The following is a 144,179-nucleotide window of genomic DNA, read 5'->3' on the forward strand; positions in this document are numbered from 1 at the left end:
GTTGGATTCAAGCTTAAACACACACGGCAATAACAACACTAAAGAGCAAAATGAAAGAAGAAACAATAAAAATGGAAAGCATAGAAGATGAAGAATGGAAGAAGCACGCCACTCATAGGGGGGATCTAAGCAACCAAGCCCTAGAGATGAGTGATGGTGCCGCCACTTGCAAGCAAGATAAGGCAAGGTGAGTTCACTTCTAGGAAGGAGAGCTCACGAAAATTTAAGGTTGAAACACAATAGTTTAGAAACAAAATGATCAACCCTTTTAACAAGACAAGGAGCACCCTTTAAATAGGAGTTCATAGGGTCCTTTAGCAAATACATAAAACATGAAAAAGGATTAACTAGCAAACCCTAAACCTAATGTGAGAGTGAGTCTTGGCCAAGTGAAGGAAGATGATTGGTGGAGGCATTTCCCATGAGGATTCTAGGCCAAAAGAGGAAGGAGACCAAGTGACCTTCTAAGGCATAAACCACAAAGGCAAAAGGAGACAAGGTACATGTCTACTTTTGCTTTTGCTTTATGCTTTTTGCTTTCCTCTCTCTTCCACTTCATCCAAGTGCTCCAATCACCAAGTGCCACCTAGCCATGCTCTACTTTCTCTTAATTACCTACAAAACAAGACAACAAGGATTAGCATGTTGGTTTAAGTTATCTAATCTTGGTCAAAGGTCAACTTTGGATCAAAGTCACAAGTCAACCAAAATAAATCAACTAGAAACCAACTTAGGGAATTCAAACTAAAGTAATGCAAACAAAGATAAAGGTGATGGAATAGAAGACTCCCCTCTAGACATGCTTCTAGTGATCCTTCTTGATGGAGCTTCTAAGGAGGTGGTCATGCCTTCATCATCCTCCCCTTCTTGGAGAGAATTCGACCACGAATTCTTAACCCTACATCAAAAGGAGAAAGGTCACAAACATTAAATGAGTTACTTATGTTGTAGCTTGGGGTAAGTCTAACTCATAAGCATTGTTGTTAATTCTCCTAATGACTTGAAAGGGGCCATCCCTCTAGGGAGGAGCTTAGACTTCCTTTGAGTAGGGAATCTCTCCTTTCTCAGTGAAGCCAAACCCAATCTCCCTCTGGAAGATGACTTCCTTTCGCCCTTATTACCATCCTCTTGTTGTTCTTAACTCCTCTCTCAATGGTTTCCTAACTTGTGAATGCAAGTCTTGGATGTACTGGCTTGGTCTCACCATCTGGCAAGTCCATGCTCATGAGTGGGTAGGGGAAGGAGGTCTAAGGAGTTAGGGGATTGAACCCATACACAACCTCAAAAGGGGAATGAGAATAGTGGAATGCACAACCCTATTGTAGGCAAACTCTATGTGGGGAAGAAGTTTCTCCCACTCTCTAATGTTTTGCACTATCATACATCTTAGCATTGCCCTAGGGTTCTATTAACCACCTCGGTTTGGCCATCACTTTGGGGATGACAAGTGGTGGAGAAAAGAAGCTTGTGCCAAGTTTACCCCACAAGGTTCTCCAAAAATGGCTTAGGAACTTGGAGTCCCTATCACTTACAATGGACCTAGGTAGGCCATGTAGTCTTACCACTTCCTTGAAGAAAAGATTTGCAATATAAGTTGCATCATCAATCTTATGGCAAGGAATGAAATGGGCCATCTTAGAGAACCTATCCACCACTACAAAAATGGAATCCCTACCTTTTTTGGTCCTTGGGAGACCTAAGACAAAATCCATAGAAATGTCAACCCAAGGCTTGGAAGGGATAGGCAAGGGGTGTAAAGACCATGGGGTTGGACTCTAGACTTGGCTTTCATGCATGCTATGCAACCTTTGCAATGCCTATCTACATGCTTCCTCATGTGAGGCCAATAGAAGTGTTCTTTCAAGACTTCCAAAGTCTTGTTTGGCCCAAAATGCCCCATTAATCCTCCCTCATGTGCCTCTCTAATGAGTGAGGCTCTTAAGGAACCTTGGGGAATGCAAAGTCTCTTACCTTTGAAAAGATATTGATTGAGAAGGTAAAAGTCTTTGTAAGCCCCTTGGTGGCACTCACTAAGAATGGGGAGAAATCAACATCCTTTGGATACAATTCCTTAATATGATCAAAACTAAGAAATTTAGTTTCAAGAATGGAAAGGAGGGAATGCCTTCTTGAAAGTGCATCCGCCACAATGTTAGCCTTTCCTTGCTTATGTTTGATCACATATGGGAATTGTTCTAAGAACTCTACCCACCTAGCATGTCTCTTGTTTAACTTGCCTTGGCTTTTCAAAAATTTGAGTGACTCATGGTCACTATGTATCACAAACTCCTTTGAAAGAAGATAGTGTTGCCAAGTTTGCAAAGTTCTCACAAGAGCATAAAGCTCTTTGTCATAGGTGGAGTAGTTGATGTGACTCCCCTTGAGTTTCTCACTAAAATAAGCTATGGGGTGCCCTTCTTGGAGAAGCACGGCCCCAATGCCTACATTGGATGCATCACACTCAATTTCAAAAGTTTTGGAGAAGTTAGGGAGGGCTAAGAGTGGTGCATTGATCAATTTTTGTTTTAAAGTTTCAAAAGCCTTTTCTTGATCTTTGCCCCACTTATAGGCCACACCTTTCTTGACCAATTCATTGAGAGGGGCAGCTATGGTGCTAAAGTTTGGCACAAACCTCCTATAGAAACTAGCTAACCCATGGAAAGACCTAAGCTCACTTACATTCTTTGGGGGAGGCCAATCCTTGATGCCATCACTTTTTCTTGGTCCACATGGACCCCATGTTGATTTATTTTGAAACCTAGGAAGATCACATGATCCATCCCAAACACACATTTCTCCATGTTAGCATACAAGGATGCCTTCCTTAAGGTTTCTAACACACTCCTTAAATGATGCAAGTGGTCATCTTGAGACATACTATAAATGAGAATGTCATCAAAGTATACCACAACAAACTTCCCTAAGAACTCTCTAAGAACATGGTGCATGAGTCTCATGAATGTACTAGGTGCATTGGTCAAGCCAAAAGGCATGACTAACCACTCATATAATCCAAACTTAGTCTTGAAAGAGGTTTTCCATTCATCACCTTCTTTGATTCTAATTTGATTGTACCCACTTTCAAGTCTATTTTGGAAAATATGGTTGCACCATGTAACTCATCAATCAAATCATCTAACCTAGGAATGGGATGCCTATACTTGATGGTTATGTTGTTGATAGCCCTACAATCTATGCACATTCTCCATGTTCCATCCTTTTTGGGGACTAGGATCACGGGCATTGCACAAGGACTCATGCTATGTTGCACCCACCCCTTTTCTAACAACTCATTCACTTGTTTTTGAATTTCTTTAGCCTCCTCGGGACTAGTCCTATAGGCTGGCCTATTAGGCAAAGATGAGCCTTGTATGAAATCAATTTGGTGTTCTATACCTCTTAGGGGTGGGAGACCCTTTGGAGGTTCTTGAAAAACATCTTTGAACTCATCTAAGACTAATGACAAGTCTAAGGGACATCTAGAGTGAGGGTTTTGGAAGGAGGGGGAAGATTCACTAGGATAAGCTAGGAAGATGGGTTTTTGGGCAAGCATTACCTTCTTCACCCCTTGAGAGTGATCATGCTCTTCTTGGACTCATGCCCTTGCGCCTTCTTTTGCGCCTTCTCTTCTTTTCTTTTCTTAATCATTTGCAATTGGTCCTCATTGACTTCTCTTGGTGAAAGAGGTAGTAATGTGATCTTTTTGCCTTGGAAGCTAAAGGTAAACTTGTTAGCATGGCCATCATGAAAAGCTTTTCTATCAAATTGCCATGGCCTTCCTAATAAAATGTGAGTTGCTTCCATGGGCACTAAGTCACATAATACCTCATCCTTGTAGTTTCCAATGGAGAAGTTAATAAGGACTTGTTTGTCCACTTTAATTTCACCTTCCTCACTAAGCCAAGAAAGCTTATAGGGCTTGGCATGAGGGATGGTTTTCAAGCCAAGCTTGTCCACAACCCTTGTGCTAGCCACATTAACACAACTTCCACTATCAATTATGAGGGAGCAAGTTTTGTTGTTGATTTGGCACCTTGAGTGAAAAATATTTTCTCTTTGGTTTTCAAATTCTTTAGGCACTTGGCCTAGCATGCGCCTAACCACCAACAAACCTCCTTCATTAGGTTTGATTTCATCCTCACTTGAAGATTGGGAAGAAGTGTGGGAGGAAGAACTTTTAGGGGAGGGGGAGAAGAATGTTCACTTTCAACCTCTCCTTTAGGGTTCAAGATCATGTTCCTTTTTGTTGGGCAATTTGAAGCAATGTGACCATAGCCCAAACACTTAAAACATTTGATGGAACTAGTTCTTGAACTTTGAGAAGAGTTTGCATTTTCATGGGAGGTTCTAGACGAATTGGTCCTAGGTGGGTGGTCTTAGAAGAGAAGTTCAAGATGTAGTTGAGTTGTATGAGTATTCCACTCTTGACAAAATTTTACACTTGGCCTTAAAAGTTGAAAGTCAATTGAAAAAGAAGCAAGAGGCCAAGAGGAATACTTCATACAATGAATACTACTCTAGAACTTGGAAAGGAAAAGAAAGAAAGGATGAGAAACCTCCTTTTTAAGATTATTGAATATGGTGTGAGTTGATTAAGAAAGCTAAGTGAAATCCCCACTGGACATTAAGATAGCAAGCTATCTAGATGTGAAGGTTCCTTTCACAAAGCTCAAGAGAAGAAGATGATGGATTGATTCAAAACAAAAAGGAAATGGAAAGCACATAAACCATAGAAAACCAAGAACAATTAAAGGAAGAAGAAAACATAAAATGGAAAGGAAAGAAATGGTAAAAATGTGAGAAGCACGCCACTACAAGGCTAGGCTAGAAGCCATGGCAACCTTGAAGATGAGTGGATGTGTGCCGCCACTTGCTATGCAAGATAAGGCTTAAAAGTATTCACTCCCAAGGGAGGAAACTCTCACAAATGGTTGAGACACAAGAGTGTTTTTACTTCAAAATGTTCAACCCTTTTACATGTCTAGGAGCACCCCTTATATAGAAGAGTTTAGGGGCCTCTAAGCAAATAAAAGATACCTAAGGATGTCTCTACAAAAACCTAACCCTAGCTTCTAGAAACTAGGTCAAATAAGGTTACAAAAATGAGAGACAAAAGAGCTAACTATGGTGTGTGCAAGGCTAATTTCGTTCTAGCACAAAAGGAGACAAAGAATGTGTCTCATATGTCTCCAAAAAGTGGCCAAAGTGTGCTAAAAACAAAGGAGACCAAAGGTACATAGGTACACTTGCTTCATGCCTTTTACTTTATGCTTTATGCCTTTGCTTTACTCTCTCCTCCACATCATTTATGCTCCCCAATCACCATGCGCCACCTAGCATTGCTTTCTTACTCCTAATTAACCTACAAAGCAAATAAACATAGATTAGCATGTTGGCTTAAGTCAAGTCAACTATAGTCAACAAGTCAAACCTAGTCAAAGGTCAACAAGTCAACTAAAGTTGATTCAACTAAGTCAACTTAGGGAATCAAAAATAACAAACACAAATGAAAGGGATGAAGGATTAGTGAACTTCCTTTCTAAACATGCTTAGTCTTCTTAAGCATGTGCCTTCATCCTTGGTTGGGGTCAATCCTTCATCATCCTCCCCTTCTTGGAGAGAATTTGACCACAAATTCTTTAAGCCTTTGTAGATGGAGCTTGACTTGATTTGGGGGAGGTTTTGCGCCTCCCTTTTATGAGCTCTTGTTCCATCTTTTCTAAGGGTACTACCCCTAGCTTTGGTTAGGCCATCCCTCTTTTCTAGACCACTCTTCTTCTCATGCTTGCGCATTGGGTCTTCCTTTTGAGCCTTGCAAGAGAAGAAGAATGGTGATGTCCATCTTGCTTTGAAATTTTTTTTAGAGGCAAGTAACACTTTGGAGGTAACTTGCTCTTTTTCTTTTTCATCTTTTCTCTTATCTTTCACTTTATTTTGGTCCTCATTTGCTTGATTGGGTGAGAGAGGTAGGAGTGTGAACTTCTTGCCTTGGAAGGAGAAAGCATAGGTGTTAGCATGGCCATCATAAAAGACTTTTCTATCAAATTGCCATGGCCTACCTAACAAAATATGAGTTTCTTCCATAGGCACAACATCACATAACACCTCATCTTTAAAATTTCCAATTGAAAAGTTAATGAGGACTTGTTGAGTTACTTTAATGTCTTCTTTCTTAAGCCATGATAGCTTGTAGGGCTTGGCATGAGGGATAGTTTTCAAGCCAAGCTTGTCCACAACCCTTGTGCTAGCCACATTTACACAACTTCCATTATCTATGAGGAGGGGACATAGTTTGTCTTTGATATGACACCTTGAATGAAAAAGGTTTTGTCTTTGAGAAGGGTCAAGTTCCTTGGAAACTTGTCTTAGTTGGTGCCTTATCATTAACAATCCACCTTCAAGGGGTTTAATCCTTTCACTTGAAGAAGAAGTGTGGGAAGAAGTACTTTTGGGGGAAGGGGGAGAAGAATGTTCACTCTCTACTTCTTTTTTAAGGTTTAAGGCCATGGTTCTTTTGGTGGGACAATTTGAAGCTATGTGCCCATATCCCAAACACTTAAAACATTTTATAGAACTTGTCCTTGTACCTTGAGAAGAATTAGGAGTTTCATTAGAAGGCCTAGACGAATTAGTCCTAGGAGGTGGGTCTTTGGAACTCTTGAGTGGTGATTTATCATGTTTTCTTTCTTTATCTTTCCAAGTACTAGAATAGTAGTCATTGTATGAACCACTCCTCTTGGCCTCTTTTTTCTTTTGCAATTGAGTTTCAACTTTGATGGCCAAATGTAAAACTTTGTCAAGAGAGGAGTACTCATATAACTCTACTAAATCTTGTATGTCCCTCCTTAACCCACTCACAAATCTAGCTACCTTTTCCTCTTCACTTTCAAATTGGAGTCCTACTTTTAGAAGCATGGACTCCATTAACTTGTAATATTCATCCACACACATGGACCCTTGTTGAAGCCTTTGGAGCTTCAAAAGAGTCTCCCTCCTATAGTAGGAAGGAACAAATCTAGCGCGCATCAAATTTTTAAGGTCCCTCCAAGAAGTCGCGAGTGACTCTTGGTTAATATTGTCCATACATAATTGATGCCACCAAGTCATGGCATAATCCTCAAACTCTAAGACTACCAAATCTACTTGCTTTTGATGACTAACTACATGAATGGTAAAAATTTGGTCCACTTTTTGTTCCCACTCAATGTAGATGTTTGGGTCATTTTCTCCTTTGAACTTAGGAATCTTTGGAGTTTGCTTCTCTTGTGATGGTTTGCGCCTAGAATGCCCTCTTTTCCTAGCCTCTCTTTCTTGCTCCTTAGCTTCAAGCCTTTGAATGTGCTCTTGGATTCTTAGGTCACTTTGCTCCTTGTCCTTTCTCAATTGTTCAAAGGCCTCCTTCCTAGACAACTCCAAATCCCGAAGCAATCTCATCAATGTATTGTTTTTGTTTGGTGTAGGTGCATTTGATGAACTTGCCATGATTCCTACAACAAAAACACTCAAATCCGAGACAAAATAAATGGATTAGGGTTAGACAACATGAAAACCGAGACCAAATCCAACCCAAAATGTAACCCAAGTGTTTAGATCACTCTCCCAAAGTAACAAGGCAAGGCTAGCACTCAAAATCCACCAAAGGAGTGAAGCAAACACTTTTAAAAACTTGTTCAAAACCTTTCAAATGCAAGACAAGTGATTCGGCCACAACATCCCAAGAGTTTCAAGAAAAGAAAACTACTAAGACAAAACAAAGAACACCTAGTGACAAGCAAGAAAAGCACAAAAACAAGAAAGCTAACTCTAAGAAGAAAAGTTTGAGACAAAACTTGAACAAGACTAAAGCAATGAAAAACACTTTTAAAGACTCTATGGAAAGCATTTGAACAAGCCAAGATTATACCTCAAATCATGCATACACCAAGAAAGATCATAACCAAGTTAAAGCATGGAACTAATTTGCCAATATCACCCAAAATCCAAGTATAAAATTTGGTAGCATAACACCTAGTAAAAATGGCCAAATGGATTCACCAAGCAAAAAGCTCTCGGCCAAACTGTTTTTGGTCATTGAAAAATTTTTCTTTTCAAAACTAGGTACTTAAAATGATGAGAAGGATGTTTTAGGGTGTCTTGAACACTTAGTTCCTTAAAATTAGGTCAAAATCAATTTCAAGGAGCATACAACAACAAGGCATAGATCTCATGCAATAGTTCAAATACTTAGAAACAAGAATAAGAAAACTCAAAGAAGCATATGACATATGACTCAAGCAAAAGTTAGACACATTTAAAGACTCAACATGACATACACAAAGACACAAACATGTAGCTATCATGCATTTAAACTCATGGATTTGAGGCTCAAAGACTAAGCATCAAAGACATGTTATCCAACCACATTTAGGAGTAAAAGAGTCAAAAACCGTAGCCAAAATGCCACAACATAACCTGAAAACGTTGATTCGTATTCTCGGCAGCTCTGACCTTTGCTCACTATTTGATCATAACTCTCTCCACAGAACTCCAAATGCATTGGTTCTTTTTTTGTTAAAACTAGACTCACAGAGCTTTCTTTTGACATCAAGAACGTAATTTTTGGACCACTGAGCAGGTGCAGTTTAATCTTTTAAAATCGTGAACAGTTTCTGCCAGCATTGTTTTTATGTGGACCATTCAAAGATAGCTACACAAGACAAGGTTAGAACATGAAAACACCATATTCAAGATAACCTAGCTCTAGATACCAAATGATGAAGGATTATCTTGTTCCTTTTTAAGATTATTGAATATGGTGTGAGTTGATTAAGAAAGCTAAGTGAAATCCCCACTGGACATTAAGATAGCAAGCTATCTAGATGTGAAGGTTCCTTTCACAAAGCTCAAGAGAAGAAGATGATGGATTGATTCAAAACAAAAAGGAAATGGAAAGCACATAAACCATAGAAAACCAAGAACAATTAAAGGAAGAAGAAAACATAAAATGGAAAGGAAAGAAATGGTAAAAATGTGAGAAGCACGCCACTACAAGGCTAGGCTAGAAGCCATGGCAACCTTGAAGATGAGTGGATGTGTGCCGCCACTTGCTATGCAAGATAAGGCAAAGGTGAGTTCACTTCTAGGAAGGAGAGCTCACGAAAATTTAAAGGTTGAAACACAATAGTTTAGAAACAAAATGATCAACCCTTTTACAAGACAAGGAGCACCCTTTAAATAGGAGTTCATAGGGGTCCTTTAGCAAATACAAAAACATGAAAAAGGATTAACTAGCAAACCCTAAACCTAATGTGAGAGTGAGTCTTGGCCAAGTGAAGGAAGATGATTGGTGGAGGCATTCCCATGAGGATTCTAGGCCAAAAGAGGAAGGAGACCAAGTGACCTTCTAAGGCATAAACCACAAAGGCAAAAGGAGACAAGGTACATGTCTACTTTTGCTTTTGCTTTATGCTTTTTGCTTTCCTCTCTCTTCCACTTCATCCAAGTGCTCCAATCACCAAGTGCCACCTAGCCATGCTCTACTTTCTCTTAATTACCTACAAAACAAGACAAACAAGGATTAGCATGTTGGTTTAAGTTAATCTAATCTTGGTCAAAGGTCAACTTTGGATCAAAGTCAACAAGTCAACCAAAATAAATCAACTAGAAACCAACTTAGGGAATTCAAACTAAAGTAATGCAAAACAAAGATAAAGGTGATGGAATAGAAGACTCCCCTCTAGACATGCTTCTAGTGATCCTTCTTGATGGAGCTTCTAAGGAGGTGGTCATGCCTTCATCACACGGGTTCAAACCTTGATGGGCAAAGAATAAGCTTTATTTTTGCTAACCATTAGTTGTGGTATGAATGTGAAGAGGTAAAGAAAACCTAGCAGAAGGGTAACCATTAGGTGCTGAAAAATCACTCACTAAGAGACTTGAATAGCCATTAAGCCCACACTTAAGCCAAACTCATTTTTTTTTTTCATTAACCCATCTTGAGGCACTTATAAAAGGCAAAAGTGAAGTGAAAATAGGGTTTCTGCAGTTTGGTCATTTTGCCTATAGAGAGGAGAGCGAAATTTGAGAGTGAGAGACTGAATTGAGAGTGCAAGGACGGAGAGAGAGAGGTGGAAGCAAAGAGTTTGGTGCACCAAGGAATTCCTAGTCTTTTCGCAAATTCCATCAAGAATTCAGGTTAGGGGAGTTGAACCCTTGTTGTAAATTATTGGTCTGAATGTATGAGATTGATGATCTATTGCAAGTGAAATTCGAGTTGATTATGGGGTGAATTCGGGGTGGGGTAATTGGGTACTATTGTATTGAAAATTTCATGTGAATCGGTGCTCATGATGGCTATTCTGTGTTGTGTATGCTCTTATGGTATGAAAAGTGGGAATGGGAGTCTGTATGGCATTTGTATCTTGTTGTTCTGTGAGTGTAATTGATATCGCTGTCGTTAGGCGATCAAATTACCACTACTTAACTTTAGCAACTTCAGTATTGCCAAGTTAGTAGTGAACAAAATAGTTAGGGTTAAGATAACCCTGAGTCGTCTCACAACGAATACGGAATTGATCTCAAATATTTGATTCTTAAAAATGCAATTAAAACTAGCAACTATAAAAATAGGGGGTTTTGATATGCAAAGAAAATGACACGGAAGATTGTAAACACAATAATAGTAAATAGGTCAATTCCACTATTTTTTCTAAATAAGATTGTTCATTGGTTATCTAGAGATTATTGTTAAATTAATTATTGTTGTTGATTTACAAATCAATCAATGTAAAGACTCAATTCATTTGTTGGCATTCTCACTTTTAATCAAAGTACAGTCTCAATTAAAAGTGAGAATTGTTAGATTTTCCATAGTAAATTCAATCAAAGTACAGTCTCAATTAATTTTACTATGCCTAATCATGTCTATTCCTTTGTTTCTTCACCAAATAGAAAACTTAATTAATCAAAGTAAAGTCTTGACTATTTTTAGTTAAAGTAATTACCTCTAATCAAAGTAAAGTCTCAATTATTGGCAAAAACTTATTTAATCAAATGAAAGTTTCTAAATAAAATCAAAGTAAAGTCTCAATTTAATTTAAAAACCTTTTAACTCATATGATTAGCATGCATGTAGATTTAAAATCATTATTTTCTATTCGATTAAGAAGCAAAGGACATAGATAAACAAAAACCACAACAATAATCAAAATAACAAACACATAAATTCATCTAACCTTAGAATCCATTTAAGAAATTACAGTGGAATCAACCCTTAAAGCTTAGCCCTCCATGGCTTTGATGGAATACATGATAATATATGATGAAGGAAAGAAAATAAAAGAAAAGAGAGAATGAGAGATGTGATGGATGACGGTGTCTGCCAAAACCAGAGAGTTCTAAGTGTCTGATGTCCCCCTTCTACTCCCTTAAGTCTCTTTATATAGGCTTCAACTAGACTTTGGGCTTTATCTGTCGGTTGCTAAAATCTTTTATTTTTATTTAATTAATTAGCAACTTAATTCTTGTCCAATTTCCAATTCTACCCTTCTTATTTAACCATTTTTGCAGTTTTGACCAGATTTGACTGCTGGCTTTGACCAGTTGACCAGTGTTGACCAGTTGAGCAGTTTGACTATCTAATAGCAGCATGACACGTGCCGTAGTGAGTCTCTCTCTAGAATTAGGGTTTCACTCTCACACTCTTCTCCCTCCCTTGGCTGTGCATGACGGCGCGGCTGCTCCAACGTGGTGGCTACGGTGGTGTTTTCCGGCGAAGGTGATGCATCTGCTGCTGCGATGGTGGATCTGTGGTGATGCGTCGCTGGTTCACGATTTCCAGGTATGATGAAGGATTATCTTGTTCCTTTTTAAGATTATTGAATATGGTGTGAGTTGATTAAGAAAGCTAAGTGAAATCCCCACTGGACATTAAGATAGCAAGCTATATAGATGTGAAGGTTCCTTTCACAAAGCTCAAGAGAAGAAGATGATGGATTGATTCAAAACAAAAAGGAAATGGAAAGCACATAAACCATAGAAAACCAAGAACAATTAAAGGAAGAAGAAAACATAAAATGGAAAGGAAAGAAATGGTAAAAATGTGAGAAGCACGCCACTACAAGGCTAGGCTAGAAGCCATGGCAACCTTGAAGATGAGTGGATGTGTGCCGCCACTTGCTATGCAAGATAAGGCTTAGAAGTATTCACTCCCAAGGAGGAAACTCTCACAAATGGTTGAGACACAAGAGTGTTTTTACTTCAAAATGTTCAACCCTTTTACATATCTAGGAGCACCCCTTATATAGAAGAGTTTAGGGGCCTCTAAGCAAATAAAAGATACCTAAGGATGTCTCTACAAAAACCTAACCCTAGCTTCTGGAACTAGGTCAAATAAGGTTACAAAAATGAGAGACAAAAGACCTAACTATGGTGTGTGCAAGGCTAATTTCGTTCTAGCACAAAAGGAGACAAAGAATGTGTCTCATATGTCTCCAAAAAGTGGCCAAAGTGCGCTAAAAACAAAGGAGACCAAAGGTACATAGGTACACTTGTTTTATGCCTTTTACTTTATGCTTTATGCCTTTGCTTTACTCTCTCCTCCACATCATTTATGCTCCCCAATCACCATGCGCCACCTAGCATTGCTTTCTTACTCCTAATTAACCTACAAAGTAAATAAACATAGATTAGCATGTTGGCTTAAGTCAAGTCAACTATAGTCAACAAGTCAAACCTAGTCAAAGGTCAACAAGTCAACTAAAGTTGATTCAACTAAGTCAACTTAGGGAATCAAAAATAACAAACACAAATGAAAGGGATGAAGGATTAGTGAACTTCCTTTCTAAACATGCTTAGGCTTCTTAAGCATGTGCCTCCATCCTTGGTTGGGGTCAATCCTTCATCAAGGTATGGCTCGCGTTCACGAGAATCTGCTGGTGCGTGAAGAACTCTCGATGGTATGTGCGGATCTGACTCGTGTAAGAGATGGTGAGGTGGCTCAAAGTTGCAGGGATGTTGTTGCGGCGTTACTCGCAGTTCCGATCTGTAATGATGGCGTGAAGGTGGTGTGATTTCCGACATGGTGGTGATGCTGCGAACATGGTTGCAGGTGCTGCACAAAAATGGAGGTTCTCGTGTGAAGCTGTTGGTTGAACGTTTTGGTTGCAGGTCTGCGGTGGCCATGGTGGTGTGCGAAGGTTGCAAGAATGGTTGCCGGATGGTGGAATGTGAATCTGGCTCCGCTGCAGAGAAGATGAAGTTGTCTTGCGTCTGGAATGGTTGACGCGAACTGGTGTAGGTTTGTGGTTGTGGTTCTTGCTCGTTTTTTCGGCGTTTGCGTGGTGGTATCGCTGGTTCACTGCGTGAATGGAGCAGGTGCAGGCGCAGTGGTTCGTGCTTGGTTCAGGTGGTGGTGTGCGGAGATGGAAAATGGTGATGGTGGTGCGCGAAACAAGCTTCCATGGTGGCCCAAGGTTGGAAGATGGTGGAACTGTGGTGGTGGCGCGACTGAAGGCGAGGTCCGTGAATGGTGGGCGGCGGCTACCATGGTGATGGTAGGAGAGGAAGAAAATTATGGTTACGGTTTCATGTATGAGATAGAGGAGTTTATGACGTGGCAAAATCTGACTGGTCAATTTGGTGAGTGGAGGATTATGACACGTGGCTTGTTCTGGTTGGCTAATTTTAAAAGGTGGGGATTGCCACATGGCATGATCTGGTTGAGTGGAGTTTAAGTGGTAGGAGGGGTGTAACTTAGTGAAAACTGGGGGTGCAGAACAGGTTTTTGGTGGTCCACTTTAGAAGGAGTGTGCAAATAAGATCTAGGGGTGCATTTAGCTCCTGATTTATTCTTTTCCAGAATTTCTTGATTTTGGACTTATTTTGTAACTTTGAATATTTCAAATCCAGATTATCAATGACCAAAAATAAATTCCAGCTGCATTAACAAACGTTAGAATATCCAATAATATTTTATGCAACTAAAATCAATTTTTTACGCCACTTTTACCTAACTTACTCAATAAATCCAATAATCACAAATCCTAATTAAATCAATCTTTAAGCACAGAAAATTCAATTAAATCCCCAAATTTAAATATTAAATGAGGGCAAAAATTTGAACTCATCAGTAATGTTGACAAATTAAATTTGTGTGTTTTGGGAGCGTTTTGGGTCTCTGATGCAGTACTTAGGTGCGTAAAACAGTTTAGAACCTGCAATTCTCGCTCAGGCGGGTGGGACTCGCCTAGGCGAGACATGCAGGGACTCATATTCTTACCTTTCTCGTGGTTCTCGCTCAGGCGAAGAGTATTGAGTTTGGGCGACACAGACACTCGCTCAGGCGAGTGAGGCTCGCCTAAGCGAGATGGTGATGAAATTGCGCGTGTTGAGCGCGACTTCTCGTCCAGGCGAGGTTTATGTGTGTTTTGGGCGAATCAGGGTCTCGCTTAGGCGAGACGGCCTCGCTTAAGCGAGATGTCTTGGTTATGTTTTATGCTTGTTTGCCTTTTTAGCTCAGGCGAGTTTGAAATGTGTGTTTGGGCGAGAGATGATCTCGCCTAGACGAGAGGATCTTGCCTAAGCGAGATAACGTGATGTGGTTGTTGTTTTAAGCTCGCTCAAGCGAGGTGGGTTAGCCTAAGCGAGGTTAAGGGCTTAGCTTGGGCGAGAGTCCCTAGCTTAAGCGAGTTTATGCGAAATTCCATGTTTGTGTGTGCTTGTGTGAGTGATTTGGCTGATTTATCCTAAGTATAGGATGTATATGCATGTGGTGTGGTGTTTGGGCTAGAAGGATTAAGTCCAATAGGGGTATGGGATGTGCTTGGTGGTTGGACACATGATGGGCATGGAACTGGTTGAGTTCCCGTCGGCTACTAATGGGCGAGGAGTCCTTAGTATGGTGATGATGAAGGATTATCTTGTTCCTTTTAAGATTATTGAATATGGTGTGAGTTGATTAAGAAAGCTAAGTGAAATCCCCACTGGACATTAAGATAGCAAGCTATCTAGATGTGAAGGTTCCTTTCACAAAGCTCAAGAGAAGAAGATGATGGATTGATTCAAAACAAAAAGGAAATGGAAAGCACATAAACCATAGAAAACCAAGAACAATTAAAGGAAGAAGAAAACATAAAATGGAAAGGAAAGAAATGGTAAAAATGTGAGAAGCACGCCACTACAAGGCTAGGCTAGAAGCCATGGCAACCTTGAAGATGAGTGGATGTGTGCCGCCACTTGCTATGCAAGATAAGGCTTAAAAGTATTCACTCCCAAGGGAGGAAACTCTCACAAATGGTTGAGACACAAGAGTGTTTTTACTTCAAAATGTTCAACCCTTTTACATGTCTAGGAGCACCCCTTATATAGAAGAGTTTAGGGGCCTCTAAGCAAATAAAAGATACCTAAGGATGTCTCTACAAAAACCTAACCCTAGCTTCTAGAAACTAGGTCAAATAAGGTTACAAAAATGAGAGACAAAAGAGCTAACTATGGTGTGTGCAAGGCTAATTTCGTTCTAGCACAAAAGGAGACAAAGAATGTGTCTCATATGTCTCCAAAAAGTGGCCAAAGTGTGCTAAAAACAAAGGAGACCAAAGGTACATAGGTACACTTGCTTTATGCCTTTTACTTTATGCTTTATGCCTTTGCTTTACTCTCTCCTCCACATCATTTATGCTCCCCAATCACCATGCGCCACCTAGCATTGCTTTCTTACTCCTAATTAACCTACAAAGCAAATAAACATAGATTAGCATGTTGGCTTAAGTCAAGTCAACTATAGTCAACAAGTCAAACCTAGTCAAAGGTCAACAAGTCAACTAAAGTTGATTCAACTAAGTCAACTTAGGGAATCAAAAATAACAAACACAAATGAAAGGGATGAAGGATTAGTGAACTTCCTTTCTAAACATGCTTAGTCTTCTTAAGCATGTGCCTCCATCCTTGGTTGGGGTCAATCCTTCATCATCCTCCCCTTCTTGGAGAGAATTTGACCACAAATTCTTTAAGCCTTTGTGGATGGACTTGACTTGATTTGGGGGAGGATTTGCGCCTCCCTTTTATGAGCTTTGTTCCATCCTTTCTAAGGGTATTACCCCTAGCTTTGGTTAGGCCATCTTTATTTTCTAGACTACTCTTCCTCTCTTGCTTATGCTTTGGGCCTTCCTTTTTGGCTTGGGAAGAGAAGGAAGAGTGATGCACATCTTGCTTTGGAAGAATTTTTTTGTAGGCAAGTAACACCTTGGTGAAAGCTTGCCCCTTTTCTTTTTCTTCTTTATCTTTTCTTATTTATTTCTATCCTTATTAACTTCTTGAGGTGATAGAGGTAGTAAAGTTGTCTTTTTCCCATTTTGAAGAAAATGTATTGGTTGGTATGCCATCATGTAAAGTTTGTTTATCAAATTGCCATGGCCTACCTAGTAAGATATGTGTGACTTCCATGGGAACAACATCACATAGCACCTCATCTTTGTAGCTTCCTATAGAGAAGTTAATTAGGACTTGTTTATTGACATCTATTTCTCCCTCTTTACTTATCCAAGCAAGCTTGTAGGGCTTAGCATGAGGAATGGTCTCTAAGCTAAGCTTTTCCACCAACCTTGTGCTAGCTACATTGGTACTACTTCCTCCATCAATAATTAGAGAGCAAACCCATTTGTTAATTTTGCATCTAGATTGAAAAATGTTTTCTCTTTGAGTTGGCTCAAGCTCACTTTGATCTTGACCTATCATGCGCCTTAATAACATAGGGTCTTTCTCAAAAATTTTAGTTTTACTAGAGGAAGAAGATTCTTTTGAAAGAGAATGGGGAGATGAGTGTTCACTTTCAACATCATTACTCTTCTTTAAGATCATGGTCCTTTTGGTTGGGCAATTTAAAGCAATGTGATTATAACCCAAACATTTAAAACATTTAATGGAACTTGATCTTGAGAAGTGGAATGGTGAATGTGATCACTTGGTGACTTACTTTTACTTGGTGGTTCTTGATGAGAGTTAGAAGGGAACTTATCATGTTTCTTTTATCCTTTCCCTTCCATGAGTGACTAAAGTAGTGGTTGGGTGAGTAACTCTTCCTTGCCCTTCTTTTTCTTTTCAATTGAATTTCAATCCCAAGGGCAAGTGTGAAAACATTTTCAAGAGTGGAGTACTCATACAACTCTACTTGGTCTTGTATGTCTCTCCTAAGACCACTCACAAATCTTTTTATTTTTCTTTGTTAGTTTCTTTTATTTCAACCCTACGCATTTGAGACTCTAATTCTTTAAAGTACTCACTCACACTCATAGAACCTTGGTGAAGCCTTTGGAGCTTCAAAAGAAGTTCCTTCCTATAGGAGGGAGGAACAAATCTAGCGCGCATAAGAGTTTTAATGTCCATCCAAGAAGCCGCGGGTGGCCCTTGGTCATAATTCTTACAAACTTTATGCCACCAAGTATTGGCATACTCCAAAAATCCTAAAACTACTAGATCAACTTGTGTTTGATCCTTTACATGATTTTCATTGAAAATTTGATCAACTTTAGCTTCCCAATCAAGGAAGACTTTGGGATCACTTCCTCCATAGAACTTAGGAATCTTTGGAGTTTGCTTCTCTTGTGATGGGTTGCGCCTAGAATGCCCTCTTTTCCTAGCCTCTCTTTCTTGCTCTTTAGCTTCAAGCCTTTGAATGTGCTCTTGGATTCTTAGGTCACTTTGCTCCTTGTCTTTTCAATTGTTCAAAGGCCTCCTTCCTAGACAACTCCAAATCCCGAAGCAATCTCATCAATGTATTGTTTTTGTTTGGTGTAGGTGCATTTGATGAACTTGCCATGATTCCTACAACAAAAACACTCAAATCCGAGACAAAATAAATGGATTAGAGGTTAGACAACATGAAAACCGAGACCAAATCCAACCCAAATGTAACCCAAGTGTTTAGATCACTCTCCCAAAGTAACAAGGCAAGGCTAGCACTCAAAATCCACCAAAGGAGTGAAGCAAACACTTTTAAAAACTTGTTCAAAACCTTTCAAATGCAAGACAAGTGATTCGGCCACAACATCCCAAGAGTTTCAAGAAAAGAAAACTACTAAGACACAACAAAGAACACCTAGTGACAAGCAAGAAAAGCACAAAAACAAGAAAGTTTAACTCTAAGGAAATTTTGTTTTAAAGACAAAACTTGAACAAGACTAAAGCAATGAAAAACACTTTTAAAGACTCTATGGAAAGCATTTGAACAAGCCAAGATTATACCTCAAATTATGCATACACCAAGAAAGATCATAACCAAGTTAAAGCATGGAACTAATTTGCCAATATCACCCAAAATCCAAGTATAAAATTTGGTAGCATAACACCTAGTAAAAATGGCCAAATGGATTCACCAAGCAAAAAGCTCTCGGCCAAACTGTTTTTGGTCTTGAAAACATTTTTCTTTTCAAAACTAGGTACTTAAAATGATGAGAAGGATGTTTTAGGGTGTCTTGAACACTTAGTTCCTTAAAATTAGGTCAAAATCAATTTCAAGGAGCATGCTACAACAAAAGGCATAGATCTCATGCAATAGCTCAAATACTTAGAAACAAGAATAAGAAAACTCAAAGAAGCATATGACATATGACTCAAGCAAAAGTTAGACACATTTAAAGACTCAACATGACATACACAAAGACACAAACATGTAGCTATCATGCATTTAAACTCATGGATTTGAGGCTCAAAGACTAAGCATCCAAAGACATGTTATCCAACCACATTTAGGAGCTTAAAGAGGTGCAAAAACCGTAGCCAAACTGCCACAACAAACCTGAAAACGTTGATTCACGTATTCTTGGCAGCTCTGACCTTTGCTCACTATTTGATCATAACTTCTCCACAGAACTCCAAATGCGTTGGTTCTTTTTTTTCTGGAAACTAGACTCAGAGCTTTCTTTTGACACCAAAACGTAATTTTTGGACCACTGAGCTGGTGCAGTTTAATGTTTTAAAATCGTCAGTTTTCTGCCAGCACTGTGTTTGTGTGTCATGGAAGTGGATTTGAACCATACAAGATAGCTACAACAAGACAAGGTTAGCACATGAAAAACACCATATTCAAGATAACCTAGGCTCTAGATACCAAATGATGAAGGATTATCTTGTTCCTTTTTAAGATTATTGAATATGGTGTGAGTTGATTAAGAAAGCTAAGTGAAATCCCCACTGGACATTAAGATAGCAAGCTATCTAGATGTGAAGGTTCCTTTCACAAAGCTCAAGAGAAGAAGATGATGGATTGATTCAAAACAAAAAGGAAATGGAAAGCACATAAACCATAGAAAACCAAGAACAATTAAAGGAAGAAGAAAACATAAAATGGAAAGGAAAGAAATGGTAAAAATGTGAGAAGCACGCCACTACAAGGCTAGGCTAGAAGCCATGGCAACCTTGAAGATGAGTGGATGTGTGCCGCCACTTGCTATGCAAGATAAGGCTTAAAAGTATTCACTCCCAAGGGAGGAAACTCTCACAAATGGTTGAGACACAAGAGTGTTTTTACTTCAAAATGTTCAACCCTTTTACATGTCTAGGAGCACCCCTTATATAGAAGAGTTTAGGGGCCTCTAAGCAAATAAAAGATACCTAAGGATGTCTCTACAAAAACCTAACCCTAGCTTCTAGAAACTAGGTCAAATAAGGTTACAAAAATGAGAGACAAAAGAGCTAACTATGGTGTGTGCAAGGCTAATTTCGTTCTAGCACAAAAGGAGACAAAGAATGTGTCTCATATGTCTCCAAAAAGTGGCCAAAGTGTGCTAAAAACAAAGGAGACCAAAGGTACATAGGTACACTTGCTTCATGCCTTTTACTTTATGCTTTATGCCTTTGCTTTACTCTCTCCTCCACATCATTTATGCTCCCCAATCACCATGCGCCACCTAGCATTGCTTTCTTACTCCTAATTAACCTACAAAGCAAATAAACATAGATTAGCATGTTGGCTTAAGTCAAGTCAACTATAGTCAACAAGTCAAACCTAGTCAAAGGTCAACAAGTCAACTAAAGTTGATTCAACTAAGTCAACTTAGGGAATCAAAAATAACAAACACAAATGAAAGGGATGAAGGATTAGTGAACTTCCTTTCTAAACATGCTTAGTCTTCTTAAGCATGTGCCTCCATCCTTGGTTGGGGTCAATCCTTCATCAAACCTGCTATCAGTGTGGCAAAACAGGATACATCAAACCAGATTGCCCTGTATTCAAGATGAAACAGAAGTTGAAAGAGAATAACAAGGCAAAAAGAACATGAAGAAAAAGAAAGCTTATATTGCTGGGAAGACAATGATTCCAACACATCTAGTGAATTTGATGAAGCATTGAGGAGGAAAACAATATATGTCTGATGGTTGGAACAGGATCCTCTAAAAGTAGTGTGAGTAGTTTCAAATATGAACATGATGAAAATAACTACTATGAATTGCTTGATGCCTTTAATGAATTACATAAGGAAGCCACGAAACTGCAAAACTCAAATAATAAACGGAGAGGAGAAATTAAATGGCTTGAAAGTAGAATAAAGCAACTAGAAGAGGAGAATGATAATTTAATAACTAGCTTGGAAAAACTATAACATCTGAGAAGCACTCTAGGTCCAAGATGGAACAATCTCTCCCAATGTGAACATTCCCTAGGAAAACTAGAAAAGATAGAGTATTTGATGAAAACTCTCTCAAAATTCACTATGGCAAGATCAAACCTAGATGTTATGTTAGGATCTCAAAGGAGTGTACTTAATAAAGAGGGAATAGGTTACAGTGGCAAATTTAATCCATTAGGCACCAGAAATTTTCTAAATATGAGTAAACCAACATCTGTTATTTGCTCCTACTATTCTGAATTTGGTCATGCATCAAATTCCTGCTATTTTAAAAATTGTGGGGTTGCTAAAGGAGAGTACAAATGGGTACCTAAAGGAACACCTCAAACCACTAACATGAAAGGACCCAAGTTCAATTGGGTACCTACATCTTCTCTTTAATCTATGTTTCAGTTGTGTCTTGATGCAAGGAAAACAATGTAGCTTCTATATAATGGATGCTCAAGACACATGAAAGGAGATGTGAAGAACTTCTGCAGATATCTTACAAAGCCAATTAATGGTCATGTTACAAGAGGTGATAATAACAAAGGTCAAATTTTAGGCATTGCCAAGGTGAAAAGTTCCTCTTCCATTGTGATCAAGAATAATTGTTGGTTGAAGTACTCCTATATTTTGAATTTACTATATGTTTGTTCATTAAAAAGGAAGAAAAATGTGCATTTTTCATATTTCTGCATAAATTAATCCATTAGAATAACTTCAAATTGATTAAAATGGATTGTTGTTGTGATTGTGTGTTTTGAGGGCTTGATTAAAATTATGTGCCTTGATTGCTACTAAATCACCTTTTGTTGAGATGCATGAGTTGATGTTATACTATGTTTTGATAATGTGAGTGAAATTGCGTACTTTTATTGTTATTAAACCACATTCTGCTGATTTATATTATGTGTTTTACTTGCTAGCTAATCCATTAGGCAATTCTCTAATCGATTATTGTTTTCCTGCTATGGCTCATTTGCTTATGAATAATACATAATTCATTAGATTATTGTTTTCCTGCTATGGCTTATGAATAATACATAATTCGTGAATAGATTAGCTACTTAACTAATAGATTAGATAAGGACACTGCACGATGTAGTGAAAATACACTCACGATAATCTATTAGGTAAATTCCTAATCTATTAGTCATTGTAGCAGAACTCTGGTATAAAATTAGTTTTGAAATCATTTTTAAAGATAGAGAGAAAACTAACTGAATTACTGAATTACGAATTGAGAGACTGCTTTTCTAAGATCTACAGAGTTCTTGTGCTTTCTTGAGAGATCATTCAAGTGAACCTTCAAGAAGATTGATGGTGGATTCAACCTTGATGGGTCAAGCTTGGATCTAGGATCAAGTGACAAATCTACACATCCACTAGGTGTATTTGAATCAATCCATCATCTTCTTCTCTTGAGCTTTGTGAAAGAAACCTTCACATCTAGATAACTTGCTATCTTAAGGTCCAGTGGGGATTTCACTTAGCTTTCTTAATCAACTCACACCATATTCAATAATCTTAAAAAGGAACAAGATAATCCTTCATCATTTGGTATCTAGAGCCTAGGTTATCTTGAATATGGTGTTTTTCATGTGCTAACCTTGTCTTGTTGTAGCTATCTTTGTATGGTTCAAATCCACTTCCATTACACACAAAAATAGTGCTGACAAAAAATGTGACGATTTTAAAACATTAAACTATACCAGCTCAGAGGTCCAAAAATTACGTTTTTGATGTCAAAAGAAAGCTTTCTGAGTCTAGTTTCCATAAAAAAAAGAACCAACTCATTTGGAGTTCTATGGAGAAAGTTATGATCAAATTAGTGAGCAAAGGTCAGATCTGCCAAGAATACGTGAATATGCGTTTTCAGGTTTTGTTGTGGCAATTTGACTACGGTTTTTGCACCTCTTTAAGCTCCTAAATGTGGTTGGATAACATGTCTTTGGATGCTTAGTCTTTGAGCCTCAAATCCATGAGTTGAAATGCATGATAGCTACATGTTTGTGTCTTTGTGTATGTCATGTTGAGTCTTTAAATGTGCCTAACTTTTGCTTGAGTCATATGTCATATGTTAACTTGAAGTTTTCTTATTCTTGTTTTTCCAAGTATTTGAATCTTGCTTTCACTTTATGTCTTGCTTGATGTATGCTCCATGAAATTGATTTTGGCCTAAAACTTGAGGAGCTAAGTGTCCAAGCCACCTAAAACTCTTTCTCATCATTTTATGAAACTAGTTGTGAAAGAAGAAAATTTTGCACCAATTTTTGCTAAAACCGAGAGCAACCTTGCTTCTTGGTGAACTAAAAGTGTGTTTTTCACTAGGTGTTATGCTACTAGTTTTCATACTTGAGAATTGGGTGATATTGGCTAATTAGTTCCATGCTTTAACTTGGTTATGATCTTTCTTGGTGTATGCATGATTTAAGACTTGAAGATGCTTGTCAAGTACTTTCCATAGAGTCTTTAAAATGTGCTTTTCTTGTTTTAGTCTTGTTAAAAGTTTTGTCTCAAACTTTTCTTCTTTAGAGTTTAGCTTTCCTTGTTTTTGTGTTTTTCTTGCTTGTTACTAGGTGTTCTTTGTTTTGTCTTAGTAGTTTTCTTTTCTTGAAACTCTTGGGGTGTTGTGGCCGAATCACTTGTCTTGCTATTGAAAGGTTTTGAACAAGTTTTTAAAAGTGTTTGCTTCACTCCTTTGGTGGATTTTGAGTGCTAGCCTTGCCTTGTTACTTTGGGAGAGTGATCTAAACACTTGGGTTACATTTTGGGTTGGATTTGGTCTCGGTTTTCAAGTTGTCTAACCTCTAATCCATTTATTTTGTCTCGGATTTGAGTGTTTTTGTTGTAGGAATCATGGCAAGTTCATCAAATGCACCTACATCAAACAAAAACAATACATTGATGAGATTGCTTCGAGATTTGGAGTTGTCTAGGAAGGAGGCCTTTGAACAATTGAGAAAAGACAAGGAGCAAAGTGACCTAAGAATCCAAGACCACATTCAAAGGCTTGAAGCTAAAGAGCAAGAAAGAGAGGCTAGGAAAAGAGGGCATTCTAGGCGCAACCTATCACAAGAGAAGCAAACGCCAAAGATTCCTAAGTTCTATGGAGGAAGTGATCCCAAAATCTTCCTTGATTGGGAAGCTAAAGTTGATCAAATTTTCAATGAAAATCATGTAAAGGATCAAGCACAAGTTGATCTAGTAGTTTTAGGATTTTTGGAGTATGCCAATACTTGGTGGCATAAAGTTTGTAAGAATTATGACCAAGGGCCACTCGCGGCTTCTTGGATGGACATTAAAACTCTTATGCGCGCTAGATTTGTTCCTCCCTCCTATAGGAAGGAACTTATTTTGAAGCTCCAAAGGCTTCACCAAGGTCCTATGAGTGTGAGTGAATACTTTAAAGAATTAGAGTCTCAAATGCGTAGGGTTGAAATAAAAGAAACTAACAAAGAGAAAATAAAAAGATTTGTGAGTGGTCTTAGAGAGACATAAAAGACCAAGTAGAGTTGTATGAGTACTCCTCTCTTGAAAATGTTTTCACACTTGCCCTTGGGATTGAAATTCAATTAAAAAGAAAAAGAAGGGCAAAGAAGAGTTACTCACCCAACCACTACTCTAGTCCCTCATGGAAGGGAAATGATAAAAAGAAACATGATAAGTTCCCTTCTAACTCTCATCAAGAACCACCAAGTAAAAGTAAGTCACCAAGTGATCACATTCACCATTCCACTTCTCAAAGATCAAGTTCCATTAAATGTTTTAAATGTTTGGGTTATAATCACATTGCTTTAAATTGCCCAACCAAAAGGACAATGATCTTAAAGAAGAGTAATGATGTTGAAAGTGAACACTTATCTCCCCATTCTCTTTCAAAAGAATCTTTTTCCTCTAGTAAAACTAAATTTTTTGAGAAAGACCCTATGTTATTAAGGGCATGATAGGTCAAGATCAAAGTGAGCTTGAGCCAACTCAAAGAGAAAACATTTTTCAATCTAGATGCAAAATTAACAAATGGGTTTGCTCTCTAATTATTGATGGAGGAAGTAGTACCAATGTAGCTAGCACAAGGTTGGTGGAAAAGCTTAGCTTAGAGACCATTCCTCATGCTAAGCCCTACAAGCTTGCTTGGATAAGTAAAGAGGGAGAAATAGATGTCAATAAACAAGTCCTAATTAACTTCTCTATAGGAAGCTACAAAGATGAGGTGTTATGTGATGTTGTTCCCATGTAAGTCACACATATCTTACTAGGGAGGTGATGGCAATTTGATAAACAAACTTTACATGATGGTCATACCAACCAATACATTTTCTTCATAAATGGGAAAAAGACCACTTTACAACCTCTATCACCTCAAGAAGTTAATAAGGATAGAAATATAATAAGAAAAGATAAAGAAGAAAAAGAAAAGGGGCAAGCTTTCACTAAGGTGTTACTTGCCTACAAAAAAATTCTTCCAAAGCAAGATGTGCATCACCCTTCCTTCTCTTCCCAAGCCAAAAAGGAAGGCCCAAAGCACAAGCAAGAGAGGAAGAGTACTCTAGAAAATAAAGATGGCCTAACCAAAGCTAAGGGTAATATCCTTAGAAAGGATGGAACAAGAGCTCAAAAAAGGGAGGTGCAAATCCTCCCCCAAATCAAGTCAAGCTCCATCTACAAAGGCTTAAAGAATTTGTGGTCAAATTCTCTCCAAGGAGGGGAGGATGATGAAGGATTGACCCCAACCAAGGATGGAGGCACATGCTTAAGAAGACTAAGCATGTTTAGAAAGGAAGTTCACTAATGTTTCATCCCTTTCATTTGTGTTTGTTATTTTTGATTCCCAAAGTTGACTTAGTTGAATCAACTTTAGTTGACTTGTTGACCTTTGACTAGGTTTGACTTGTTGACTATAGTTGACTTGACTTAAGCCAACATGCTAATCTATGTTTATTTGCTTTGAGGTTAATTAGGAGTAAGAAAGCAATGCTAGGTGGCACATGGTGATTGGGGAGCATAAATGATGTGGAGGAGAGAGTAAAGCAAAGGCATAAAGCATAAAGTAAAAGGCAGACATAAAGTAAAAGCATGTAAAGCAAAGTATAAAGTAGTACCTTTGGTCTCCTTTTTTTTTAGCACACTTTGGCCACTTTTTGGAGACATATGAGACACATTCTTTGTCTCCTTTTGTGCTAGAACGAAATTAGCCTTGCACACACCATAGTTAGCTCCTTTGTCTCTCATTTTTTGTAACCTTATTTGACCTAGTTTCTAGAAGCTAGGATTAGGTTTTTGTAGAGACATCCTTAGGTATCTTTTATTTGCTTAGAGGCCCCTAAACTCTTCTATATAAGGGGTGCTCCTAGACATGTAAAAGGGTTGAAGATTTTGAAGTAAAAACACTCTTGTGTCTGAACCATTTGTGAGAGTTTCCTCCCTAGGGAGTGAATACTTTTAAGCCTTATCTTGCATAGCAAGTGGCGGCACACATCCACTCATCTTCAAGGTTGCCATGGCTTCTAGCCTAGCCTTGTAGTGGCGTGCTTCTCACATTTTTACCATTTCTTTCCTTTCCATTTTATGTTTTCTTCTTCCTTTAATTGTTCTTGGTTTTCTATGGTTTATGTGCTTCCCATTTCCTTTTTGTTTGAATCAATCCATCATCTTCTTCTCTTGAGCTTTGTGAAAGGAACCTTTACATCTAGATAACTTGCTATCTTAATGTCCAGTGGGGATTTACTTAGCTTTCTTAATCAACTCACACCATATTCTTTAATCTTCTAAAAGAAAACAAGATAATCCTTCATCATTAGCATGTTTAACAGGGATAAACGTGTTGGTTCATCTATAGCACAAGTAAGGATTATTTGTGTTCCAAAATATAGAACACAGTTCACAAAAAAATTTGAAAAGCAAAGAGATAACGGTATGCTTGAAAATGATCGAAGATTTCCTTTTTACCCACTAATGATCAAGATGAATGAATTATGTAACCTTTACTTTATGACAATTTTACTCAATTAAAAATTCTAACGAACTTTTATGTTCTTTAAAAAGGTGTCTGATTCTCATTACTTGGAAACACCGGTAGCAAAAACAATTTAACATCAGAGCTTGGAAAGACCTTGTTCATGGCAAGCTTTCTATTAGAAAACACTAGTTAGGCTTTCAAGCAGAGAACAAAGTTCTCCCAAACACTTCAATCAAACATGGTTTTTAGAAACGACTTACTCGCTGGTCTAACCATAGCAAGTCTCTGCATTCCTCAAGTACAACGTATAATAGTATATTTATAACTCTACACTGATAAAATCACGAGATTTGTTTATTTCCTTTTCACATAGAATTTAACCAGCTGCTTGTAACAAGAGAATTGTTACCTTTAACTGTGGATACTGATTAAGAAATTAAAATAATGAAATGGTTTATACTAGACAACAATCAAGAGAAAATATACCATTACATTCTTTTGATAAAACTCATTTTTAATTCCTCAAGAAATTCTATTGGTATTGGTTATGTAAGTGCTTTGCCCTCACTAACCTTGGTAATTCCTTAAATGTTCTTTTGTCTAATAGGTCACCTATTGTTTGGATTTCAGAATTTCCAAGGTGTTGGAGCTTCTATATTTTCTAGACGTCTCATATTGGTGATTTGGGACTTACACTTACAAGAGCAGATCGTGTGATCGTGTGATTGTTGTTGATCCCTTGAAACCCAATGTGTGTCTTGAAGCACTTTAAATTTTTTATAATTTGTTGTATAATATACAAAAAGAAGTAGCATTATTGATATTTTCTAATTTAGAAACTGTTATCCACTTAATTATTTTCTACTATGTCAGTAAATAAATATTATTTGAACACTTTGACATGTTTGATAAATAGATTTTAGGTTTTTTATTTTTTTTTATTTTTAAAAAAATATGACTTTAACTGTAGCTAAGGTATTCAATATAATTATTTTAACCACCAGTATTAAATATAATTTTCAGAAAATTCACTTGGTTACAACCATCGCTAAATTTTTAAAATTTTTGAATTTACTAACGATTACAACTGCCGCTAAGTATTAAATATACCTTTTTAAAATTTACTTAACGGTGGTTAAAATCGACTTTAATATTTTTGCTGGCGGTTATAATTAACCAACGTTATGATGCTTTGTGACGTCAAATTCCGTGTCAGTTATTTAATTGACGAAAAACAAATATGATGGTTCAAACCGCCACTAAATTATATATCAAACTGACGTTAAAATTTAAGATTTTAGGAGTTTAGGTAAAAAATAATTATAATAACCGCAATTACAAGGGAGAATTTTTCTCTTGATCCTTCTTAATTCTTAATTAAAGATTTTATTTTATTTTAACAACTCACTAATAAAAAATTTACTTGCCGTTTGAAAGAATTTGTATAATTGTATAATTTTATAATTCAATAATATTTTTATTATAAATATATTTTTTAAATTATTACTCAATGAACTATAATTTTTACAATTTTTCTCTTTAAAAGGTAATTATTTACATTTCATCTTTATTTTTGTGTTAATTATTTTAATTAATATTTAAAATATTTAAAAATTTTCTTTTCATATATTAACTCATTACTTTTCAAGAAAATCAATGTGATTTTAATACTTTTGTAATACATTTTGTTGAAAAGGAGTTGAAAATTGGTATATAAAAAGAACTAAAATAAATATATTTCGTTCAAAAGATAATTTTAATAATATTATACTGTGTATTAAAAAAATCATTTTGGAGATGCGTAACATTTGAATCAAATATGTAAATAAATAATCATATATGTAATTTAAATTGGAGAAGTCAATTAGGTTTTATTTCTATTTTTTGGTATGGTTTAACCATTATTTTTTATATTTTAGGAGTTAAATGAAACTTAAAGATAACATTTTTTCGTTATATTGTACTCAAAATTAAGGTGTCCAAAAAGTTATGTCAATCTTAATTGTACCAATTATGTATCATTAATGTTTTATTTTTTTAAAATTTAAAATGGTTGTTTTAATTCCAAATGTTTGTACATGTACATGATGATAATTTTTTTATATTCTATAGTATTTGTTAGTTAGTTTTTTTTTTTATTTGTGTTCTTGATTGATATCGTATCCATTGTTTCAGTCTGAGATAGGGGTGAGTATGGATTAGATTTTTAATGATCAAATCCATATACAATTTAGATCTAAATAATTGGATTAGATTTCAACCCAAATCCAGTTCTTTAGCAAAACTAGTTTGGATTTTTTTTAAATCCAGATCAAAATCTTTGGATCAAGATATAAATCCATTCCTAATATTTAGATCAAGTTCAAAATTCATAATCCATTTGGTTCTTTCCACTTCCATCCTAGTCCATCTAAGTCTTCGGGCCCGCTATGCTCGTTTGGGTAATCGGGCCCGGCGTGCCCGTTCGGGTCATCAGGCCCACCTAGCCCATTTTGTTCTTCGACCCCGTTTGGCCCATTCAGTTCTTTGGGCCCATTTGACACATTTGGGTCTTCGGGCCCACCTGACCTGTTTTGGTCATTAGGTTTGCCTGACTGGTTTTGGTCACCGGGTCCGCTTGGCCCGTTCGGCTCTTCGAACCCGCTTGACCCATTTGGATCTTCGGGCCTGCCTGGCCAGTTCAGGTCTTCGGGCCCGCCTGGCCCGTTCAGGTCTTCGGGTCTGCCTGACCTGTTCAGATCTTCGGCCTGGCTGGCGAGTTCGGGTCTTCGGGCCCGCCTGACCCATTCAGGTCTTCGAGCCCGCTTGGCCCGTTCGGGTCTTGGGCCCTCCTGGCAGGTTCTGATCTTCGGGCCCGCCTAGCTAGTTAGGGTTTTCAGGCCCTTCTGGCCTGTTCGGATCTTATTGCCCGCTTGACCCGTTCGGGTCATCGGGCTCGCTTGGCCCGTTTTGGTCATCGGGCCCACTGGCCCGTTGGGTCATCGAGCTCACTCGAATTTTCCTGGTCATTGGGCCCATTCGGGTCATTGGGCTCTCCCAAATTTTCTGGGTCGTTGGACCCGATCGACTCGTCCAGTTTGTCAGGCCCTCCTAGCCCGTTCATATCTTTAGGCCTGTCCAACCTTTTATGGTCGTCGGGCCTGCTCGGTCCGTACAGGTCATCGACCAAGGCCCATCTGAGTCTACATTTAGCCTAGTCCATCTCAACCTTTACCTTAACCCAACTAAAAATTTAAACTGAAAATTGGGATTGGATTTTTTGGATTATCCATATTTGAAAATCTTGATTTATAGAATGGATATCCAATCCATAAAATATATAAGATTTAAATTAGATTGAAATCCAGATCCATTAAATGAATTTTAAATGGATTGGATATTTAATACAATGGATTTTAAATGGATTGGATCAAAGCAAAATGGATTGGATCAAGAAAATTAGATTTTTTGTCTACCCCTAGTCTGAGAAAGAGTTTATATTTGTAGAAAAGAATTTTAAAATAAAAGATAATTGTTCATAAACTTTCCCTACAAGCCTAAGATATTATAATATAAAAAACAAAAAGAATGAAAATAAAATAATATGAAAAATGAAATCTTAAATTTAAAATTGAACACTTAACATAAAATATATAAAAGAATAATAAATAAAACAAAAGGTTGCCACATGTTACTGCATTCGTATTGATAATAATAAGGATGCATGGTTAGGGTTTCTTGTAAATCCAAAATCAGAGAATAAGATTCTTATTTACAATAATAACGATACATCTCTAAGATAGACGAAAGACGAGAGAATAGGTTTTCTTCTCGTTCTTTTAAGAGAAGAGAGAAGGTTTGGTGAGATGAAGAACAAGTAATTTGTAACCTACCTATAGAGAAGAAGAACAGACACTACAAAAAAATTATTTTTTATTAGTGTTTTTTTTAGCATTTTAATAAACCGCTACAAATATATTTATTTATGTTATTTTTTTAACCGTCACAAAATTTAAATTACTTTAAACTTATATGCTTTTAGAGTTGTTAAAGTTTCAAAACAGAGAATTGGAAACTTTGTAAATCAAATATCCGTGACTTGTCTCGTCTTCTCCTCTCCTCTCAGGTTTTCTCTCTCAAGGGCTTCTTCATTTCCCTCTAGCAGGCATTATCATTTCTTTTTGTTGTGCATTCTCAATTCTTATTTTTCACTTTTCTCCGACGATGGTGGAAAATTACTGCGGGGATTTCTTGGTTTGAAATAGCAAAAAGGTGAACTATCAAATACTTTTTCCCTTATAATTTGTGTAATTATTACTTTGCTATTTTAAAAACTAGAAGGTAAAGCTTTGATTAACCTAGAATTTCTTAATAAGCAAATTTTGGTTGATACTGTGCTATGACAAGTAACATGCGTGGAGCTATTTTTTTTTTGACTTATTTAAGAATTTGTAACAGCTGCATTTACTTTATAATTAATGTTTATTTATGCATAGCTTGAAGAAAAATTAAATTGAAACAGTGAAAAAGAAAATCTGATTTTGAGTTTTCTAATAGAGTGCACCACCATTTGGGTGAGATAGATAATGTTAATTTGATATGGTCAAAAAGATAGGCGAAGCAAGCTTGGGAGATGCATTTTCTGTGAATCTATGTGAGTTGCTTCTTGAACTATCCAACAACATCATTTGTAAATGTGCTCTTGGACAGAAGTACACTAACAACATGGTCAAAGAGCTTGCAAGGAGGTTGATGATTCAACTTGCAGCTGACACTTGGGGATCTGATGTAATCATCTAAAATTCCAAGCACTGTGTGTAGGATTCTTCTGGTATTTTCTAGGACAATGATAGTTTAGGAATCTCCTTGTTTTATTGAGTTGAGGGCCTTTATAGTGGTCCTCCAAGTGACCCAAACTCAAAGTTGATCACCTTTAACCCTGAAGCATGAGAAGGCAAGCGTTTAATTGTTTGCATGCTGTAGTTGAATAGCAAAGCATAAGATGCATAATTTTCTTTGCTGTTATTGTCAATATAGTTCTCTCTACCTTTGCTTTCTTCTCTTGCAATATAGTTTCCAATCGGTGGAGTGATATCTAAGAAAATTCTCCCTGCATGTGTTCCCACTTTGTTGGAAGTCATGTGAGATCCACATGTAGTTGTAGATGGTTTTACTTATGAAGCTAAGGCTATACAAGGATGGCTTAATGGTAGTAATGACAACTCACCAATGACTAATGATAAGCTTGACCCTCACAATCTTGTTCCCAATTATGCTCTTCGTTCTGCAATCCATGAATGGCTTCAAAACCGTCAAAATATGATGTATTTTGTGATAGTTTTTAACCGTCAAAATATGATGAAATATAAATAAATTAGACTACATTTTGTGGCAATTTTTAACCGCTATTATTTTTTTTCTTCTAACAATACCAGTAGTTAGAATATTTTTGTCACAATCTATTTTTGACATTCGTAATTCTGACGGTTATTTAAACCGTCAGAAATGTCATTTGTGACGGGTTTTAACCGCTAGAACTTTAGATGGTTTTTACTTATGAAGCTGAGGCTATACAATGATGGCTTGATGGTGGTAATGACAACTCACCAATGACTAATGATAAGCTTGACCCTCACAATCTTGTTCCCATTATGCTCTTCGTTCTGCAATCCATGACTGGCTTCAAAACACTTATCTAGTGCTTTTCTCCCATTTTAATTGAATTGTATATCTACTTTTTATAGACATATCTAGGAAAGAAAGTTATCATTTCATTTTGTTAGCTTGGATCAGGTTCTTCAATCACAATTTATACCTATCGTCTGGTATAGGTTAGACAACAACATGATTATCCTACAATAGTTCTGAAGTACACATTATATAAGATATATATCAGAACGACTCTTTATGTGATTATGTTTATATTTTTGTTAGTTTTATATAAGGAAATTTTAATTCATGTGAAGGAACTGTCTAAATTCGATAGCAGCAACAATTTTATACAGTGAGAATCTCAAATGGTCATGATGTGGTTGGTTATTCCTTTATGTATGGGTTTATCTAAAGCAAACATAGTGAAAAAAGATTTAATTTTTTTTGAAAGGGAATGCATTTTGTGGCGGTTTTTAACTGTAAAAAATATGATGCATTTTGTAACGATTTTTAACCGTCAAAATATGATGCATTTTGTGGCAGTTTTTAACTGTCAAAATATGATGAAACATAAATAAATTAGACTACATTTTGTGGCGATTTTTAAACGCTATTATTTTTTTTCTGACAATATCAGCAGTTAGAATATTTTTGTCACAATCTGTTTTTGACATTCATAATTTGTTTACCAATTAAGATTTAGAAAATTATATTTGTTTTAGCTTTGCTAGGTATTGTGTAGTTTCGAAACAAAAATGGCCTTTAATTATATTTTCTTGATGTAATAAATTAAAAGTATAAAAATTTGGATAAAATATATAAACCAAAAAGAAAAATCCGGTGTTTTATGTTTTCAAAACTTTAAAATATCATACTTAAAATTCAACTTCAACTTCTTCAAAATATTGGAAATCAAAAGTTTTCCTATCTATTAATTTCTATTTATTTCCATTACTTATTTAGACCTATTATAAAATAGAAAAAATTACTCGTTTTTTTTTACAAGAATGTGCATATACGTGCATAGTTAAACAAATTCTAATGTGTAAAAGGATTTTAAAATAAAAGATAATTGTTCATAAACTTTCCCTACAAGCCTAAAATATTATAATATAAAAAACTAAAAGAATGAAAATAAAATAATATGAAAAATGAAATCTTAAATTTAAAATTGAACACTAACATAAAATATATAAAAAAATAATAAATAAAACAAAAAGTTGTCACATGATACTGCATTCGTATTGGTAGTAATAAGGATGCATGGTTAGGGTTTCTTGTAAAGCCAAAATCAGAGAATAGGCTTCTTATTAACCATAATAATGATACATTTCTTGATACTGGTGATAGCATTGCTTTAAGATAGACGAAAGAGTAGGTTTCATTCTTGTTCTTTTAAGAGAAGAGAGAAGGTTTGGTGAGATGAAGAAAAAGTAATTTGTAACCTACCTAGAGAGAGAAGAAGAATAAAAGAGACGGTGTTCGTCTTCAACTAACTTATCTATACTTTTATATTGTGTATTTCTTGATATTTGGTTAAGCATGAATGTTGCAAAAGGTTATCGAAAAATCAAAAGAGAAAATTCAATGATGTCGCAAATTGATACTTTAATTTTTTTTTTGTAAATTATTTAGATATTTAACACCAATCTTTGTTGGTTTTTCTATTAATTTAAACCTTTTATATTTAATTATATTTTAAATTTTAACAATATTAAAATATAATTATTTATATCATTTAATTGTTTTTTAACTTTTATTCGTGAACATTAAATAAAATATTAAACATAGCAGTAATATTTATGGACATTTTTGTTCTTTAAATAAAATAAAATTGTATTGAAGGTTATCATGTCAAATTTGATTTAATATCATAATTAATAATAAAATTTTACGATATTCGATGTATATTAATTATTCTTAACTAGTGTTCTAAAATAAAAGTCTCTCGCATCATGAATTTCTTCACATCATATATATATATATATATATATATATATAAAAATAATAATAATAAATGAAACAAAAAAATGTCACGTGATCAGTTTCTAAAGCTTGTGGTACTGCATTAGTATTGATAGTAATAACGCTGCATTGGTCAGATTTCTTGTAATAATTTGCAAGAAAAGATTTTTTCCTGCTATTTATTCTAAGAATTTTAATTGGCAGGTAATTCCTTCATGGGTAATTATTTCCTACAAAATTATAAAATTCGCAAGTATTTTCTACGAAATTTGTTACGAAAAGTTTTTTATACAAAATATTTTGTAAAAAAATTGGCAGCAATTTCCTACAATTTTTTTTTCATAACAAAATTTATAAGTATTTCCTGCAAAAAAAAAATCAAAACAAAATTGGCAGAAAATATGAGTTTTTTTAGTAGTATAGGGACAGAGTCCTTTTGATCGTTGAAAGGGAATTTAGGTTGCATATTTTGACAACCAACGATGCATATTGCTTTAAGATAGAAGAGAGAGAGTAGGTTTCGTTTTTGGGATCGTATTTGTTCAGAATGACTATTGGCAACACGTATTAAAAATGTATTTTTTCTGGACTAATTTAAAGAACCAATACCATGAAATGCATCGTTATTACTGTCAATACAAAGCCTATTTTCTGATTTTAGCTTTACAAGAAATCTGAACAATGCACCGTTATTACTATCAATACCAATGTAGCACCACAGGCTTTAGAAATCGATCACGTGACATTTTTTTATTTATTATAATTTTATTTTATTTGTTATATATTTGATGTGAAGAAATTTTTTCACTCAAATTTGTGTATTCAAAGATTTTATTATATTGTATTATATCTTTATAAATTAGATACTTTATTGACAAGTATCGGTAAACTATATAGTGATTAATTATTTTTTCACTAAAATTTGTCACTATTTAAAGATTTGATTGTATTGTACTATAACTTTCCACCAATCTATTTTAAGCCTCCATACCACATAAAATCTCATGTGAAAAAAAGTTTGAATTTATAAAACAATGAATAAGTTAGACTCCCAAAATTAACTTAAATGATATCAAATATTTTAACATTTTTTTAACATTGACCTGACCCTTTGAGAAGGGGATCTTCTTAAAACACATACCAAATTTTTCACTCATCATCACCTTATTAATATCTACTCTATTGTAATGAAAAAAACAAAGTGAGTTTGAAATTCAGAAAAAAATTGTGTTCTTAATCTTTCAGTTACATTTTACTCTCTTACCCTTCTCTTATTCCACCACCATATATAAATTCTCTATTTTTTTATTTATCAACAAGAACAAATATATTAATAGGAGCAATAACATTGCTTTAACCTAAATACAAAAAAAAAGGAAAAAAAAATCATCAAGAACATATCTAAACTATACATCTTTCTCTACAAATCAAGATTAAAACATAGATGAAGTTGTGGTTAGTGAGGTGAAATAAAAAATGTTTAAATTCTTGTATATTTTAAATCGAAAGAAATGAAAAATTTGTCATCACGTCTTTTTTTTCATGTTTTAAATTTTCATTTTGCATATGTTAGAGTATATTATAGAGTGGAGTTAAATATGTTTTTGATCTCTTAACTTTTAGTGAAAATTGAAATTGGTCCCTTTTTGAAACTTTGACCCAATTTAGTACCTCAACCTTAGAAATGCATGAATTTAGTCATTTTAACCAAATTTTGTTAAGTTTATTTGACGTTTCAATGTTAACTATTTTACATTTGAGTTGTTTATACTATTTTACATATTTTCGCTTTAATGTTAACTAAGAAGCACATTTGAAACGTCAAATAAACTTAATAAAATTTGGTTAAAAGGATGAAATCCATGCATTTCTAATGATGAAAGACTAAATTGGTCCAAAGTTTCAAAGTTTGGTTAATTCTAATTTCCGGTATAAGTTAAAAGACCAAAAATATATTTAATTTTTAGAATTAGAATGTGAAAGTTATCAAAAGTGGAAATTTTAATTGATGGTGATGAAATTCTTTTTTTTTTTCAATTTGTGTGTTTGTTTCTTGATTTCATGTTGCATTTCGCATAATAAAATAAAAATAGAAGGCACAGAGTAACCGCATCATTAGTATCATATCATCAATCAAAGTTCTCGCCTTCAACGCATACATACTTCAAAGTAAAGAGAAGATTCCAAGAGTAATTTAAATTTTTATGATTTATTAAATAAAGGGTGACTCTCTTACCACATAACTTTGTTATTACATATATAATAAATAAATGTATTAAAATTTTTAAAATAGTGAAAATAAATAATGAGATAAAAGAACGTAATATAGAATATATACAAATATAATATGTAAAACAAAAGTTTGTGCCACGACCAAATTGCTTTTCAAAATCTGAAACTATTCAGGTACTCATGGGCAGTAGTGGAACTTCATGCAATATGTTGGGGTGTCAAAATTTTGATTAAATTATTCTTTGGTCCATTTTTTTGTCTAAAAATATTATGTTGGTCATCTAGTGTTTTTTAGTTTCAATTTGGTCTCGATTTTATAAAAAATAATGCAATTTTATCTTTTTCGTTAAATTTCTTGAAGCGGAACAAGAATTTTTCATTAAAATTGATACTACGATTATGCCAATTACACCCACAAAGCAAATCATTCACAACTTCAGTTTTGATGAAAAATTCTTGATTTGATTCAATAAATTTAACGAAAAAGGACAAAATTACATAATTTTTTAAAATTCGGACCAAATTGAGATTAAAAAAAACTAAATGAGTAACTTAATATTTTTGAACGAAAATAGGAACCAAAAGAGTAATCCTAAAATTTTTATATAAACTAGTCAAAATATTGTATTTACTTTTTTTATGATAATAAAAAATAATAAAATTACAATTATTATTATTATAATTATAAAATTAGATATAAATAATTTTTATAATTTTAATATAATTAATTTTCATTTATAATGATTCAATTTTAAAAAATAAAAAATGATTAAATTAAACAAATAACAATTTAAAAAATAATATTAATAAAATAATTATTTTTATTTAAAAAATGTTTAAAAGATTAAATTGAAAAATAAATGTAAAAAAGAAAACTTTTTCTTATATATAAATATAAATGTGTAAATATTTATTAAAATATTAAATTTGAAAACATTTATTTAAAATCATATATTAAATTATATAAATGTAAAAAGAGAAAAAAATTGGGGTTCATGGACCCCTTAGTTCCAACGTTGTTCCGCCATTGCTTATGGGCATCCATTCTAGCATTAGTGGATGCTTTTTCTTGTACAGTCTAGAGAGTAAAGAGCTTCTTTTGTAAATATTAAGAAATAAAAAAAATATAAATGATCAAAGTGAAAAAATATTGAATTAAAAAGAAATCATATTTTTTGAAAAAAAAAAAAATTCGTTATTTAATTTGATAAAATTCAAAAAATGTTACTAAATAGAATTTCCAAATTATTGTATGTTTCAAATAATCTTAGAATATATATAAAAAAATAGTAGTAAAATAATGATTTAAAAAATGAAAATAATATAATATAAGATAAAATAAAATCTCTTAATTTTAAAAGTCAAAAGTAAATTAAAATATTTAAAAATGTAATAATAAAATCTCTCACATGAAATTCAGTTTCTTCACTTGTTATACATATATTATTTCTAATGGTTTTGTTTTTTTTAAATCACCACTTAAAACTTTTGATTGATTGATTGCACGTAAGATGCTCTTATTAGTGTTGGTTCTACAGTGAGTACTCATTAAAGTTCCACATCAATAATATGATGAGTAAAGTAGCAGAAAAGTACTATAGAAATAAATAGTTTTTTTTTAGTTATCACCACAACATAATATATCATTTGAACTTATGAGAGACTTGAATAGTTGTGTGGCATTAAAAGGGTTGCAATTTTGTCCAAAAAAATTGCATGAGAAGTATGACTTTTGTCCAAGAAAAAAAATACACGATAAATGTTTGTAGTTTTGTTCACAAAAAATAAATTGTATGAAAGTTTGAAGTTTTTGCAAGAAATAAAAAAAATGAATGTAGTAAAACTTTTTGTGACTATTTTGCTTGAAAAAATTATTTTCTTATTGCATGATTACCAACAATTGACAATGGTAGTTGAATTAACGGACCTGTAAACAAGGTAGGATAAACCTAGTATGGGGATGTTTAGGGTGTAGTAATATCTATATTAACCTTCCTTCTTATTATCATAATAATGTGGACTGAGATGATGTGTATCACAATATGTGTTATGATCTCGATCCTTTCCTACATACCCCTAAATATAATATTGAAGAGAACTATAAGTACGTGGGCAATGGTCAATAATGAATATAATTACCAGTAATATTCTCATTACTTTTTGTATAAAATAGTCAATGCTTTTACAATGTGGTAGCTTGAATTTATGTAAGAGGAGAAAATTTATATGGGAAAGAAATTTGTCTTTAAATTTATTTTGCATGACAATATAGAAACATCTGTCTAACTTTCTAGCATAAATTATTGTGGAAATTCCTCTTGCCATCATGATAACTTTACCCTAAATCAAACATTTTTTTATCAACAATAACAAATATACTAATAAGGGCAATAGGGTTACCCCAACCCAAATACAAAAAAAAAAAAACAAAGAAGGAAGAAAAAAAGAAAAAACAACAAGAATAAATCTAAACCATACATCTTTCTCTCCCATAACTGTTGCCCACCAAATTACAAGAAAAAATTATAATAAGAAAGGAGACTAGAACATGAACTTGATCTACCACTATTAATGCCAATATGGATCCTGCTAGGGATGTCAACGGGGCGGGTAGGCTAGGGTAGTAGCTTCCCCGTACCCTACCTGCTGAATAAATATTCGCCCCGTACCCGTATCCATATCCGTCAGGTATTCGTTATGCGGGTACCCGTCTATTTTTTTCATATCCGCGGGTATCCACGAATACCCACAGGTATTTACAAAATTATTTAAAAAATAAATATTTAATCATAAATTCAAATAAAATAAAATAAAATACATCATTGTCATAAATTTTAAATAAAGTTCAAACAAACTCAAGTTCATACAAGTCCAAATAATCATAAAAATATAAATATAAAAAACGTTCAACACAATGGAAATTCTTTAATTAGTGCTTTAATCAACAAGTCCACCTTCTCCGATTGATTCCTGAGAAAAAAAGGTAAGAATATTTTTTACTAATATATATATATATATATATATATATATATATATATAGGTAGTTTTGTGAATTAAAGTTTAGCGGATACGGGTATCCACGGGTACGGATACTATGATACCCGTACCAACCCCGTTAACATGTGGGTATCAAAAATACCCGTACCCACGGGTAGCGGGTATCCATTTTTAATATCCGTTTCCTACCCATTGCAGGTTTTATCCGCGAATACCCGCGGGTACGAATATTTTTGACATCCCTAGATCCTGCATAGAATCATAAGCACAACACCACACACCGGTATAGATTCCAATACCAAAAGAACAAGTCATTTCAATATAATTATTCTTGCTATCGTGATAGTTTCTTACCATGCAAAAACTAAACAAGACTTAAGCAACACAAAACCATACATAGATAGAATTTCATTTTGAATCTATTGTAAACAAAGAACATTACCTTCACGTCTCCACCCCATCAGATAATATAACAGTCTACTAATACAGGGATAAAAATTGAGTCCACCACCAACCTAAACAGAAGAGCCTAATATCTGCTAAAAGCACAAGATTGTAAACACATGGTTGGGCACAAACACCAATCAGAGTATGAAAATAATGCTTTAGGTTGAGGTTGTTTTCATCAACAACATGATGAAAACAACCTCAACCTCCTCATCACCACTTGTGTGGAGGTTGTTTTCATCATGTTGTTGATGTTGGGTACTAGCACGAGTAGCCCTTCTAGTGCTCATGGTGATTGAAAGAACTTAGAACTTTAACAAAATAGTGAAAGAAGAAACCAAGCACAAGTAGACCTCCAGGTTAGGCGAGGTGAGTCTAAAAGACTTCTTAAGTACCAAGGCCAATCCTTGCCAAGATGTACTTGCAAAAGGTTTCAAAGATCACACAATTGTTTAAGGCTAAGTAAATGGAATCACTTGAGACATTAAGCACTAACAAACACAAATAAGACTCAAAGAAAAGAAAAGACTAACACTAAAAACGGACCCCTAAATGGCAAAAATTTTAGAGACTTTGGTCTCACAAATTTAAACCACTAAGCGTCTAACTATGCGGCCTAAAAGCAAGGTGAGAAAGCACTTAGAACTTTCAACACACTCACTTACTAAAACGTTGCACTAGAATATGAAAAAGGTTCTACTTAGGAGATGGGATTGAACACCTTTGGTTCCCCAAGACACCTAAGTAGGCCATGGATACAATGGAATGTTCAAAGCAAAAGAAATTGATGCACAAGTTTTGGTACAAAGTGAAGCAAACCGAGAGCAAATTGGATGCTAGAAAACAAGATTTTAAGGCTTTTTGGAGAACCAATAAAATGCCTTAGAATGCTTCAATTGTACCAAAAAGAGGTGTCCAACTTATACACAATTAAAGAACTAAAAGGTGTTGCTAAAATGATGTCCAAAATGTGCAACCAAAGACTCCAAAATAGCACCAAAACAAGCTCTCCAAAGATCACAGCTGCTGGAAAATGGACTATCCCGAGAGCAAAAGAGGCTTTGGAAACCTTTATATATGACCAAATTCAAGCACCAATGTGTGTAAAAGTGTCCTTTGCAGCACCACACTACTAGAGCATCCAAAAATAGCAACCAAATCTGCAAAAGAGTGAAAGAAAGAAACAAAACAAACTATGGCAAGCAAACTAGTTAGCACACACTCTCTCAAATGAATAGGCTCAAAACTCTCAAACTCTCAAAGATGAGGAGAAGGCAATCATATAGAAAACACACAAGCTAAAATTCTACTTCAATATCCACCACCTAAGATGCTACCATATCATATAAACCATTCTAAACTCCATAGCATCATTAAGCAACCAAAACCGAGAGACAAGTAGATCAACCCAAACAATGGAGAAAGCAAGAAAAGCTAATTAGAGATGCTAAACCAAAAGAGAATTGAAATGAAACATGACTAGAAAGAGGTTCAAGAAGTGACAAGCAAAAAATTAAAGGCTGGAAAATAAAATCAAGCACCACAAAAGGAACCTAGAAAGGCACTAGAATAGATGAAAACAGCAAAATCAGCAAAACAAAAATGCTCAATCATATGGCTGAAGTACTCATTGCAAAACAGTAGCAAATGAAGTAATGAATTGACTTCCAAAGCAAATCAATAATGAAGCAATATAGAGTACAAACTCAAGCAAAAATTCATGTGAAAACGAGCACTAAAAACACACAAACACGCACAAAACAGCAATGAAACAGTGAGTTTTCGGAAACTACAGTGCCAGAAAATGGAAATATGAGCCTCAACTTGCGTGATTTTTCATTTTTTTTGTGCTCAACATTTTTGAATGATTCTTTTTTTTTCGTCTGGATGTTAACTAAATGAGGCAAAAATCAGATTGAATTTTGGTGCACTGAGTGACTCACAAAAAATCAAAAATAGAGACTGTGCGTGCAGTGATTTGGTAGAAAACAGAAGAAAACTGGAGCAGATTTGCTCTCTGAAATTGTAGGAGATGTTCTATGGAAAGCATAGCTAAAGAACTTGATTATGAACTGAAATCAAGCATGAATCATAGAAGAACATCTTAGGCACACAAAAGCACAATCAAATCGATGAAATGGATTAAAAACAGTGAGGATTTAGGCCTTAAACATCCACACACTTCCTTGAAGGATCATAGTGTTTTGGTTGTGAGATGTGGCTGGGAAACTCAATCAATTTAGTAAGCAATGCAATTAAACGGTGGAAAAGATGAATTAAACCACAAACAAAGCATAGAACATGACTTAAACATAATTGGAATGATAAAATGCAAAGAAGGACTCAATTCATCGAATAAAAATGCAGAAAACTCAATAACCAAAGAACAAGTGCTGGAAAAACGAAAATGGAACCTAAAAACAGATTTGCACCAATGAAGCAAAGAGTACTACAAGATGAATCAATGGAGATTCATGTAGCCTCAATGTCAAACGGTGGAGAACATTAAAAACATGAAAAAAACAGCAGCAAAAGTGAAGAAAAACAGTGGAGAAGAGAGACAAAACGGAAAATGAAAGAAGAGACAAGTATGGACCAAGAACCTTACCCAAACCAAGAGGATGGATGCACCAAAGGCTTGGATGGCTCTAGATACCAATTGATGGACGTCCTTGGAGTAGGAGAGGGAGGAAATCCATGGAGAATGATGAGGAGAAGATGAAGTGCAGCGGAATTTGGAGAATTAGAGGAAAGTAACTCTCGGAAATGGAGAATTTGGTGAAGATGAAGAGTATAAGTGGAGTTATGGTATGGAAGGTGGCTAGAGGAGATTGAGGAGAAGGTTAGCCATGTGTGCTCTCAAATTAATAGAAGTGTGGAGTGATCTCAAACACTAGCATCTATTAGCAATTCAAGAGTAACCATTACAATATTTGAGTGGCTCTATTTATAGGCACATGGTCGGCCAAATAAAGAGAAAATGCAACAAAGATGAAATGCAAATGTAGCTTGGAGAAGAAGCTTGATTGTAGACCATGTGATGTAGTAGATGAGTCTAGATGGTGCCAAGTGGCATATCACACTCTCCTTGCCCAAGTCACTTGCACCATGCTTCCATCACATGCTCCTTGCTTAGTTCATGCTTTGCTTGCATCCAAAAGGAGAGCCACTCTAGTAACTCTCGGCCAAAGGTAGCACATTAGGCTCGGCCCAAATGATCCCAACAAGTGTTCTAGCTTTTATTGAAAGCAAAGCCTAAACAATGGCCCAATTTAAATCTAGACTACTTCCTTCATGCATCATCTCATATTTTAGAGATTTCTTTAGCCTATGTAAATAATGTAAAAAGCCCATGATTGACTTGATCATCTTGTGAGAGGCCCATGTGAATCTTTCTCATCATGCTTCTAGTGATTGGGCCTTGATGTGGGCTTGGGCTTGTTGATGCACTTGAGCTTGGGTTTGTTGGGGTCACATCAACAAACACCAATCAGAGTATGAAAATAATGCTTTAGGATTTTTGTACACTATCCAAGACCATGATTTAAGTTGGGCTAGAGTGAACACTTCATCAGCATCAACCCTTTGTTTCTTTGATTTCAAATGCACCATATAATGGCCACCCATATACAGTGCCACAATTTGTTGCAATTTTTATTCATACCTTGGAGTTCAAACTGAATGAAATGTGAAGCTGTTATATTATGATGTACATATAACAGTCCCACCCATAAGTCACACATGCTTCCATACAAAATACATGCACAATGACCTCACGACTTTTTTACAATTGTTTAAAAAAACAAGTGAATCTAAGCTAATCTAAATCCATTCAAATTTGCATCTTTTATGTTTTTAATATGTATATCATTTACATATTCAGTTTCATTGACTTTTTTTTTCAACAACTAAATTAAATATTTTAATTTTAGGTATTTTATCTATGAATGAATATTAGTGTATTTATTTATTTTTTCTTTTAATGATATTTGATGATACGTAGAACGGTAAAGAAAAATGTTTAATTATATATATATATATATATATATATATATATATATATATATATATATAATTTATAAAACATTCTAACAATAAAATAAAATTTGTATTAAAATATAAAAGAAATAAGAAATAAGCAAATAATATTAATTTAGATATTCAAACTCAAAATGTATAAATAATCCATGCACATTGACCTAATAAACACTAGTGCAAAATAAGTTTTTTATACCTACATTATTATACCTGTTCAAATCCACCAGGTATAAAATCAGAGGCGGACAACAATTTTATAAATAACGTGAGATCTTTTATGCCAATTATATTTTCAACCGGTATAAAAATTAATACAGTGACATTTTTGTAATATTGAAAAAGACTTTTTATACCGATTATAGCTAAAATTGGTATAAATATATATATATATATATATATATATATATTAATTTTAAAAAAGATATTATACTTGTTAACCTTGAAACCAAGACAATATCTTTCCCATCTCCCATTTCTTTCGTTCATTCCCTATCCTTAACACGGTTCTTCCACTACAAAAATAATAATTTTTATTAGCGGGTATTTTATTGCGTTATATTAAACCATTAAAAAAATGTTAATTTTGTTATTTTATTCTAACTGCAACAGATTTTTATTATTTTAATATTTTTAACTTTTTATTAAGATGTCATTTGAATTTTTTTTTTCGTTTTGAGCACCATCTCTTTTGCGTGATTTCTAGTTCTTGTATGCTAATAAGCAATGGCCAATCATTTCTTTATTCAATTTGTTGTATAAAATTTCCAAACAGCTTGTGAAATTTCTTAAAACGTTCAGAGAGAGGTGTGCAATTCTGGTAAATTTTTCAAAATTCAAAGTATGTGAGATTTCACATCTCCCTCAAAAGTGCAACATGACCTATTTGATGATGTCTTCGTAAAAAAGTTGTAATTTTCTATTCTACTGAACTCTTTGATTTAGTTTCATGGTTTGTAATTTTTAATTCTATTGATTTCTCTCATTTTGCAACTAATAATCTAATCACGATTAAGCATGGGTTACGGTGAGAAATTTTGCCACTAAAACCCTAATGACGACTAAGTATGGGTTTATGGTTAGAAATGCAATGTGTGTCGCTCATACTCTACACCTAGAGCTGAAATTTTGTCTGTGTTGTGATTGCATCCGGAGCTAGCATGGAGGAAACCTTGACTGTTACTGAAATATCGGCTAAAGGTTGTCTGAATCGAGGAACTACATTTCGCTCGGGTATGCATACCTCAATTCTGACACTACTTTATATACTTGATCTTTGTTATTGAAGTTTAAATATATGGGATTTTTGTGGGCTAGAAGTGTAGAGATGTATTTGCATGGTTGTGTGCAGTGTATTTATTTTTCAACCTTATCACATTATCTTGATTGATGACATTCAGAACTAGTTTTAGACTTTAATTTTGAGTGATTCAATAATCAGTGAACTCTCTCGGGCCAACACAACCAACCAGAAACCGTTCATCAGGTCTGACATGTGGAACTGGCACGTGTTTGATGTAGAGTAAAACTAGGACTTCATGGAAGGCTGGGAGGTTGGTTACATATATTTACTACGAACAAATTCTTTAAATAATTTTACATATATTTCTAATAATGGATTATAAGGTTATGGAAAATAGCAACACTAGGTCGTACTAAATAAAAATCTAAAAATCTACATCACTAACATTTGGTTAAGACAAAAGATATAAAATTCTTAAATTGTAACTACTAGAAATATTCAAAATATATACATGACTTTTTAATGAACATCTAACTAGTTAAGTAAAATAAAATACAACTATAAATAGTAACTAAATTAAAAAGTCATTACATTTCATATTCCATTATAATAAAATACAAAAAAAAAATTAATATATCGTGATCACGAAGTCTCTTATATACAAAATTAAAAAAATGAGAATTTTGTTGTAACATGCAATAAATTAAAAAAGGAGAAGGATTGTCAGATTAAATTCTCGCATAAGTACGTCTTGAGTTCAACATTATAAATTTGGGTTCTATTTTTATTTTAGATGAATGTGATATGCTTAGCACGATTATTGAGAAAAAAAATCGAAACTAAATTTACCGCTCTAATTATATCTTTCATATGCAATTTAATTAATATTGCTAAACTGACCTAACCGAAAGACATGCTAGAATTTAATTAAAAAATTATTTTCTTTAAATTCTTACAGATTGGATACTTTTATAGGTCGGTACTTCAAAGTGAAAAACCAACAAAACTATTTTTCTATCAAATTTTTTTTTCTATAAAAAAAAAGAAAGGAAAGAAATAAAGAGAAAATATATTTATGACAAAACTATTAATAAGGTAAAAGTATAGATAAGTTACCTTGAAGAAGAACACTGTCTTTGAAGTTCCTCTTCTCTCTCTAAATAGGTTACAAATTACTTTTTCCTCACAAAACCTATTTTTCAGTGGCGAAACTTGGAATAAACAATTTAGAGATGCCAAATTAGATTTATTTCTTTATCAAAACAAGACCTAGCTAAATGTTTAGAAAAATACAAAATCGAGGAATGAAAAAAGAAGCAAGACATCAAATGATAAAAGCAATGGACAGTATATAATGCAAACAAAATTATAGTGAAACCCAACACTAAACCTATGTAGCAACAGTTGTTTGCCATACATATAAGTTCTTTTTCGTCCTAGTGTGGTCATACAACAAAACCAACATTTTATTTTTACTTTCAAAATCTTGTGCTAATAACTACTTGTTTACAACTTGGATAACTTTCAACCATGGATTTTTGTACCCACCAAAATATTTTGACCTAAATCGATGAAAAATGATCGAACAGACTCAAAGATTTCGCCGCAGTAATCACTCTGGCAGCCTCTGATCTTCAAAAGGATGAGAGCATTGTGAGAAGTTTTAGAAAGAAATTAGAGAAAATTTAGAGAAACAGAGTTTTAAAGAGATATTGTTTTCTACATAATGAAATATTTTATGAAATTTCTATTTATATATAAATGGTTTATTTATTAAAATAACACTAAGATCTCATAATTTTAAACACAATCACTCCTAAAGTATGATTTTATAGATTCTCACAATTAATCCTTGTATACAAAAACATAAATGAGAATTTTGCTGCAACTTGCAATAAATTAAAGAAATGAAAGAATTTTCAGATGAAGTTCTAGTACAAGTGTTTTTTTACTAGCTCAATTCAATATTATAAATTTTGTGTTTTAATTTATTTTAGATGTTTGTTTGTAGTTTTCATAAAACTGTGATATACTTGGCACTTGCAGAAAAAATCTGAACTAAGTTGACTGCTATAACCCTAACTATCATATGTAATTCCTCAATAGTGGTGCTAAGAATGTGTCTGATGACTGGAACAGGATCCTCTAAAAGTAGTGTGAGTAGTTTCAAATATGAAGATGATGAAAATAACTACTATGAATTGCTTGATGCCTTTAATGAATTACATAAGGAAGCCACGAAACTGCAAAAGTCAAATAATAAACGTAGAGGAGAAATTAAATGGCTTGAAAGTAGAATAAAGCAACTAGAAGAGGAGAATGAAAATTTAATGTCAACACCTAATTTCGTCCGGGTAAATGCATTTGTTTGGTTAAAAAAATAATAATAAGAAGAATATAAATAATATATAATATAGTAATAATAATAAATAATAAAATAAAATAAAATAATATGTTTGGATTGATGGTAGGTTTTTTTAACTTTAATTCTACCACGGGAAAAAGAAAAAAAAAAGAAAAAAGAAAAAAACCAAGAGAAGGAGAATCTAATTTATTATCACACTCTTTTTATGAGCCCAAATATTTTACATATTTTCACCCCCACTATTTGCTATTTACACTATCCACATGACATGACAGAAGAGAACGTTTCATAATTTCTGTTTTTAGAAAAAGGTATAATATTAGGAGCCAATTTTTTTATAATAATTTGAATAAACATCTTGTATTTACACTTATGTGTCTCTTTCCGTTGTCAGTCGGGGAAGATATTATTTTAATTAGAAGCAAAAAGTATTTTTGATAATAATGCTTTTAGAGAATGGTACGATTTTAATGTTATGATTACGATCTTTATGTGACATAAAATATGATTCTAGTAATTACAGGCAATATTTGGTTAATAATTATAATCAATACTGTAGATATTATGCAATGATTTGATAAGACCAGTTCCTTCCCCATATTTTTTTTTATAATTAAAGACTAGAATCTCAATCGTACCCCAAAGGGCCTATAGAAGTACAAAATTTCTCTAATACAAGGGACAAAAAAAAAATTCGAAAAACCCTATCTCTTTTTTATTATAGAGCACACACACAAAAAGGGGTCACCTTAAGGTAAATTTTCTTTGCTCGTAATGCTTTTCATGATTCTCTTATAACATCACATATATGGTCGTTTTAATTGTTGTATGATTAAATGTGTTCGGGGTCCTCATGTTAGATGATTTTGGGTTTATCATTGATGTGTTCAACCTTTCTCTTTTCCTTTATTTTTTATCTTGGTACTTAAAAAGGTGTTTTTCGTAGACTTTAGTTCTCTAAAAAAATAATAATAAATAAATAAATAAAATAAAAAATTATATTTTCTTTTATATAAGTTGTGAATGTCATGTCAAATCTCGGACTTGCTTGATATTCAAAACACTCTTTTATAGGCTTTTAATTCTTTTTTTTGAAAGAAAATTAGAAATAACAAAAAATAAAAAAATTATAAAATAATCTTAAATATCATGTCAAATCTCATATTTGCTTGATAACTAAATATTTATCATGTAGAATCTTGGGTTCTCTTGATATTATTAATAAAATATACATATACATAAAAATCTATAAAATTAAAAAAACAAAATAATAATATCAAACAACAAATTTTTTATAAAGAACTATGTAACATCTCGTCCGAATATTACAAATTTACTTAATAAAATAAGATAATAATATTAAATGCTCATTTATTAAGCTCCATTTTTAAAACATGGGAAATATAAAACTTTTATTACATCCATAAAATTTAAAACTCAATTACAATGTCTACGGGTAGTAATATGAAATATTACAAATTCTTTAAAAACTCATAAAATATAAAACTCTGAGAATGTCCTCTCCCAACTAGCCCTGCTTCAGCTCTATGCCTCACCAGATCCACCTGCAACATCGACTGCTCTCGTGTACCGCGTACACGATCATCGCCAAACACAAGCAGATAGGGTGAGCTAACAGAATAAAACATATGCATCAATTTATATAATAAAACACACACAATCCAAGGAACTCCATCCTTTGATCTCATCTCACATGGACGCCAACATGTAATCCATGTTTTACATCTTTGATTGATAGTCTCAATATATCGTTGCTGCCAACCTACAAGCCACCACTCGTAGGACACATGTAGGAACACTCGCTACTCCGAGCCACAACTCAAAGAATGCTCGTATTACCCTCCATCTTGAGCCACAACTCTATGAATACTCCAACATTTGACCCTTGAGATATCGCCCAAAGCCTCGTAGACCACGCACATCCAAACCAAGCAAAAAATGATGTCTGCTTCATCAAAAATCGCCTGGCACACCACACGAGTCGCCAGATGCAAAAGGTTTCCAGACCGTCTGGCGGGGGACACGTGCTGTCAGGCGCCAAGTGCCTCTGATGCTACTGTTTCCACAAGCATCGCCTGGCGGGACAACCCTTATCGCCAGGCGCAACACGCTTCAATTCTCTACTGGTTTTGTAGCCATCGCTTGGCGGTCAAACACCACCGCCAGGCGCTACACCAGTACTTGCATAATACTGGTTTTTAAGCACCCAAAACAAAGTAAAATCAATCCATTCACATTTCATATATATTCTCCACCTTTAAACCCATGCTAGCATTCAATTCTAACTTATGAATAACGCATGCTCAAACAAGTATAAGCAACATCATTCTAACAATTAAAACACATGATCTTAGGCATAAATGCAAATTAATATTGACACACAAGCCTTCATGAATAACCAATTCTCCACATGTGACTAATCCAAAGGAACATTCAAATTGATATAGACTTACCACATAACCCAATAATGCTTCATTAGAAGTTACTTGAAATTATCAAGAGCTTAATCATGTATTTCAAAGACTCAAAAATCAGCAATATTGAGTAACGTATATCTCTAGCTACTGTCCTCCAAATCCAATCTCTACCGATCAAAGTGAAGAACTTCATGTTATGGAGCACCTGTCAAAATTTCACCTAAATCGGACGGTTAACGAATCAAGAATTACAGTTTTACGAAAACTGTGCAAACCAGAAAAAAATGGTGGCGCATAGCGCCCATAAATCACGAAGGTTGCGCCTGGCAGTGCAAAACAGGCGCCTAGCGGTTCCTGTACCGCGAAAGTACAAAAAAAAACGTTTTTCGTGAATAGAACACCATGCACGTCTCTGGTATGGCGCCTGGCGGCCAATTGGGTGCCGCTAGACGGCTCCTGCAGTTTCAGGAATCCAACAACCCTTCCCTTGTGCCTATGAACCTCAACCAGCCCAACCATCCTAATTTCCTTCAATTTCGACTCAATGCTCACCACTCAAAGGTTTAGGATCACAATTCATCCAATAAGTTTATAGTTCATTACGCAATTTGTTATACAATTTCTGAAAACCCCAATTTTCCACCCTAACATTCATTCATAGCCAATCTCATTTGATTCCTTCGCACTACCATGACTTTTCACAATTAATCCCTTCCTTTTCGTCCAAATGTTGTTAAAATGACTTTTCCACCGAACCAAAGCAACCCAGAACATGCAAAACCCGAAAATCGAACCAAAACGAAAAGCATCGCCTGGCGGGTGTTCTTCACCGCCAGGCAGTTCATGATCAACCCAGAAAACTGGGTGGCGGGGCTTGCGTCGCCTGGCGGCACTAAGCTCACTGCCAGGCGATTCCTATTAGGAACTCAGAAAAATAGGCAAAATGCATGTGTCGCCTGGCGGCAGTTCATCACCCGCCAGGCGTTTCTGGAAAAATTCCCAGAAACGCGAAATTCAACAAAAATAGACATTGATCATGCAATAACATACGATACAACATACATTTAATTATTAACCAATTAAAACGACGTTAATCAGCTCCCCTAACCTGGAATTTCCTTTGCTTAGAGTTTGAATTATGAGTCTTCCCTTAAGCACCAATGACCTCGCTTTGATTCCTTCCAAAAAAAAACTCTTCTTTTCACACCAGAATCACAATTTTCTCTCTGGAATTTCGCTCCTCACAAGGTCCTCTCTAATGGCAGCCTCAAAAAACCTCTTTCTCTCCCTTAATTCACTTTTTAATTAGGTATTAAGGGTGATTAATGGCCAAAACGAAAATTATCTCATTGATGGTGGTAATTGCCATTCAAGCACAATTATGAGATGATTTTTCAGCCCTTACTTGGCTGCCAATTCAGCTAGGATTTCCTCTGCCCTTTCACATTCAAGCCAAAACTAATTTTTGCAAAAAGAAAGTTTACTTTGGTTCTACCAAGGTTTGAACTCATAACCAAACCAATGTCATCCTAATGCACAACCACTCAACCAATTCATGTTTCATGATAATTCTTATAATTATAACTCAACATGGTCATGCACATAATTAAAATAATAACAATTAAATAACACATAAATAGCATACATAGGACTTGAACCTAAGTCCTCTCACATATTTAAAGTACTCTCAACCACTTGAGCTAGTACTTTTCACATCATAACAATCTCCATTAAATGCCATAAAGGCTCCCCTACCCGTATTTATTAAATAATTATTTATTTAATTATTTAAATTTCACGGGTCTTACAAACTACGTTATCCCTGATTTTCCAAATGGAAATACGTAGGAGCGAGGTACAATCCTCGTCGGGCCAAAAAAATAAAAAAATAATTTTGTTTGAATCTTTAATATTTTCTTATGTGTTTTTTTATTTTGTTTGATTTTTTTGGGGAATAACAAATATTCTAAACATCAAAATTCTACTTTTCACACTTAATTAAAGAGGGAACCGTCTTAAGACGGGCGTTGTGGGGTGCTAATACCTTCCCCACGTAACCGACTCCTGAACCCAAATTTGGTTTCGAAGACCATTCTTTTAAGGTTTTTCTATAGTTTTCCATAATAAACTATGGTGGCGACTCCTCTGTACTATTTAAAATGATTTTCGCCGTCCCCCGTGATCTCGGTTGCGACAGATGGCGACTCCACTGGGGACGTTTTGGAGAGTCGATCCTATTGGTTAAGTGTGCGAAAGGTATGTTGTTTTTATATATTCGTTTTCCCCTTTCTTATTTCATGTATATTTATCTATCTTTGTTTGTCTTGATGCCATGTTTACTCTTTAATGTCCTCATATAATTATATTGTTAAAATTATTGAACCCTATGGTAGAAGACAATTGTTATATCTGTCTAGGAATTTTCTGGTTATTTTGCATGTGTGGGTTTGGGTAGTCTTAGGTTGCTCCATTCACACACTACACATGGTAGGCTAGTGCATTCATTTTAATATTGGGGTCCTATACCCGGACCTGAGTTAGCCGTAAGGAGTGGAGGTCCAACAATTGTTATGCTAGATCTCGGATCTACTTGACTATTGGGAAGACTTCATCTAGAGTTTGCTTCCTCTTGACATGTCACATTTGTTAGGTCGCCTATCGTTGTGGATTATGTCTTGAGGTTGACTTCAGCTCTAGAAGCATGTGAGATAATTTAGAGCTATCCTTGGAAGAATTATATAAAAACCCATAGACCAGAAAATAGATTTTCTCTACACCTTCTAGGACACAAAGGCAGCGTGCATTATTTCTTTATTTTTTTAATCTTTTCATTTTTATAGAATTAAGTAGTTAATTTTCAACCGTGTCATATTTGCATCAACGTATAAATAAGGGTCTCTTGAGGTGCATACATGCATTACATCCACATCTTCTTTTCATTCATGCATGGTACCATGCACATAGTTTTAAGGTAAATAACATTTTAACATTCACTTGACACGTAGCATGGATTCACTTTGGATTCATGTCACAATGTATAATGCATAATATTCATCCCATTGTTTTTTCATGCCACCTTGCATAGTACATACCATACATACACTCACATGCATGTACTTGACACGTAACCACACACTTATCCTTTTGCACTCCTGGGCAAAATTAAGCAATTTCAAAACTTTGTTCTGAGGTGTTTTACTTCATATCAACACTAGATCAAAGGAATGAACCTTACTTGAGACAAATCAATATTCTAGAAATTAAGTTACCATGCATAAACAAATGGAAAGATTCTATTTTTCACACAGGAGTTAATCTTTTGAATTCACAAGACAATCAATTATGAAAGAAAGCACTCAAGTTAGATGTGTATTTTCTCACCAAAATTCGCTCAAGTGTTTTGGCTTGTGTTTTCACTCAAAATACTCATGCAAGTAAACACTCGTAATACTTAACAAGACTCTAATATTCACAAACTTTCAGAAAACATGCATTCAAAGATCATGAGGAATTTTTTACAGGTTATAATGGGGCCAAAGGTAGGAAAAAATTTAGGATTTTTGGGTTTTTGAAATAGTAATGTAGGAAGAATAATGGAGCATAATTTCAAAAACAACTCTTTTTCGTTGATTGCTTTGTTGCTCTCTCTTTTTTTAGAAAGCAATTATTTTTTTCCTTTCAACACTTTTTCATCAACAATTTTTCCTTTTGCCATTTTTATTAATTTGTGGGTGAGGTACTCACCCACACACTTTATTCCTCAATCATTCCTGAACATAATCCATTAGCTCCTTCTTTCTTCCTAAGGTAGAATATGGTCTTTTTCTTTTCAAGGTTATGCAATAGGCTTAAAACAAGAAAAAAGAGGTTTAAAGCTCAAAGGGGCTACCAATGGATTAATATCAAGGTGGACTAATTTGGCCAAGTAGCTAAAAACAAGAAATGCCTCAGTCATATCAAATCATGCATATTCACCTAAGATGCAAAACAAAAGAGTCAAGCTAAACATTTGAGTATAAACAAACATGAGCAAGTCACTCAAGAAAAAATAGGAATGGCACATGGCGGTCCATCCTTTACATTAAGGCTCAAGACTCACAAGGTCAAATTCTTTCACAAAAGATTTAATCAAGAAATTCTCAAATCAACTCATTTAGCAAATCATAGAAACAATCCACTTATATCAACATGACTTTTATTTTTCCAGAATTATGATCATCCCAATTACTGAATCAAATCCTAAAAATCCAATGTCAATATGTTTTATTGAAAGCAAGGAAATATTTTTGGTGGATTTCTTATGAGATATATTGTTTAAAAGTTTCACTTAGTAAAAAGTTAATACTTTCACAATTTCCTCAAAAAGAAATCACAATTTTTTTTTATGAAAACAAAAACAAAAAAAAGAAAAAGGAAAATCCTACCTACAGTTTGTCTCCCCCACACTTATTTCAAAAAAAATGTCCTTAATGGACTTATTTTGGGAAGGAAACGAAAAAATTTGTGACTTCTGGCTCAATCTGGCCATATGTCAAAATTTATTTTCTTTAATTTTACAAAGTACAAATCAGCTTGTACCATTTTTTTAATTATTACATTTTTATTTTTATAAAAACTAAAAACAAAAACACATATTTTTGAATTTTTTTAAATTTTTCACTAAAATTAGAAACAGAAAACAAATATGCATGCAATTTAACTTTTCTATCAACAATGCTTTCAAAAGAATTTGAATCTAACCTCTTTTCCTTTTGAAGCAACCTTTCCTCTTGCTCTGCAGCCAAGTCAACAAAAATCACCACTAAAAATCTATTTTCATCATTCATATCAATAAACTTGATATGTGGAGTATGTGGCTTCATCTCAATTTGAGCATCATCAGGTGCATTCAGATGGTTAACCAGATCATCAGTAGTCCTTGTAATCTCATCTTGTGAGCTAAAATATGCACTTGAAGTAGTTGAATCTGCTGCTTCATCATTAACCAAGTCAGTTGTAGTAGTAGATGCTTCAGCTGCATCTATGAATATCGTTGGCTCTTCAACTGCACTTGGTTCCTCCATTGTATTGTCCTCACAACTTTGCTCCTCAAAAAGATCATCTATACTCATATCATCATCAATAGATAAAACTTTATATTCACATTGAGCATCATCAACATATCCATTAGTAGATATGTATGTGTGAGAATCTTCAATTTCTTCATCAGCAACATTTTTAGCAAAATTGATATGTCCATCAGTAGACATATTACTATGAGCATCATTATATCTATCAGTAGATATATCAGTGTGATGTGATTCTGGTGTTGGTTGATCTAACATTTGAATCGTGTACTCATTCACATCAGTGCTCAATTGTTCCATCCTTTGATTCATGCTCCTTAACATTATCATTTCATCCCTTTGCTCAACTATCGTCTTCATAAGTTTTTCTAAGGTGGCCTCCATAGCTTTGTCTTTCATTAGTTGACTTAAATCTTCTGACATTTGTTCAGCTCTAATGGCCAACTTTAGAAGCATATCTTCTATTTCTTGACGAAGTGCTCTAAATTCTGGGATTTCAGCAAATCTTGGATGGCATTGGAGGGTGGTATTAACAGTACAAAGTAATTCTACAAAGTTGTTGTTACTTGCATCCTCCATCATGTCATACAATACTTTATCATTTCCATACCATTTTTGCTCAATATCTTTGCATCGTTGATCAGCTCGCAACCTTTCATCTGTGGTGTCTAATTTCTCTCTCAGTCCATCCATTAATAACACAACTTCCTTATAGGATGGTCCATTGATTGCTGCAACTTGTTGTGATGTTGCATGTTGTTGTTGTTGAGAACCAAATGGAACATATGATGGCTGGGGTGGACACTCAGAATATGGTTGTTGCTCATGGTATGATGGTTGCTCATATTCCACAAAAGATGATCTAGGATATAGATCATTTAGTTGACGTATAGTTAACCTACTTAAATCAGGTGCAGAAGTAGGTGTGACAATTTGCTGCTGATAATCATATGGATCATGTGGTTGCTGTGGATAATAATTATAGTTCACTTGAAAATCACATTGTTGATTATTTTCATATGAAAAATGATTTTGCATTTTTGAAAGAGGTTTTCTGAAAAGAAATAAGTTGAAAGCTTGTTGAGTAGACTTCCAGGAAAGAGAGGTGTGTCTCAATGGACAACTTAAGTACCTTGTCTTTCCTTAGCCAAAGTGTTTCTCAACTAGTTTCACAAATTTCCCAACAAAAATCCTCAAACAAAAATTATGCTTAAAAAAAGTAACTAAAAAAATAACTAAAGAAAATAAAATAAATGTTAGAAAAAAAATTAAGATAAAAAAATGTTAGTGATAAACAAAAAATAAAATCAAAAGAAAAAAAATAAGAACTAAAATGATAAAAATTATAACCGTGTTCCCCGACAACGGTGCCAAATTTGATAACGCTGTCGTCAAGCGATCAAATTAATACTACTTATCTATAACAACTTCAGTATTGTTAAGAAAGTAGCCAAAAAAATTAGTATGGGTTAAGTTAACCCTAAGTCGTCTCCCAACGAACACGGAATTGATTTTTAACAAGTTAGTTCTTATAAAATCTTTACAAAATGGTTAGTCAAATAAAATAATAAAAATATAATAGATAAAGATAAGAAGATAAAATAAGACAGAAACAATAGTAAAAAAAATAGGTCGATTCCACTGCTTTTTCAAAATAGGATTCATCATTGGTTTCCTAAAGATTATTGTTATTGATTTCTTGTTTAAGACTTCAAATTAATCAATGTAACTTCTCAATTAATTTGTTGGCGTCCTTACTTTCAACCAAAGTAACTTCTCAATCAAAAGTAAAGACTTTGTAGATTAATCTTAGTAAATTTAACCAAAGTAACTTCTCAATTAAATATTACTAATCCTAATCATGTCCATTCTTTTACCTCTTATATCTAGTAAAAAGCTAATTAACCAAAGTAACTTCTTGATTAATTCTAATCTAAGTTTTCACCTTTAATCAAAGTAACTTCTCAATTATTAGCAAAAACTCATTCAATCATATGAAGGTTTCTAAAATTAATCAAAGTAACTTCTCAATTAAAATTTAAAAACCCTTGGACTCATACGATTGTTATGTTATGTAGATTTAACACCGTGCTAACTTGCTACAATGTAAAAATCATTACTTTTACTAAATTAAGAACCAAAAGACATAGATGAAAATAAATCTCAACAAGAATCAAAAGAACAAACAAATTAATTAATCTAACCTCAGAATCCAATTAAGAAATTACAATGGAATCAACCCAAGAAGTTCAGCACTCCATGAAATACAAAATAGAAATAGAAGAAGAATAGAGAGGGAAAGGAAACGAAATTAGGCCTTCTAAGGGTTCCTAAACTTCGAAGTCCCGAGCTTGTCTTTTCTGCTTCTCCCTTGGTCTCTTTATATAGGAATTGGACTAGGCTTTTCTATTGCTAAAATCTCTCAAATATCTTTTAAAATAAAGATAATTATAAATATTTAAAAATATTTGGAGAGATATAGACTATTTGACAAATATAATTGGTTGATAATATCAATATCTATTATAATTAAATAAATTAATTACTTAAAGATATATGATAAATTATTACCAATTAATATTTGTATTAATTTTCCAAATCAACCCTTTGCAATCTCCTCAAATTATCTTCTAAATAATCCAATATCTTCAAGATATATTTGTTTGTTGTGGATCTAAAAAGATTCAAGAAGATCTTGTCATATTTAAAAAGATTTGGTAGTTAATATCTTTTAATATTTTATGATATAATTAAATAAGATAATTATTTAAAAATATCAAATAAAATATCTAAAGATATATTTTTCCCAAATTATCTTCTATCATAAAGATAAAGAAAACCGCAAGGTCCAATTTTTTGTTGCTCTCTTCTTGGCTTAGCCAAACTTCTTCATTTTTTCAAGCTTTTCTTATCGTCTTCATGCAATGCTTGGCTTGGATTTTTGTGCTTTTGATAATTTCTTATTCTTGGATTTATCTTTAAGGTGTCATGAAGCTTTAATCAATTTATTTCCGCACCTCCATGAGCTCAACTTAGCTGCAGCTGCACTAACACACCTCAAAATATCCAAAGAACATTTATGCAACTAAAAAGCTATTTTTAACATGTTTTTGTATCTCATGCTCAATAAACCCAATTATAGGAAATCCCAATTAAATCAATCTTTAAGCACACAAATTCAATTAAATACCCAGAATTAAACATTAAATGAGGGCAAAAATACGCACTCATCAATAGTACATACCATACATGCACTCACATGCATGTACTTGACACGTAGCATGGATTCACTTTGGATTCATGTCACAATGTATAATGCATAATATTCATCCCATTGTTTTTTCATGCCACCTTGCATAGTACATACCATACATACACTCACATGCATGTGTATAGGTAGTTTCCAAATTTGTAGCATCTTGCATTTTCATGTCACTTTGCATAACACATAACATGCATCAACATATCTTGAAAAAAAGTTGCACTACAATAATTTTAAAAATTAATTGTTTCCTATTTTTTGTTAATAAATTCATGGAATTTTGCGAAAAGTGAAAAAAATAAGAGAAAATAAATTATTCTTTGGTCAAATCAGTTTGTTGAATAAATGGATAATTTTTATGAAAAGTGACACACTTTTGAAACTTTGCTCTAATTTGGGTACATGGAATTGCTAAAATTCACTTCCTTTCCCATCCCATTTCCCATCACCTTTCTCCAATAAACCTTTTCTTTGTATTCCATGGAGGATCATCATAAAGGGCATGTGCCTTAAAATGAATTAAAATTGAAGTAAGTCTTTGAACACAAAAAAAAGGAAAAAATGAAGAAAAGTCTGCTAGACTGAAAACCCAAAAGGGCGGTCTAGGCAAAAAGTAAGACAACAAAAAAATAGAAAATAATACAAAAAAAAGTAAAGGCAAAGTAGGGGCAACCTCTGATGTGATTGAATTTTTTTTCCTTTTGGATTAAAGCTTTTGAAATTAAAACAATCATGAGTTGAAATGATGTGTGGCCATGTTTCTTTATCAAGAAAAAATGATATTCCTTTGTTACCCATTTTGAGCCTATAAAAAAAATTAAAATTTCTTTTTAGTTACCCTTAACAAGGGTCACCTTCCCACTAAAGTTAACATGATGTTTGCATCTATTTCATTTGACTTGTAATTCACCAATAAAAAAAATAAAAAGTTTGGAAAGACAAAAAAATTGGTTATGCAAAAAAAAAAAGAGAAACAAGAGTTGGAAAGTGAAAAAAAATGGTGAAGAAAGGTAGTCAAATGAATTTTAGATGCAACCTTAGATAAAGACCCTTGTTTTAAATAACCTTTATACCATTTACTTTGAGCCTTCATTATCCATTTTTTTTATATCCCTTAGCCTTGGCCACAATACAAGCCTAATAAAGTCCACACAAATCAATGATTGGTTGTTGTTTTTCCAAAACTTTAATTTAGAGGAAAATATTTTGTCATGTTAAGAGGTTTGTCAAAAAAAAAAGATTGAAAAAGTGTTCAAAGATTTGCTTTCAAACACTGGGGCAGTTTATTTTTGGTTGACATGTTTCCATAGAGATCAAAATTAGCCCGAGTAGTCAAGTTAAATCAAGGTCATGCCTTCTCATTCTTTCATTCTTCATGTGTTTTCTATCATATTTTCTGCTTTGATCTATCTTTCTCCTACCATTACTCATTATTCTCACCTTGAAATAAATTGGAGAGACATTTCACTTATTGTTCCTACGTTATAGTCAGATATCTTGAATTTGGACAATTATTGACTTTGTTTGTCAGGCTTACATTGCAGCAACTAGTATGAAGTCTCCCATTATTTTCAACATTCTCATGCTATCAACAACTGGGGCAAGCTCAAACACATTTTGCACCCCGAGACCAATCTGTACCCTCAAACTGGGGCAAATTTTGAAGTCTCCATCTTTTTTATCAATAACTAGACAAGCCCAAACACACCTCATGTCCTGAAGTTAACTCTTAACTATCAAATTGGGGCAACTCCTTAGTCAATTATCTCATCTTATCCCTTCTAAGATCTTTGGCAATTTCATGTATGTCACTCAAATAGTGTTCAAAAAGCAATGATTCAGGAAAAAGTTTCTCAATAAACTGATCAGACCAAAGGATACTTTTCAAAGAAAAAATCAAAACAGAAAGATTCCAAAAATCTAAAAATAACAACAAATTGGGAATCAATTGAAATAAGTTTCATACAATGTAAAAAGTGAAAAAATACATGAGGGCATGCTTCATGCATAGATTCATACCTAATCATACATACATCATTCATATTTGTGAAAAGAAAAAAAATTAACAAACAAAGGAACTTTCATCATGCATTCATACACTAATTCATACATCAAAGTTTCAACTTTGTTCATGTAAAAAAAACATCATAACATGTGCATCATAAACTAATATTGTTAGTGTTCAAAAAGAAAATCCATAAGTCATGCCAACATTATCATTCACCATGCATACTCGAAATAAACATAACAACATTATCACACATCATAATCAATGTTAAAAATAAATACAAAATATGCGCAAACATTTTTATGCACATATCATGTAAACGTTAGAAAAAGAAAGTCATAATAAGCATCAACATATTCATGCACTCATAAAAAGGAAATTCATAACATATGTTAGCATTTGCATGCATTCATACACATGACGTCAATTATCAAAAAAAAAAATCCAAACATGTGTTAGAAAAATTAGGTTCTATGTAGTATTTGGTTCAAAAAGAAAAAAAAAGTCACATACATGCCAACATATTCATGCATATATCATATTAGCATATTCATGCACATATCATGTTATGTTAGCATATTCATGCAAATATCATATTATGTTAGCATATTCATGCATGCACAATCATCTAAACTCTCAAAAAGAAAAATTCATAACATATGTCTTAATCATCATGCATCATGTACATACATCATAGTTCTTTTTCATGAAATGAAAATTTCTTGTCACTTTTGGGATCAAAACCCTCTTCATTCACATGAACGGTTGTCGAATCCTTCTGTTTCAAAACGAAGAAAAAAAGAAAGATACAAAATTTTGCTTCTTTAATATTTCTTGGATTGATAGTCCACTTCATTCATATGAATGGCCTACATGCCCCCAAGCCCAGTTTATCTGGCCCAAGCCCAGTTTCGCACTAGCACTTAAGCCTAGTTTTGTCTAGCCCTAAGCCTAGTTTATCTGGCCCAAGCCCAGTTTCGCACTGGCCCCTAAGCCTAGCTTTGTTTAGCTCCTAAGCCTAGTTTATCTGGCCCAAGCCCAGTTTCGCACTGACCCCTAAGCCTAGCTTTGTCTAGCCCCAAGCCCAGTTTATCTGGCCCAAGCCCAGTTTCGCACTGGCCCCTTAAGCCCAGTTTCATCTGGCCCTCAAGCCCAGTTTAGTCTGTCCCAAGCCCAGTTTCATCTAGCCACCTTAAGCCCACTTAGGTTTGGCCCAAGCCCAATTTCGCATTGGCCCCTCAAGCCCAGTTTCATCTGGCCACCCCAAGCCTAGCTTTGTCTAGCCTTCAAGCCCACATTGATTGAAAAATAATTCTTCTGTTTTTTCATAAAGCTTAAGTTGGAGACAAAAGAATGTGGTTGTAAATGTTGTTACTAAAGAAAAAAAATGATAAAACCTATGGGGTAAAGTCTTCCCATTAGCTTATTAGCAAAATACCCTAGGGCAATCCTTTCCATTTTACCAACGCTCAATAGAACAAATGCACCAAAATCACGTTTTTATACGATGAATCTAGACAAGGGCAATTTTTTTGTCCTCGTATAAAGTTTATCCTCCAACTTCATAAGTCTGCTTGTGTAGAATAATACAATTACATTATGATTTAAGTTATACCATTCATTTCCGGTCCGCTAGGGGATCACATGATGTGTCGAAAGGAAATATTAAGCAAATGGTTTCTTGTGTTGACATTGGGTGTTAGGATTTGTTACGGCCTTCATCTTGTCTTTTGAGATGGCGAAGCGACATTCAGATGGAGTCGATGATCGAGGAAACAAAATGATTATAAATGCTAGTAAAAAATAATAACGAAAATATTAATAATAAAGAGAGGAGGGAAGTAAATAGAAATATAAGGAAATGGAAAAGACAAAATTGGCATAGGGAAATTTTGGAAAACAAGGTTAATTGGAATTCATTCATACATTCATGCATCTATGCATTCTTTTTTTCTCAAATATCAACTTGGTTCTCACGGGGTGATAAGTCCTTTTTGGAACCCTCTTCACAAAGTGGTAACAAACTGTTATTCTATATCGGCCCTCTGCGAGGCAATGGTCAAGCCTAGGTTTTCTTTTGGTATCTCGGCCCTCTGCAAGGCAATGGTCGAGCCCAGGTTTTCTTTTGGTATCTCGGCCCTCTACGAGGCAATGGTCGAGCTCAGGTTTTCTTTTGGTATCTCGGCCCTCTACGAGGCAATGGTCGAGCCCAGGTTTTCTTTTGGTATCTCGACCCTCTGCGAGGCAATGGTCGAGTCCAGGTTTCGTTTGGTATCTCGACCCTCTACGAGGCAATGGTCGAGCCCAGGTTTTCTTTTGGTATCTCGGCCCTCTGCGAGGCAATGGTCGAGCCCAGGTTTTCTTTTGGTATCTCGGCCCTCTGTGAGGCAATGGTCGAGCCCAAGTTTTCTTTTGGTATCTCGGCCCTCTGCGAGGCAATGGTCGAGCCCAGGTTTTCTTTTGGTATCGCGGCCCTCTATGAGGCAATGGTCGAGCCTAGGTTTTCTTTTGGTATCTCGGCCCTCTGAGGCAATGGTCGAGCCCAGGTTTTCTTTTGGTATCTCGGCCCTCTGCGAGGCAATGGTCGAGCCAGGTTTTCCTTTGGTTATATTGGCCCTCTGTGAGGCAATGTTCGAGTTCTCTTTTTTTTTTCATTTTTGAAACCCGAACGAAATTAGTGTTTTTATCTTTACTTATCTTTTACTACGATAATATAAAAATTTCACTTTCATATTATCTAGTCAAATCTAAGTAAAGAGGGGCAACTTCAACACCCAATTTCGTCCGGATAAATGCATTTGTTTGGTTAAAATAATAATAATAATAAGAATATAAATAATATATAATATAATAATAATAAATAAATAAATAATATATATTTGGATTGATGGTAGGTTTTTTTAACTTTAATTCTACCACGAGAAAAAAGAAAAAAAAGAAAAAAGAAAAAAACCAAGAGAAGGAGAATCTAATTTATTATCACACTCTTTTTGTGAGCCCAAATGTTTTACATATTTTCACCCCCACTTTTGCTATTTACACTCTCCACATGACATGACAGAAGAGGACGTTTCATAATTTCTGTTTTTAGAAAAGGGTATAATATTAGGAGCCATTTTTTTATAATAATTTGAATAAATATCTTGTATTTACACTTATGTGTCTCTTTCCGTTGTCAGTCGGAGAAGATATTATTTTCATTAGAAGCAAAAAATATTTCCGATAATAATGCTTTTAGAGAATGGTACGATTTTAATATTTAGAAGAAAGTACTCCTGATAATAATTAGAATCAATTATATGAATAATATGTTATGATTACGATCTTTATGTGACAAAAATATGATTCTAGTAATTACAGGCAATATTTCGTTAATAATTATAATCAATACAGTGGATATTATGCAATGATTTAATAAGACCAATTCCTTCCCCATATATTTTTTTATAATTAAAGACTAAGATCTCAATCGTACCTCAAGGGGCCTATATAAGCACAAAATTTCTCTAATGCAAGGGACAGAAAAAAATTCAAAAAACCCTATCTTTTTTTATTATAGAGCACACACATAAAAAGGGATCACCTTAAGGTAAATTTTCTTTGCTCCTAATGCTTTTCATGATTCTCTTATAACATCACATATATGATCGTTTGAATTGTTGTATGATTAAATGTGTTCGGGGTCCTCATGTAAGATGATTTTGGGTTTATCATTGATGTGTTCAACCTTTCTCTTTTCCTTTATTTTTTATCTTGGTAATTAAAAAGGTGTTTTTCGTAGACTTTAGTTCTCTAAAAATAATAATAATAAATAAATAAATAAAATAAAAAATTATATTTTCTTTTATATAAGTTGTGAATGTCATGTCAAGTCTCGGACTTGCTTGATAATCAAAACACTCTTTTATAGGCTTTTAATTCTTTTTTTTGAAAGAAAATTAGAAATAACAAAAAATAAAAAATTATAAAATCATCTTAAATATCATGTCAAATCTCAGATTTGCTTGATAACTAAATATTTATCATGTAAAATCTTGGGTTCTCTTGATATTATTAATAAAATATACATATACATAAAAATCTAGAAAATTAAAAAAAAAAATAATAATATCAAACAACAAATTTTTTTATAAAGAACTACGTTATCCCTGATTTTCCAAATGGAAATACGTAGGAGCGAGGTACAATCCTCGTCGGGCCAAAAAAATAAAAAAATAATTTTGTTTGAATCTTTAATATTTTTGTATGTGTTTTTTTATTTTTTTGATTTTTTTGGGAATAACAAATATTCTAAACATCAAAATTCTACTTTTCACACTTAATTAAAGAGGGAACCGTCTTAAGACGGCGTTGTGGGGTGCTAATACCTTCCCCACACGTAACCGACTCCCGAACCCAAATTTGGTTTCGAAGACCATTGTTTTAAGGTTTTTCTATACTTTTCCATAATAAACTATGGTGGCGACTCCTCTGTACTATTTAAAATTATTTTCGTCGTCCCGCCGCGATCTCAGTTGCGACATTTAATAACTAGCTTGGAAAAACTAGAAAAATCTGAGAAGCACTCTAGGTCCAAAGATGGAACAATCTCTCCCCAATGTGAACATTGCCTAGGACAGCTAGAAAAGATAGAGTATTTGATGAAAACTCTCTCAAAATTCACTCTAGAAAGATCAAACCTAGATGTTGTGTTAGGATCTCAAAGGAGTGTACTTAATAAAGAGGGAATAGGTTACAGTGGCAAATTTAATCCATTAGGCACCAGAAATTTTCTAAATATGAGTAAACCAACATCTGTTATTTGCTCCTACTATTCTAAATTTGGTCATGCATCAAATTCCTGCTATTTTAAAAATTGTGGGGTTTCTAAAGGAGAGTACAAATGGGTACCTAAAGGATATCTTACAAAGCCAATTAATAGTCATGTTACAAGAGGTGATAATAACAAAGGTCAAATTTTAGGCATTGCCAAGGTGAAAAGTGCCTCTTCCATTGTGATCAAGAACAATTGTTGGTTGAAGTACTCCCATATTTTGAATTTACTATATGTTTGTTCATTAAAAAGGAAGTAAAATGTGCATTTTTCATATTTCCATAAATTAATCAATTAGAATAGCTTCAAATTGATTAAAATGGATTGTTGTTGTGATTGTGTGTTTTGAGGGCTTGATTAAAATTATGTGCCTTGATTGCTACTAAATCACCTTTTGTTGAGATGCATGAGTTGATATTATACTATGTTTTGATAATGTGAGTGAAATTGCGTACCTTTATTGTTATTAAACCACATTCTGCTGATTTATATTATGTGTTTTACTTGCTAGCTAATCCATTAGGTAATTCTCTAATCGATTATCGTTTTCCTGCTATGGCTCATTTGCTTCTGAATAATACATAATTCATTAGATTAGTCATCTACTAGTATTATAATCCTTAACTGATTGTATGCACTCTGATGTCTTCATACTTTGCACTCTGATACTGCACTACTTAATTGCTCATATGATTTATGCCTGTATGCACTCAGAGATACTGTTGTTGGATCTACTCATGCAATCAATACTTGCTCATTGGTTTATGCTTGTTTTGTGTGTTGTTTATCTTTGCTGCTTGTATTTGGTACTTATGTTTGCCGCTCATACATATCATTTCACATATGCTTAACCCCTGCTGCCATGAATAAACTGTTATACTCTATGAGGTGATCTTAAATGTTACTACTCTTTTTGCTAATGTCCAAAGGGGAGAAAGGTTGTTTTTCTTGTCTCTATGTTGCAGGACACATTTTGGCCATCATAAAAAAAAGGGAGATTGTTGAAAGGGGGAGCTTGTTCAACTCAAGTGAAGATGGTTTTGATGATGTCTAAGGCTATGCATCATGTGCATCACTGGTTTAGGCTTAGTCCTGATTTTCTATCTTTTGCATTAGGTGTTATAGATCAAGTATTACATGTAAAACAAGTTTGCATCAAATTGTGTCAACCATCAAACTCTTGAATGTGAACTCGTGAATAGATTAGCTACTTAACTAATAGATTAGATGAGGGCACTGCACTGATGCAGTGAAAATACACTCACGATAATCTATTAGGTAAATTCCTAATCTATTAGTCACTGCAGCAGAACTCTGGTATAAAATTAGTTTTGAAATCATTTTTAAAGATAGAGAGAAAACTAACTGAATTACTGAATTACGAATTGAGAGACTGCTTTTCTGAGATCTATAGAGTTCTTGTGCTTTCTTGAGAGATCATTCAAGTGAACCTTCAAGAAGATTGATGGTGGATTCAACCTTGATGGGTCAAGCTTGGATCTAGGATCAAGTGAAAAATCTACACATCCACTAGGTGTATTCGTTCCTATTCCTTTCTTATTGTATTTCTGTTTACAATTGATTCACTGTGTGAAATGAAGGTCTAGGTGCAATTGTGTGGATGCATTGCATCTAGGGGGAGTTCTTGATTTGTAGATCAAGCTCCTTAGTCTTTAGGGTCTTGAATTATATAGATGCTCTTGTAATTCTTGTATCTCTATTGATTTAGTGAAATCCTCCTAAGTGGGTTGCTTAGGAGAAGACTGGACGTATTGAATCGAACCAGTATAAATTGTTGTGTTCTTTGTTTCTCTCATCTTTTATGCCTTTCTCAATTGCTTTACACATTTCATTAACACAGAACTATAAAACTGATTATTTGGAGTATAAAGATTAAAGAAACTTTCAAGATTCATTTAAAATCAGTAAAAGATTCAATAACCAATTCACCCCTATCTTAGTTGAGTTATATTAGACATATTTGTTTTAACATCATGATCAGAATGAAATTGCAGCACACATGTAATGGCATGTTAAACACTGTGAATAAAACTTTGACACATGTTATGGTGCAATTACGCAATCAATGTCATAAATATCTTTTAAAAGACCTTGTTCACACTTAGTGACATAATATGATATATTTCCATGGTTTAATTATATAATATATATGCAAACCAAGAGCAACAGTCAAAACATACATTCAAATAAGTCAAATCAAGCATGCATTCTCAAATAAAAATAACCTTTATTTAATTTCTCTTCCCAAATAATTAATTTAAATGCAAAATCCTTGGCATTTTTATCTCTAACCCTCAACTAGCAGTTTCAACTTTTGCTTTAAAAAAAAATACTGAAACTGGTTTTGAATCTCCCAGAGTGCTGTCAACTACGCGTATTCATTAGAAAACTAAAGTATTATATTAAAGAAGGAATGCATACCAGTGGAATAGCTTACAATTGAGCTTCTTCCTCTGCAACCTTAGTTGAAGACAGAACATTAATTCACAAAAGTAAATAATAATAATAATTGAAGAAAATGTATCAACTTTAGAAGAAAAATAAAACATGTAAAGTCTATCTATTCATTCTGCAACAAGAGAAGAAAAGCAAGTAATCGAAGAAAGTGTTGAAATTTATATATTTGAAGATATTAAAGACATTTATATTTTGTCAATATTCTTTATAAACTCCAACAAAGAATTATCGCATACAGAAAAAATAAAGTATCTTTCAAAAGTCCCTTGAACATTTTGACCCTCCGTTAAAAACTGCAGTCAGAAGAACTTTCAATACAATCTATCTTTCTGTCATCTTGCCACTATTTTCTTCGAATTTTTTCAAAAGAAACAAGAAGAAAAAATGAAACATATTCATCCCAGAATTAAGGATAGGGTATAGATAACTTACCTTAATAAGAACACACACGCCGCAAACCAAACAATTCTCTTTAGGTAAGATATTTTTAAAGGAATGAAATACAGTCTTTGGTTTTGGCTTTCCGAAAAAAAAGTAATTCACAGTTACCATTGCCGATATGAATGTTTGGCTTGCCTGCAGTATCACAGGTTTTAAGAAACTGATTTTATGTGACTTTTTTATTTTTTTAATATTTTTTATATACTTTATGTTACTGCTGGATTTTATAATTAAGAGTTTATTTTTGTCTGATACTATTTTATTTTTATTTTTTTTCTAAATTATTAATTTACAACTTCTAAATACCTAGTAATATTAAATAATGTTCTTTTAATATTATCCTCAAATATATAAAATTCAACGATTCCTTCGATTAATTTCTCTTTTTTTATTACAGAATGAATAGGTAGAGTCTGCAGGCTTCTTCTTCTTCTTTTTTCTAAAGTTGATACATTTTCTTCAATTATTATTATTCACTTTTGCATATTAATGTTCTTTCTTCAACTAAGTTGTAGAGAAAGAAGTTCAATTGTAAAACATTGTTTTGACTATTTGTAAAGCACTGGTATGTATTCATTATAATATAATACATTGGTTTTTTTATATAAATTTTATTTTATTGATAGAATGTTTTATAAATATAATATATATATATATATATATGATTAATCAGTTTTCTTAATTGCTCTACGTATCATCAAAAGAAATTAATAAATACACTAATATTCATTGCGCAACAAACTCGGTCTTTGCGCGAAGGAGTGGTAACGCTGTGTTAGAGAGAATGGATACAGTACTGTGAGAAGTAGAGGAAATTTAATATACTAAAGAGAAATTAAAAGTTTTGAAAGGAAGGAACAACCATTTTGAAGGGAGGGGAAGAAAGGAAGAACATTCAAGGGAATAGGATCATTTTTTCACTAACATTTTGGTCCAAAAAAGTTCATCCTCATATCAACATTAATTTACTCATCTCCTTTTCAATTCAATTGAGAGTTCAATTAAGAGTCATGATCTAAAAAAGCAATTCGAAAGTGCATTTCAGAGACATTTTTGAGATTCAACAATAAGAATACTTTAGGAAAAAGAAATAAGAATACTTTAGGAAAAGCACAAGGAACGAGAACAGATTGGCAAGTAACAGGTTACACGGTTTTGCTTTCTACTTTGCTACGATGCTCTGTTACATTTTGTGTGGTCATAGAATTGTATGAAATACATATAGAAAGAACAAAATATTGTCATCTTAGGCTTCTAAGTTAATAAACCACAATTAAAAATAAAATTAAACTAGGTTTAAGGAATTTGAAATGGAGAAGACTTAGGAGATGCCGCTGGTGAACGAGGAAGGCAGAATAGTTTTTAGTAATGAAATTAGCAAAAAAACAAACAATTATTACAAGAGATAATTTCTCTCATAAAATTTATTAATTAAAGGTTTAAATTTTTTTAACAAAGTCACTAATAAAATGGACTCCATTACTATTTGAAGAATAATAAGTATAGAATCTTATAATTAAATATATTTTTTATATAAAATATATATTTTTAAATTGGAAACCATGTGAATTAGAATTTTCAATATTTTATTCCCTAAAACATATTTATTTACATTTTATCTTCAATATTATTTTAATTGATATTTTAAATATTTTTAAATTTCTCTTTTAATATATTAACTCATTCCCTATGACTTTACTTTTGTATTACATTTTGATTTCAACATATTAATAAATGTAGAGTTAAAAATTTGATATATGTAAAAATAACTAAAGATAAAAATATTTATTTGAGAAGGTTACACCGTATTACAAAAAAAATAGTACATATAAAAAAACATAAAAATTAAGGAAATTTATTTATTTTATGGACTTTGTTTAAAATTTATGAATGTTATGTATTGTATTTTATTTGAATTTACAATTAAAATATATTTTTAAATATTCACTTTTATTTTATTTTAATACCCGCAGGTACCCGTGTAAATATTAAAAATTATGCAAGTACCCGCATAACGGATACCCGACAAATATAGATACGAGTACATGACACATATTTATCCAACGGGTAAGGTATGAGAGAGCTACTACATGTACTTTACCCGCCCGCACCCCGTTGACATCCCTAGTTACAACCGAAAACTTTTCTCATGATCCTTCTTAATTCTTAATTAAAGATTTTATTTCATTTTAACAACTCATTAATAAAAGATTTATTTGCCATTTGAAATAATTTATATAAGCGTATAATTTTATATTTCAGTAATATTTTTATTATAAATATATTTTTTAAATTACTACTCAATGAAGTATAATTTTTACAGTTTTTCTCTCTAAAAGGTATTTATTTACATTTCTTCTTTATTCTTGTGTTAATTATTTTAATTAATATTTTAAATATTTTAAATTTTTTTTCGTATATTAACTCATTGTTTTTCATGAAAATCAATGTAATTTTAATACTTTTGTAATACATTCTGTTGAAGAGGAGTTGAAAAATTGTATATAAAAATAACTAAAAATTATATATTTAATTCAAAAGGTAATTTTAATATTATTATTGTGGATTTAAAAAATCATTTTGGAGATGAGTACCATTTGGGTCAAATATGAGAACAAATAATCATGTATGTAATTTAAATTTGAAAAGCCAATTAGGTTTTATTTTTACTTTTTGGTATGGTTTAACCATTATTGTTTATATTTTTAGGAGTCAAATGAAACTTAAAGATAACATTTTTCTTTATATTCTACTCAAAATTAAGGTGTCCAAAAGTTATGTCATTCTTAATTATATCAGTTATGCATATTAATGTTTTATTTTTTTTCTAAAGTTTAAAATGGTTGTTTTATATCCAAATGTTTGCCCATGTACATGTAATGTACATGATGATAATTTTTTATATTGTATAGTATCTGTTAGTTAGTTTTTTTTTTTTTGTGTTCTAAATTGATATTCTATCCACTGTTTCTTCTAAAAAAGGATTTATATTTATAGAAAAAAAAGAGTAATAAATGTGTAGCAAACAATGAAATAAAGTCAAAATTGACTTGATTTGAATTAAATTTAGCAAATATATGATAAAATAATTTAATTTGTTAAAACTTTAGTATAATTTGTTAGAAAAAAAATTAAATAATAAACTGATTGTAAATGAAATTATTTGAAAAAAATGAAGTAAAAAATCAAATATATAATAAAATTTTGAAAAGAAATGAAGTTGATGTAGTCCAACATTTTAAGTTTTTCTCTTGACGGAATATATTTTTAAGATTACAAATTCATATATTTCATTCACACCCTTCTCTTATTTAAATACTGTAATGAAAAAAGTGAAAAGTATATAAAGATGGATAAAAAAATAATAGAAAATGTTTAAAAATTCATATTTAAAATTTAACTTAAATGTTTTCAAAACAGTGGAAATCACATATCTTATTCTCAATCCATTTATATTTATTTTCATTACTTTATTTGAACATATATTATAAATTAGAAAATGTGCTCATCATATTTTTTTTTTGTTTTTTTTACTAGAACATGCATATATGTACATAGTTAAGCAGATTTTAATATTTAAAGGATTTTAAAAATAAGTTTTTAAAATATAGATTATATGTTTAATTATATTAGTAATAAAATTTCAATTTTGGAGATTAGTAATAGATGTGTAGCAAACAATGAATAAAGTCAAAAAATGACTTGATTTGAATTAATTTTAGCAAATGTATATGATAAAATAATTTAATTTGTTAAAATTTTAGTATAATTTGTTAGAAAAGTAAAATTAAATAATAAACTAATTGTAAGTGAAATTATATGAAAAAATTGAAGTAAAAAATTAAATATCTAATAAAAATTTGATCATCATCAGAGTCATCAAAATGGGTTATAACCTGCGAGCCAACCCGGCTCATCACAGGTTTGGGTCGGGTCGGGTTGAAAAAAAATTACAAATTTCAGTACGGATTAAAATTGAACTTGCACACTAAAAACTCTGTTCATTCGGGTTGAACCCGTGATGAGCCGAGTTAGCTCACCAACCCACCAATAAATTTTAAATATTAAATTAATATATATATATATATATATGTATATATATATTATATTATATATTATATATGTATATTATATATATATATATATTATATGTATATATTATATATATATATATTGTATATATTATATATATATATATTATATATATTATATATATTATATATATTATATATATTATGTATATTATATATATTATATATATTATATATGTATATATTATGTTATATATATATATATATATATATATATATATATATATATTATGTATGTATATATTATGTTATATATATATATATATATATATATATATATAATATACATACATAATATATATATATATATATATATATATATATATATATATTTTGTAAACGGGGATAAAAAAGATGCTTCAAGAGATGAAAATGTTGTGGATTTATCTATTCAAAATTTTAATATAAGTGATAATAATGATTTTATGTTAGATAGTAATTTTTATTTTTGTGATTTTGGTTTGTATTTGTAGTTTAATATAATTTGGAATTTTATTGAAGTTTATTTATATTTTAATCGGAATTATAATTTAGTTTTCTTGAGATTGAAGAAAAAATATTGTGTTTCCTTTTTTAATTATGTGAGCTAGTGAGCCAACTCGTTTAACCCGCCAACCCATGGTGGGTCAAGTCAGGTTCTAATTTTTTTGGCTCGCTAATAAATGAGCCAGATTGGGGTGATCCACTAAGTGGCCAACCCGTCGCGAGCCGAGTCGGGTTGGGTCGGGTGACCCATTTTGATAGCTCTATCTAAACTCATCCAAATCTTTTATAATTGTCTCTTTCTTTCTACATTAGCAGAAAAATATTTTTTAGTCACAGTTAAATAGAGTCGGTAATAATGAAACAACGCTATATTTAAAGAAAGAGTAAAATTATAGGATATTTCTAGTCGGTTTAAAACTGACGGTATCATCTTATATGATATTTACTACTATTCTCATTGTGAATAGTAAACCAGTGGATGAGTAATATCAAAAGGTGGAGCAGATGCCTACAGATATTTTTGGAAGCCACGTTCTCTTCTCCTCCGCACTCATATTCCTTCAAAACATTTTCTTTTCTCGTCGTAAGCCATGCATTCTTCGACAACATCTTATCTTCTCTTCTTCAAAGTTTTTTCTCTTCTCCTCAAAAGCCATCTTCTCTCTGTGGAAGTTATTTTCCCGCGTAAGTCATTTCCTCTCTCTGTAATATGATTTTCTCTTCCCAAAGTTATTTTTGTTTGAAGTCATTTAAAATTCATTTTGTTTTGAAGTTTCAAATACTCATAAACCCTAATTTCAATCACTGATATGAGTTTTTGTATTGGTTCAAATTGATTTTCTTCATTGCATATTTTCAATGTCAAGTTCCTCACATCAATCCCTGCCAAATGTAAATATTGTTTCAAGTTTCTCCATTCTAACATGTAATAGTTTAATAATATCAACTATAATGAATTTGTCAAAGAAAAAAAATCATACTTGTATGAATCTCCTTTGCTTTTCCAATTTTAAACTCTTTTAAACTGTTATTTTTTCTTAAGGATATCATGTTATGATGTTTGGTTGAAAGTTGGATTGTTTGATCCTTTTAGAAGTCTGTTTCCCATGGTTCTGGTTCCAAAATAAAACAGAGATCGTTGTGTGGGCACCTAAGGTAAATTAAACTTTAAAATATATTTGAAATCTCTTACACTTGTGCACACACAATATAAGGGTCTATAGAAGTTTAAACTCTGATAGTACTTGTTGTCAATGTTCTTCGCTTCTTCATGCTAAACGATTACGATAACTTATTTTCCTGTGTGCTTCATAGATATGAAGATAAATTCTAACTTTTGTATTTTTGTTCTAGATCATTTATATATTCAAAGAAGAGCAAAAACATGTAAAAGATGTTTGTTACTGATTGATCTTATACCCCTGTTCCTACAATCAAAGGTGAAAACTATTGTTATATAGGTGTTTGAGAATTTATGTTTCACTGGCTTTCATGGATATGTTGTTAAAAAATTCAAAATTTCTTATATCGAACCAACATGTTAATGCAATCTCATTTTTTGAACTTGATCCTCCTTTATTTAGTTTGGGCCTCAAAATTAGTTTGTGCTTACTTATGTGTGCTATTTTGGTCTTATCGTTGGTCAGTACATGATCTTTGACTCACACTCCTCCCTTTTGGGATTGCACATCTCAATTAGAGTTGTAAGATTAGACATCTACCATACAGGTGATCTTACAATGACCCATTTACAAGTGATCCAATTGGTTTAATAACAACCATTAGGATAAAATTTTGATGTTGTGTATGTATTAGAATTTTGGTTAAGGCCTTACTAGAAATTTAAGATATAGCCTAATTAGAATATGGGGGATTCCTTAAAAAACCAGAATTTTATGTTTGAGTTTGTGTTAATTTAAGGTTAAAGTTGGAGAGCACAAAAGAATTTTGAAGGGAATAATTTCTTTTGTTCTTCATTTGGTGCATCGGAATTCATGAAGGCACTCATCCAAATTTTATCCAAACATGACAATTAAAGTTGGCCTGCGCTTACTATGAGGTGAATTGTGGCAAGTATTGAGTGCATGAAAGTGTTTATTTATCACGTAAGCTTGGCATTATTTTCCATGTGAACCAATTCTTTCTATATTTTAATTGCTAAAATCCACATGGTTTATTTGACAACTTTTTTTTATGTAAGATTTGGTAGTCCAACTATTGAGATGCCAAATAATTTTGTTCACTTTTTCTTATTTCCTTAAACCAAGATAGATGAGTCACATGATTGCATTGTCATTTGGTCATTTATCACCATCAAGATTTCTTTTATGTCAAATACCAAGGCTCATTTCAGTTTCAACAATTTTTTTTTCTATATTTTTTGTTTCATCATCATACGTTTTACAAAAACTTAATTTTTTTTCCATGTAACTATTGTATGTCATTTTGTATGTCACTGTTTAAATGTTTCAAATCTTGGTCTTCTTTTATATAGTGTTCTTTTATTCCTTGCATAAAATAGTAGTACCAAACCTCATTATTCACAACATATTTCTAGGTGGTGGTTGTATGCTGATTAATTTTCCATCATTGTAGATTTATTATGAACAATGGGCCTTTGATATCTGTACAGACTCAGGAAAGAAAATTGATGCTTTGGTTGCAGAGATAGGAATTGGAGGATCAATAACAGGTGCTAGAAAATTCTTCAAGCAGAAAAATCCAGACATCAAGGTATATTTTTTTATAGTGCATAATATGCTAGCAATGATCATGGGATAGGTTTTCTTGTGCTAACTTTACAATTTAAGATCAGAGCTTGGAAATACCTTGTTCATGGCAAGCTTTCTGTTAGAAAAGACTAGTTAGGCTTTCATGCAGAGAACAAAGTTCTCCCAAACACTTCAATCAAACATGGTTTTTAGAAATGACTTACTCGTTGGTCTAACCAGAGCAAGTCTCTGCATTCCTCAAGTACAACGTATAATAGTATATTTATAACTCTACACTGATAAAATCACGAGATTTGTTTATTTCCTTTTCATATAGAATTTAACCAGCTGCTAGTAACAAGAGAATTGTTACCTTTAACTGTGGATACTGATTAAGAAATTAAAATAATGAAATGGTTTATACTAGACAACAATCAAGAGAAAATATACCATTGCATTCTTTTGATAAAACTCATTTTTAATTCCTCAAGAAATTCTATTGGTATTGGTTATGTAAGTGCTTTGCCCTCACTAACCTTGGTATTCCTTAAATGTTCTTTTGTCTAATAGTCACCTATTGTTTGGATTTCAGAATTTCAAGGTGTTGGAGCTTCTATATTTATCTGGACGTCTCATATTGGTGATTTGGGACTTACACTTACAAGAGCAGATCGTGTGATCGTGTGATTGTTGTTGATCCTACTTGAAACCCAATGTGTGTCTTAAGCACTTTAAATTTTTTATAAATTTGTTGTATAATATACAAAAGAAGTAGCATTATTGGTATTTTCTAATTTAGAAACTGTTATCCACTTAATTATTTTCTGCTATGTCAGTAAATAAATATTATTTGAACACCTTTGACATGTTTGATAAATAATTTTAGGTTTTTTATTTTTTTTTATTTTTAAAAAAATATGACTTTAACTGTAGCTAAGGTATTCAATATAATTATTTTAACCACCAAGTATTAAATATAATTTTTGTAAAATTCACTTGGTTACAACCATCGCTAAATTTAAAATTTTGAATTTACTAACGATTACAACTGCCGCTAAGTATTAAATATACCTTTTTTAAAATTTACTTAACGGTGGTTAAAATCGACTTTAATATTTTTGCTGGCGGTTATAATTAACCAACGTTATGATGCTTTGTGACGTCAAATTCCGTGTCAGTTATTTAATTGACGAAAAACAAATAGTGATTGTTCAAACGCCACTAAATTATATATCAAACTGACGTTAAAATTTAAGATTTTAGGAGTGTTAGGTAAAAAATAATTATAATAACCGCAGTTACAAGGGAGAATTTTTCTCTTGATCCTTCTTAATTCTTAATTAAAGATTTTATTTTATTTTAACAACTCACTAATAAAAAATTTACTTGCCATTTGAAAGAATTTATATAATTGTATAATTTTATAATTCAATAATATTTTTATTATAAATATATTTTTTAAATTATTACTCAATGAACTATAATTTTTACAATTTTTCTCTTTAAAAGGTAATTATTTACATTTCCTCTTTATTTTTGTGTTAATTATTTTAATTAATATTTAAAAATTTAAAAATTTCTTTTCATATATTAACTCATTAGTTTTCAAGAAAATCAATGTGATTTTAATACTTTTGTAATACATTTTGTTGAAAAGGAGTTGAAAATTGGTATATAAAAAGAACTAAAATAAATATATTTCATTCAAAAGATAATTTTAATAATATTATACTGTGTATTAAAAAAATCATTTTGGAGATGAGTAACATTTGAATCAAATATGTAAATAAATAATCATATATGTAATTTAAATTGGAGAAGTCAATTAGGTTTTATTTCTATTTTTTGGTATGGTTTAACCATTATTTTTTATATTTTTAGGAGTTAAATGAAACTTAAAGATAACACTTTTTCGTTATATTGTACTCAAAATTAAGGTGTCCAAAAAGTTATGTCAATCTTAATTGTACCAATTATGTATCATTAATGTTTTATTTTTTAAAATTTAAAATGGTTGTTTTAATTCCAAATGTTTGTACATGTACATGATGATAATTTTTTTATATTCTATAGTATTTGTTAGTTAGTTTTTTATTTTATTTGTGTTCTTGATTGATATCGTATCCATTGTTTCAGTCTGAGATAGGGGTGAGTATGGATTATATTTTTAATGATCAAATCCACATACAATTTAGATCTAAATAATTGGATTAGATTTTCAACCCAAATCCATTTCTTTAGCAAAACTAGTTTGGATTTTTTTTAAATCCAGATCCAAATATTTGGATCAAGATTTAAATCCAGTCCTAATATTTGGATCAAGTTCAAAATTCATAATCCATTTGGTTCTTTCCACTTCATCCTAGTCCATCTGAGTCTTCGGGCCCGCTGTGCTGTTTGGGTAATCGGGCCCGGCGTGCCCGTTCGGGTCATCAGGCCCACCTAGCCCATTTTGTTCTTCGACCCTGTTTGGCCCGTTCAGTTCTTTGGGCCCATTTGGCACGTTCGGGTCTTCAGGCCCACCTGACCTGTTTTGGTCATTAGGTTTGCCTGACTGGTTTTGGTCACCGGGTCCGCTTGACCCATTCGGGTCTTCGAGCCTGCTTAACCCATTTGGATCTTCGGGCCTGCTTGGCCAGTTCGGGTCTTCGGGCCCGCCTGGCCCTTCAGGTCTTTAGGCCTGCCTGACCCGTTCAGATCTTCGGCTTGCCTAGCCAATTCGGGTCTTCGGGCTCGCCTGACCCGTTCAGGTCTTCAGGCCCGCCTGGCTTGTTCGGGTCTTGGGCCCTCCTGGCACGTTCAGATCTTTAGGCCCGCCTAGCCCGTTAGGGTTTTCAGGCCCGTCTCTGGCCGGTTCGAATCTTATTGCCCACTTGACCCGTTCGGGTCATCGGGCTCGCTTGGCCCGTTCGGTCATTGGGCCCACTGGCTCGTTCGGGTCATCGAGCTCACTCGAATTTTCCTGGTTGTTGGGCGCATTCGGGTCATTGGGCTCTCCCAAATTTTCTGGGTCGTTGGACCCGATCGACTCGTCCGGTTTGTCAGGCCCTCCTAGCTCGTTCATATCTTTAGGCCCGTCCAACCTTTTATGGTCGTCGGGCCTACTCAGTCCATACAGGTCATCGACCAAGGCCCATCTGAGTCTACATTTAGCCTAGTCCATCTCAACCTTTACCTTAACCCAACTAAAAATTTAAACTGAAAATTGGGATTGGATTTTTTGGATTATCTATATTTGAAAATCTTGATTTATAGAATGGATATCCAATCCATAAAATATATAAGATTTAAATTAGATTGAAATCCAGATCCATTAAATGAATTTTAAATGGATTGGATTTTTAATAAAATGGATTGGATCAAAGCAAAAATGGATTGGATCAAGAAAATTAGATTTTTTGTCTACCCCTAGTCTGAGAAAGAGTTTATATTTGTAGAAAAGAATTTTAAAATAAAAGATAATTGTTCATAAACTTTCCCAACAAGCCTAAAATATTATAATATAAAAAACAAAAAGAATGAAAATAAAATAATATGAAAAATGAAATCTTAAATTTAAAATTGAACACTTAACATAAAATATATAAAAGAATAATAAATAAAACAAAACGTTGCCACATGTTACTGCATTCGTATTGATAATAATAAGGATGCATGGTTAGGGTTTCTTGTAAATCCAAAATCAGAGAATAGGATTCTTATTTAAAATAATAACGATACATCTCTAAGATAGACGAAAGATGAGAAAGTAGGTTTTCTTCTCGTTCTTTTAAGAGAAGAGAGAAGGTTTGGTGAGATGAAGAACATGTAATTTGTAACCTACCTAGAGAGAAGAATAACAGACACTACAAAAAAATTATTTTTTATTAGTGTTTTTTTTAGCGTTTTAATAAACTGCTACAAATATTTTTATTTATGTTATGTTTTTAACCGTCACAAAATTTAAATTATTTTAAACTTATATGCTTTTAGAGTTGTTAAAGTTTCAAAATAGAGAATTGGAAACTTTGTAAATCAAATATCCGTGACTTGTCTCATCTTCTCCTCTCCTCTCAGGTTTTCTCTCTCAAGGGCTTCTTCATTTCCCTCTAGCAGGCGTTATCATTTCTTTTCGTTGTGCATTCTCAATTCTTATTTTTCACTTTTCTCCGACGATGGTGGAAAATTACTGCGGGGATTTCTTGGTTTGAAATAGCAAAAAGGTGAACCATCAAATACTTTTTCCCCTTATAATTTATGTCATTATTAGTTTGCTATTTTAAAGACTAGAAGGTAAAGCTTCGATTAACCTAGAATTTCTTAATAAGCAAATTTTGGTTGATACTATGCTATGACAAGTAACATGCGTGGAGCTGTTTTTTTTTTTTTGACTTATTTCAGAATTTGTAACAGCTGCATTTACTTTATAATTAATGTTTATTTATGCATAGCTTGAAGAAAAATTAAATTGAAACAGTGAAAAAGAAAATCTGATTTTGAGTTTTCTAGTAGAGTGCATCACCATTTGGGTGAGATAGATAATGTTAATTTGATATGGTCAAAAAGATAGGCGAAGCAAGCTTGGGAGATGCATTTTCTGTGAATCTATGTGAGTTGCTTCTTGAACTATCCGACAACATCATTTGTAAATGTGCTCTTGGACATAAGTACACTAACAACATGGTCAAAGAGCTTGCAAGGAGGTTGATGATTCAACTTGCAGCTGACACTTGGGGATCTGATGTAATCATCTAAAATTGCAAGCACTGTGTGTAGGATTTTCTGGTATTTTCTAGGACAATGATAGTTTAGGGATCTCCTTGTTTTATTGAGTTGAGGGCCTTTACAGTGGTCCTCCAAGTGACCCAAACTCAAAGTTGATCACCTTTAACCCTGAAGCATGAGAAGGCAAGCGTTTAATTATTTGCATACTGTAGTTGAATAGCGAAGCATAAGATGCATAATTTTCTTTGCTGTTATTGTCAATATAGTTCTCTTTATCTTTGTTTTCTTCTCTTGCAATATAGTTTCCAATCAGTGGAGTGATATCTAAGAAAATTCTTCCTACATGTGTTCCCACTTTGTTGGAAGTCATGCGAGATCCACATGTAGTTGTAGATGGTTTTACTTATGAAGCTGAGACTATACAAGGATGGCTTGATGGTGGTAATGACAACTCACCAATGACTAATGATAAGCTTGACCCTCACAATCTTGTTCCCATATGATCTTCGTTTTGCAATCCATGACTGGCTTCAAAACCACTTATCTAGTGTTTTTCTCCCATTTTAATTGAATTGTAGATCTACTTTTTATAGACATATTTAGGAAAGAAAGTTATCATTTCATTTTGTTAGCTTGGATCAGGTTCTTCAATCACAATTTATACCTATCGTCTTGTATAGGTTAAACAACAACATGATTATCCTACAATAGTTCTGAAGTACACATTATATAAGATATATATCAGAATGACTCTTTATATGATTATGTTTATTTTATGGTTAGTTTTAAATAAGGAAATTTTGATTCATGTGAAGGAACTGTCTAAATTCATGTGAAGGAAATTTTAGACGTTTAACACCATTTTTTGTTAGTTTTTCTATTAATTTAAACTTTTTATATTTAATTATATTTTAAATTTTAACAATATTAAAATATAATTATTTTATCATTTAATTGTTTTCTAACTTTTATTCGTGAACATTAAATAAAATATTAAACATAGCAGTAATATTTATGAGCATTTTTATTCTTTAAATAAAATAAAATTGTATTGAAGGTTATCATGTCGAATTTGATTTAATATCATAATTAATAATAAAATTTTACGATATTCGATGTATATTAATTATCCTTAACTAGTGTCCTAAAATAAAAGTCTTTCGCATCATGAATTTCTTCACATTATATATATATATATATATATATATATATATATATAATAAAATAATAATAAATAAAACAAAAAAATGTCACGTGATCGGTTTCTAAAGTCTATGGTACTGCATTGGTATTGATAGTAATAACGGTGCATTGTTCAGATTTCTTGTAAAGTTAAAATAAAAAAATAGGCTTTGTATTGACAGTAATAATGGTGCATTTCATGGTATTGGTAGTATCAATCTTAATAAATGTAATATATGTGTATGAACAAACCATTGGAGCCTCTTGAGAGTGAATGCACATTAGTGGGAGACATGAGTAAATGGGAAAGAGGGAAATGGAATATTATTGAAAGAAGAAAAGGTAGCACGTCTTTACATAAGGTTTGCCTTATATAGGCACAAACAGAAAGAGAAAGAAAAAACTTAAATTGAACCTAATTGTGTAACATAAATACTAGGACAGGCATCTCTTGATCGTTGAAAGGGAATTTAGGTTGTATATTTTGACAACCAACGATGCATATTCCTTTAAGATAGAAGAGAGAGTAGGTTTTGTTTTTGGGATCGTATTGTTCATAATGAACTAATTTAAAGAAGCAATTTATTATTGGAGTTGCCCTCTGTTTGGGGCCTCGCTCAGGCGAGAGTGACCCGCCTAAGCGAGATAACCTCTAGTTTAGGCGAGATCCTCTAGCTTGAGCGAGTACCACTGCAGAGTTGTGTTTATTTCTCTTTTTTAAGTGAATGAACTGTTATTAAATGAAAGAATGTGACAATTGTTCATGCTATGCTTGGATTATGGTGACTGGTGGTATATATGCATAGATATATGGTGAAATTGCATGGAATTGGATTATGAGAGGATGTGGTTAAACTAGAATTTCAAGGGAAATTCTAAGAGAAATGTTTTAGTATATGTAAGGATATGAGGACTCATTTTTGGTGGTATTCTGACGCTCTAATAACCATTAAGACTCATGTAGAGTAGAATGGATTATGTCGGGGGAATAATAGGAGGTCCTAGTCTACGGACCCGATCAGTCATAGACGCGAATGGGACTTTGCTAGGTATTGTGTTAGCTTTGCTAGGTATTGTGTAGTTTCAAAAATAAAATGTCCTTTAATTATACTTTTTTTATGTAATAAATTAAAAGTATAAAAATATGGATAAAATATATAAACCAAAAAGAACAATCCCGTGTTTTATGTTTTCAAAACTTTGGAATATGATGAGTGCGTATTTTTGCCCTCATTAAGTGTTTAATTCTGGGTATTTAATTGAATTTGTGTGTTTAAAGATTGATCTTATTGGGATTTCCTATTATTGGGTTTATTGAACATGAGATACAAAAACATGTTAAAAATAAGTTTTTAGTTGCATAAATGTTCTTTGGATATTTTGAGGTGTGTTAGTGCAGCTGCAGCTATGTTGAAGTCATGGAGGTGTGGAAATAAATTGTTTAAAGCTTCATGACACCTTAAAGATAAATACAAGAATAAGAAATTATCAAAAGCACAAAATCCTAGCCAAGCATTGTATGAAGACGATAAGAAAAACTTGAAAAAGTGAAGTAGTTTGGCTAAACATACTTAAAATTCAACTTCAACTTCTTCAAAATATTGGAAATCAAAAGTTTTCCTATCTATTCATTTCTATTTATTTCCATTACTTATTTAGACCTATTATAAAATAGAAAAAAATACTCGTTTTTTTTTACAAGAATGTGCATATACGTGCACAGTTAAACAAATTCTAATATGTAAAAGGATTTTAAAATAAAAGATAATTGTTCATAAACTTTCCCTGCAAACCTAAAATATTATAATATAAAAAACTAAACGAATCAAAATAAAATAATATGAAAAATTAAATCTTAAATTTAAAAATGAACACTAACATAAAATATATAAAAAAATAATAAATAAAACAAAAAGTTGTCACATGATATTGCATTCGTATTGGTAGTAATAAGGATGCATGGTTAGGGTTTCTTGTAAAGCTAAAATCAGAGAATAGGTTTCTTATTAACCATAATAACGATACATTTCTTCATATTGGTGATGGCATTGCTTTAAAATAGACGAAAGAGTAGGTTTCATTCTCGTTCTTTTAAGAGAAGAGAGAAGGTTTGGTGAGATGAAGAAAAAGTAATTTGTAACCTACCTAGAGAGAGAAGAAGAACAAAAGAGACGGTGTTCTTCTTCAACTAACTTACCTATACTTTTATCTTTTTAATAGTTCAGCCACAAAAATGTTTCACATTTTTTTTTCATTTCTTTATATTACTAGCTTTATGTATTTATAGTTAATAATTTTATATATTGAAATATGGTGTATTTCTTGATATTTGGTTAAGGTAACATGAATGTTGCAAAAGGTTCTTGCGAAATCAGAAGAGAAAATTCAATAATGTCGCAAATTGATACTTTAATTTTTTTTTGTAAATTTTTTAGATATTTAACACCAATCTTTGTTGGTTTTTCTATTAATTTAAACTTTTCATATTTAATTATATTTTAAATTTTAACAATATTAAAATATAATTATTTTATCATTTAATTGTTTTTTAACTTTTATTTGTGAACATTAAATAAAATATTAAACATAACAGTAATATTTATGGGCATTTTTGTTCTTTAAATAAAATAAAATTGTATTGAAGGTTATCATGTCGAATTTGATTTAATATCATAATTAATAATAAACTTTTACGATATTCGATGTATATTAATTATCCTTAACTAGTATTCTAAAATAAAAGTCTCTCGCATCATGAATTTCTTCACATCACATATATATATACACACACACACACACACACACATATATATATATATATATATATATATATATATATAACAAATAAAATAATAATAAATAAAACAAAAAAATGTCACGTGATCGGTTTCTAAAGCATGTGGTACTGCATTGGTATTGATAGTAATAACGGTACATTGTTCAGATTTCTTGTAAAGTTAAAACCAAAAAATAGGTTTTGTATTGACAGTAATAATGGTGCATTTCATGGTATTGGTAGTACCAATCTTAATAAATTTAATATATGTGTATGAACAAACCATTGGAGCCTCTTGAGAGTGAATGCACATTAGTGGGAGACATGAGTAAATGGGAAAGAGAGAAATGGAATATTATTGAAAGAAGAAAAGGTAGCACGTCTTTTGCTTATATAGACATAAACAGAAAGAGAAAGAAAAAACTTAAACTGAACCTAATTGTGTAACAGAAATACTATCACTACTAAAAATTCTCGTATTACAGGGAAATTTTCTTGCAAATTTGTTACAAAAATTTGCAAGTTTATTTGACGTTTCAATGTTAACTATTTTACATTTGAGTTGTTTATACTATTTTACATATTTTCACTTTAATGTTAACTAAGAAGCACATTTGAAACGTCAAATAAACTTAATAAAATTTGGTTAAAAGGATTAAATTCATGCATTTCTAATGATGAAAGACTAAATTGGTCCAAAGTTTCAAAGTTTGGTTAATTCTAATTTCCGGTATAAGTTAAAAGACAAAAAATATATTTAATTTTTAGAATTAGAGTGTGAAAGTTATCAAAAGTGGAAATTTTAATTGATGGTGATGAAATTCTTCTTTTTTTTTCAATTTGTGTTTGTTTCTTGATTTCATGTTGCATTTCGCGTAATAAAATAAAAAACAGAAGGCACAGAGTAACCGCATCATTAATATCATATCATCAATCAAAGTTCTCGCCTTCAACACATACATACTTCAAAGTAAAGAGAAGATTCCAAAAGTAATTTAAATTTTTATGATTTATTAAATAAAGGGGTGACTCTCTTACCACGTAACTTTGTTATTACATATATAATAAATAAATGTATTAAAATTTTTAAAATAGTGAAAATAAATAATGAGATAAAAGAACGCAATATAGAATATATACAAATATAATATGTAAAATAAAAGTTTGTGCCACGACCAAATTGGTTTCCAAAATCTGAAACTATTCATGTACTCATGGGCAGTAGTGGAACTTCATGCAATATGTCGGGGGTGTCAAAATTTTGGTTAAAATATTCTTTGGTCCATTTTTTTGTCTAAAAATATCATATTGGTCATCTAGTGTTTTTTAGTTTCAATTTGGTCTCGATTTTATAAAAATTAATGCAATTTTATCTTTTTCGTTAAATTTCTTGAAGTGGAACAAAAAATTTTCATTAAAATTGATACTACGATTATGAAAATTACACCCACAAAACAAATCATTCACAACTTTAGTTTTGATGAAAAATTCTTGATTTCATTCAGTAAATTTAACGAAAAAGGACAAAATTACATAATTTTTTAAAATTCGGACCAAATTGAGATTAAAAAAAACTAAATGAGTAACTTAATATTTTTGAACGAAAATAGAAACCAAAAGAGTAATCCTAAAATTTTTATATAAACTAGTCAAAACATTGTATTTACTTTTTTTATGATAATAAAAATTAATAAAATTACAATTATTATTATTATAATTGTAAAATTAGATATAAATAATGTTTATAATTTTAGTATAATTAATTTTCATTTATAATGATTCAATTTTAAAAAATAAAAAATGATTAAATTAAACAAATAACAATTTAAAAATAATATTAATAAAATAATTATTTTTATTTAAAAAATGTTTAAAAGATTAAATTGAAAAATAAATGTAAAAAAGAAAACTTTTTCTTATATATAAATATAAATGTATAAATATTTATTAAAATATTAAATTTGAAAAAATTTATTTAAAATCATATATTAAATTATATAAATGTAAAAAAAGAAATAGTGGATGCTTTTTCTTGTAAAGTCTAGAGAGTAAAGAGCTTCTTTTGTAAATATTAAGAAATAAAAAAAAATATAAATGATCAAAGTGAAAAAATATTGAATTAAAAAGAAATCATATTCTTTTGAAAAAAAAAATCGTTATTTAATTTGATAAAATTCAAAAAATGTTACTAAATAGAATTTCCAAATTATTGTATGTTTCAAATAATCTTAGAATATATATGAAAAAATAGTAGTAAAATAATGATTTAAAAAATGAAAATAATATAATATAAGATAAAATAAAATCTCTTAATTTTAAAAGTCAAAAGTAAATTAAAATATTTAAAAATGTAATAATAGAATCTCTCATATGAAATTCAGTTTCTTCACTTGTTATACATATATTATTTCTAATGGTTTTGTTTTTTTTAAATCACCACTTAAAACTTTTGATTGCTTGATTGCACGTGAGATGCTCTTATTAGTGTTGGTTCTATAGTGAGTACTCATTAAAGTTCCACATCAGATAATATGATGTGTAATGTAGCAGAAAAGTACTATAGAAATAAATAGTTCTTTTTTAGTTATCACCACAACATAATATATCATCTGAACCTATGAGAGACTTGAATAGTTGTGTGGTATTAAAAGGGTTGCAATTTTGTCCAAAAAAATTGCATGAGAAGTATGACTTTTGTCCAAAAAAAAAATACACAATAAATGTCTGTAGTTTTGTTCACAAAAAAAAATTGTATGAAAGTTTGAAGTTTTTGCAAGAAATAAAAAAAATGAATGTAGTAAAACTTTTTGTGACTATTTTGCTTGAAAAGATTATTTTCTTATTGCATGATTACCAACAATTGACAATGGTAGTTGAATTAACGGACCTGTAAACAAGGTAGGATAAACCTAGGATGGGGATGTTTAGGGTGTAGTAATATCTATATTAACCTTCCTTCTTATTATCATAACAATGTGGACTGAGATGATGTGTATCACAATATGTGTTATGATCTTGCATATGGATCGTGCATAGAATCATAAGCACAACACCACACACCAGTATAGATTCGAATACCAAAAGAATAAGTCATGTCAATATAATTATTCTTGCTATCGTGATAGGTTCTTACCATGCAAAACCTAAACAAGACTTAAGCAACACAAAACCATACACAGATAGAATTTCATTCTGAACCTATTGTAAACAAAGAACATTACATTCACGTCCCCACCCCATCAGATATTATAACAGTCTACTAATACAGGGATAAAAAATGAGTCCACCACCAACCTAAACAGAAGAGCCTAATATCTGCTAAAAGCACAAAGATTGTAAACACATGGTTGGGCACAAACACTAATCAGATTATGAAAATAATGCTTTAGGATTTTTGTACACTATCCAAGACCATGATTTAAGTTGGGCTAGACTGAACACTTCATCAACATCAACCCTTTGTTTCTTTGATTTCAAATGCACCATATAATGGCCACCCATATACAATGCCACAATTTGTTGCAATTTTTATTCATACCTTGGAGTTCAAACTGAATGAAGTGTGAAGCTGTTATATTATGATGTACATATAACAGTCCCACCCATAAGTCACACATATCAAAGTTTTAATAAGAAGGTTCTTGTACAGAATAATTAACCATAAAAATATGAAACTTATAGTGTAATTTTCTATTATAAATATGTCTAAATAAGTAATGGAAATAAATACAAAAAATAGAGAGTAAAACGTGTGATTTCTAATACTTTGAAGACATTGAAGTCATAAAACATGAGACTGTTCTTTTCTCCCTTGTATTGTTTTGGCCAAAAAAGAAAGATGCAAATTTGAATGGATTTAGATTAGCTTAGATTCACTCGCTTTTTAAAAAAATTGTAAAAAAGTTGTGAGGTCATTGTGCATGTATTTTCTATGGAGGCATGTTTGATTTAGGGTAAAGTTATCATTATGGCAAGAGGAATTTCCACAATAGTTTGTACTAGAAAGTTAGACACATGTTTGCATATTGTCATGCAAGATAAATGTAAAGACAAATTTTCTTTCCTATATAAATTTTCTCCTCTTACATAAATTCAAGCTATGATGACAAACGCCAGCCTTGGCCAAATGCAGACAAGAAGAGTGGTCCTCAACTGTTGAGAGGGCCCAAGCTATTATCTTTTGGGCCAACATTGTTTAAATATTAGATTAGAATTTAACTTTTGGGCTTTGTATTTTGGGCCCAGTAGAATAGGGTTTTCTTTGGGCCATGTATTAGGCCTTAGAGGAAATTGGGCTTTAGAAGTAATTTTGCACAAAAAGGGGAATTGGGCCAAATGGGCCAAGAGTAGTGTGTCTACTCTAGAAAAGCCTAAAAGCTTCTCAAACTTGCTCTCCAAGGATGAGAGTTAGCTTCCCATGGCAAGACAAGTGTGACTTGCTTAGGTGGCAAGTCATACCTCCCACATGCTCCTTTTTGGCTCCAAAATTCAACTTTCTAGACTCATTTTTCCCTCCACTTTTTGGAGACTCCTTGGTCTCATTTTAGCCCATAAATAGAAGGCTTAGGAGATGTATTTTTCAGCTTGAAATTGAGTAATGAATTACTGCCCAAATTTGTGCACAAATCTATTTTGAGCTCACCTTAGAGTAAACTCTTCTCTAGTTTACTCTAGTCTTCTTCCTTAGGGGTTGGCCTCACCTCTCTTAAGAATCCTTTCACCTACACCAAACCAACACCTTAAGCTTCTTTCCTTCATGCTTCCGCATCCAACACCATCCATGGAGCCTCCATTCTTCATGCAAGCCTCAATGGAGACAAGAAGAAGCCATCATGTGGTATTATGAGCCTTGGTTTTAGTGAGTGAAGTGCTTCTTCTCCATTTTTTTTTCCAATTCCGTGTTGTTCATCACTTCTTCTACTTGTCTTGCTGTTTTTGTTCATTTTATTTTGAGTATTAATGTTTTTTTAATTTGGTTCATCTTCATTTGCTTCATCTTGAACCATCCTTGTGTGTTTTAGGTGTTCTATTTGGTTTCTACCGTTTACTTTTCATTTTAATTCAGTATTTGTTGTTTTTTTGTTCAGTTCATTCTCTTGTTCTTGAGTTTATTTTGATTTTAAGATCCATATGTTTGGTCTAGAGTCATGTTTAGTCCATATATGTCATTAATTCCTTGTTTAGCTTTTAATTTTCTTTGAATTTGTTGGTGATGTGCTGCTGAATTCTGTTTCAGATTTGAGTGCAGTTTTAGTCCTTAAAAATTAACACTCTCTTCTCTCTTTGAGCCTTGGAAATGAACCTTCACATCTAGATAACCTTAGTTATCTTAATTTCCAGTGGGAATTTTCCTTGTGCTTGCTTAACATCACCATAAATCACACTAAATTTCCTTTCAATTAATTGTGTTTTGGTACTTTTTCATTTCTGTTTTTGAGTTCAGATTGCTATTTAGATCTTAGCAATGTCTTAGAGTCAATTTCCATTGTGTTTCATGATCTTCTTTTGATTCCTTTAAGTTTCCTTCTCCTTTGTGCTGGAAATGATCTAGTGTGTTGTAAGAGCTATAAAAAGAAAGAAAAAGAGCACAAAAAGAATACAAGCAAGTGCCAAAAAGAATCAAAATAAAAGATCAAAAGAAAGTGACAAAAGAAGTACACTAGAATCACTACCATCACTTGAGTTTGAGAGCATTATTTTGTTGCATTTTACTGCTGTTCCAGTTTCTGTCTGACTGCACACTATTTGTATTTGATTTATCATAAACAATTGGCGGGTGCAAATCGAAATCTAATTTTTTCATCTTTTAGCTAAGACATAGACGAAAAAGCGAAAAAAAGAATCATAGAAAAATGTTGAGAAATGAAAAAATGAAAAATAGCTGAAGCTGAGGCCTGAATTCACGTTTTTGGACTGGCAGTGAGTGAAAAATCAAATTTCAGTGCAGTTTTCTAGCTTATTTTGGTTGTTTTTCATCCATTCTAGTGCCATTCATTAGGTAATTCATTTGAGTGCTTATTTTGTTTCTTTACCTTATTTTTAGTTTGTCATTTCTCTGGTAATCCTTTGAGTTTGTCATGGCATTATTCACTTTTGGTTTAGCAATTATAATTTTGTGTTTTTCTTGCTTTATTTCTTGACCTCTTTTGGTTTGGTTTCTATATTTTGTGCATACTTCTTTTTTTAGGTGATCTAATTTTCCTAAGGTAGCATCCTAGGAGGTGGAGTACCTAGTCCCGAAAGAGAATCCTCTTTGGTGAGATCAAGAGGAAGTGCAAGAGTGAAACACTTGTGAGGACCAAGCCAAGAAGACAAAGCCAAGAAGACCTTTTACATTTTGTGCACTTTGATTGTATTCAAATTGAGTTGTAAAATTGTAATGCTTTCCTTCTTGTGTTCATGGCCTAGTTAGGTGTCTTGGGGGAGTCTTAGGTACTAAATCCCATCTCCTAACTAGAACCTCTTCTATACATTAGTGAAGCGCTTTTAGTGGTGAAGTTTGAAGGTTCCAAGTGCCTTCTACTTCTACCAAAACTTAGGCCGCATATAGCTTATAATCTTTCTTGTTTTTAATTTTCTTGTTTGATAGTTTAGTGTGTGTCAACTTAGTCTTTGAATTAATTTCATTTAAAAGTTTTGTACAAAAGTTTCAAGTTCCCTTGGCTAGGAAAGACTTGGTATGTAAGCAATCCAAGTGATTCACCTCTCTTTCCTAGAGAAGAACTAAAAGCTTTTGCTATCTACTTCTTCTTTGAAATTTTCTTTTAAAGACCAAAGTATTCTAAAAAAAAAAATGTCTCAACCTCATTCTCAATGTATGAGTGCTTCAAATGAAGAAGAAATAAGTTTGAAACAAATTGCCTTTGATTTGAGAGCACTACTACGTTGGAAGGAAGATGAAATAATTGCAAGGGAAAGGGAAAAACAAGAAAGAGATAGGTTTCATCAACTTTTAGATGAAGAGAGGAGGGGAACAAGAAATATGGAAAGGTTGCATGAGAGGATGAGTAATAGGAGTCAACATTTGTACTCCCACACTCCAACCCTAGTCACACACTATGAAGAAGATAGTAGACTAGTTGACACACACTAAAGTACCCTTAGCTACCCTTAGCTTTCAGGGCAATGCTATGTATTGGTGGACTGCCCTCGAAAGAGATAGGAGAATCAATCAAAGTCCGAGGTCAAATATTGGAATGACCTCAAAGGAGCCCTTAGGAGAAGACATATTCCCTCCTACTATCATAGAGAGCTAATGGATAAGCTCGAAAGACTCCATCAAAATAAAATGAAAGTGGAAGAATATAGACAAAAGATGGAGTTATATATGATGAGGGCTGCGATTAGGGAGTCTGAGGATACCACCATTGCAAGGTTTCTTAGTGGCTTAAGTCTTGAGATAAGAGATAGAGTAGAATTGTTGCCCTACCAAGACTTAAATGACTTGGTTCAACTTTGCATAAAGGTAGAGCAACAAATTCTAAGGAAAATTTTTCGAAATGACTACTCTAACTCTTATACCAAGAAATAATTCAAGAGGGAGGGTAAGCAAGTTAAAGAGGAACCCTCCAAAAGTTTCAAGGAAAAGGAGAAACCAAGGGAAGGCACATCTTCACACACTCGCACTGGTGAAATCAAATGTTTCAAGTGTCTTGGTAGAGGTCATGTTGCATCTCAATGCCACACCAAAAAAACCATGATCTTAAGGGGTGTTGACCACTATAGTAGCCAAGATGAGCAAGAAAGTGAGAGTGAGACTTCTAGTGAGGAGTCTAATGATGAGTCTAAGGAAATTGCCTATCCTTGTGAAGGAGACCTTATAATGATTAGAAGACTTCTTAGCAACCAACCCATTCCAAAAGAGCCAACACAAAGAGAGAACATCTTTCATACAAGATGTAAAATTTTAGAAAACACATGTTCTCTCATTGTTGATAGTGGTTCATGTTGCAACTATTGTAGTACAAGGTTGGTTGATAAGTTGGCTTTGACTATCATTCCCCATCCAAAACCTTACAAACTGCATTGGCTTAATGAATGTGGGGATTTGACAATCCAACATCAAGTAAAGATCAAGTTATCCATAGGGAAATATGAAGATAGTGTGCTATGTGATGTAGTACCTATGGAAGCTTGCCATGTTTTATTGGGAAGACCTTGGCAATTTGACAAGAAAACCATGCATAATGGTCTTACCAATGAAATCACCTTCACTCACAAGGATACAAAATTGTCTTGCATCCTTTATCACCATCCCAAGTGGTAGAAGATCAAATGCAAATGAAAAATAAAATAAAGAAAGAAAAAGAAAATTCTACCAACATGCATATTAGTGAAACAACAAGTTCCAATTATCTAGCTAGAAAACACAAGACTTTTGAGTGCCCTAGCAAAAAAGTCATCATTCTAAGGGGCAAAGACATGTGTGAAAATAAGGTCAGGCTTACTTCTTCCTCTAAACGAGAAAAGCAAGACCAAAATAAACATTGTGTTGAAAAAGGAAATATTTTCAAAATTATATGGATTCAACATAAGGAAAATAAGAAGCAAAATGAAAAAGCTCCTAAAATTAAATACCTTTATCATTCATTTGATACAAGGTGTATGAACAATGGGAGTCGCATTGTTTGGATGTTTACCAGTATAAAATTAATTTTGTTGTTTGGTGTTTGTTGCAGGATGGTCTTTGATCCTGGAGGAGGAAGACTTAAGAAGAACAATAATAAAGGTTATTGTCATGAAGAAACATGTAGATCTGAGGACAGATCCTTCGCAAGAAGGAGGGGATGATGACAAACGCCAGCCTTGGCCAAATGCAGACAAGAAGAGTGGTCCTCAACTGTTGAGAGTGCCCAAGCTCTTATCTTTTGGGCCAACATTGTTTAAATATTAGATTATAATTTAACTTTTGGGCTTTGTATTTTGGGCCCAGTAGAATAGGGTTTTCTTTGGGCCATGTATTGGGCCTTAGAGTAAATTGGGCTTTAGAAGTAATTTTGGACCAAAAAGGGGAATTGGGCCAAATGGGCCAAGAGTAGTGTGTCTACTCTAGAAAAGCCTAAAAGCTTCTCAAACTTGCTCTCCAAGGATGAGAGTTAGCTTCCGATGGCAAGACAAGTGTGACTTGCTTAGGTGGCAAGTCACACCTCCCACATGCTCCTTTTTGGCTCTAAAATTCAACTTTCTAGACTCTTTTTTCCCTCCACTTTTTGGAGACTCCTTGGTCTCATTTTAGCCTATAAATTGAAGGCTTAGGAGATGTATTTTTCAGCTTGAAATTGAGTAATGAATTGCTGCCCAAATTTGTGCACAAATCTCTTTTGAGCTCACCTTAGAGTAAACTCTTCTCTAGTTTACTCTAGTCTTCTTCCTTAGGAGTTGGCCTCACCTCTCATAAGAATCCTTTCACCTACACCAAACCAAACACTTTAAGCTTCTTTCCTTCATGCTTCCGCATCCAACACCATCCATGGAGCCTCCATTCTTCATGCAAGCCTCAATGGAGACAAGAAGAAGCCATCAAGCTACCACATTGTAAAAGCATTGACTATTCTATACAAAAGGTAATGAGAATATTATTGGTAATTATATTCATTATTCACCATCACCCACGTACTTATAGTTCTCTCCAATATTATATTTGGGGGCATATAGGAAAGGATCGAGATCATAACACATATTGTGATAGACATCATCTCAGTCCACGTTATTATGATTATGATAATAAGAAGGAAAGGTTAATGTAGATATTAGTACACCCTAAACATCCCCATACTAGGTTTATCCTACCTTGTTTACAAGTCCATTAATTCAACTGAAAGTCCACAAAAAATTATATAAAGGGGGCATTATTGATACAAGCTAAGATGCATTGTAAGCTATCAAGGGTTGTTCAAATGTGAATTGCATTGTTTAGTTCGACTAAAACAGTCAAGTAAAATCCCACAAAAAAAATGAATAAAGGGGACATTGTTAATACAAACTAAAGTGAATTATGAGCTATCAAGTTTGGTTCAAATGCAAATTGCATTGTTCAATTCGGCTAAGATAGTCAAACAAACTAGATATACTAGGATTAAAAAACTATTCGATTAAATAAATACACAGTGATAACACCTCAAGAAAACTCAAAGAAAGAAACAATTGGAGAGTAAATGGAAATGAGGACTGATGTGATTGAAGACTTAAGTAGTTGAAAACTTAATTGGAATGAGAAGTAGATGAGGATGAGTGACAAAGGTTTCGAGATGAGTAAAAAGGGTTTTGATATGAGTGAAAAGGAGTCACCACTTGAAGCTCACAATCAAGATAAAAATCAAACAAAAAAAAGACATGTAGTTTTTGTCAACACCCAATTTCGTCCAAATTATTAAAAAAATTATTTCCAAAATATTAAAAAATAAACAGTAATAAATTGCCTAAAAAATAATAAAATTGATCAAAAAGTGTTTCTTTAAATTTTTCTTTATTTAATTTTATTTTTAAATAATAAATAAAAAAGGATTTTGATTTAAAATTAAAGATTGAATTAGAATAAAAATAAATTAATTCTTTTTACGTTTTCTTTATTTAATTAAAGGAAAAAAATACAGTCTTTGGTTTTGGCTTTCCGAAAAAAAAGTAATTAACAGTTACCATTGCCGATATGAATTTTTGGCTTGCCTGCAGTATCACAGGTTTTAAGAAACTGATTTTATGTGACTTTTTTATTTTTTTAATATTTTTTTATATACTTTATGTTACTGTTGGATTTTATAATTAAGAGTTTATTTTTGTCTGATACTATTTTATTTTTATTTTTTTTCTAAATTATTAATTTACAACTTCTAAATATCTAGTAATATTAAATAATGTTCTTTTAATATTATCCTTAAATATATAAAATTCAACGATTCCTTCGATTAATTTCTCTTTTTTTATTACAGAATGAATAGGTAGAGTCTATAGCCTTCTTCTTCTTCTTTTTACTAAAGTTGATACATTTTCTTCAATTATTATTATTCACTTTTGCATATTAATGTTCTTTCTTCAACTAAGTTGTAGAGAAAGAAATTCAATTGTAAACATTATTTTGACTATTTGTAAGGCACTCGTATGTATTCATTATAATATAATACATTGGTTTTTTCTAATATAAATTTTATTTTATTGATAGAATGTTTTATAAATATAATATATATATATATATGATTAATCAGTTCTCTTAATTGCTCTACGTATCATTAAAAGAAATTAATAAATACACTAATATTCATTGCGCAACAAACTCGGTCTTTGCGCGAAGGAGTGGTAACGCTGTGTTAGAGAGAATGGATACAATACTGTGAGAAGTAGAGGAAATTTAATATACTAAAGAGAAATTAAAAGTTTTGAAAGGAAGGAACAACCATTTTGAAGGGAGGGGAAGAAAGGAAGAACATTCAAGGGAATAGGATCATTTTTTCACTAACATTTTGGTCCAAAAAAGTTCATCCTCATATCAACATTAATTTACTCATCTCCTTTTTAATTCAATTGAGAGTTCAATTAAGAGTCATGATCTAAAAAAAGCAATTCGAAAGTGCATTTCAGAGACATTTTTGAGATTCAACAATAAGAATACTTTAGGAAAAAGACAATAAGAATACATAGGAAAAGCACAAGGAACGAGAACAGATTGGCAAGTAACAGGTTACATGGTTTTGCTTTCTACTTTGCTACGATGCTCTGTTACATTTTTGTGGTCATAGAATTGTATGAAATACATATAGAAAGAACAAAATATTGTCATCTTAGGCTTCTAAGTTAATAAACCACAATTAAAAATAAAATTAAACTAGGTTTAAGGAATTTGAAATGGAGAAGACTTAGGAGATGCCGCTGGTGAACGAGGAAGGCAGAATAGTTTTTAGTAATGAAATTAGAAAAAAAACAAACAATTATTACAAGAGATAATTTCTCTCATAAAATTTATTAATTAAAGGTTTAAATTTTTTTAACAAAGTCACTAATAAAATGGACTCCATTACTATTTGAAGAATAATAAGTATAGAATCTTATAATTAAATATTTTTTATATAAAATATACATTTTTAAATTGGAAACCATGTGAATTAGAATTTTCAATATTTTATTCCCTAAAACATATTTATTTACATTTTATCTTCAATATTATTTTAATTGATATTTTAAATATTTTTAAATTTCTCTTTTAATATATTAACTCGTTGTTTTTTATCAAATTCCGTATGACTTTAATTCTTTTGTATTACATTTTGATTTCAACATATTAATAAATGTAGAGTTAAAAATTTGATATATGTAAAAATAACTAAAGATAAAAATATTTATTTGAGAAGGTTACACCGTATTACAAAAAAAATAGTACATATAAAAAAACATAAAAATAAGGAAATTTATTTATTTTATGGACTTTGTTTAAAATTTATGAATGTTATGTATTGTATTTTATTTGAATTTACAATTAAAATATATTTTTAAATATTCACTTTTATTTTATTTTAATACCCGCAGATACCCGTGTAAATATTAAAAAATTATGCAAGTACCCGCATAACGGATACCCGACAAATATAGATACGAGTACATGACACATTTATCCAACGGGTAAGGTATGAGAGAGCTACTACATGTACTTTACCCTTCCGCACCCCGTTGACATCCCTAGTTACAACCGAAAACTTTTCTCATGATCCTTCTTAATTCTTAATTAAAGATTTTATTTCATTTTAACAACTCATTAATAAAAGATTTATTTGCCATTTGAAATAATTTATATAAGCGTATAATTTTATATTTCAGTAATATTTTTATTATAAATGTATTTTTTAAATTACTACTCAATGAAGTATAATTTTTACAGTTTTTCTCTCTAAAAGGTATTTATTTACATTTCTTCTTTATTCTTGTGTTAATTATTTTAATTAATATTTTAAATATTTTAAATTTCTTTTTTCGTATATTAACTCATTGTTTTTCACGAAAATCAATGTAATTTTAATACTTTTGTAATACATTCTGTTGAAGAGGAGTTGAAAAATTGTATATAAAAATAACTAAAAATTATATATTTAATTCAAAAGGTAATTTTAATATTATTATTGAGGATTTAAAAAATCATTTTGGAGATGAGTACCATTTGGGTCAAATATGAGAACAAATAATCATGTATGTAATTTAAATTTGAAAAGCCAATTAGGTTTTATTTTTACTTTTTGGTATGGTTTAACCATTATTGTTTATATTTTTAAGAGTCAAATGAAACTTAAAGATAACATTTTTATTTATATTCTACACAAAATTAAGGTGTCCAAAAGTTATGTCATTCTTAATTATATCAGTTATGCATATTAATGTTGTATTTTTTTTATATCCAAATGGTTGCCCATCTTAGTTTAAAATGGTTGTTTTATATCCAAATGTTTGCCCATATACATGTAATGTACATGATGATAATTTTTTTATATTGTATAGTATCTGTTAGTTAGTTTTTTTATTTGTGTTCTAAATTGATATTCTATCCACTATTTCTTCTAAAAAATGATTTATATTTATAGAAAAAAAAGAGTAATAAATGTGTAGCAAACAATAAATAAAGTCAAAATTGACTTAATTTGAATTAAATTTAGCAAATATATATGATAAAATAATTTAATTTGTTAAAACTTTAGTATAATTTGTTAGAAAAAAATTAAATAATAAACTGATTGTAAATGAAATTCTTTGAAAAAAATGAAGTAAAAATCAAATATATAATAAAATTTTGAAAAGAAATGAAGTTGATGTAGTCCAACATTTTAAGTTTTTCTCTTGACGGAATATATTTTTAAGATTACAAATTCAACATTCACACACTTCTCTTATTTAAATACTGTAATGAAAAAAAAGTGAAAAGTATATAAAGATGGATAAAAAAATAATAGAAAATGTTTAAAAATTCATATTTAAAATTTAACTTAAATGTTTTCAAAACAGTGGAAATCACATATCTTATTCTCAATCCATTTATATTTATTTTCATTACTTTATTTGAACATATATTATTTTAGTTTTGAAAATTAGTAATAGATGTGTAGCAAACAATGAATAAAGTCAAAAAATGACTTGATTTTGAATTAATTTTAACAAATGTATATGATAAAATAATTTAATTGTTAAAATTTTAGTATAATTTGTTAGAAACATAAAATTAAATAATAAACTAATTGTAAGGGAAATTATTTGAAAAAAATGAAGTAAAAAATTAAATATATAATAAAAATTTGAAAAAAAAAATGAAGTTGATGTAGTCCAACATTTAAAGTTTTCTTTTGACGGAATATATTTTTAAAATTACAAATTCTTTTGACGGAATATATTTTTAAGATTACAAATTCATATATTTCGTTGACATCCCTCTCTTATTTAAATACTGTAATGATAAAAAGTGAAAAGTATACAAAGATGGATAAAAAAAAGTATTAGAAAAAAAATAACAATTCGGTGTTTTATGATTTCAAATTTTTAAAAATTCATATTTAAAATTTAACTTAAATGTTTTCAAAATAGTGGAAATCACATGTTTTATTCTCAATCCATTTATATTTATTTTTATTATTGTATTTGAACATATATTATAAATTAGAAAAATGAGCTCATCATATTTTTTTTGTTTGTTTTTTGACTAGAACGTGCATATATGTACATAGTTAAGCAGATTTTAATATTTAAAGGATTTTAAAAATAAGTTTCTAAAATATAGATTATATTTTTAATTATGTTAGAATCTATCTATTACATGAGTCTTAATATTTAAAATAATTTTAATTAAAATATTTAAAGCCTTAATATTTTTAATAATATTTAAAGGATTAGCTTTACTTTGAATTTCTTTCTAAAAAACACTTCATACTTGAAGTTTTAAACTTTTAATAAAATCACTACTTAAAAGGACACACTTGTCACTTGAAGAATCAATCAGTACAAAATTATTTTATTTATTCTCAATTGTTGGATTGAATTTTTTTTTCCAAGGAAGTATAAAAATTCTTAATGAAATTTTATAAAAATTTTAAAATACAAAACTTATAAAATTAAAAAAATTCAAATTCAAATTAGATAATTATTTGTTGATGTTATTATTTATTTAAATTAAATTTAATAATTTAAAAAAATAAATTACTTAGTAATAAAATTTTAGTTTTGGAGATTAGTAATAGATGTGTAGCAAACAATGAATAAAGTCAAAAAATGACTTGATTTGAATTAAATTTAGCAAATGTATATGATAAAATAATTTAATTTGTTAAAATTTAGTATAATTTGTTAGAAAAATAAAATTAAATAATAAACTAATTGTAAGTGAAATTATTTGAAAAAAATGAAGTAAAAAATTAAATATCTAATAAAAATTTGATCATCATCAGGTAGAGCCATCAAAATGGGTTATAACCCGCGAGCCAACCTGACTTATCACAGGTTAGGGTCGGGTCGGGTTGAACAAATATTACAAATTTCAGTAAGGGTTAAAATTGAACTTGTCCACTAAAAACTCGATTCATTCGGGTTGAACTCGTGATGATCCGAGTTAGCTCACCAACCCACCAATAAATTTTAAATATATATATATATATATATATATATATTATTTATTTTGTAGATGGGAATAAAGAAGATGCTTCAAGAGATGAAAATATATGTATATATAATATATATATATATATATATATATATATATATATTATATGTATATATTATATTATATATATATATAATATATACATATATAATATATACATATATAATATATACATATATAATATATACATATATAATATATACATATATATATATATATATATATATATATATATATATTTTGTAAACGGGATAAAGAAGATGCTTCAAGAGATGAAAATGTTGTGGAGTTATCTATTTAAAATTTTAATACTATAGTTTGATAAGGGATAATAATGATTTGATGTTAGATAGTAATTTTTATTTTTGTGATTTGGGTTTGTATTTGTAGTTTAATATAATTTGGGATTTTATTTGGATTGTATTGAAGTTTGTTTATATTTTAATCAGAATTATAATTTAGTTTTCTTGATATTGAAGAAAAAATATTGTGTTTCTTTTTTTAATTATGTGAGCCAGTGAGCCAACTCGTTTAACCCGCCAACCCGTGGTGGGTCAAGTCAAGTTCTAATAAATGAGCCAGATTGGGTGATCCACTAAGTGGCCAACCCGTCGCGAGCCGAGTCGGGTTGGGTCAGGTGACCCATTTTGGTAGCTCTATCTAAACTCATCCAAATCTTTTATAATTGTCTCTTTCTTTCTACACTAGCAGAAAAATATTTTTTAGTCACAGTTAAATAGAGTCGGTAATAATGAAACGACGCTATATTTAAAGAAAGAGTAAAATTATAGGATATTTCTAGTCGGTTTAAAACTGACGGTATCATCTTATATGATATTACTACTATTCTCATTGTGAATAGTAAACCAGTGGATGAGTAATATCAAAAGGTGGAGCAGATGCCTACATATATTTTTGGAAGCCACGTTTTCTTCTCCTCCGCACTCATATTCCTTCAAAACATTTTCTTTTCTCGTCGTAAGCGATGCATTCTTCGGCAACATCTTATCTTCTCTTCTTCAAAGTTTTTTCTCTTCTCCTCGAAAGCCATCTTCTCTCTGTGGAAGTTATTTTCCCGCGTAAGTCATTTTCCTCTCTCTGTAATATGATTTTCTCTTCCCAAAGTTATTTTTGTTTGAAGTCATTTAAAATTCATTTTGTTTTGAAGTTTCAAATACTCATAAACCCTAATTTCAATCACTGATATGAGTTTTTGTATTGGTTCAAATTGATTTTCTTCATTTCATATTTTCAATGTCAAGTTCCTCACATCAATCCTTGCCAAATGTAAATATTGTTTCAAGTTTGTCCATTCTAACTTGTAATAGTTTAATAGGATCAGCTATAATGAATTTGTCAAAGAAGAAAAATCATACATGTATGAATCTCCTTTGCTTTTCCAATTTTAAACTCTTTTAAACTGTTATTTTTTCTTAAGGATATCATGTTATGATGTTTGGTTGAAAGTTGGATTGGAAGCGATATTTGATCCTTTTAGAAGTCTGTTTCCCATGGTTCTGGTTCCAAAAATAAAACAGAGATCGTTGTGTGGGCACCTAAGGTAAATTAAACTTTAAAATATATTTGAAATCTCTTACACTTGTGCACACACAATATAAGGGTCTATAGAAGTTTAAACTCTGATAGTTCTTGTTGTCAATGTTCTTCGCTTCTTCATGCTAAACGATTACGATAACTTATTTTCCTGTGTGCTTCATAGATATGAAGATAAATTCTAACTTTTGTATTTTTGTTCTAGATCATTTATATATTCAAAGAAGAGCAAAAACATGTAAAAGATGTTTGTTACTGATTGATCTTATACCCCTGTTCCTACAATCAAAGGTGAAAACTATTGTTATATAGGTGTTTGAGAATTTATGTTTCACTGGCTTTCATGGATATGTTGTTAAAAAATTCAAAATTTCTTATAACGAACCAACATGTTAATCCAATCTCATTTTTTGAACTTGATCCTCCTTTATTTAGTTTGGGCCTCAAAATTAGTTTGTGCTTACTTATGTGTGCTATTTTGATCTTATCGTTGGTCAGTACATGATCTTTGACTCACACTACTCCCATTTGGGATTGCACATCTCAATTAGAGTTGTAAGACTAGACATCTACCATACAGGTGATCTTACAATGACCCATTTACAAGTGATCCAATTGGTTTAATAACAACCATTAGGATAAAATTTTGATGTTGTGTATGTATTAGAATTTTGGTAAAGGCCTTACTAGAAATTTAAGATATAGCCTAATTAGAATATGGGGATGCCTTAAAAAACCAGAATTTTATGTTTGAGTTTGTGTTAATTTGAGGTTAAAGTTGGAGAGCACAAAAGAATTTTGAAGGGAATAATTTCTTTGTTCTTCATTTGGTGCATCGGAATTCATGAAGGCACTCATCCAAATTTTATCCAAACATGACAATTAAAGTTGGTCTGCGCTTACTATGAGGTGAATTGTGGCAAGTATTGAGTGCATGAAAGTGTTTATTTATCACGTAAGCTTGGCATTATTTTCCATGTGAACCAATTCTTTCTATATTTTAATTGCTAAAATCCACATGGTTTATTTGACAACTTTTTTTTATGTAGGATTTGGTAGTCCAACTATTGAGATGCCAAATAATTTTGTTCACTTTTTCTTATTTCCTTAAACCAAGATAGATGAGTTACATGATTGCATTGTCATTTGGTCATTTATCACCATCAAGATTTCTTTTATGTCAAATACCAAGGCTCATTTCAGTTTCAACAATTTTTTTCTATATTTTTTGTTTCATCATCATACGTTTTACAAAAACTTAATTTTTTTTCCATGTAACTATTGTATGTCATTTTGTATGTCACTGTTTAAATGTTTCAAATCTTGGTCTTCTTTTATATAGTGTTCTTTTATTCCTTGCATAAAATAGTAGTACCAAACCTCATTATTCACAACATATTTCTAGGTGGGTGGTTGTATGCTGATTAATTTTCCATCATTGTAGATTTATTATGAGACAATGGGCCTTTGATATCTGTAGAGACTCAGGAAAGAAAATTGATGCTTTGGTTGCAGAGATAGGAATTGGAGGATCAATAACAGGTGCTAGAAAATTCTTCAAGCAGAACAATCCAAACATCAAGGTATATTTTTTTATAGTGCATAATATGCTAGCAGTGATCATGGGATAGGTTTTCTTGTGCTAACTTTACAATTTAACATCAGAGCTTGGAAAGACCTTGTTCATGGCAAGCTTTCTGTTAGAAAAGACTAGTTAGGCTTTCATGCAGAGAACAAAGTTCTCCCAAACACTTCAATCAAACATGGTTTTTAGAAACGACTTACTCGCTGGTCTAACCATAGCAAGTCTCTGCATTCCTCAAGTACAACGTATAATAGTATATTTATAACTCTACACTAATAAAATCACGAGATTTGTTTATTTCCTTTTCACATAGAATTTAACCAGCTGCTTGTAACAAGAGAATTGTTACCTTTAACTGTGGATACTAATTAAGAAATTAAAATAATGAAATGGTTTATACTAGACAACAATCAAGAGAAAATATACCATTACATTCTTTTGATAAAACTCATTTTTAATTCCTCAAGAAATTCTATTGGTATTGGTTATGTAAGTGCTTTGCCCTCACTAACCTTAGTAATTCCTTAAATGTTCTTTTGTCTAATAGGTCACCTATTGTTTGGATTTCAGAATTTCCAAGGTGTTGGAGCTTCTATATTTATCTAGACGTCTCATATTGGTGATTTGGGACTTACACTTACAAGAGCAGATCGTGTGATCGTGTGATTGTTGTTGATCCTACTTGAAACCCAATGTGTGTCTTGAAGCACTTAAAATTTTTTATAAATTTGTTGTATAATATACAAAAGGAAGTAGCATTATTGGTATTTTCTAATTTAGAAACTGTTATCCACTTAATTATTTTCTGCTATGTCAGTAAATAAATATTATTTGAACACCTTTGACATGTTTGATAAATAGATTTTAGGTTTTTTATTTTTTTTTATTTTTAAAAAAATATGACTTTAATTATAGCTAAGGTATTCAATATAATTATTTTAACCACCAAGTATTAAATATAATTTTTGTAAAATTCACTTGGTTACAACCATCGCTAAATTTTTAAAATTTTTGAATTTACTAACGATTACAATGTCGCTAAGTATTAAATATACCTTTTTTAAAATTTACTTAACGGTGGTTAAAATCGACTTTAATATTTTTGCTGGCGGTTATAATTAACCAACGTTATGATGCTTTGTGACGTCAAATTCGTGTCAGTTATTTAATTGACGAAAAACAAATAGTGATTGTTCAAACCGCCACTAAATTATATATCAAACTGACGTTAAAATTTAAGATTTTAGGAGTGTTAGGTAAAAAATAATTATAATAACCGCAGTTACAAGGGAGAATTTTTCTCTTGATCCTTCTTAATTCTTAATTAAAGATTTTATTTATTTTAACAACTCACTAATAAAAAATTTACTTGCCGTTTGAAAGAATTTATATAATTGTATAATTTTATAATTCAATAATATTTTTATTATAAATATATTTTTTAAATTATTACTCAATGAACTATAATTTTTACAATTTTTCTCTTTAAAAGGTAATTATTTACATTTCCTCTTTATTTTTGTGTTAATTATTTTAATTAATATTTAAAATATTTAAAATTTTCTTTTCATATATTAACTCATTAGTTTTCAAGAAAATCAATGTGATTTTAATACTTTTGTAATACATTTTGTTGAAAAGGAGTTGAAAATTGGTATATAAAAAGAACTAAAATAAATATATTTCATTCAAAAGATAATTTTAATAATATTATACTGTGTATTAAAAAAATCATTTTGGAGATGAGTAACATTTGAATCAAATATGTAAATAAATAATCATATATGTAATTTAAATTGGAGAAGTCAATTAGGTTTTATTTCTATTTTTTGGTATGGTTTAACCATTATTTTTTATATTTTTAGGAGTTAAATGAAACTTAAAGATAACATTTTCGTTTATTGTACTCAAAATTAAGGTGTCCAAAAAGTTATGTCAATCTTAATTGTACCAATTATGTATCATTAATGTTTTATTTTTTTTAAAATTTAAAATGGTTGTTTTAATTCCAAATGTTTGTACATGTACATGATGATAATTTTTTTATATTCTATAGTATTTGTTAGTTAGTTTTTTATTTTATTTGTGTTCTTGATTGATATCGTATCCATTGTTTCAGTCTGAGATAGGGGTGAGTATGGATTAGATTTTTAATGATCAAATCCACATACAATTTAGATCTAAATAATTGGATTAGATTTTCAACCCAAATCCATTTCTTTAGCAAAACTAGTTTGGATTTTTTTTAAATCCAGATCCAAATATTTGGATCAAATTTAAATCCAGTCCTAATATTTGGATCAAGTTCAAAATTCATAATCCATTTGGTTCTTTCCACTTCCATCCTAGTCCATCTGAGTCTTCGGGCCCGCTGTGCTCGTTTGGGTAATCGGGCCCGCGTGCCCGTTCGGGTCATCAGGCCCACCTAGCCCATTTTGTTCTTCGACCCTTTTGGCCCGTTCAGTTCTTTGGGCCCATTTGGCACGTTCGGGTCTTCAGGCCCACCTGACCTGTTTTGGTCATTAGGTTTGCCTGACTGGTTTTGGTCACCGGTCCGCTTGGCCCATTCGGGTCTTCGAGCCTGCTTAACCCATTTGGATCTTCGGGCCTGCTTGGCCAGTTCGGGTCTTCGGGCCCGCCTGGCCCGTTCAGGTCTTTGGGCCTGCCTGACCCGTTCAGATCTTCGGCCTGCCTGGCCAGTTCGGGTCTTCGGCCCGCCTGACCCGTTCAGGTCTTCAGGCCCGCCTGGCTTGTTCGGGTCTTGGGCCCTCCTGGCACGTTCGGATCTTCAGGCCCGCCTAGCCCGTTAGGGTTTTCAGGCCCGTCTCTGCCCGGTTCGAATCTTATTGCCCACTTGACCCGTTCGGGTCATCGGGCTCGCTTGGCCCGTTCGGTCATTGGCCCACTGGCCCGTTCGGGTCATCGAGCTCACTCAATTTTCCTGGTTGTTGGGCGCATTCGGGTCATTGGGCTCTCCCGAATTTTCTGGGTCGTTGGACCCGATCGACTCGTCCGGTTTGTCAGGCCCTCCTAGCCCGTTCATATCTTTAGGCCCGTCCAACCTTTTATGGTCGTCGGGCCTGCTCGGTCCGTACAGGTCATCGACCAAGGCCCATCTGAGTCTACATTTAGCCTAGTCCATCTCAACCTTTACCTTAACCCAACTAAAAATTTAAACTGAAAATTGGGATTGGATTTTTTGGATTATCCATATTTGAAAATCTTGATTTATATAATGGATATCCAATCCATAAAATATATAAGATTTAAATTAGATTGAAATCCAGATCCATTAAATGAATTTTAAATGGATTGGATTTTTAATAAAATGGATTTTAAATGGATTGGATCAAAGCAAAAGTGGATTGGATCAAGAAAATTAGATTTTTTGTCTACCCCTAGTCTGAGAAAGAGTTTATATTTGTAGAAAAGAATTTTAAAATAAAAGATAATTGTTCATAAACTTTCCCAACAAGCCTAAAATATTATAATATAAAAAACAAAAAGAATGAAAATAAAATAATATGAAAAATGAAATCTTAAATTTAAAATTGAACACTTAACATAAAATATATAAAAGAATAATAAATAAAACAAAACGTTGCCACATGTTACTGCATTCGTATTGATAATAATAAGGATGCATGGTTAGGGTTTCTTGTAAATCCAAACTCAGAGAATAGGATTCTTATTTACAATAATAACGATACATCTCTAAGATAGACGAAAGATGAGAAAGTAGGTTTTCTTCTCGTTCTTTTAAGAGAAGAGAGAAGGTTTGGTGAGATGAAGAACATGTAATTTGTAACCTACCTAGAGAGAAGAATAACAGACACTACAAAAAAATTATTTTTTATTAGTGTTTTTTTAGCGTTTTAATAAACCGCTACAAATATTTTTATTTATGTTATTTTTTTAACCGTCACAAAATTTAAATTATTTTAAACTTATATGCTTTTAAGTTGTTAAAGTTTCAAAACAGAGAATTGGAAACTTTGTAAATCAAATATCCGTGACTTGTCTCGTCTTCTCCTCTCCTCTCAGGTTTTCTCTCTCAAGGGCTTCTTCATTTCCCTCTAGCAGCGTTATCATTTCTTTTCGTTGTGCATTCTCAATTCTTATTTTTCACTTTTCTCCGACGATGGTGGAAAATTACTGCGGGGATTTCTTGGTTTGAAATAGCAAAAAGGTGAACCATCAAATACTTTTCCCCTTATAATTTATGTCATTATTAGTTTGCTATTTTAAAGACTAGAAGGTAAAGCTTCGATTAACCTAGAATTTCTTAATAAGTAAATTTTGGTTGATACTATGCTATGACAAGTAACATGCGTGGAGCTATTTTTTTTTTACTTATTTCAGAATTTGTAACAGCTGCATTTACTTTATAATTAATGTTTATTTATGCATTGCTTGAAGAAAAATTAAATTGAAACAGTGAAAAAGAAAATCTGATTTTGAGTTTTCTAGTAGAGTGCACCACCATTTGGGTGAGATAGATAATGTTAATTTGATATGGTCAAAAAGATAGGCGAAGCAAGCTTGGGAGATGCATTTTCTATGAATCTATGTGAGTTGCTTGTTGAACTATCCGACAACATCATTTGTAAATGTGCTCTTGGACATAAGTACACTAACAACATGGTCAAAGAGCTTGCAAGGAGGTTGATGATTCAACTTGCAGCTGACACTTGGGGATCTGATGTATCATCTAAAATTGCAAGCACTGTGTGTAGGATTCTTCTGGTATTTTCTAGGACAATGATAGTTTAGGATCTCCTTGTTTTATTGAGTTGAGGGCCTTTACAGTGGTCCTCCAAGTGACCCAAACTCAAAGTTGATCACCTTTAACCCTGAAGCATGAGAAGGCAAGCGTTTAATTGTTTGCATACTGTAGTTGAATAGCGAAGCATAAGATGCATAATTTTCTTTGTTGTTATTGTCAATATAGTTCTCTTTACCTTTGTTTTCTTCTCTTGCAATATAGTTTCCAATCAGTGGAGTGATATCTAAGAAAATTCTCCCTGCATGTGTTCCCACTTTGTTGGAAGTCATGCGAGATCCACATGTAGTTGTAGATGGTTTTACTTATGAAGCTGAGACTATACAAGGATGGCTTGATGGTGGTAATGACAACTCACCAATGACTAATGATAAGCTTGACCCTCACAATCTTGTTCCCATTATGCTCTTCGTTCTACAATCCATGACTGGCTCCAAAACCACTTATCTAGTGCTTTTCTCCCATTTTAATTGAATTGTATATCTATTTTTATATACATATCTAGGAAAGAAAGTTATCATTTCATTTTGTTAGCTTGGATCAGGTTCTTCAATCACAATTTATACCTATCGTCGTGTATAGGTTAGACAACAACATGATTATCCTACAATAGTTCTGAAGTACACATTATATAAGATATATATCAGAACGACTCTTTATGTGATTATGTTTATATTTTTGTTAGTTTTATATAAGGAAATTTTGATTCATGTGAAGGAATTGTCGAAATTCGATAGCAGCAACAATTTTATAAAGTGAGAATCTCAAATGGTCATGATGTGGTTGGTTATTCCTTTATGTATGGGTTTATCTAAAGCAAATAGTAACATAGTGAAAAAAGATTTAATTTTTTCTTTTAAAAGGGAATGCTTGAAACAAGAGCTTAAATGTATTTTATTTGTGATGATTTTTAACCGTCAAAATGTGATATATTTTGTGGCGGTTTTAACAGTCAAAATATGATGTATTTTGTGGCGGTTTTTAACTGTAAAAAATATGATGCATTTTGTAATGATTTTTAACTGTCAAAATATGATGCATTTTGTGACAGTTTTTAACCGTCAAAATATGATGAAATATAAATAAATTAGACTATATTTTGTGGTGGTTTTTAACCGCTATTATTTTTTTTCTGACAATACCAGCAGTTAGAATATTTTTGTCACAATCTATTTTTGACATTCATAATTCTGACGGTTATTTAAACCGTCAAAAATGTCATTTGTGATGGGTTTTAACCGCTAGAACTTGTAATTTTAACCGTCACAAATATTCACTTTTTTTGTAGTGAGAAAAGATAGTGTTCTTCTTCAACTAACTTCAACTAACTTTTCTATACTTTTTTTATCTTTTTATATCGCTAGTTTTATGTATTCATAATCAATAATTTTATATATTGGAATATTGTGTACTTTTTGATATTTAGTTAAGCTAAAAGGAATGTTAAGGTTATCGAAAAATCAGAAGAGAAAATTCAATGAAGTCTCAAATTGATACTGTCAACACCCAATTTCGTCCGGCTAAATAAATAATAGAATAAATAATAATAATTTGTTTTTTTTCAAAAAAGGTAAAAAAAATAATAAAAAAAAATAAGTTTTCTCTTTGGTTTTTTGCTTTGTCTAAATAATAATAATAACAGAATAATAATAATAATAAATAAATAAATAAATAAAAAGAAAAAAAAACTTTGTTTTAATCTTGTATGTATTTTCTTTTGAGGCTTTGTTTCTATTTTAGCCCTAAATACTCTATACACCCACACCGTTTTTCTTGCAACTAATGGTAGCCCAAAATTTAATTTTCACACCCTCACTCTATGCTTTGTCGTTTCTGCTCCAGATTAAGAAGTTAGTCTAATAATTAGAAACAAAATATGTTCTAATATTTAGAATTATTTACTCTGATTTTGTGCTCTGATTTTATGACACCTTTTTTCTAGATAGGAAATATTAATATAATTCAAAACAATATCTCTTTTACTAATTAAAATTAATTTTGCTGATCACGTTTGATTTTGTGCTCTGTTTTTTATATGATTTGATTCTCATTTTGTAATAATTTTAAGACCAGTTCTTACCTTTTAAAACTCGTTGTAGTTAAAGCAGACATTTATTACAAGATTACATTAGATTTATAATGTTGTGTATATAAACCCATCAGAAAAAGAAGAAGAAAAGGAATTTTTTTCTCTCAAAAATTTCTAGAGCCCTCTCTCACTCTAAGCACACATTGTCTTTTAACCCTCACACATACAAAAACCCACTCACCATCAATCGCCACCCCCACGTGCTTCTTAGTGTTCCAACGCAACTATTGTAAGTCTGATCTCCCGTCCAGGTTCACAAAATTAATTTTTTTATTGTGTCATGCAATATTTCTCGAGATGTGTTTTTTATCTTGGTTGAATTTGATGTTTTCAGTATTTCTTTTGATATAAAAAAAAAACATTATTGTCATGCTTTTTGGGGTTCATTAGTTTTATAATTAAGATTTTGTTGATTGCTTTGGGTTGTGAACATTGTTGCATGAATAAGTGAGAGATATCATGTTTTGACATTGTATGAATATGTTGTGCCATACTTTTTCATGTTAAGGGTTGTAAACTTTTTCATATTAAAATAATATGTTTAATCCTAAACGTTATTTCTTAATCTTTTATTTATTTGTTTTTCTAATGTTTTCATAAATTGTGGATATATAATAGTCACATTTTGTTGGGTATCAATGTTTTATTTTGGAAGTTTTTTTTAAAGGAAGTAATAACAAATAAATAATTTAAATACCCTTTTAACTTTTATAATGTATAGGTGCTCGTGTGACCGCTCGCGTCATCTTAGTACTTAATACCTTCGCTTCTCTATAAGATTACTACAAAAAATACAAAATTTTCAAATATTAAAAAAGAATAATATCAACATCTTCGAACAAATTGTTTTCAAAAAGTTTTTTCATAAAGAACTACGTGACCCTGATTCTCCATTATCAATGGAGATACGTAGGAGCAAGGAGTAATCCTTGTCGGGCCCAAAAAACAAAAAAATCTTTTTTGTTTCCTTTGTTTTTATTTATCATCTTTGTCATCTTTTATTTTATTTTATTTATTAATTTATTAATTTTATTTTATTTATTTCTTTTATTTCTTTTTTTTAAAAATAAGTATTTAAAGGAGACCACATCAATTTGTATTTTAGTTAAAGGTACCGTCTTAGGATGGGCGTTGTAGGGTGCTAATACCTTCCCTACGCGTAATTAACTCCCGTACTCCCATCTCTGTTTTTGTAGACCTTGCTCTTTTTGATGGTTTTCCATAGTTTCCTATAATAACTATGGTGGCGACTCCAAACTTTTTTTTTACAAATTTGTTGTTTTTTGGGTTCGTCATCCCGTCGCGATTTTGGTCGTGACAGATACTTTAATATTTTTTGATATTTAGTTAAGCAGATTTAATATTTAAAGAATTTTAAAAATAAAGTCCTAAAATATAGATTATATTTTCAATTATATTAGAGTTTGTTTATTACATGAGTCTTAATATTTAAAATATTTAAAGTCTTAATATTTTTAATTATATGTAAAGGATTGACTTCTCTTTGAATTTCCTTCTCAATAAAAAAACACAGGTTCCGTCACTTCCGCGTTTTAAAGGATGGACTTGATGCTTCCAATTTTTACAATTAATTAGATTTGATGTATTTTTGTTTCTCTATTTTAGATATAACATTTCTTCATTTTCTTTTTTCTTGGGTATATTTCTTGTTCCCTTATTTAGGACACATAACGGGAATGTTAATTAAACATTTGAATACTGTCTTTGTAAATTTTGGCACTCCACGTTAAATGTCCTAAACACAAATACTTGAAACATACGATGATTTGATATTGTGTTAGATGTGGTTGATTTGTAGGTTTGTGATTTGAACAGGTGTAATGTTTTGTCAATTATTTGAATAATTATTTGAATATTGTATTCTGAATTTGTCAATTATATTTGTTTTAGCTTTGCTAGGTATTGTGTTAGTTTCGAAACAAAAATGGCCTTTAATTATATTTTCTTGATGTAATAAATTAAAAGTATAAAAATTTGGATAAAATATATAAACCAAAAAGAAAAATCCGGTGTTTTATGTTTTCAAAACTTTAGAATATCATACTTAAAATTCAACTTCAATTTCTTCAAAATATTGGAAATCAAAAGTTTTCCTATCTATTCATTTCTATTTATTTCCATTACTTATTTAGACCTATTATAAAATAGAAAAAATTACTCGTTTTTTTTACAAGAATGTGCATATACGTGCACAGTTAAACAAATTCTAATGTGTAAAAGGATTTTAAAATAAAAGATAATTGTTCATAAACTTTCCCTACAAGCCTAAAATATTATAATATAAAAAATAAAAGAATGAAAATAAAATAATATGAAAAATGAAATCTTAAATTTAAAATTGAACACTAACATAAAATATATAAATAAATAATAAATAAAACAAAAAGTTGTCACATGATACTGCATTCGTATTGGTAGTAATAAGGATGCATGGTTAGGGTTTCTTGTAAAGCCAAAATCAGAGAATAGGTTTCTTATTAACCATAATAACGATACATTTCTTGATACTGGTGATAGCATTGCTTTAAGATAGACGAAAGAGTAGGTTTCATTCTCGTTCTTTTAAGAGAAGAGAGAAGGTTTGGTGAGATGAAGAAAAAGTAATTTGTAACCTACCTAGAGAGAGAAGAAGAATAAAAGAGACGGTGTTCGCCTTTAACTAACTTATCTATACTTTTATATTGTGTATTTCTTGATATTTAGTTAAGCATGAATGTTGCAAAAGGTTATCGAAAAATCAGAAGAGAAAATTCAATGATGTCACAAATTGATACTTTAATTTTTTTTTTTGTAAATTTTTTAGATATTTAACACCAATCTTTGTTGGTTTTTCTATTAATTTAAACATTTTATATTTAATTATACTTTAAATTTTAACAATATTAAAATATAATTATTTTATCATTTAATTGTTTTTTAACTTTTATTCGTGAACATTAAATAAAATATTAAACATAGCAGTAATATTTATGGACATTTTTGTTCTTTAAATAAAATAAAATTGTATTGAAGGTTATCATGTCGAATTTGATTTAATATCATAATTAATAATAAACTTTTACGATATTTGATGTATATTAATTATTCTTAACTAGTGTTCTAAAATAAAAGTCTCTCGCATCATGAATTTCTTCACATCATTTATATATAACAAATAAAATAATAATAATAAATAAAACAAAAAAATGTCATGTGATCGGTTTCTAAAGCCTGTGGTACTACATTGGTATTGATAGTAATAAGTAATAACGCTGCATTGTTCAGATTTCTTGTAATAATTTGCAAGAAAAGATTTTTTCCTACTATTTTATTCTAAGAATTTTAATTTGCAGGTAATTCCTTCATGGGTAATTATTTCCTACAAAATTATAAAATTCGCAAGTATTTTCTACGAAATTTGTTACGAAAAGTTTTTTATACAAAATATTTTGAAAAAAAATTGGCAGCAATTTCCTACAATTTTTTTTTCATAACAAAATTTATAAGTATTTCCTGCAAAAAAAAAATCAAAACAAAATTGGCAGGAAATATGAGTTTTTTTAGTAGTATATGGACATAGTCCTCTCGATCGTTGAACGAGAATTTAGGTTGCATATTTTGACAACCAACGATGCATATTGCTTTAAGATAGAAGAGAGAGAGTAGGTTTCGTTTTTGGGATCGTATTTGTTCAGAATGACTATTGGCAACACGTATTAAAAATGTATTTTTTCTGGACTAATTTAAAGAACCAATACCATGAAATGCATCGTTATTACTGTCAATCCAAAGCCTATTTTCTGATTTTAGCTTTACAAGAAATCTGAACAATGCACCGTTATTTCTATCAATACCAATGCAGCACCACAGGCTTTAGAAACCGATCACGTGACATTTTTTTATTTATTATAATTTTATTTTATTTGTTATATATTTGATGTGAAGAAATTTTTTCACTCAAATTTGTGTATTCAAAGATTTTATTATATTGTATTATATCTTTATAAATTAGATACTTTATTGACAAATATCGGTAAACTATATAGTGACTAATTATTTTTTCACTAAAATTTGTCACTATTTAAAGATTTGATTGTATTGTACTATAACTTTCCACCAATCTATTTTAAGCTTCCATACCACATAAAATCTCATCTTAAAAAAAGTTTGAATTTATAAAACAATGAATAAGTTAGACTCCCAAAATTAAGTTAAATGATATCAAATATTTTAACATTTTTTTAACATTGACCTGACCCTTTGAGAAGGGGATCTTCTTAAAACACATACTAAATTTTTCACTCATCATCACCTTATTAATATCTACTCTATTGTAATGAAAAAAACAAAGTGAGTTTGAAATTCAGAAAAAAAATTGTGTTCTTAATCTTTCAGTTACATTTTACTCTCTTACCCTTCTCTTATTCCACCACCATATATAAATTCTCTATTTTTTTATTTATCAACAAGAACAAATATATTAATAGGAGCAATAACATTGCTTTAACCTAAATACAAAAAAAAGGAAAAAAAATCATCAAGAACATATCTAAACTATACATCTTTCTCTACAAATCAAGATTAAAACATAGATGAAGTTGTGGTTAGTGAGGTGAAATAAAAAATGTTTAAATTCTTGTATATTTTAAATCGAAAGAAATGAAAAATTTGTCATCACGTCTTTTTTTTTCATGTTTTAAATTTTCATTTTGCATATGTTAGAGTATATTATAGAGTGGAGTTAAATATGTTTTTGATCTCTTAACTTTTAGTGAAAATTCAAACTTGGTCCCTTTTTGAAACTTTGACCCAATTTAGTCTCTCAACCTTAGAAATGCATGAATTTAGTCATTTTAACCAAATTTTGTTAAGTTTATTTGACGTTTCAATGTTAACTATTTTACATTTGAGTTGTTTATACTATTTTACATATTTTCACTTTAATGTTAACTAAGAAGCACATTTGAAACGTCAAATAAACTTAATAAAATTTGGTTAAAAGGATGAAATCCATGCATTTCTAATGATGAAACACTAGTGCAGAAAAGTGTTTTTGCCGCGGTTATTTTGGTCATTTGGCCGAGGCATATCTAGCCGAGGTAAAAAAGTCCACCTTTCTGCCTCGGTTCTTACCCGAGGCATATCTCATCATTACTACCTCGGTTTTGATACCAACCGAGGCATAAAATACGTTAAAAATAAAAAAAAAATCGAAATGGCTGAAACCTGCAAGAACACAAGCAAGCAAAAATACAACTCTGCCAGTTCGCAAAACCTCAACACCTTGCGCGTCCAAAATCTCATGCCAACAACCATTACATCAACCATTATGTGAAGTTCACTTGCACCAAAACGTGAGGAAACACAGCAAGACGAACCCCAACCTTACAGGAAAAACACCCAAGAAAATGGATTCAAATCGCAAAATGAAAACGCAAAAAATACCCCAATGTGCGGACGAAGGTAAGCTGTTGTTCTCGTCGGAGGAGGCGCAACGCCGGCAGCAAGTGGAGAAGGTCGGCATGGCGGTGGATCTGGGATGGTGGGTCGCGGGACTGAACAGTGAAGATGCATCTGCAGTGGTGGCGGAACGACGTGGAGGCACAAATTTTTGAAGGTAGAAGATGCATCTACAGTGTAGCAGATTTGGGTTTTTAAAACCTAACTGGGCTTACTGCCTCGGTTGATTCGAAACCGAGGCATATACTCACGCAAAAAAAAAAATCAGCTAAGTGGAAAAATTCTGGCATTGATAGGCCTCAAGTGAAATAACCTGCTGCAGTAAACCATTATATGCCTCGGTTCAGTGGGACCCGAGGTATAAAACTGTCCAATTATTTTCGAATTTTAAAAAAACGGGAAAGTGTGAGTTTCTGGCAGCGCTACTGCCTCGGTTGAATTTATAACCGAGGCATAAACATTCATAGGCCTTTGTTTGGTTAACCGAGGCATAAAAATTGTTCGAAATCACAAAAATGCCACCGCGTCCTTATCTACCTCGTTTGTGCAAGAACCGAGGCATATAGGGCAGTGTCTAAACATGAAACTGCACTAGTGAAAGACTAAATTGGTCCAAAGTTTCAAAGTTTGGTTAATTCTAATTTCAGGTATAAGTTAAAAGACCAAAAATATATTTAATTTTTAGAATTAGAATGTGAAAGTTATCAAAAGTAGAAATTTTAATTGATGCTGATGAAATTCTTTTTTTTTTCAATTTGTGTGTTTGTTTCTTGATTTCATGTTGCATTTCGCATAATAAAATAAAAAATAGAAGGCACAGAGTAACCACATCATTAGTATCATATCATCAATCAAAGTTCTCGCCTTCAATGCATACATACTTCAAAGTAAAGAGAAGATTCCAAGAGTAATTTAAATTTTTATGATTTATTAAATAAAGGGGTGACTCTCTTACCACATAACTTTTTTATTACATATATAATAAATACAATATTTTGACTAGTTTATATAAAATAGTGAAAATAAATAATGAGATAAAAGAACGTAATATAGAATATATACAAATATAATATGTAAAACAAAAGTTTGTGCCACGACCAAATTGCTTTTCAAAATCTGAAACTATTCAGGTACTCATGGGCAGTAGTGGAACTTCATGCAATATGTTGGGGTGTCAAAATTTTGATTAAATTATTCTTTGGTCCATTTTTTTGTCTAAAAATATTATGTTGGTCATCTAGTGTTTTTTAGTTTCAATTTGGTCTCGAGTTTATAAAAAATAATGCAATTTTATCTTTTTCGTTAAATTTCTTGAAGCGGAACAAGAATTTTTCATTAAAATTAATACTACGATTATGCCAATTACACCCACAAAGCAAATCATACACAACTTCAGTTTTGATGAAATACTTACTCAATGTTCAAATCAATTTAATTTCAAGTGTAAACTTATTCCACACCAATAATATATTGTATTAAAGAACTAATACATACCAGTGTATTACGAATAGTAAAAACTAGATCTCACAATTGAGCTTTTTCCTCTATAATCACAATTAAAAAGAGAACATCAATAAACAAAAGTGAACCAAAAATAAAAAATATATTGATTAAGAATAAAAAATATAAGGAAATTATTATTGACAAACATTTATATATAAAATAATCAAACTTTAGACAATAAAACTTTAATGATGTATAAAAATTACATAACTTTAGGATCATTAGATCTATAAATGGATAAATACCATATAATACTTAATTAATTTAATGTTAGATTTATCTAATTGGAAAATTAATTCCATGTACTTTAGTGTATAAATAATGAAATCATGTGTTGAAAGGGGGAGCTTGTTCAACTCAAGTGAAGATGGTTTTGATGATGTCCAAGGCTATGCATCATGTGCATCACTGGTTTAGGCTTAGTCCTTATTTTCTATCTTTTGCATTAGGTGTTATAGATCAAGTATTACATGTAAAACAAGTTTGCATCAAATTGTCTCAGTCAAACTCTTGAATGTGAACTCGTGAATAGATTAGCTACTTAACTAATAGATTAGATAAGGACATTGCACTAATGCAGTGAAAATACACTCACGATAATGTACTAGGTAAATTCCTAATCTATTAGTCACTGCAGCATAACTTTGGTATAAAATCAGTTTTGAAATCATTTTTAAATATAGAGAGAAAACTAACTGAATTGCAAAATGAGAGACTTTTTTTCTACTTTTCTGAAATCTATTGAGTTCTTGTGCTTTCTTTAGAGATCATTCAAGTGAACCTTCAAGAAGATTGATGGTGGATTCAACCTTAATGGGTCAAGATGTGATCTAGGATCAAGTGACAAATCTACACATCCACTAGGTGTATTCGTTCCTATTCCTTTCTTATTGTATTTTTGTTTACAGTTGATTCACTGTGTGAAGTGAAGGTCTAGGTGCAATTGTGTGGATGCATTGCATCTAGGGGGAGTTCTTGATTTGTAGATCAAGCTCCTTAGTCTTTAGGGTCTTGAATTATATAGATGTTGTTGTAATTCTTGTATCTCTATTGATTTAGTGAAATCATCCTAAGTGGGTTGCTTAGGAGAAGACTGGACGTAGATTCATCTTGAATCGAACCAGTATAAATTGTTGTTTTCTTTGTTTCTCTCTTCTTTTATGCCTTTCTCAATTGCTTTACACATTCCATTAACACAGAGCTGTAAAACTGGTTATTTAGGGTATACAGATTAACGAAAGGCTTAAATATACATTTGGTCCCTATTTTTGTTGTTTTTATTCAATTTGGTCTCCATTTTCATTTTCTGTTCACTTACGTCCTCATTTTCATCAAATTTTGGTCAATTTGGTTCTTTTCACTAACGGTGTTTAAATAGTTAATGTTTTTGAACAGTACATGCCACGTTTGAACTCTCGATTTTATTTTATTTTTTATTTTTTTAATTTTTTTAATTTTTTTAAATTATTATTTTAAAAAAAATGTCCACATGTCAAGTCACAATTGTGCCATGTGTCAATGCTACTGTCACGTGTCATGTGGTTCTATTATTTTTTTTGTTGAATTTTATCCCAATATTCGTTATTTTTATTCAATTCAATCCATATATTTGTTATTTTTGTTTAATTTAGTTCTAAATTTTGTTAAACTGGAACAATATAATTTTTAAAAGTGACATTATTACTTATTTTTGAAATTCAATTATAAATTATAATATTTAATTTTAAACTGAATATAATTCTTAGATTCAAGTTTTAAATAGAATATTATTTAAATATTATTAAAATATAATTATTAAAATTTTAAAAATCTTTATTAACATTTCTAAAATTGACATTAAAATCTAAAATATTTAATATTTTTATTGCATTTTAGATATTAAAATATAAATATTTTATATTTAAATGTTAATTTTTCAAATATTAGTTTATTTTTCTAAAATATTTTTAATATCAATTTTTAAAAGTATTTTAGAATATAAATATTAGAAAAAACATTTAATAATTATATTCTATTTAGCAATTAAATATAAGAATTTTATTCAATTTATAATTAAATTTAATAATTTATAATTGAATTTAAAAAATTATAAATTCAAATGTCAATTTTAGAAAAATTATTAATATAATATGTATAAAAGATATTAAATTTAGTGTTAATTTGAAAGGCAAAATTGATTTATTTTAACAAAAATTGAGACTAAATTGAATCAAAAAAATACTACCACAAATTGACACGTGGCACAATTGTGACTTGGCACGTGTACAATTTTTTTGAAATTAAAAAGATTTAAACAAATTTAAAAAAAAATTGAAAAAATTAAAAAAAATCAAAAAAATTAGGAGCTGACACGTGGTATGTATTGTTCAAAAACTTTAACTATTTAAACACCGTTAGTGAAAAGGACCAAATTGAACAAAATTTGATGAAATGAGGACCTAATTGAACACAAAACGAAAATGGGGACCAAATTGAATAAAAACAACAAAAATAAGGACCAAATGTATATTCAAGCATTAAAGAAACTTTCAAGATTCATTTAAAATTAGTAAAGATTCAATAACCAATTAGTAAAAATGGCCAAATGGATTCACCAAGCAAAACATTAGCTCTCGGCCAAACTATTTTTGGTCATGAAAATAATTTTTCTTTTCAAAACTAGGTACTTAAGATGATGAGAAGGATATTTTAGGGTGTCTTGAACACTTAGTTCCTTAAAAATTAGGTCAAAATCAATTTCAAGGAGCATGCTACAACAAAAGTCATAGATCTCATGCAATAGCTCAAATACTTAGAAACAAGAATAAGAAAACTCAAAGAAGCATATGACATATGACTCAAGCAAAAGTTAGACACATTTAAAGACTCAACATGACATACACAAAGACACAAACATGTAGCTATCATGCATTTAAACTCATGGATTTGAGGCTCAAAGACTAAGCATCCAAAGACATGTTATCCAACCACATTTAGGATCTTAAAGAGGTGCAAAAACCGTAGCCAAACTGCCACAAAAGAACCTGAAAACGCTGATTCACGTATTCTTGGCAGATCTGACCTTTGCTCACTAATTTGATCATAACTTTCTCCACAGAACTCCAAATGCGTTGGTTCTTTTTTTTCTGGAAAATGGACTCAGAAAGCTTTCTTTTGACACCAAAAAGGTAATTTTTGGACCACTGAGCTGGTATAGTTTAATGTTTTAAAATCGTCATGTTTTCTGCCAGCACTGTGTTTGTGTGTCATGGAAGTGGACTTGAACCATACCAAGATAACTACAACAAGACAAGGTTAGCACATGAAAAACACAATATCCAAGATAACCTAGGCTCTAGATACCAAATGATGAAGGATTATCTTGTTCCTTTTTAAGATTATTGAATATGGTGTGAGTTGATTAAGAAAGCTAAGTGAAATCCCCACTGGACATTAAGGTAGAAAGCTATCTAGATGTGAAGGTTCCTTTCACAAAGCTCAAGAGAAGAAGATGATGGATTGATTCAAAACAAAAAGGAAATGGAAAGCACATAAACCATAGAAAACCAAGAATAATTAAAGGAAGAAGAACACACAAAATGGAAGGGAAAGAAATGGTAAAAATGTGAGAAGCACGCCACTACAAGGCTAGGCTAGAAGCCATGGCAACCTTAAAGATGGGTGGATGTGTGCTGCCACTTGCTATGCAAGATAAGGCTTAAAAGTATTCACTCCCAAGGGAGGAAACTGTCACAAATGGTTGAGACAAAGAGTGTTTTTACTTCAAAATATTCAACCCTTTTACATTTCTAGGAGCACCCCTTATATAGAAGAGTTTAGGGGTCTCTAAGCAAATAAAATATACCTAAGGATGTCTCTACAAAAACCTAACCCTAGCTTCTAGAAACTAGGTCAAATAAGGTCACAAAAAATGAGAGACAAAAGAGCTAACTATGGTGTGTGCAAGGCTAATTTCGTTCTAGCACAAAAGGAGACAAAGAATGTGTCTCATATGTCTCCAAAAAGTGGCCAAAGTGTACTCAAAACAAAGGAGACCAAAGGTACATAGGTACACTTGCTTCATGCCTTTTACTTTATGCTTTATGCCTTTACTTTACTCTCTCCTCCATATCATTTATGCTCCCCAATCACCATGCGCCACCTAGCATTGCTTTATTACTCCTAATTAACCTACAAAGCAAATAAACATAGATTAGCACGTTCGCTTAAGTCAAGTCAACTATAGTCAACAAGTCAAACCTAGTCAAAGGTGAACAAGTCAACTAAAGTTGATTCAACTAAGTCAACTTTGGGAATCAAAAATAACAAACACAAATGAAAGGGATGAAGGATTAGTGAACTTCCTTTCTAAACATGCTTAGTCTTCTTAAGTATGTGACTCCATCCTTGGTTGGGGTCAATCCTTCATCAAACCTGCTATCAGTGTGGCAAAACAGGATACATCAAACCAGATTGCCCTGTATTTAAGATGAAACAGAAGTTGAAAGAGAATAACAAGGCAAAAAGAACATGAAGAAAAAGAAAGCTTATATTGCTTGGGAAGACAATGATTCCAACACATCTAGTGAATTTGATGAAAGCATTGAGGAGGAAAACAATATATGTCTGATGGTTGGAACAGGATCCTCTAAAAGTAGTGTGAGTAGTTTCAAATATGAACATGATGAAAATAACTACTATGAATTGCTTGATGCCTTTAATGAATTACATAAGGAAGCCACGAAACTGCAAAACTCAAATAATAAACGGAGAGGAGAAATTAAATGGCTTGAAAGTAGAATAAAGCAACTAGAAGAGGAGAATGATAATTTAATAACTAGCTTGGAAAAACTATAACATCTGAGAAGCACTCTAGGTCCAAGGATGGAACAATCTCTCCCAATGTGAACATTCCCTAGGAAAACTAGAAAAGATAGAGTATTTGATGAAAACTCTCTCAAAATTCACTATGGCAAGATCAAACCTAGATGTTATGTTAGGATCTCAAAGGAGTGTACTTAATAAAGAGGGAATAGGTTACAGTGGCAAATTTAATCCATTAGGCACCAGAAATTTTCTAAATATGAGTAAACCAACATCTGTTATTTGCTCCTACTATTCTGAATTTGGTCATGCATCAAATTCCTGCTATTTTAAAAATTGTGGGGTTGCTAAAGGAGAGTACAAATGGGTACCTAAAGGAACACCTCAAACCACTAACATGAAAGGACCCAAGTTCAATTGGGTACCTACATCTTCTCTTTAATCTATGTTTCAGTTGTGTCTTGATGCAAGGAAAACAATGTAGCTTCTATATAATGGATGCTCAAGACACATGAAAGGAGATGTGAAGAACTTCTGCAAGATATCTTACAAAGCCAATTAATGGTCATGTTACAAGAGGTGATAATAACAAAGGTCAAATTTTAGGCATTGCCAAGGTGAAAAGTTCCTCTTCCATTGTGATCAAGAATAATTGTTGGTTGAAGTACTCCTATATTTTGAATTTACTATATGTTTGTTCATTAAAAAGGAAGAAAAATGTGCATTTTTCATATTTCTGCATAAATTAATCCATTAGAATAACTTCAAATTGATTAAAATGGATTGTTGTTGTGATTGTGTGTTTTGAGGGCTTGATTAAAATTATGTGCCTTGATTGCTACTAAATCACCTTTTGTTGAGATGCATGAGTTGATGTTATACTATGTTTTGATAATGTGAGTGAAATTGCGTACTTTTATTGTTATTAAACCACATTCTGCTGATTTATATTATGTGTTTTACTTGCTAGCTAATCCATTAGGCAATTCTCTAATCGATTATTGTTTTCCTGCTATGGCTCATTTGCTTATGAATAATACATAATTCATTAGATTATTGTTTTCCTGCTATGGCTTATGAATAATACATAATTCGTGAATAGATTAGCTACTTAACTAATAGATTAGATAAGGACACTGCACGATGTAGTGAAAATACACTCACGATAATCTATTAGGTAAATTCCTAATCTATTAGTCATTGTAGCAGAACTCTGGTATAAAATTAGTTTTGAAATCATTTTTAAAGATAGAGAGAAAACTAACTGAATTACTGAATTACGAATTGAGAGACTGCTTTTCTAAGATCTACAGAGTTCTTGTGCTTTCTTGAGAGATCATTCAAGTGAACCTTCAAGAAGATTGATGGTGGATTCAACCTTGATGGGTCAAGCTTGGATCTAGGATCAAGTGACAAATCTACACATCCACTAGGTGTATTTGAATCAATCCATCATCTTCTTCTCTTGAGCTTTGTGAAAGAAACCTTCACATCTAGATAACTTGCTATCTTAAGGTCCAGTGGGGATTTCACTTAACTTTCTTAATCAACTCACACCATATTCAATAATCTTAAAAAGGAACAAGATAATCCTTCATCATTTGGTATCTAGAGCCTAGGTTATCTTGAATATGGTGTTTTTCATGTGCTAACCTTGTCTTGTTGTAGCTATCTTTGTATGGTTCAAATCCACTTCCATTACACACAAAAATAGTGCTGACAAAAAATGTGACGATTTTAAAACATTAAACTATACCAGCTCAGAGGTCCAAAAATTACGTTTTTGATGTCAAAAGAAAGCTTTCTGAGTCTAGTTTCCATAAAAAAAAGAACCAACTCATTTGGAGTTCTATGGAGAAAGTTATGATCAAATTAGTGAGCAAAGGTCAGATCTGCCAAGAATACGTGAATATGCGTTTTCAGGTTTTGTTGTGGCAATTTGACTACGGTTTTTGCACCTCTTTAAGCTCCTAAATGTGGTTGGATAACATGTCTTTGGATGCTTAGTCTTTGAGCCTCAAATCCATGAGTTGAAATGCATGATAGCTACATGTTTGTGTCTTTGTGTATGTCATGTTGAGTCTTTAAATGTGCCTAACTTTTGCTTGAGTCATATGTCATATGTTAACTTGAAGTTTTCTTATTCTTGTTTTTCCAAGTATTTGAATCTTGCTTTCACTTTATGTCTTGCTTGATGTATGCTCCATGAAATTGATTTTGGCCTAAAACTTGAGGAGCTAAGTGTCCAAGCCACCTAAAACTCTTTCTCATCATTTTATGAAACTAGTTGTGAAAGAAGAAAATTTTGCACCAATTTTTGCTAAAACCCGAGAGCAACCTTGCTTCTTGGTGAACTAAAAGTGTGTTTTTCACTAGGTGTTATGCTACTAGTTTTCATACTTGAGAATTGGGTGATATTGGCTAATTAGTTCCATGCTTTAACTTGGTTATGATCTTTCTTGGTGTATGCATGATTTAAGACTTGAAGATGCTTGTCAAGTACTTTCCATAGAGTCTTTAAAATGTGCTTTTCTTGTTTTAGTCTTGTTAAAAGTTTTGTCTCAAACTTTTCTTCTTTAGAGTTTAGCTTTCCTTGTTTTTGTGTTTTTCTTGCTTGTTACTAGGTGTTCTTTGTTTTGTCTTAGTAGTTTTCTTTTCTTGAAACTCTTGGGGTGTTGTGGCCGAATCACTTATCTTGCTATTGAAAGGTTTTGAACAAGTTTTTAAAAGTGTTTGCTTCACTCCTTTGGTGGATTTTGAGTGCTAGCCTTGCCTTGTTACTTTGGGAGAGTGATCTAAACACTTGGGTTACATTTTGGGTTGGATTTGGTCTCGGTTTTCAAGTTGTCTAACCTCTAATCCATTTATTTTGTCTCGGATTTGAGTGTTTTTGTTGTAGGAATCATGGCAAGTTCATCAAATGCACCTACATCAAACAAAAACAATACATTGATGAGATTGCTTCGAGATTTGGAGTTGTCTAGGAAGGAGGCCTTTGAACAATTGAGAAAAGACAAGGAGCAAAGTGACCTAAGAATCCAAGACCACATTCAAAGGCTTGAAGCTAAAGAGCAAGAAAGAGAGGCTAGGAAAAGAGGGCATTCTAGGCGCAACCTATCACAAGAGAAGCAAACGCCAAAGATTCCTAAGTTCTATGGAGGAAGTGATCCCAAAATCTTCCTTGATTGGGAAGCTAAAGTTGATCAAATTTTCAATGAAAATCATGTAAAGGATCAAGCACAAGTTGATCTAGTAGTTTTAGGATTTTTGGAGTATGCCAATACTTGGTGGCATAAAGTTTGTAAGAATTATGACCAAGGGCCACTCGCGGCTTCTTGGATGGACATTAAAACTCTTATGCGCGCTAGATTTGTTCCTCCCTCCTATAGGAAGGAACTTATTTTGAAGCTCCAAAGGCTTCACCAAGGTCCTATGAGTGTGAGTGAATACTTTAAAGAATTAGAGTCTCAAATGCGTAGGGTTGAAATAAAAGAAACTAACAAAGAGAAAATAAAAAGATTTGTGAGTGGTCTTAGGAGAGACATAAAAGACCAAGTAGAGTTGTATGAGTACTCCACTCTTGAAAATGTTTTCACACTTGCCCTTGGGATTGAAATTCAATTAAAAAGAAAAAGAAGGGCAAAGAAGAGTTACTCACCCAACCACTACTCTAGTCCCTCATGGAAGGGAAATGATAAAAAGAAACATGATAAGTTCCCTTCTAACTCTCATCAAGAACCACCAAGTAAAAGTAAGTCACCAAGTGATCACATTCACCATTCCACTTCTCAAAGATCAAGTTCCATTAAATGTTTTAAATGTTTGGGTTATAATCACATTGCTTTAAATTGCCCAACCAAAAGGACAATGATCTTAAAGAAGAGTAATGATGTTGAAAGTGAACACTTATCTCCCCATTCTCTTTCAAAAGAATCTTTTTCCTCTAGTAAAACTAAATTTTTTGAGAAAGACCCTATGTTATTAAGGCGCATGATAGGTCAAGATCAAAGTGAGCTTGAGCCAACTCAAAGAGAAAACATTTTTCAATCTAGATGCAAAATTAACAAATGGGTTTGCTCTCTAATTATTGATGGAGGAAGTAGTACCAATGTAGCTAGCACAAGGTTGGTGGAAAAGCTTAGCTTAGAGACCATTCCTCATGCTAAGCCCTACAAGCTTGCTTGGATAAGTAAAGAGGGAGAAATAGATGTCAATAAACAAGTCCTAATTAACTTCTCTATAGGAAGCTACAAAGATGAGGTGTTATGTGATGTTGTTCCCATGTAAGTCACACATATCTTACTAGGGAGGATGGCAATTTGATAAACAAACTTTACATGATGGTCATACCAACCAATACATTTTCTTCATAAATGGGAAAAAGACCACTTTACAACCTCTATCACCTCAAGAAGTTAATAAGGATAGAAATATAATAAGAAAAGATAAAGAAGAAAAAGAAAAGGGGCAAGCTTTCACTAAGGTGTTACTTGCCTACAAAAAAATTCTTCCAAAGCAAGATGTGCATCACCCTTCCTTCTCTTCCCAAGCCAAAAAGGAAGGCCCAAAGCACAAGCAAGAGAGGAAGAGTACTCTAGAAAATAAAGATGGCCTAACCAAAGCTAAGGGTAATATCCTTAGAAAGGATGGAACAAGAGCTCAAAAAAGGGAGGTGCAAATCCTCCCCCAAATCAAGTCAAGCTCCATCTACAAAGGCTTAAAGAATTTGTGGTCAAATTCTCTCCAAGGAGGGGAGGATGATGAAGGATTGACCCCAACCAAGGATGGAGGCACATGCTTAAGAAGACTAAGCATGTTTAGAAAGGAAGTTCACTAATGTTTCATCCCTTTCATTTGTGTTTGTTATTTTTGATTCCCAAAGTTGACTTAGTTGAATCAACTTTAGTTGACTTGTTGACCTTTGACTAGGTTTGACTTGTTGACTATAGTTGACTTGACTTAAGCCAACATGCTAATCTATGTTTATTTGCTTTGAGGTTAATTAGGAGTAAGAAAGCAATGCTAGGTGGCACATGGTGATTGGGGAGCATAAATGATGTGGAGGAGAGAGTAAAGCAAAGGCATAAAGCATAAAGTAAAGTAAAAGCATGAAGCAAGTGTACCTATGTACCTTTGGTCTCCTTTTTTTTAGCACACTTTGGCCACTTTTTGGAGACATATGAGACACATTCTTTGTCTCCTTTTGTGCTAGAACGAAATTAGCCTTGCACACACCATAGTTAGCTCCTTTGTCTCTCATTTTTTGTAACCTTATTTGACCTAGTTTCTAGAAGCTAGGATTAGGTTTTTGTAGAGACATCCTTAGGTATCTTTTATTTGCTTAGAGGCCCCTAAACTCTTCTATATAAGGGGTGCTCCTAGACATGTAAAAGGGTTGAAGATTTTGAAGTAAAAACACTCTTGTGTCTGAACCATTTGTGAGAGTTTCCTCCCTAGGGAGTGAATACTTTTAAGCCTTATCTTGCATAGCAAGTGGCGGCACACATCCACTCATCTTCAAGGTTGCCATGGCTTCTAGCCTAGCCTTGTAGTGGCGTGCTTCTCACATTTTTACCATTTCTTTCCTTTCCATTTTATGTTTTCTTCTTCCTTTAATTGTTCTTGGTTTTCTATGGTTTATGTGCTTCCCATTTCCTTTTTGTTTGAATCAATCCATCATCTTCTTCTCTTGAGCTTTGTGAAAGGAACCTTTACATCTAGATAACTTGCTATCTTAATGTCCAGTGGGGATTTCACTTAGCTTTCTTAATCAACTCACACCATATTCATTAATCTTCTAAAAGAAAACAAGATAATCCTTCATCATTAGCATGCTTTAACAGGGATAAACGTGTTGGTTCATCTATAGCACAAGTAAGGATTATTTGTGTTCCAAAATATAGAACACAGTTCACAAAAAAATTTGAAAAGCAAAGAGATAACGGTATGCTTGAAAATGATCGAAGATTTCCTTTTTACCCACTAATGATCAAGATGAATGAATTATGTAACCTTTACTTTATGACAATTTTCACTTAATTAAAAATTCTAACGAACTTTTATGTTCTTTAAAAAGGTGTCTGATTCTCATTACTTGGAAACACCGGTAGCAAAAACAATTTAACATCAGAGCTTGGAAAGACCTTGTTCATGGCAAGCTTTCTGTTAGAAAAGACTAGTTAGGCTTTCATACAGAGAACAAAGTTCTCCCAAACACTTCAATCAAACATGGTTTTTAGAAACGACTTACTCGCTGGTCTAACCATAGCAAGTCTCTGCATTCCTCAGGTACAACGTATAATAGTATATTTATAACTCTACACTGATAAAATCACGAGATTTGTTTATTTCCTTTTCACATAGAATTTAACCAGCTGCTTGTAACAAGAGAATTGTTACCTTTAATTGTGGATACTGATTAAGAAATTAAAATAATGAAATGGTTTATACTAGACAACAATCAAGAGAAAATATACCATTACATTCTTTTGATAAAACTCATTTTTAATTCCTCAAGAAATTCTATTGGTATTGGTTATGTAAGTGCTTTGCCCTCACTAACCTTGGTAATTCCTTAAATGTTCTTTTGTCTAATAGGTCACCTATTGTTTGGATTTCAGAATTTCCAAGGTGTTGGAGCTTCTATATTTTCTAGACGTCTCATATTGGTGATTTGGGACTTACACTTACAAGAGTAGATCGTGTGATCGTGTGATTGTTGTTGATCCTACTTGAAACCCAATGTGTGTCTTGAAGCACTTTAAATTTTTTATAAATTTGTTCTATAATATACAAAAAGAAGTAGCATTATTGGTATTTTCTAATTTATAAACTGTTATCCACTTAATTATTTTCTGCTATGTCAGTAAATAAATATTATTTGAACACCTTTGACATGTTTGATAAATAGATTTTAGGTTTTTTATTTTTTTTTATTTTTAAAAAAATATGACTTTTTACAACTGTAGCTAAGGTATTAAATATAATTATTTTAACCACCAAGTATTAAATATAATTTTTGTAAAATTCACTTGGTTACAACCATCGCTAAATTTTTAATTTTTGAATTTACTGACGATTACAACTGCCGCTAAGTATTAAATATACCTTTTTTAAAATTTACTTAACGGTGGTTAAAATCGACTTTAATATTTTTGCTGGCGGTTATAATTAACCAACGTTATGATGCTTTGTGACGTCAAATTCCGTGTTAGTTATTTAATTGACGAAAAACAAATAGTGACGGTTCAAACCGCCACTAAATTATATATCAAACTGACGTTAAAATTTAAGATTTTAGGAGTGTTAGGTAAAAATAATTATAATAACCGCATTACAAGGGAGAATTTTTCTCTTGATCCTTCTTAATTCTTAATTAAAGATTTTATTTTATTTTAACAACTCACTAATAAAAAATTTACTTGCCGTTTGAAAGAATTTATATAAGTGTATAATTTTATAATTCAATAATATTTTTATTATAAATATATTTTTTAAATTATTACTCAATGAACTATAATTTTTACAATTTTTCTCTTTAAAAGGTAATTATTTACATTTCCTCTTTATTTTTGTGTTAATTATTTTAATTAATATTTAAAATATTTAAAAATTTTCTTTTCATATATTAACTCATTACTTTTCAAGAAAATCAATGTGATTTTAATACTTTTGTAATACATTTTGTTGAAAAGGAGTTGAAAATTGGTATATAAAAAGAACTAAAATAAATATATTTCATTCAAAAGATAATTTTAATAATATTATACTGTGTATTAAAAAAATCATTTTGGAGATGAGTAACATTTGAATCAAATATGTAAATAAATAATCATATATGTAATTTAAATTGGAGAAGTGAATTAGGTTTTATTTCTATTTTTTGGTATGGTTTAACCATTATTTTTTATATTTTTAGGAGTTAAAATGAAACTTAAAGATAACATTTTTTCGTTATATTGTACTCAAAATTAAGGTGTCCAAAAAGTTATGTCAATCTTAATTGTACCAATTATGTATCATTAATGTTTTATTTTTTTGAAAATTTAAAATGGTTGTTTTAATTCCAAATGTTTGTACATGTACATGATGATAATTTTTTTATATTCTATAGTATTTGTTAGTTAGTTTTTTTTTATTTGTGTTCTTGATTGATATCGTATCCATTGTTTCAGTCTGAGATAGGGGTGAGTATGGATTAGATTTTTAATGATAAAATCCACATACAATTTAGATCTAAATAATTGGATTAGATTTTCAACCCAAATCCATTTCTTTAGCAAAACTAGTTTGGATTTTTTTTAAATCCAGATCAAATATTTGGATCAAGATATAAATCCATTCCTAATATTTAGATCAAGTTCAAAATTCATAATCCATTTGGTTCTTTCCACTTCCATCCTAGTCCATCTAAGTCTTCGGGCCCGCTATGCTCGTTTGGGTAATCGGGCCCGGTGTGCCCGTTCGGGTCATCAGGCCCACCTAGCCCATTTTGTTCTTCGACCCCGTTTGGCCCATTCAGTTCTTTGGGCCCATTTGACACATTTGGGTCTTCGGGCCCACCTGACCTGTTTTGGTCATTAGGTTTGCCTGACTGGTTTTGGTCACCGGGTCCGCTTGGCCCGTTCGGCTCTTCGAACCCGCTTGACCCATTTGGATCTTCGGGCCTGCCTGGCCAGTTCAGGTCTTCGGGCCCGCCTGGCCCGTTCAGGTCTTCGGGTCTGCCTGACCTGTTCAGATCTTCGGCCTGGCTGGCGAGTTCGGGTCTTCGGGCCCGCCTGACCCATTCAGGTCTTCGAGCCCGCTTGGCCCGTTCGGGTCTTGGGCCCTCCTGGCAGGTTCTGATCTTCGGGCCCGCCTAGCTAGTTAGGGTTTTCAGGCCCTTCTGGCCTGTTCGGATCTTATTGCCCGCTTGACCCGTTCGGGTCATCGGGCTCGCTTGGCCCGTTTTGGTCATCGGGCCCACTGGCCCGTTGGGTCATCGAGCTCACTCGAATTTTCCTGGTCATTGGGCCCATTCGGGTCATTGGGCTCTCCCAAATTTTCTGGGTCGTTGGACCCGATCGACTCGTCCAGTTTGTCAGGCCCTCCTAGCCCGTTCATATCTTTAGGCCTGTCCAACCTTTTATGGTCGTCGGGCCTGCTCGGTCCGTACAGGTCATCGACCAAGGCCCATCTGAGTCTACATTTAGCCTAGTCCATCTCAACCTTTACCTTAACCCAACTAAAAATTTAAACTGAAAATTGGGATTGGATTTTTTGGATTATCCATATTTGAAAATCTTGATTTATAGAATGGATATCCAATCCATAAAATATATAAGATTTAAATTAGATTGAAATCCAGATCCATTAAATGAATTTTAAATGGATTGGATATTTAATACAATGGATTTTAAATGGATTGGATCAAAGCAAAAGTGGATTGGATCAAGAAAATTAGATTTTTTGTCTACCCCTAGTCTGAGAAAGAGTTTATATTTGTAGAAAAGAATTTTAAAATAAAAGATAATTGTTCATAAACTTTCCCTACAAGCCTAAGATATTATAATATAAAAAACAAAAAGAATGAAAATAAAATAATATGAAAAATGAAATCTTAAATTTAAAATTGAACACTTAACATAAAATATATAAAAGAATAATAAATAAAACAAAAGGTTGCCACATGTTACTGCATTCGTATTGATAATAATAAGGATGCATGGTTAGGGTTTCTTGTAAATCCAAAATCAGAGAATAAGATTCTTATTTACAATAATAACGATACATCTCTAAGATAGACGAAAGACGAGAGAATAGGTTTTCTTCTCGTTCTTTTAAGAGAAGAGAGAAGGTTTGGTGAGATGAAGAACAAGTAATTTGTAACCTACCTATAGAGAAGAAGAACAGACACTACAAAAAATTATTTTTTATTAGTGTTTTTTTTAGCATTTTAATAAACCGCTACAAATATATTTATTTATGTTATTTTTTTAACCGTCACAAAATTTAAATTACTTTAAACTTATATGCTTTTAGAGTTGTTAAAGTTTCAAAACAGAGAATTGGAAACTTTGTAAATCAAATATCCGTGACTTGTCTCGTCTTCTCCTCTCCTCTCAGGTTTTCTCTCTCAAGGGCTTCTTCATTTCCCTCTAGCAGGCATTATCATTTCTTTTTGTTGTGCATTCTCAATTCTTATTTTTCACTTTTCTCCGACGATGGTGGAAAATTACTGCGGGGATTTCTTGGTTTGAAATAGCAAAAAGGTGAACTATCAAATACTTTTTCCCTTATAATTTGTGTAATTATTACTTTGCTATTTTAAAAACTAGAAGGTAAAGCTTTGATTAACCTAGAATTTCTTAATAAGCAAATTTTGGTTGATACTGTGCTATGACAAGTAACATGCGTGGAGCTATTTTTTTTTTGACTTATTTAAGAATTTGTAACAGCTGCATTTACTTTATAATTAATGTTTATTTATGCATAGCTTGAAGAAAAATTAAATTGAAACAGTGAAAAAGAAAATCTGATTTTGAGTTTTCTAATAGAGTGCACCACCATTTGGGTGAGATAGATAATGTTAATTTGATATGGTCAAAAAGATAGGCGAAGCAAGCTTGGGAGATGCATTTTCTGTGAATCTATGTGAGTTGCTTCTTGAACTATCCAACAACATCATTTGTAAATGTGCTCTTGGACAGAAGTACACTAACAACATGGTCAAAGAGCTTGCAAGGAGGTTGATGATTCAACTTGCAGCTGACACTTGGGGATCTGATGTAATCATCTAAAATTCCAAGCACTGTGTGTAGGATTCTTCTGGTATTTTCTAGGACAATGATAGTTTAGGAATCTCCTTGTTTTATTGAGTTGAGGGCCTTTATAGTGGTCCTCCAAGTGACCCAAACTCAAAGTTGATCACCTTTAACCCTGAAGCATGAGAAGGCAAGCGTTTAATTGTTTGCATGCTGTAGTTGAATAGCAAAGCATAAGATGCATAATTTTCTTTGCTGTTATTGTCAATATAGTTCTCTCTACCTTTGCTTTCTTCTCTTGCAATATAGTTTCCAATCGGTGGAGTGATATCTAAGAAAATTCTCCCTGCATGTGTTCCCACTTTGTTGGAAGTCATGTGAGATCCACATGTAGTTGTAGATGGTTTTACTTATGAAGCTAAGGCTATACAAGGATGGCTTAATGGTAGTAATGACAACTCACCAATGACTAATGATAAGCTTGACCCTCACAATCTTGTTCCCAATTATGCTCTTCGTTCTGCAATCCATGAATGGCTTCAAAACCGTCAAAATATGATGTATTTTGTGATAGTTTTTAACCGTCAAAATATGATGAAATATAAATAAATTAGACTACATTTTGTGGCAATTTTTAACCGCTATTATTTTTTTTCTTCTAACAATACCAGTAGTTAGAATATTTTTGTCACAATCTATTTTTGACATTCGTAATTCTGACGGTTATTTAAACCGTCAGAAATGTCATTTGTGACGGGTTTTAACCGCTAGAACTTTAGATGGTTTTTACTTATGAAGCTGAGGCTATACAATGATGGCTTGATGGTGGTAATGACAACTCACCAATGACTAATGATAAGCTTGACCCTCACAATCTTGTTCCCATTATGCTCTTCGTTCTGCAATCCATGACTGGCTTCAAAACCACTTATCTAGTGCTTTTCTCCCATTTTAATTGAATTGTATATCTACTTTTTATAGACATATCTAGGAAAGAAAGTTATCATTTCATTTTGTTAGCTTGGATCAGGTTCTTCAATCACAATTTATACCTATCGTCTGGTATAGGTTAGACAACAACATGATTATCCTACAATAGTTCTGAAGTACACATTATATAAGATATATATCAGAACGACTCTTTATGTGATTATGTTTATATTTTTGTTAGTTTTATATAAGGAAATTTTAATTCATGTGAAGGAACTGTCTAAATTCGATAGCAGCAACAATTTTATACAGTGAGAATCTCAAATGGTCATGATGTGGTTGGTTATTCCTTTATGTATGGGTTTATCTAAAGCAAACATAGTGAAAAAAGATTTAATTTTTTTTGAAAGGGAATGCATTTTGTGGCGGTTTTTAACTGTAAAAAATATGATGCATTTTGTAACGATTTTTAACCGTCAAAATATGATGCATTTTGTGGCAGTTTTTAACTGTCAAAATATGATGAAACATAAATAAATTAGACTACATTTTGTGGCGATTTTTAAACGCTATTATTTTTTTTCTGACAATATCAGCAGTTAGAATATTTTTGTCACAATCTGTTTTTGACATTCATAATTTGTTTACCAATTAAGATTTAGAAAATTATATTTGTTTTAGCTTTGCTAGGTATTGTGTAGTTTCGAAACAAAAATGGCCTTTAATTATATTTTCTTGATGTAATAAATTAAAAGTATAAAAATTTGGATAAAATATATAAACCAAAAAGAAAAATCCGGTGTTTTATGTTTTCAAAACTTTAAAATATCATACTTAAAATTCAACTTCAACTTCTTCAAAATATTGGAAATCAAAAGTTTTCCTATCTATTAATTTCTATTTATTTCCATTACTTATTTAGACCTATTATAAAATAGAAAAAATTACTCGTTTTTTTTTACAAGAATGTGCATATACGTGCATAGTTAAACAAATTCTAATGTGTAAAAAGATTTTAAAATAAAAGATAATTGTTCATAAACTTTCCCTACAAGCCTAAAATATTATAATATAAAAAACTAAAAGAATGAAAATAAAATAATATGAAAAATGAAATCTTAAATTTAAAATTGAACACTAACATAAAATATATAAAAAAATAATAAATAAAACAAAAAGTTGTCACATGATACTGCATTCGTATTGGTAGTAATAAGGATGCATGGTTAGGGTTTCTTGTAAAGCCAAAATCAGAGAATAGGCTTCTTATTAACCATAATAATGATACATTTCTTGATACTGGTGATAGCATTGCTTTAAGATAGACGAAAGAGTAGGTTTCATTCTTGTTCTTTTAAGAGAAGAGAGAAGGTTTGGTGAGATGAAGAAAAAGTAATTTGTAACCTACCTAGAGAGAGAAGAAGAATAAAAGAGACGGTGTTCGTCTTCAACTAACTTATCTATACTTTTATATTGTGTATTTCTTGATATTTGGTTAAGCATGAATGTTGCAAAAGGTTATCGAAAAATCAAAAGAGAAAATTCAATGATGTCGCAAATTGATACTTTAATTTTTTTTTTTGTAAATTATTTGGATATTTAACACCAATCTTTGTTGGTTTTTCTATTAATTTAAACCTTTTATATTTAATTATATTTTAAATTTTAACAATATTAAAATATAATTATTTATATCATTTAATTGTTTTTTAACTTTTATTCGTGAACATTAAATAAAATATTAAACATAGCAGTAATATTTATGGACATTTTTGTTCTTTAAATAAAATAAAATTGTATTGAAGGTTATCATGTCAAATTTGATTTAATATCATAATTAATAATAAAATTTTACGATATTCGATGTATATTAATTATTCTTAACTAGTGTTCTAAAATAAAAGTCTCTCGCATCATGAATTTCTTCACATCATATATATATATATATATATATATATATATATATATATATATATATATAACAAATAAAATAATAATAATAAATGAAACAAAAAAATGTCACGTGATCAGTTTCTAAAGCTTGTGGTACTGCATTAGTATTGATAGTAATAACGCTGCATTGGTCAGATTTCTTGTAATAATTTGCAAGAAAAGATTTTTTTCCTGCTATTTATTCTAAGAATTTTAATTGGCAGGTAATTCCTTCATGGGTAATTATTTCCTACAAAATTATAAAATTCGCAAGTATTTTCTACGAAATTTGTTACGAAAAGTTTTTTATACAAAATATTTTGTAAAAAAATTGGCAGCAATTTCCTACAATTTTTTTTTTCATAACAAAATTTATAAGTATTTCCTGCAAAAAAAAAATCAAAACAAAATTGGCAGAAAATATGAGTTTTTTTAGTAGTATAGGGACAGAGTCCTTTTGATCGTTGAAAGGGAATTTAGGTTGCATATTTTGACAACCAACGATGCATATTGCTTTAAGATAGAAGAGAGAGAGTAGGTTTCGTTTTTGGGATCGTATTTGTTCAGAATGACTATTGGCAACACGTATTAAAAATGTATTTTTTCTGGACTAATTTAAAGAACCAATACCATGAAATGCATCGTTATTACTGTCAATACAAAGCCTATTTTCTGATTTTAGCTTTACAAGAAATCTGAACAATGCACCGTTATTACTATCAATACCAATGTAGCACCACAGGCTTTAGAAATCGATCACGTGACATTTTTTTATTTATTATAATTTTATTTTATTTGTTATATATTTGATGTGAAGAAATTTTTCACTCAAATTTGTGTATTCAAAGATTTTATTATATTGTATTATATCTTTATAAATTAGATACTTTATTGACAAGTATCGGTAAACTATATAGTGATTAATTATTTTTTCACTAAAATTTGTCACTATTTAAAGATTTGATTGTATTGTACTATAACTTTCCACCAATCTATTTTAAGCCTCCATACCACATAAAATCTCATGTGAAAAAAAGTTTGAATTTATAAAACAATGAATAAGTTAGACTCCCAAAATTAACTTAAATGATATCAAATATTTTAACATTTTTTTTAACATTGACCTGACCCTTTGAGAAGGGGATCTTCTTAAAACACATACCAAATTTTTCACTCATCATCACCTTATTAATATCTACTCTATTGTAATGAAAAAAACAAAGTGAGTTTGAAATTCAGAAAAAAATTGTGTTCTTAATCTTTCAGTTACATTTTACTCTCTTACCCTTCTCTTATTCCACCACCATATATAAATTCTCTATTTTTTTATTTATCAACAAGAACAAATATATTAATAGGAGCAATAACATTGCTTTAACCTAAATACAAAAAAAAAGGAAAAAAAAATCATCAAGAACATATCTAAACTATACATCTTTCTCTACAAATCAAGATTAAAACATAGATGAAGTTGTGGTTAGTGAGGTGAAATAAAAAATGTTTAAATTCTTGTATATTTTAAATCGAAAGAAATGAAAAATTTGTCATCACGTCCTTTTTTTTCATGTTTTAAATTTTCATTTTGCATATGTTAGAGTATATTATAGCGTGGAGTTAAATATGTTTTTGATCTCTTAACTTTTAGTGAAAATTGAAATTGGTCCCTTTTTTAAACTTTGACCCAATTTAGTACCTCAACCTTAGAAATGCATGAATTTAGTCATTTTAACCAAATTTTGTTAAGTTTATTTGACGTTTCAATGTTAACTATTTTACATTTGAGTTGTTTATACTATTTTACATATTTTCGCTTTAATGTTAACTAAGAAGCACATTTGAAACGTCAAATAAACTTAATAAAATTCGGTTAAAAGGATGAAATCCATGCATTTCTAATGATGAAAGACTAAATTGGTCCAAAGTTTCAAAGTTTGGTTAATTCTAATTTCCGGTATAAGTTAAAAGACCAAAAATATATTTAATTTTTAGAATTAGAATGTGAAAGTTATCAAAAGTGGAAATTTTAATTGATGGTGATGAAATTCTTTTTTTTTTTTCAATTTGTGTGTTTGTTTCTTGATTTCATGTTGCATTTCGCATAATAAAATATAAAATAGAAGGCACGGAGTAACCGCATCATTAGTATCATATCATCAATCAAAGTTCTCGCCTTCAACGTATACATACTTCAAAGTAAAGAGAAGATTCCAAGAGTAATTTAAATTTTTATGATTTATTAAATAAAGGGTGACTCTCTTACCACATAACTTTGTTATTACATATATAATAAATAAATGTATTAAAATTTTTAAAATAGTGAAAATAAATAATGAGATAAAAGAACGTAATATAGAATATATACAAATATAATATGTAAAACAAAAGTTTGTGCCACGACCAAATTGCTTTTCAAAATCTGAAACTATTCAGGTACTCATGGGCAGTAGTGGAACTTCATGCAATATGTTGGGGGTGTCAAAATTTTGATTAAATTATTCTTTGGTCCATTTTTTTGTCTAAAAATATTATGTTGGTCATTTAGTGTTTTTTAGTTTCAATTTGGTCTCGATTTTATAAAAAATAATGCAATTTTATCTTTTTCCTTAAATTTCTTCAAGCGGAACAAGAATTTTTCATTAAAATTGATACTACGATTATGCCAATTACACCCACAAAGCAAATCATTCACAACTTCAGTTTTGATGAAAAATTCTTGATTTGATTCAATAAATTTAACGAAAAAGGACAAAATTACATAATTTTTTAAAATTCGGACCAAATTGAGATTAAAAAAAACTAAATGAGTAACTTAATATTTTTGAACGAAAATAGGAACCAAAAGAGTAATCCTAAAATTTTTATATAAACTAGTCAAAATATTGTATTTACTTTTTTTATGATAATAAAAAATAATAAAATTACAATTATTATTATTATAATTATAAAATTAGATATAAATAATTTTTATAATTTTAATATAATCAATTTTCATTTATAATGATTCAATTTTAAAAAATAAAAATGATTAAATTAAACAAATAAAAATTTAAAAAATAATATTAATAAAATAATTATTTTTATTTAAAAAATGTTTAAAAGATTAAATTGAAAAATAAATGTAAAAAAGAAAACTTTTTCTTATATATAAATATAAATGTGTAAATATTTATTAAAATATTAAATTTGAAAACATTTATTTAAATCATATATTAAATTATATAAATGTAAAAAGAGAAAAAAATTGGGGTTCATAGACCCCTTAGTTCCAACGTTGTTCCGCCATTGCTTATGGGCATCCATTCTAGCATTAGTTGATGCTTTTTCTTGTACAGTCTAGAGAGTAAAGAGCTTCTTTTGTAAATATTAATAAATAAAAAAATATAAATGATCAAAGTGAAAAGTATTGAATTAAAAAGAAATCATATTTTTTGAAAAAAAAAAATCGTTATTTAATTTGATAAAATTCAAAAAATGTTACTAAATAGAATTTCCAAATTATTGTATGTTTCAAATAATCTTAGAATATATATAAAAAAAATAGTAGTAAAATAATGATTTAAAAAAATGAAAATAATATAATATAAGATAAAATAAAATCTCTTAATTTAAAAGTCAAAAGTAAATTAAAATATTTAAAAATGTAATAATAAATCTCTCACATGAAATTCAGTTATTCACTTGTTATACATATATTATTTCTAATGGTTTTGTTTTTTTTAAATCACCACTTAAACTTTTGATTGATTGATTGCACATAAGATGCTCTTATTAGTGTTGGTTCTACAGTGAGTACTCATTAAAGTTCCACATCAAATAATATGATGAGTAAAGTAGCAGAAAAGTACTATAGAAATAAATAGTTTTTTTTTTAGTTATCACCACAACATAATATATCATTTGAACTTATGAGAGACTTGAATAGTTGTGTGGCATTAAAAGGGTTGCAATTTTGTCCAAAAAAATTGCATGAGAAGTATGACTTTTGTCCAAGAAAAAAAATACACGATAAATGTTTGTAGTTTTGTTCACAAAAAATAAATTGTATGAAAGTTTGAAGTTTTTGCAAGAAATAAAAAAAATGAATGTAGTAAAACTTTTTGTGACTATTTTGCTTGAAAAAATTATTTTCTTATTGCATGATTACCAACAATTGACAATGGTAGTTGGATTAACGGACTTGTAAACAAGGTAGGATAAACCTAGTATGGGGATGTTTAAGGTGTAGTAATATCTATATTAACCTTCCTTCTTATTATCATAATAATGTGGACTGAGATGATGTGTATCACAATATGTGTTATGATCTCGATCCTTTCCTACATACCCCTAAATATAATATTGAAGAGAACTATAAGTATGTGGGCAATGGTCAATAATGAATATAATTACCAGTAATATTCTCATTACTTTTTGTATAAAATAGTCAATGCTTTTACAATGTGGTAGCTTGAATTTATGTAAGAGGAGAAAATTTATATGGGAAAGAAATTTGTCTTTAAATTTATTTTGCATGACAATATAGAAACATCTGTCTAACTTTCTAGCATAAATTATTGTGGAAATTCCTCTTGCCATCATGATAACTTTACCCTAAATCAAACATTTTTTTATCAACAATAACAAATATACTAATAAGGGCAATAGGGTTACCCCAACCCAAATACAAAAAAAAAAAAACAAAGAAGGAAGAAAAAAAGAAAAAACAACAAGAATAAATCTAAACCATACATCTTTCTCTCCCATAACTGTTGCCCACGAAATTACAAGAAAAATTATAATAAGAAAGGAGACTAGAACATGAACTTGATCTACCACTATAATGCCAATATGGATCCTGCTAGGGATGTCAACGGGGCGGGTAGGCTTAGGGTAGTAGCTTCCCCGTACCCTACCTGCTGAATAAATATTCGCCCCGTACCCGTATCCATATCCGTCAGGTATTCGTTATGCGGGTACCCGTCTATTTTTTTCATATCCGCGGGTATCCACGAATACCCACAGGTATTTACAAAATTATTTAAAAAATAAATATTTAATCATAAATTCAAATAAAATAAAATAAAATACATCATTGTCATAAATTTTAAATAAAGTTCAAACAAACTCAAGTTCATACAAGTCCAAATAATCATAAAAATATAAATATAAAAAACGTTCAACACAATGGAAATTCTTTAATTAGTGCTTTAATCAACAAGTCACCTTCTCCGATTGATTCCTGAGAAAAAATAGGTAAGAATATTTTTTACTAATATATATATATATATATATATATATATATATATATATATAAAGGTAGTTTTGTGAATTAAAGTTTAGCGGATACGGGTATCCACGGGTACGGATACTATGATACCCGTACCAACCCGTTAACATGTGGGTATCAAAAATACCCGTACCCACGGGTAGCGGGTATCCATTTTTAATATCCGTTTCCTACCCATTGCAGGTTTTATCCGCGAATACCCGCGGGTACGAATATTTTTGACATCCCTAGATCCTGCATAGAATCATAAGCACAACACCACACACCGGTATAGATTCCAATACCAAAAGAACAAGTCATTTCAATATAATTATTCTTGCTATCGTGATAGTTTCTTACCATGCAAAGCTAAACAAGACTTAAGCAACACAAAACCATACATAGATAGAATTTCATTTTGAATCTATTGTAAACAAAGAACATTACCTTCACGTCTCCACCCCATCAGATAATATAACAGTCTACTAATACAGGGATAAAAATTGAGTCCACCACCAACCTAAACAGAAGAGCCTAATATCTGCTAAAAGCACAAGATTGTAAACACATGGTTGGGCACAAACACCAATCAGAGTATGAAAATAATGCTTTAGGTTGAGGTTGTTTTCATCAACAACATGATGAAAACAACCTCAACCTCCTCATCACCACTTGTGTGGAGGTTGTTTTCATCATGTTGTTGATGTTGGGTACTAGCACGAGTAGCCCTTCTAGTGCTCATGGTGATTGAAAGAACTTAGAACTTTAACAAAATAGTGAAAGAAGAAACCAAGCACAAGTAGACCTCCAGGTTAGGCGAGGTGAGTCTAAAAGACTTCTTAAGTACCAAGGCCAATCCTTGCCAAGATGTACTTGCAAAAGGTTTCAAAGATCACACAATTGTTTAAGGCTAAGTAAATGGAATCACTTGAGACATTAAGCACTAACAAACACAAATAAGACTCAAAGAAAAGAAAAGACTAACACTAAAAACGGACCCCTAAATGGCAAAAATTTTAGAGACTTTGGTCTCACAAATTTAAACCACTAAGCGTCTAACTATGCGGCCTAAAAGCAAGGTGAGAAAGCACTTAGAACTTTCAACACACTCACTTACTAAAACGTTGCACTAGAATATGAAAAAGGTTCTACTTAGGAGATGGGATTGAACACCTTTGGTTCCCCAAGACACCTAAGTAGGCCATGGATACAATGGAATGTTCAAAGCAAAAGAAATTGATGCACAAGTTTTGGTACAAAGTGAAGCAAACCGAGAGCAAATTGGATGCTAGAAAACAAGATTTTAAGGCTTTTTGGAGAACCAATAAAATGCCTTAGAATGCTTCAATTGTACCAAAAGAGGTGTCCAACTTATACACAATTAAAGAACTAAAAGGTGTTGCTAAAATGATGTCCAAAATGTGCAACCAAAGACTCCAAAACAGCACCAAAACAAGCTCTCCAAAGATCACAGCTGCTGGAAAATGGACTATCCCGAGAGCAAAAGAGGCTTTGGAAACCTTTGTATATGACCAAATTCAAGCACCAATGTGTGTAAAAGTGTCCTTTGCAGCACCACACTACTAGAGCATCCAAAAATAGCAACCAAATCTGCAAAAGAGTGAAAGAAAGAAACAAAACAAACTATGGCAAGCAAACTAGTTAGCACACACTCTCTCAAATGAATAGGCTCAAAACTCTCAAACTCTCAAAGATGAGGAGAAGGCAATCATATAGAAAACACACAAGCTAAAATTCTACTTCAATATCCACCACCTAAGATGCTACCATATCATATAAACCATTCTAAACTCCATAGCATCATTAAGCAACCCAAAACCGAGAGACAAGTAGATCAACCCAAACAATGGAGAAAGCAAGAAAAGCTAATTAGAGATGCTAAACCAAAAGAGAATTGAAATGAAACATGACTAGAAAGAGGTTCAAGAAGTGACAAGCAAAAAATTAAAGGCTGGAAAATAAAATCAAGCACCACAAAAGGAACCTAGAAAGGCACTAGAATAGATGAAAACAGCAAAATCAGCAAAACAAAAATGCTCAATCATATGGCTGAAGTACTCATTGCAAAACAGTAGCAAATGAAGTAATGAATTGACTTCCAAAGCAAATCAATAATGAAGCAATATAGAGTACAAACTCAAGCCAAAATTCATGTGAAAACGAGCACTAAAAACACACAAACACGCACAAAACAGCAATGAAACAGTGAGTTTTCGGAAACTACAGTGCCAGAAAATGGAAATATGAGCCTCAACTTGCGTGATTTTTCATTTTTTTTGTGCTCAACATTTTGAATGATTCTTTTTTTTTCGTCTGGATGTTAACTAAATGAGGCAAAAATCAGATTGAATTTTGGTGCACTGAGTGACTCACAAAAATCAAAAATAGAGACTGTGCGTGCAGTGATTTGGTAGAAAACAGAAGAAAACTGGAGCAGATTTGCTCTCTGAAATTGTAGGAGATGTTCTATGGAAAGCATAGCTAAAGAACTTGATTATGAACTGAAATCAAGCATGAATCATAGAAGAACATCTTAGGCACACAAAAGCACAATCAAATCGATGAAATGGATTAAAAATAGTGAGGATTTAGGCCTTAAACATCCACACACTTCCTTGAAGGATCATAGTGTTTTGGTTGTGAGATGTGGCTGGGAAACTCAATCAATTCAGTAAGCAATGCAATTAAACGGTGGAAAAGATGAATTAAACCACAAACAAAGCATAGAACATGACTTAAACATAATTGGAATGATAAAATGCAAAGAAGGACTCAATTCATCGAATAAAAATGCAGAAAACTCAATAACCAAAGAACAAGTGCTGGAAAAACGAAAATGGAACCTAAAAACAGATTTGCACCAATGAAGCAAAGAGTACTACAAGATGAATCAATGGAGATTCATGTAGCCTCAATGTCAAACGGTGGAGAACATTAAAAACATGAAAAAAACAGCAGCAAAAGTGAAGAAAAACAGTGGAGAAGAGAGACAAAACGGAAAATGAAAGAAGAGACAAGTATGGACCAAGAACCTTACCCAAACCAAGAGGATGGATGCACCAAAGGCTTGGATGGCTCTAGATACCAATTGATGGACGTCCTTGGAGTAGGAGAGGGAGGAAATCCATGGACAATGATGAGGAGAAGATGAAGTGCAGCGGAATTTGGAGAATTAGAGGAAAGTAACTCTCGGAAATGGAGAATTTGGTGAAGATGAAGAGTATAAGTGGAGTTATGGTATGGAAGGTGGCTAGAGGAGATTGAGGAGAAGGTTAGCCATGTGTGCTCTCAAATTAATAGAAGTGTGGAGTGATCTCAAACACTAGCATCTATTAGCAATTCAAGAGTAACCATTACAATATTTGAGTGGCTCTATTTATAGGCACATGGTCGGCCAATAAAGAGAAAATGCAACAAAGATGAAATGCAAATGTAGCTTGGAGAAGAAGCTTGATTGTAGACCATGTGATGTAGTAGATGAGTCTAGATGGTGCCAAGTGGCATATCACACTCTCCTTGCCCAAGTCACTTGCACCATGCTTCCATCACATGCTCCTTGCTTAGTTCATGCTTTGCTTGCATCCAAAAGGAGAGCCACTCTAGTAACTCTCGGCCAAAGGTAGCACATTAGGCTCGGCCCAAATGATCCCAACAAGTGTTCTAGCTTTTATTGAAAGCAAAGCCTAAACAATGGCCCAATTTAAATCTAGACTACTTCCTTCATGCATCATCTCATATTTTAGAGATTTCTTTAGCCTATGTAAATAATGTAAAAAGCCCATGATTGACTTGATCATCTTGTGAGAGGCCCATGTGAATCTTTCTCATCATGCTTCTAGTGATTGGGCCTTGATGTGGGCTTGGGCTTGTTGATGCACTTGAGCTTGGGTTTGTTGGGGGTCACATCAACAAACACCAATCAGAGTATGAAAATAATGCTTTAGGATTTTTGTACACTATCCAAGACCATGATTTAAGTTGGGCTAGAGTGAACACTTCATCAG

This window comes from Vigna unguiculata, unplaced genomic scaffold (genome assembly GCF_004118075.2).
Source record: "Vigna unguiculata cultivar IT97K-499-35 unplaced genomic scaffold, ASM411807v1 contig_267, whole genome shotgun sequence".
NCBI classification, from domain to species: Eukaryota; Viridiplantae; Streptophyta; class Magnoliopsida; order Fabales; family Fabaceae; genus Vigna; species Vigna unguiculata.